The following is a 144,179-nucleotide window of genomic DNA, read 5'->3' on the forward strand; positions in this document are numbered from 1 at the left end:
TGAGATTTTGAGGAGTGGTAATTCTTGTCAATGCATTACAAGATATTCAAATTCATTCCTTCTTTCTCTGGGATTGGTTCTTGGTGCATATCCTCTTCTTTTGATGTTTCTTGTTCCTTTTCTTGCTCCTCTTCCCCATCTATGTAAATTAATTTCTTCTCAGCACACTTATTACCTTTAGTGTATTTTCTATCACAATTGTAACAAAGCCCTTTTTCTCTTTTTTCTTCCAATTGTTGTGGTGTCAACCGTGCAGGTGGTGAAAGGATACGAGCAACAACACTTCCATCTTTATAGCTATGAGTGGTAGGCTTCGTTGTTGCTATTATTTTGCTTTCAATTTCTCTTGCCAACCTGTATTCCTTCTCTAGTGAATCAAGTTCCCAAAGGAGAACCTCATGTTGAATGTTATCATTTAAAGTCCCTATGAAGACTTTGATTCTATGCTTCTCTAGAATATCATTTACCCTTATATTCAATTTTTGGAAGTCCTGAATGTGCTCTGCCATTGAACCCTTTTGTTTGAGATTGATCAATTGGCTAAAGAAGGTGTTGCTCTTTGTATCATGATAATGTGTTATCATTTCCTCTGTGAAAATTGACTTGGTGATTGCTTACGAGAACAAATCCCTCTATACCATACAAACTGATTCGGTTCTAAATATAAAGATGCAATACATAAATTTTGTGGTGGTTCCACATCATATAGATCAAAAATTTTCTCCATCTATAGTATCCAAGTTATCAGATGCTTGCCATCAAATTTCCTCATATCTATATTTGGAATATGGTGGGACTTCAATCCAATGTTAGAGTCTATGAAATCATGATTAACATTTCTTTTGTTCTCATCTTGAGTTTCCTCTACTACCTCTTCAGCATTAGGAAGCCTTTCTTGTAGTGACTTTGTCCCACCTTCCTTCAAACCTTCCATGTCTTTCTTCAACTATTCCAAGTTTTCATTCAATGTTTCTTCTATACCATTTATCTTATTGATCATATCTTTGATCACATTCTTCAAATCATCCCTCCAATTTTGCTTACTAGGTGTTTCTATTTTCTTGATTCGAGTCATTCTTTTTCTTGCTTTTAGTAGCTCAATCTTGAATCCGTTATATCTCTAAAATTTCAGATCTCCAAGGTTTGAAATTGTAGCCTATGATATCCCTCTTCTTCCTCTTTCCAATGCCACTAGTATGATAGAAATTGGATTCTCCAAGAAAGAGTTATGCCCAATCTCCGAAGATGACCCGATTATATACTTTTTCAGTAGAGAGAACTTGTACGAAGTTCCACGTGTCATTGTTTCGACCTTCAGACCTAAAAATAATACACTGAAAATTAAATTCTGTCCTCTTTCTGTAACATCTTATGAAATTTCATCTGATGCTTAGAGAGAAAGTTATGACTATTTTCCCAAGGTCACATGGTTGGGAAGTAATTCGGGAGCCTACAAAAACCCTAAATGTCTTAGACCGTATCTCTGAAAATATAGTGAAATAAGATCTGAAATCTGGGCCCAAGCTTCATCAATATTTTGGCTCAAATAGGTTTTAATTTCAAGGTCTTAACCTTCGTAGAAAAAATAATATAGCGAAAATTCCACGATGACCTATTTGAGATGGAATTCTAGAGCTCGCAAAAACCCTAACTTCCTCAAATCACATCTCCGCCAATATAGTGAGACAAGATCTGAAATTCGGTCCCAAGGTTCATAATGATTTAAGTGCAAATGGGTTTTCATTTTAGGGTTTAAAACTATGTAGAGAAAAAGTTATAGCGAAAATTCCACGATGACCTATTTGGAGCAGCAAAACCCTAGAATCCAAAGCTCTGATACCAAATTTTATGAAACTAGCTCACAAAAGGATACAAAATATAGATCAACGGCTTAAAAGTCAGCCTCTTTGAGGGGGAAACCTCCTTTACATTACAAAAATGAAAAATTCGTGGATGATACAAATGACAAGACCTCCTTTCTATAGATAGGAGTTTAAGGGGTCCTAATACAATCAGAGCCTACATAACAATAATATTGTAGGGGCACAAAAATAACAATAGTGGGCTTCTATGGGGCATAATAATAATATCATGGGGCCTATATGGGTACAATAATACAATAAGTGAGTTGCACTAATAACAATAAGGGATTATACTAGTAATATTGGGACCTAACAAAGTGTCCACAAAATGAGTGACTTCTTGCTCTTGTGTAGCTAGGTATCTTGGTGCAATTTGGGGATCATTGGAGATGAGGTTGTGGGTGCTAATGACAGCCATAGAATTTCTCTATTTTTCTCTGATGTAAAGGGGCTCCATTTCTTCTATTTCCAATACTCTTTTTACTTCCTTAGCCTTGGCCTCCCCATGACTCATCCATGATGCCAAGGCCATCAGTTGTAAGTGCCCCAACTTTAGATTGGGGTCCCACATATTCAATTTTTTAAGGCCAATTTATGTAATTAGAATTTAGATATCTTGGCCCTGTCCTCTAAGGTGCTTTGGTCATAGAGCTCAATGAACTACCTATAGTCTTGGAAAGGCATAGTCCCTCGTTGTGCTAGGCTTTTTATCTGAAAACGGGCCCATTATTCTTTGAGTTACAAGGCATATGATGTTACTGGCATCTTTCACTGGAGTGCCTCCATGGAGAGACTTGCCATAATTTCCAATTGGCTCTCTTTTTCCTGTACTTGCCTCCTTAGTCATGTGTTCTCAGCCTCTAGTTGAGATTTCATCACTCTTTCCCTGTCTCTTATCTCACTCAACTCTCTGCCCATCTCTAATAGCTTGTCTTCCATATGGCCCACATCCTCTACACTTTTTGATTTAGCAATTTTCATCCAATGATGTGTCCTTTCTCTCTCCTTTTCAAGCTCAAAGAATAGAGGGATGGAAAATTTTTGTGGTATTATGCTTCCTCCCTCAATGAATCTTTAATAGGAGCTGAGATTTTCTTGTGGGCTAGGTTCTTACAGCTCTTGGGACTCTCCCTTTACTGTCTTTGGAGTATCTGTCTCCCCATGTACTTGTGTTGCTTCTTCCCTTCCTTCCCTTTGTCCCTGCTATCCTTTCTGCTCCTTTTTCTGTGTTTCCTATAGTTTTGAGGAGTTTCTTGTAGGACTGTCTATGTTTCCCATAGGAGGCTTTTCCATTTTTGAAAGGGGGTCAAATGTTCTTTAATTTTCTTTGCTGAGGTTGACTTGATGATAGGTCTCCTAAAATAAGTGATTAGTGACCTTGAGGAAGCCTGTTTTGATGTGCCCTCTTCACCTCTCATTCCTGGGGAGAATATCTTTTCTTGTTCTCTTGGTGAGTCTTCAATGATTATAGGAGTATTGGTAAGTGTTTTAGGTCTCCCTTGTTTTATCCTGGTAATCATCCCTGTTATAAAGTATATGGGAGTCTACCTCTGCCTCTTTCATGTTGATTTTATGGGTGTACTTAGAGCAATCAAGGCAACAACTGCCTCCTTCTCTATGGGCTCAGGAGACACTCTTGGGGTTCCTCTCCTTCCTTGCTATGTATTTCAAGACTTGATTCATCCTTTTGTGCTTCTTCCCTACTATCCTTTTCTTTTGCTATTTCATTTATATCTACCTCCTCTTCTTCCTCTCGTTCTTCTTCTTCTTATCCATGCTCCTCTTCTTCAAGCTCTTCTTCCTCTTCTTCTTCTTGTTCTTCTTTCTCTTCTTCTTCTGGTTGTTCTTCCTCTTCCTCACCACTAGAAGTTGGGTCTCTTTCATACTCAATGGCTTGAATTACATCTTCTTTGTTCATGTCTGCAAATGTTGACCACATAATAGGGATTCTTAATTGACTTATGGCATATTCTAGTATGAGCTTGATCAGTCCATGATGTGTCAGCTGTTGATCATGGTAAATTTTAGGGGAGAATTTTAGCTGAAGGGTGAAATTTAAGGGGTTTCGCACTTTAGAGGGGCGAAATTTTTATAAAACACCCATTTCATATAGTTAGCCCAACTTTTATTTAAAAATTAAACATTTTTTTCATTTTAGCCCCCTAAAAAAGGGGCGGCTAAACCATGCAAAACTCATTTGGCCCGATTCGCCTGGGTTTGGGAGGTTAAATTCTTGCAAATCACCGATTTTTTGCTTTGAGATGTTAAATTCTTGTAAGTCGCCCATTTTTTGGTTTGGGAGGTTGTTAAATTCTTGCAAATTTCCCATTTTCTGGTTTGGGAGGTTTGATTTTCTCCTAATTACCCTGATTTCCTCGTTCTTCGTTTTCAAAAGGATGGCAAGGGTGATACAACTCCCTGTTTTCAAATCTGGTTTTCATCGATGGCAAGGGTGTATAAATTTGGTAGACAGTTTTTGAATCCTCCATTTCTGATTTCCGAGTTGGCCCCATTTCTAATTTCTGAGTTGGTGACTCCTTTCAAGCAGTGCCAGGAGCAGGGTATAAATTTTGTGAATCAGAGCAGGGTAGTTTGGATTCTACTTCAGTTTGATCCCTTTCTCTCTCACACACAAACGCCCATGACACATTGCTCTCTCCTGGATTCTTAAAATAAGTGGAGACAAAAGTGCATGAGTCACGATTCATTCTTACATTTCAGTGGCACTTCACCTTCACCATAGTCTTACATCCTTCCAGACTTGATGGCACTTCCATTATTTCTTGTTGGATATTGGCATGGCCTCTGCTGGTTTATTGTCTGTTTGATTAATTTCTACCTCTATATTAATATATCATATGGATTCAACATGATTTTTCATAGTTCTTTGAATTTCATCTTGCTTCTCAAGGAACTCGTGAAACAGGGCTTGTGTTGTCATTTTTATGCACTTGTTTTTAATCCCTCTTTCACTCAACGCACATATTATCTCTCGTCCTTTTCCATTTTACTATTGTAACTTAATTAGAGAAACTAGTCCCACTCTCTACAATTTTATTTACAAGTTTTTCCGTGTCCTTAGGTGCTTTCTGGGTGCTTGAGGGAAGCTTAGTGTCCTGATTCATTTCGAGTTTAAAGGCAGATCCACACATAAGAAAAACTGCATACATATGTTTTAGGGACATCCCCCTGTGGATGGAAAAGAACCAACCTGAACGAAGAGGCATCTATCAATGACATGGTTAGATAGTCTATGGTTATCTCGCTAATATGTTCATTCTTTTTAATGCATATTTTGGGATGTTAAGTATTGATCTACACGAATACATAGCAGGTAGAAATTAATCAACAAAAAAGAAACACACATTTATATAAGAAAACATAGGTATTTAGAAAAACACTAGGACAATTCATTACAAAAATCCTCCCTGCAGTAACAAAGAATAGAGCATCTCTCAAGGAACATCCCATCTCATTCAATATCACATGGAATGGAAACCAACTTCCTTCCTTTGACACACTCTCTAACTGATTTAATAGGTCAAGCCCATGCAATAATAGCAATATTACAACACCAATTTCGTTCCATTACCTAAAAGTCCCTGTTTCATTATCAAAGACTTTCCATATTCCAACAGGTTTAATGATATTGCTATTCCTAACAACAGTTGCAGGAAAGTTCATAAACACAAAAAAAGAACATTTTTTATTGATACGAGGGTGATGGACACAAAGCATTACCAAAGATTTGATAGCAATGCACATATATATAATCCATTTGACACAATCTTCTAATCCCTATATGTCCCTGCCTAATTTTATATTCACTCACACATATGTCGACTAGGTATTCTAGAAAAAAGGTAAGAAAGTATATTTATGCATATTTTCTTGCTTTCTAACTGAGAATTTCAAAAAACAATACAAAAATTGAAAGATATGTAGGAATTCTTCTAGAGGTAAACTATAAACATTGTTGCACATAATGTGCTTTTATTCTTAAGTTCAACATGTTATGAAAACAACTCTGGGTCTATCAAAATATCACACATAGGAAAATGGCTATCAAAAATGCACATTGACATTAACGATAGGAATATCTGCACAATAACTTGTTTTTGTTATGTATAATATATCAAGTAGGGATGGGAAATTCACATATCATTACTACTCTGGCCTTCATGAAACTGAGTGATCTTGCAGATTTTTATTTTGTAGCTAGAAAGCATTATAATGTTTAATGAGCCTGTGCCTGAAGCAATCCATCTCTGATCTTCTCAGTAACATCATGGACTGCACTATGTCCATGAGGGATGAATACTGAAGATGATTTTGAAGATGGCCCTATCTCTTTCATTACGTCAAAATATTGTGTCACCAAGATCATGTTCATCACATATTTTGTAGTTGTCTTGGGCACATTGGCTGAGAAAGAAAGTACACTATCCCTAAGGCCATTGACAATTGCTTGTCGTTGATGAGCAATACCCAAACCAGACAAATATTTTGCTTCTACTCCAGCTTCTGCTTTTTTAATTTGCAAGATTTTCTCTACCTCAACTTTTTGTTGTGTTGCCACCCTCCACCTTGCAACTGAAATTGAGATTCAATAGACAAGTTACAGGAATTAAATGGAAACACTGTAAGAGAAATGAGAAGAAAAGAAAAGACAACTAAACCAAAAATATGGAAAACTTGAGCAATAATTGTGAGTTCATGCACTATTTTTCCAAGGTTAAGTATGAGAAGATATTGGGTTTTAAAAGCAAATCTACATTAGCGATGCTATTCACAAAATAGAATTCTATACCAAAGAATCTCTTAATATAAAACAAGGATTTTCTACAAAGGGTACCCACTCCTTTACTTAAAATATTGTAAAGAGAAAAAAATCAGCATCAGGTAGTTGTGTATACAAAATTCCATTCTAACTTCAATATGCCAGAGAATGCTTGCCTGCATTTATTTCATTCATTGCCTTATTCACAGTTTCAGTGGGTACTACATCAATGATGAGAGTTTGCACTATCTGAAATCCATAGTTTGACATAGCCTGTATCCAAAAAGAAGACAAGATTTCAAAGAATGCTCAAAGCTTCTATTACAAAACCAGAAGAACCATTCACAAAATCATAACAGGCAATGCAATAGCCACCCTTGAATATGCAAATAATGTGAAGGTATTTTCTCCACTGAAAATCAAACAAGAAACATGCAAGAATTTTTTATTTTGTATTCATCCTTATTTAAAAACAGAACAAACATGAACTGTCTTTACTCTTTTCTTAGTTTTACCTTTTCAAGTTCCACTTCAATTGCTTTATCAATGTCATTCTTTTGCTTAAAAACTTCATCCAAGTTCATCTTTGGGACGCTTTTCTAAATGACTGAACATGAAAACATGGACATGAGCTCAAATAGCAGTGCAACAGTTATGTAAAATAACAAGGAACACCTTGGACCATTGGATAACCCATAAAGTATATAAATAGACACATCACAAAACCAACTACTAATTTAACCTAAGTCAATGCCGAGTTCTGTATGGAGTTCCTATCATAATTTTCCTTAGAGCCAATTCCCCTTGCTTGATAGAATTCCTATCAAGCAAGATGCTCCCCATTAGTTGAAAGAGATGGGACTAGACAAGATTCAAGCTTGGGGGATAAACACATTCCTCGCCTTTCAAGTTGTCTCACAATTCAGATCTAATTCTGACAAATCGGATCAATGGTTTCAAATGTTAGAAGCAATATGCCCCTCATCAGTTGAAAGAGTCGGGACTAGACAAAATTCAAGCTTGGGGTCTTTTTTATAGAGCTAGGAAGGGTCCACCAGAGTTTAGCAATGTTGAAGGAGTTATGTTTGTATCTGATTCTCCTCATGTCACATTTAAATCAGGCCTTGAGGCAGGATCCAATAACTATTCAAAGCTTATGACTTTGAGGTAATTGCTTTAGTGTGTACTAGAAAGGAGAGTCAAACATATTTAAAATGTTGACTATGCATGTTTTGTCATAAACTGGATGAAGGGAAGTGCTGAATTACATAATATCCTGCTCGGACTTAAAGGAGATCAATTACATGAGATACCAGCCACCTTCAACAAAAAGTTTTTACTCATATGATTAGGGAAATAAATGAGGAAGTGGACACATATCGAAATAGGGTTAACAGTTAGCAGTGTTTTCCATGGCTGTGGAGAAAATAAGAATGGAGTCTTTGTTGCTGCCCTGATTTCTGAACTGTTTATAATGCTTATGTTTCATTTATTTTTCATTGAGTTTCTCCTTGCAATTTTTTTATAATTGTTATTGCAAGTTTTTGATTGGTTGTTTGTGCCCATAAATGTCATAGTGATGTAGGACACTTTTCATTTGGTTTTCAAGGAAGCTTGATCTTCTTTTGAGTAGCCTATTTTGCAGGGTGTTTTTTATGCCTTTTTCCTGTTGAGGCTACTAAAATATATAGTTTTGCAGTTTTTATGGTTCTTTTGGGGGTGGGAGTTTTATCTTCTTTTCAGTAGTGTAATTTACAGTTTTGTAGGCTATATTTACTGTTTTATTGGGACTAGAAAAGTCAAGATTCTCCAATTTGTAGAATGGTTTTTCCCTGCAACTAAATTGTTCATGGAAATTTGTTGTTTTTGAAGATTAGGGGTTCGAAATCAAGCTTAATTTGAAGGTTGTTTGTTCTATTAACTTTTTTATGTGGTTTTCTCTAGGGTAACGATCTGATTCATTTTACTAGTTGTTTTAGTGACAACAAAACGTATTTAGGTTCTGTACGATCTTAAGCAACAAAATGTTGCATTTGCTTTTTTGTTTTACACCTTTTTAGGGGAACATGATCTTGTACTCAGAAGAATATTTGCATTTGCTTTTATGTTTTATACCTTTGTTTTGGGAGAATTTGATCTTGTATTCAAAAGCCTATCTTCATTTTCTTTTGTGTTTTACACTTTTTTTGGGGGAACTTCATCTTTTATTCAGAAGCCTAATTTGAAGGTCATTTTGATTGTTATTTTTTTCAATAGTATGGTAGTTTACATGATCTACTTATGTAAAAACCGAAGTAGTAGAATGTTGGGTATTGGAATCTATCATTTCATGTTTTTTTAGTTGCAATGTGATTTGGTCCAGAATGAGTTTCATTAATTTCTAAAGAAACTACATGTTCATGTATGATAATAAACACCAAAATGATATTTGGATCTCTTGCTTTTTGGTTTTGAACTTTTGATGAGGACTCAGTTTTAATAATTTATGAGAATTTTGAATGACATACTGAAGATTACATGCTTTATAATGCAATAAAATCTCATGTAGGATACTATTATATTAGGATATTGTTTTTCTTCAATTTGGATGTTTTCTTTATTGTCAAGACTTGGTTTCATTAATTTACTGAAAGTGCATGCTTAAGTGTATGAAATCCTTATTACCAACATCTTGTATTCAGAAAATGTCAACTTGAATGTGCAGGACTACAATGCATTATGATAGCTGCAAGAAGTGCACTTTTGGGGGACTTTTTTGGTTATTCTGATCACAATTCTTTTCTATGGGTTATGATGGATGATTAAATATGTATTTTTACAGAGGCCTTCGTTTTATGTCTTTGTTCTACTTCAAGCTCTGGTGGATGACACAGAGGATGGGCTCCTATGGGAGAGATGTCCCATTTGAGTTCACTGGACCATGCAACTTCTTCAACAATTTGTTTCTACAGTGGATCGGTTGGGAATAAATAGTAAGTTTGAACTTCCTTAACATGCCTCAACCTAGCAGTGAGAGGTTCTGTAGGTGAAAATTTTCCAATTCCTGAAACATTGTTTTTTGAAGTTTTTTACAGGAGAAATTCCAAAGAAAATCATAAAGATTATGAAATTCGAGGGACTTTCACTGGAGAATGTTACAAGTCATTTGCAATTATCCATAAAAAAGAGACTATATTTTCAAAGTTACAAAAATCAAATGGTTATTTAAAATTTAAATTTATATTAGCAGGATATCCAAAAAGAATGCAAATTTTAGTCAAGGTGATGTAGAATTAGTGTGTTAACCTTTTCAATCTCAAGAACATAAATGAGCATGCTTTCTATCAATCTAATTGTAGAGTGTCTATTAGATCATGTCTTTCTTGTATTTTAAAAAGTTAAGAAAGAATATTTTCCATGTCTCTAAAAGAGAAAATTCCAAGGATGTACTAAATCTTGTCTCTATGTTTTTGTGTGTGTAGAAATACCGACTGCATCTAAAGAGACTGTATGGGGCCATCTTGGAACAATATTAGTTTCTCATTCTAGGTTGCATATGGTAGAATCTCTAGAGGGATGATAAAATTGCAACAAGGGGAAAATAGTTTTGCTTAGTCATATTGTTCCTTACACTAGGATGAAAATGATAACATACTTGGAGGGATGATGAAATTATAGCAAGGGGAGAAAGATGTTGCTTCATTATATAGTGAAAAATGCTTGAATGTGTGAATTGGAGTAAGTTCAATTTTATTCGTTAAGGGACTAGACACAAGGACTCTCGAATCCCTTCAACAATACAAGGCTTATCGTTACGAAGTCTCTTGATTCCATAATTCTATTTAAAATTATATCCCCCAAATAAACTATAAAGTTTTAGGAACTTATCCTAGCAAGTGTTGATGAATAATGAAATATTACTGATGATGATACCAAAGATCCTTATCGATGTAGTAGAAGAACCTACATAGAGAATGAGGCAGAAGAGAATCTAAGATTGTCTTCTCCATTAACCTCTAATAAGGCCAATAAAAACCACAAATCAGTGATCCACACAAGGGGACTTGAATTTTCTATATATACACAAGTTGGGCTAGCCTAGAATATTAAAATCTGAACACGATTTTAATTATTCTAATTGGGGATGTCTACTAGTTTCCCTTTGATACAGAGGAAAGCAAAAAGCTGACAATATGTATCCTTGAGTGGTCAGCAAAATTTTCCAAATGTAGCGCACTAATACATCTAGCAGAACTATTCAGTCTAGTACAATTCCATTCATAATATTATGCCCTTGAAGCTACTTGCAGAGTAACAATGTGAATTGTTAACTAGAGCTCCCTTGTAGCACTACAGGGGGGAAGAAATAGATGGCATAGGTTTCGATACAATAATGGTCTACCTTTCTTGGGCTGGTAGATATATCATGTGCTGCCACTTTAATGAATTCATATAAATTAGTTGATAGAAGCATTTGTTTAGTTGCTTTAAGGAGTATATTTACCTTCTCCATTCACCAAATCGATAGCAAGGGACTATAAAATTTTGAAGACATTGAATTTGAAAATTTGCATGGCTTAAAAGATTGTTTTCCTATTGGAATGTATTCAGAGATCTCTTATGTCCTTGCACAGGTTGCAATTTCAATGTCCTATGTGTGGAAAATATATTGATAATAAGAATTCCCTTCCATCTAACTATAGGAAGATTAAGGCAAAGCAGTTTCTAAGCAACTCACATATGCATGATTAAAAAACAAAGAGAAAATTGGATAACCATTCAAATGAATATGGTGAGAATGTCATGTGCACTAAACATGACTCTTCTATAATGTTTGATGATTGGAAGAAAAATGATAAATCATCTTTGACATATGCTTACAGTGATGATGTGGACAATGACATAGATAGTTTTGTCAATGTGAATTTTATGGTAGGAAACAAAGGGGATCCTAAGGCTTCATTCTCTGACATAGATGATCCTTTCATAGAGTATTTGAGAAATGCTCTTGAACCCAATTTGAATATACTCAAATGTATCATAGATGGTATATTTTGAACCTGGAAACCCATATGGGAAAACCAACAGGGTGCAATTTCAGTGTCCTGTGTGTGGAAAATATATTTAGAATATGAATACCCTTGCATATAACAATAGGAATATTAATGCAAAGCCACTTCTAAGAAACTCACATATGCATTCTACAAATATAAAGAGAAAATTAGAAAATTGTTCAAACGAATCTGGTGAGAATATCATGTGCACTAAACATAACTCTACTGTCATGTTCAATAAATGATAAATCATATTTGACAGATGCTTACATTGATGATGTGGAAAAGGACACAAATAGTTCTATCAATGTGAATTTCATGATAGAAAACAAAGGGGATCCTAAGGCTTAATTCTTTGGCATAGATGATCCTTTGATAGAGGATTTGAGAAATTCTCTTGAAGCCAACCTGAATATACTCATGTCAGCGATGAAGATGGACATGCAATTACATAAATATATTGAGACCATGAGCCTATACTTTTAATTTATGATTTCAAATGTCTCTAATTGATATCATGTTGCTTCATTTGTTCTTTCGTGCTAAAAACTTGTGTGTTGAATTTTTTTTTTTACACTAAGAATTCTCCTAAGTTTAGTGAGGGAATCAAGATGATGAGATCATAAATGTCACATTGGTATGTGGTATGTTATATTTCAACTTAATGTTTAGTGAAGAAAGACTATTAGTTTAAAATTTTGGATGGTTTATGTAAATTTTTTAATTTTCTAAAAATTTGGGGAAGGCATGTTTTCATATGTATAGAGATGTCTGCTTCGACATTTTAACCACCTTGGATTTTTTGTTGTTGCATATTATCTCCAACGTGCCACGCGGACATGCCCCCCATGTATCTCATGCTATGTGTGGGACCAAGGGAAACATTTCCCAATGTGGGGGACACATTTCCCCAAAAGGGGTGTATCTAGGCACCCCCTCCCCGTCTCCCACCAACTCTAGGAGGGGATGCCTGGGTGCCATGTCCCCAATTTGTTTTGTTCAACAACCCTTTAAAACAAAACAAAAGTATGGGATAGAAATTTGAGGAGTTTGTGACCTTGGAAATTAGTGGCAATATCAAATTCTTAAAATATAAGTGACATTCTCCAGACATTCTCCACACAGTCATAAATGAGACGTTCTCATTTATTTCTACTTTTCTATCCAAACAGTCTCATTTATGACTGTTTGGAGAATGTCCAAATAATGTCATTTTTTTAACACTACCATTAATTTTTTCTGCGTGCTTGAGAGTGTTTCCAACCTCATTGGACTTATATGGAGAAAGTGGAATTTCATATCCCATCCAGGATAATTGATTATGAGATTGACTAGTTATCAAGGCTTTCAGAAGAACATGAACAATAATTCCTTGTCATATTTGCATAACAATGGGCACCAAAATTTCATATTTTTAAGTCCATTGCAGACATAATGATTAGGATTGACATAAATGGAGGCTTTCTCGAGTTCAAATATTATATATTGATAGTTTAAAAAAAGCATGAATGATTGTTGCAAGAAAGGACATTAATGAAAGGTTATTTTAAATTTTCATAAAGTTGCAAGAAAGATTCTGAAATGGACATTAGAGCCATGAGCTTCAAGAACCTCAAAGAGAGCCTATTCCAGAGATAAGTATGTGGAAATAAATGACAGAGGTCATGTAATAGCGAAAGTTTGAAAGGAATCTCTAGTAGTGTAGGCTAGCATGAAGAAACCTATACAAGAGGCTTTGATCTTTCGAGTGACAGAAAGATAGAGGAAAAATAGGGTGCCAACAAGAGGTATGAATTTTCCTAAGAGAAGGCATTTAAATTCCACCAGAAGAGAAAAATTCTATCCAAAGTCAAATAATAACCCATTCTACCCAACAAAATGTCATTAATATTGTACAAAGTCTGAAAAAATCACAAGTATTAGTGACATAAGTAAGATTTTGCTAACCTTTTTGTTTCATAATAAATCTGCACACTAATGGAGTTTTCAATCTTTCTAACAACTTCTACATTTAACTGGCTATTGAAATATTATTGTCAAAAGTCAGAAGAAGTATATGAGAAAACTAGGAAGGAATAATGCTCACTATGCCATCTACAGTACATGACCTCATACCGAGTGCCTCAAGTGTAGGACATGGAATATGCATGGTGAAGAAAAAATTTCATGACTTTTATATGAATATGCAAATAAAACAAGAATACTCATCTATATAATCAAGCTATATGTGTCACAAATACAAAATAGCAGATCAATGGTGGTCACCTAAAAGGTGTTAAGTATGCCAATGATTAATTTTCTGCAATTAATGAAACAATACAAGAGAAAACAATTACACATCAACTCACTTTAACAATTAGTTCCAGATTTGTATGATTTAGTCACTAGACTGGTGCGCTTTGATGGTAACTAGTCAATCTTGTCTAATTCACCAACAATGTTGTCAAGTTCTTTTACAGTTTCTTCTTGAATACCCTCTTGGTGCCAAGATACTGCAACAACCCTTGTATTTCATAGTGATTCACCATTTTGTACTAGTGATTTGCCATTTTGTACTAGTGATTGGCCATGTTTTTACAAGATAAGATAATTTGGTGAGAGATTTGCCAAAAAAATTATATTTAAATATTATATTACTAATAAAATTTCCTTCCATTTTTCCTATGTATCATGGGGATTCGCCCATTTATTATACATATAAATTTAGGGGGTTCTTAAAATTTTCCCTACTACTGATGCTTCCATTCTTGTATCTTGATGCTCATGTCTATCATTGATTGCAACAAAAAGTAGGGCACACTAAGTCTTCTATGAGGAGGTAACTATTCTCCAAATCTCAACTCATGGAGGGACCTAAACTAGTAAACATAGACTATATTGAGCCTTCCCTCACAAGAAATATACTTAAGAATGTGATAGCTTACCTCATCCCAAGGATATGGAATTCTCTCCCTTCTAATCCAATTTTTGTCCTCAATTAGTTCCTCATCCTCGAAGAAAAATTTCTTCTTGGAAAGAGTGCTGCTATCTTTATCCTATTTTCTCCATTGTAAACCTAGAGGAAGTACAGTGATTATGCTAATGCTTTTAGGGTTAAATGTTACTCACAATCCTCTCACTACAATAGTGGCATTGACTCTAGATTAAGGTCTGAGTGACATTGAAATTTCCATAGCTACATCATCATCATATCCTCTCAGTAGCTCGAATAATCCCAACCATTGGTGCCTTGTAAATGTTTCTACCACAGAAGGATGTTGATGTATCCTAATTGTTCTGGTGGGCTCCATTCTGTTGAAACCCCCTTGTGATATTCTCTCTCCATCAATATGATTGTATGAAGTTAGGTGGCTATAGCTTAAGAGATTTCCTAGGTGAATGCGGGTTTAGATTTTAGGAGGGTGATGGCTAAAATTCTCCCTTTACTTTACACAATCCTCCACACAATTCTACCTATCTCTATGCGCACTGTAATTACTAAAAGAAATGGAAATTTATTTTCTTTTTCTCTTTACAAATGAAAGAACAAAGGATATGGAACCTACCTTTCACTGCAATGCCTTGGTCGAGGAGAATTCTTGAATAGATGAGCCCTAGGAACCCCCTTGTAGAATTTTTTTACAATTCTCACTATTTCCTATAGTTTTCCTGTAGGTGCTCACTGTAGGATGACCGAGACTAGCTTTCCTAATTGTTTCTTGTACTTTTCTTGTCTTTCCTCTAGGTGCTCATTATAGGATGGCCGAGACTAGCTTTCCCCTTTGATGGCTCCTCCAAGTGGTCCCAGATATCAAAATCTCAAAATGAATGATGTCTTGCATGAAAGTTAGGGAATATTTCTATTTCTGGTCGATTTCATTAAGCGATGTGCTGGCTGGATGAGTACATAATTTCTCCTTTTGGACCGTTGTCCCACCATTAGTTATCATGTAACCATTTCTGGTAATCATCACCCACTCTTGTACAACATAAATTGACCAACTTTTCGATTTATTTCCTTTGATGTGACCTTGCCACGTGTTCAATTGACTAGCACATTAACTTTTTGTTATCGGGCTGAGTGTGGCCAAATTAATTGGCCATCTTCATCTTATAAAACCAAATTTTTCATATTCCTACAATTTTAATCATATTCATACTTAGGAGAGAGTGTGGATGAGTTGACATACCTATAGTTTCCTTTGTTTTGTTGATGCACGCTGGAGGGTGGATCTATTCTGCTTCTTATGGTTTAGGTACATCTTCTCTTCTACGCTCATTTTTTTTATTTGATTCTGTTGATAGGTTGTCTTGTTGTTGTGATGTGCAGGTGCTTGCCTCTTCTATTGTTGTTGAGCTTTGGAGAGGTTCCATAGTGCTTGTAGGTGTGATCTTATTCTTCCAATGCATGGGTGCTGGAGGATGAGCTTGGAGACTATTGTTGTTTCAATATAGGTTGTTATAGGGTTTCCTGTAGTACTAAAAGAAATCTTGTAGCTACCTCTTTTTGAATTTGTTTGGTCCTTCTTTTACTTATAAGGTGAATAGATGTTGAAGTAGGAGTGGAAGGTGTGGCCATGGAGTGCTAGATGAGGTCGGTTATTGGTGGTGTAGGCCTTCGATTTTTCTTTGTTTCCTCTCTTTTTCCTTTTTGTTTTTTTGTTTTTATATATTTTTTCTTCTTCTAAGTGGATTTCTTGATGGACACAGAGGGTGACATGATCACAAAATGGTGCTTTTTGAGATGTGGGGAAGTCAATGGTCTCCTTTTTCCACCCAAAACAGGTATGGCTCATGATTTTTCAATCAAAATTCCATTCCTGTAGATTTTGAGGACTTCGTGCAGTACTATAGGAAACTCCTATAGTAACTACAAGAAACCTTATAGAAGTCACAAAATTTCCTGAAAATTGGATTTTTTTATGGTTGGAGATGAGTATGGATGAATGAATCATGGTGGTCGTGGAGGAGATTAAATGAATGAATGCAAAATCAAGTTTTGTATTGTTTTTGTCCCTTTGAACTTGGTGTCCAATAATTACTTGAAAACCTGCAAAAACCAAAACCGTTATGAGTTGGCAGGTTTGAGGTCCCTGCCATTAATTTTGTGTTTTTTTTTCTCTCTTTTTTCTCTTTTTTTTGAAAGGAAACTAGGTTACCTCAAAGGAGGTTTTCATCCTCGTTTCCTGCCCTAGGTGCCTCAAATGCGATTTTCACCAAGGGGTCTTCTATTTTTTCTCTTTTCCTGTTTTTCACTCTTGGGCTACCTCAAGGAGGTGTTCAACCTAAAAGTGGGTCTCAGGTGCCTCACAGAGGTTTTCACATAGGAATGTTAGTGTCTTTTTTTTTCAAAGATTCAACAGTCTTCAAGAATTTGGTGAGGTGGAAGCCCAAACACCTTCAATCACCATTACTGCCTTACTGATACTACTGATGAACTCCTCCTTTAACAAAGGATTTTTGCAGGATTTCAATCTATACCCATTGACAATCAAGGGGGTGTCTTCCTTATCAATGGTTCTTATCTGAACAACCCCATTCTAATGGCATTTTTCTATCACATATAGGCCTAGCCATCTGGTCATCAACATGCATTTGAATCCTCTGAACCTGGAGTCATAGAGGAGAGCCCAATCACCTTCTTGAAACAATTTTTCTCTGATATTTTTTTCATGCCAGACCTTTCTTTGTTCTTGAGTCACCTCTGTGTGCAGGAGGGCCTGCATCCCTAAATTCATCTAACCCATTGAGCTGGAGAAGCCTCTCTTGTTGTGCCCTTGCAACATGAAGATCCAACTGTGATGCCATCCTTAAAGTGTTGTAATCAAACTCAATGGAGAGTAGAGCCTTTTTCCCATAGACAAAATCATAAGGGGTTAAGCTAGTGGTTTTCTTCCAAGTTGTATTGTAAGCCCAAGTGGCCTCCTCCACTAGTTTGTGAGCCCAATCCTTCTTTCTGCTGCTCGCCATCTTTGTCAGAATGTTTTCCAATGTTCTGTTGGTAAATTCTACTTGTCCATTGGCCTAAGGGTGGTAAGGAGTGGACTTCATGTGCTTGATGTTATGGAGGCTTAATAAATTCTCAATCATGTGTGAGGTGAATTGAGTACCCTAATCGGTGACTAGCTCTCTAGGGTATCCAAACTTGTAAAACACATTATCCCTCAAGAACTTAGCCACTTTCACTTTTGTGGCTACCTTGACAGCTTTGGTTTTAGCCCACTTTGTTAAGTAGTCATTCCACACAATGATGTACTTTTTCTGTCCTTAGGGAGGATCAATGGGCCTAATGAAATCCATGCCCCACTTGTCAAATGGCTCAAAAGTCATTTGAGGTTGCAAAGGAATTTCATCACTGGGAGTAGGTTTCCACATTCTTTGGCACCGATCACATTGGTTGGTATATCTTCTTGCATCTTGGTAGAGAGTGGGCCAATAGTAGCCAGCTTGTAGTACCTTGAAGGCTATCCTTTTTGTTGCAAAGTGACCTCCACAAGGCCCATCATGGCAGGCTAGAAGGATGTCAAAAACTTCCTCCTCCCTAATGTTGGCATTATGATTCAGGTGTTGTCCTTGATGGCAAACCCATTCAGGTGATAAATCAAGAAGGACGCAGGAAATATGTTCAGCAAGTGCGTCCCCACAGGTATACCATACAGAACCCACGTCCAGGGACGCAGGCCAGCCGTTCAGGAGGTGCGTCCGCCCAGTGCACACATTTCAAGGCAGAGAAAAGCACGTGGGGGTTTCTTGTGTGGTATCTAGCCGACGGTTTTGTGTTTCTATGGTGTCGGCTCGTGGTTTTGTTCCATGTTTTGGGGAGAAGCTTGCCTATATAAAGCAAAGGAGTTCATTTGGATTATGCATCATTTTGGTTGAATATCTTTTGGTGAGATCTAGTCCAGATCTATGAAGGCGAATCTTCTAATGGACTGTGATCTCTATGGCGCATGATCAGATCTGTGGATCTGAGTGTTTGGGTTGGTTCTGAAGTCCTCATATCTTTTATATCTGAAGGGACGCAGGTTCAGTGAAGGGAAAGTGCGCCGGGACGCAGTACAGTAAAGGCTCAGGTGCGTCTCTGAGGCAAAGAACGCGGCGCGACTGTGTTATTGGGTGCGTCTCTGAAGCAAAAGACGCGGCGCGATAGTGTTTCTGGGTGCGCCGGTCACAGCAAAGCATAGAAGAACAGTGCGTCGGCACGCAGAACAGTGGAAGGTAGACTGCGTCCAGTCGCAGGTCACAGAAAGAAAATATGCGTCCCTGTCTTAAGATGATCTGTTGACTGTATATTTCTGTTCATAAGGTGTTCTGGGTTATTTCTGTAATTACTGATCTGATATCTGTAGTGGACTGTATCTGTTGTATACTTGTTGATCATTTGATTCTTCATGAAAAGAAGTAGGGGGTTGTAGCTCCCTTCCAGGAGAGACTGGAAAACGAGAGAGAGTTGTAGCTCTCTGCAGGTTGCAGCCTGCGTGCTGGTAAAGGACCGCACCAGTACAAAATCATTGTAAAAAGAATTTCTTGAAAGAAGATAGAGACATATTGCAGCAGGTGGTTTTCTCCCGCATTGGGTTTCCACCTTACATCTTGTGTTCTTTGGTGTGACTGTCTATTTTCTTTATTCATGCTCATTATTTTATGGTACTGATATGCAAGAATAATTCAAAAGATGAAATAAGGAAGATTTGGTAAATTGCTTGATAATACTGATTCACCCCCCCTCTCAGTATTATTTCCAACAATTGGTATCGGAGCAGGTCCTTCAGAAAAGCTTGATCGCTTGAAGGTAGATCGTTCATCATGAGCAACTACGAGAGAGAAGCATCAATCAGGCCACCAGTTTTTGATGGGACAAACTTCAATTATTGGAAGGTAAGAGTTACTGCATATCTTCAATCTCTTGGTACTGAAGTTTGGGACATTGTAGAAACAGGCTATGCTTTTCCTTCAGCTACTCCTACAGATCCAGCTGAGAAAAAGAAGTATGAAACAAATGCAAAAGCAGTCAGTACTCTATTAGGAAGTATATCCCAAACAGAATTCATGAAGGTAATGCACTTCAAATCAGCAAAAGAAATATGGGACAAAATGATCACAAGCTATGAAGGAGATGAACAGGTAAAACAAGCCAAACTTCAAACTCTCAGAATTCAATATGAGACTCTCAAGATGTATAATGATGAAAGTGTGGCTAATTATTTTCTTCGGGTAGATGAGATTGTAAATTGTATGAAAAATTTGGGTGAAGAAGTAAAGGAGTCTCTAGTAGTTCAAAAGATTCTAAGATCATTATCCCCCAAGTTTGAATCCAAAGTATCTGCAATAGAAGAAAAAGAAAATCTCCGTGTTCTTACTATGTCTCAGCTACATGGAATTCTAACTGCTTATGAAATGAGAAAGGGAGGACCATCAGACAGAAGGGAGGCTGCTTTTAAAGCATCAGGCAAAGAAGATTACTATGAAGCAAGCCATGATCCAGAAGAAGAGGAAGAAGAATCAAATTTTGTCAGAAATCTTCAAAGAGGTTCTGGAAGGTTCAGAGGTAAGCTACCTTTCAAATGCTTTGCTTGTGGAAGAGTAGGTCATTATGCTGCAAAATGCTCTTATAAGGATAAAGGAAAGGAACCAGTTAGATGGAACAAGAAACAAAGCGCAAATAAGAAAAGCTACTACACCCATGAAGATAGTGATGGCTTATCAAACAGTGATGAAGATGAACAAGGTAATAAATATAGGTTGTTAATGGCATTTGAAGATGATGATTATGAGGATGCTGTAGATGTGGATAACCTTTATGATGAAATTACTAGACTCAAGAGATGCATAGAAGAAAAGAACATGATTATTGATACTCTACAATTCCAAATTGATGAAAAGGAAAAACATCTTGAAAAATTAGAAGGTGAAATTGTTGGTCTTAGAAAAGAAATTGAGAAAACAAAAACTATTAATCTCAAGTTTGTCAAAGGATCTGAAACTTTGGATGAGATTATCAGTGTGCAGCGGTCTCCACTAAATAAGACAGGTTTGGGCTATAATGGAGAAACTTCTCAAGCATCCACTTCAAAAAGTTATCTTGATGCAGCAAGAAGAAATGAGCAAGAGCACAAGGAAGATCATCAGGTAAAGCAGGGACAAATGTCAAGCAGAAACTATCAGGGGCAATCCAGCTTAAGGGTGAACAAAAGCCACAACCAGCCACAGGTAAAATCTTCTCAATTTGGTTCAAGAATAGATGAAAATAGAAATTACAATCAGTTGGCTGGTAGATCCAATAATCGCAGAAGCTTCTTCAATGGACAATGCTTTTCTTGCCATAACTTTGGTCACAAAGCAGCTCAATGTGTTGCGTATAAAACAATCATGACTAGGGAAGCTCAAAAACAAAGAAGTATGACAGGGATTACAAAAAGGACCTATAACAACTTTTCAGCTCTTGAAAATGAAGTTGAATGTTCTATTTGCAATAATTTTGGACATAAAGACTTTGAATGCAGAAGCAGGTTTCCGGAAAGAAAGGTACAAGAGCAGAAAAAGGAACAAGCCTCAGGCGCCAAAACATGGAGAATAAAGGAACCTCAAACAGAAAGATGTGGGATAGCATTTTATGCAGAAGGACAAGAAAATCTATGGTACATTGACAGTGGATGTTCGAAGCATATGACAGGTGATAAAGAAAAACTTGAGTCTTATTCTAATTTAGAAAAGGGAAAGAAAGTCTCTTTTGGAAATGATACTCCTGCAACTATAAAAGGAAAAGGTATTGCTCCTTTAAAAGAAGATGTTAAGGCTGGAAATGTTTTGTTTGTTGATGGATTGAAGCATAATCTACTAAGTGTCAGCCAGATGTGTGATCAAAGAACCGAGGTTATATTCAGATCAAATGGATGCCTTGTTCGTGATCTTGATACAGGTAAAACAGTTCTCAAAGGAAAGAGAACTCCAAATAATCTATACATATTTGATGAAGGACAACAACAATGCTATCTAAGCAAGAATGAAGAGCACTGGTTATGGCATCGAAGGTTGGGACATCTAAGCTTCTCACAAATAAGGAAAGCTTGCAAATATCAGGCAGTTCGCGATCTTCCAGATATCAAAATTCCTGACAACACCATATGCAGATCATGTCAGTTTGGAAAACAAACCAGAACTAACTTTCCAGAGAAAGAAGGATCAGCCAGCATGCCTCTTGAGCTAGTACATACAGATGTATGTGGACCATTCAGAAAAAGAACACCTAGAGGAGAGGAATACTTGATATTATTTATTGACGATTTCTCCAGGTTTGTTTGGTTAGGTCTTATGAAGCACAAAGATGAAGCATTCGAAAAATTCAAAACCTTCAAAGCCTTGGCTGAAAATGAATCAGGTCACAAAATTAAGTGCCTCAGATCTGACAGAGGTGGGGAATTTACTTCAAATGAATTTTTCGATTTCTGTGATGAACATGGGATAAGGAGAGAATTCTCTACAGCTAGAACGCCTCAGCAAAATGGAGTTGTTGAAAGAATGAACAGAACAATCCAACAAATGGCTCGTGCTATGCTTGATGAATCAGGAACCCCCGCAACCTTCTGGGGTGAGGCTGCACATACTGCGGTTATTATTCTCAACAAGACAAATGTCCGGGTGAACAGCACTCAAACCCCTCATGAGCTCTGGAGTGGTAAAACTCCTTCGGTAAAGCACTTCAAAATATTTGGGAGCAAATGCTATATCAAGAATACTGAGGAGCAGCTTGGCAAACTTGATCCTAGAGCAGATGAAGGCATTCTTCTTGGCTATTCTCCACATAGCAAAGCATACAAATGCTACAATAAAAGACTTGGCAGAATTGTTGACAGCATTGATGTAGTGGTTGATGAAAAGGGATATATTCCTAGGCAAATACATCGTGAAGACATCGAAGAAGATGAGAGCTACCCTCAAAGACAGAATGATGAAGAAGAAGAACCTCAAGAAGAATCTCAAGAAGAACCTCACGAAGAAGCAGAAGAACGGACAAGAATAGAAGAAAAGACTCCATCCAGATATGTTCAGAAGAACCATCCAGAATCTCAGATCATGGGACAAAAAGAAGCAGGTATACAAACTAGAAGAACAGTTGCAGAAGCTTCAAGCTATTTGGCATTACTTTCCTCCACCGAACCACAAAATGTGAAAGAGGCATGCAAAGATGAATGTTGGGTGAAAGCAATGGATGAAGAACTTGAGCAAATCGAAAAGAACAACACTTGGGAGCTGGTTCCTAGACCAAAAGATAAGAATGTTATTGGAACAAAATGGGTCTTCAAAAATAAATTGAATGAAAATGGAGAAGTAATTAGAAACAAAGCCAGACTCGTCTGTAAAGGGTATGCGCAGCAAGAAGGAATAGACTTTGAAGAAACTTTTGCTCCTGTTGCAAGACTTGAGGCCATCCGAATGTTCCTTGCTCTCTCAAGTTTTCAGAACTTCAAAGTATTTCAAATGGATGTGAAATCAGCCTTTTTGAATGGAGACTTGGAAGAAGAAGTGTACATTGAACAGCCAGATGGGTTCATTCTTGGAAATGATCCAAATCTTGTATGCCGATTGAAAAAGGCTCTCTATGGTCTCAAACAAGCTCCAAGGGCTTGGTACTACCGGTTGGACAAATATCTTCATCAACAAGGTTTCTTAAAAGGTTCAGCAGATAGCAATCTGTATATAAAAGTTGAAAATGACAAATTGCTAATACTTGTTGTGTATGTAGATGACATTATTTTTGGCAGCAATGAAGAAGCTATGAGTCAAAGCTTTGCCTCAGTCATGCAGAAAGAATTTGAAATGTCCTTGCTAGGAGAACTGACATATTTCCTTGGTTTGCAAATCCAACAGAAGGAAGGAGGAATCTTTTTATCTCAAACCAAGTATCTCAAGCAGATTTTGAAGAAATATGGCATGGAAGATGCAAAACCAGTATGTACACCCATGGTCACAGGATGTAGTCTCAGTGCAAATGATGAATCTGCAGCAGTACATCAACCAACCTACAGATCTATGATTGGAAGTTTACTATATTTGACAGGTACCCGACCAGACATCATGCATGCATTTGGAATAGTTGGAAGATTTCAGGCAAATCCGAAGGAGACTCATCTTCAAGCAGTGAAGAGAATTTTCAAATATCTTCAAGGGACTCAAAATTATGGCTTATGGTATCCTAGAGATACAGATCTTACTCTTCATGCCTATACAGATGCAGATTGGGCCGGAAGCGTGGATGACAGGAAAAGCACAAGTGGTGGTGCGTTCTTTATGGGTCCCAGACTGGTCTCTTGGTTCAGCAAGAAACAGAGTTCAATTGCCTTGTCTACAGCTGAAGCAGAATATGTTGCTGCTGCATCTTGTTGCACCCAACTCCTTTGGATGATGCAGAATTTGCAGGATTATCAAATCACTTGTACTCCTCCAATCCCTATCTTATGTGACAACACAAGTGCAATCAGCATCTCAAAGAATCCGGTTATGCATTCAAAAACCAAGCACATACCAACCAAGTACCATTTTCTCCGGGAACAAGTACTTGAACAGAAGGTCAAGTTGGAGTATGTTCCTTCTAAGGAACAAGTTGCTGATATTTTCACCAAACCGTTGCCCAGGGACACTTTTGAATACCTCAGGCAAAAGCTGGGGGTTGTTGATGCATCATCTTACTGTTGATCATCTTCCTATTGGTGGTATAGGCTCAGGGGGAGCACATAATGCATTGTTGGCATTATGGAGAAGGAGATCTTGGAAATAGCTGCAATATGTCTCTATCTCCTTCATGATGGATTTCTGGTTACAGATCTGGAGATGCATGAGCATAGGGGGAGCATACCCTTTGCCCTTGATGTCAAAGGGGGAGAATGAAGCTGAAGATTATGTGGTTGCCATCAAGTCCAAAGGGGGAGATTGTTGGCATTATGATTCAGGTGTTGTCCTTGATGGCAAACCCATTCAGGTGATAAATCAAGAAGGACGCAGGAAATATGTTCAGCAAGTGCGTCCCCGCAGGTATACCATACAGAACCCGCGTCCAGGGACGCAGGCCAGCCGTTCAGGAGGTGTGTCCGCCCAGTGCACACATTTCAAGGCAGAGAAAAGCACGTGGGGGTTTCTTGTGTGGTATCTAGCCGACGGTTTTGTGTTTCTATGGTGTCGGCTCGTGGTTTTGTTCCATGTTTTGGGGAGAAGCTTGCCTATATAAAGCAAAGGAGTTCATTTGGATTATGCATCATTTTGGTTGAATATCTTTTGGTGAGATCTAGTCCAGATCTATGAAGGCGAATCTTCTAATGGACTGTGATCTCTATGGCGCATGATCAGATCTTTGGATCTGAGTGTTTGGGTTGGTTCTGAAGTCCTCATATCTTTTATATCTGAAGGGACGCAGGTTCAGTGAAGGGAAAGTGCGCCGGGACGCAGTACAGTAAAGGCTCAGGTGCGTCTCTGAGGCAAAGAACGCGGCGCGACTATGTTATTGGGTGCGTCTCTGAAGCAAAAGACGCGGCGCGATAGTGTTTCTGGGTGCGCCGGTCGCAGCAAAGCATAGAAGAACAGTGCGTCAGCACACAGAACAGTGGAAGGTAGACTGCGTCTAGTCGCAGGTCACAGAAAGAAAATATGCGTCCCTGTCTTAAGACGATCTGTTGACTGTATATTTCTGTTCATAAGGTGTTCTGGGTTATTTCTGTAATTACTGATCTGATATCTGTAGTGGACTGTATCTGTTGTATACTTGTTGATCATTTGATTCTTCATGAAAAGAAGTAGGGGGTTGTAGCTCCCTTCCAGGAGAGACTGGAAAACGAGAGAGAGTTGTAGCTCTCTGCAGGTTGCAGCCTGCGTGCTGGTAAAGGACTACACCAGTACAAAATCATTGTAAAAAGAATTTCTTGAAAGAAGATAGAGACATATTGCAGCAGGTGGTTTTCTCCCGCATTGGGTTTCCACCTTACATCTTGTGTTCTTTGGTGTGACTGTCTATTTTCTTTATTCATGCTCATTATTTTATGGTACTGATATGCAAGAATAATTCAAAAGATCAAATAAGGAAGATTTGGTAAATTGCTTGATAATACTGATTCACCCCCCCTCTCAGTATTATTTCCAACACCTAACACATCTTCTCATAACTTGATCTGGGCCCATGATCCAGGTGGATATTGGTGTCACCCCCTATTACACTTGGACTTCAGCATTGTTTCTTTCAGTTTTTCAGTTTCCTTAATTGTAGCACAATTTACTATTTTTGGCAGTTTTTCGGGTCCTAAACTTCTAGAGTCATTTTGAGGGCCTAAACGACATTTTTTTTTGTCAAAATTCATCTAGTAATTGCTATGAAATCGCATCGAGAGTTGTAGTCCTTAGAGATATCTTTCCGATGAGGTATCATACATGTCAAACAGAGATAATATGACCAAGTTATGACCCCGAGAAGTTGGCTTCCCAACTAACCCCAACAAGGCCCATAAACACTTGGTGTTACATCTCCTCGGGTTAGGGTTTTGGTTGTTTAGGGTTTTTCTTATTGTTCAATAATAAGAAGGCCCTTGAGCCTCATTGTAACTTAGTTCAGAGGCATGTAGCCACCACATCTATTCTCAAAGATAAGCTACCTTTGCCCGAGCTATCTTATTTCCATTCTATTTGTAAGCATAGTTCAGGATTTTTTTATTATTGAAGTGAAGTTTTTTCTGCTACATCTATGTGTTTATGATTATATATGTAAGTTGTTTCATTCATGTTCAAGTTTGCATCAATGGTATAAGAACGGTCTGCTCTTTCTCCGTCTTTCTTTACATGTCCCCAACAAGGCCAGGGTATAAGGAGTTAGGGCTCAATCTGGTTGAACCATTGTAGGATCAGCCTCGCAAAACCTGATGACCTCCCATTTTGGAAGAAAATAAAGAGGATGGGGCAGGAGATACTTTCAAAATGTTTCTCGAGGAAGCCCTTGAGCAACAAAGGGATGCGATTTTGGATAATTTTGCCCAGATCCTTCGACAACTACCCATAGGAGATGCATCTTCATCCAAAAGCCACTCTAGAGGCGCCACTCCTTTTAAGGTACAGGTCAACTTCAATATTCCCATATTCAAAGGCATGATAGATGCAAATGTCATATATAAATTGTTAAATCTACGGGAAGGATATTTTTCAGTTCATGACTTTTCCATCTGGAAAAGATTACATTTGCGCTTCTCAAAGCCACCCCACACATCAAGGACTAGTGGGAAACCTACTGTGAAGAAAAGGACGTGATTGAACCCTCACTGTTTTCATATGCACCCACATGGAATTCTTTCTGAGATGCCATCAAGGGATAGTATTACCCTACCAGGAGATATAAAGATAAATACATAAAGTGGAACACACTATGGCAGGGAAGGGACCAAGATGTGCCAGATTTCACAAATACTTTCCATAGCCTTCACACAAAGTTGGGCATCAAGGATACTAAGCGGAATTTGGTGCTCAAGTACCGTCGCTGTCTACATAAGTACATCTAGGACGAGATGGAGTTCCTGGACATTTCCTCGCTCGACACGATGTACCAGTATGCTGTAAAGATTGAGAAAAAGTTTAAATAGAAGAAGCGGGACTTTAGATCTACAAATAAAGCAAGGAAAAGGTGTCGTCAAATGACAGAACAGGGGACCAAGCCAAGGCAAGGCTAGCTAGGACAACCCTTTAAGGCCGCAAGAAAATAACAACACCATGAAGACGAAGGACATGGAAAAGTGGTGTGAGTTCCATAAGAGCTCCACTCACAATACAAGTGAGTGTCGAGCCAAGAAGTCACTGGTGGTCGAGCTGAAGGCTTCCAAATCAGACACAGGTTCTGACTTTGAATTAGAACACCATGGCCACCACAAAGATCTAGAAAATTGAGCCTAAAGATCCATAGGAGGGGGAACACCTCTTCCACTCATAGATGTGGGTGAAGGGTTCTCTACTACAGTTCATTGTCGACAGAGGGAGCAAACAGAACCTCATTTCAATAGAAGTCATGAAGCAGTTGGGCCTAAAGACTACAACACATCCATAGTTGTACACCATAATGTGGTTTCACCAAGGACAATATCTTCACATCAGCCAGCAGTGTCGCCTTCCCTATAACATCAAGCCCTTCATAGATTAGGTACTGTGTGATATTTCTCCTCTTGAAGTTTCTGATGTATTGTTAGGACAACAATGCTTGTGGAAGAGACATGTTGTATATGAGTCTAGACCTTGTTATGTGACTATTACTTTGGCTAATAAGTTGTATAGGATACTAGAGGTAGCCCTGCCTACTGCCATATCTTTGATCAATGCAAAGTAATGCAGTAAGATCATTCCCCAGACAAGGAAATTTGTTTTCCTTATGATTCACCCCCAAGAATAAGGTTGTGGCCATAACTTCTATGTAGGGCTCCTCTACACATCAACAGCATATGGATAAGGTCATGGAGGAGTACAGGGATATTTTCACCTCATCCACATGGGTACCTCTACACTGTCAAGTCAAGCACTCCATCTATCTGACCCCGTGTATGCCGCTGCCGAATGAATTGATCTATCGATGCTTTGTTTTGGAGAATGATGAGATCAAGAGGCAGGTTCAGGAACTACTGTAGAAAGGGAACCTCAGGCCGAGCTCATCACCCTATGGGAGCCCGATTGTATTGGTGCAGAAGAAGGATGGGACCTCGAGGCTCTTTATTGACTATCAGGTGCTAAACAAGATCACTATCTAGAATAGGTACCTAATATTGTGGATTGATGACCTTTTGGACTAGCTCAAGGGGGCCAAATATTTCAGTAAGATTGACTCGAAGTCAGGTTATCACTAGCTGCCTATCAAACCCTCTGATATGTGGAAGAGTACCTTCAAATCCAAGGACATCCTTTTCGAATGGCTGGTCATGATGTTCAGATTGACGAACGCCTCTGTAACCTTCATGAGACATATGGAAAACATCTTGCAGCTCTTCACTAATGCATTCGTGGTGGTGTATTTAGATGACATCTTGATCTTCAACCAGAGTTTGGAAGAGCACCTCCACCATATTTGAGAGGTCCTTCAAACCCTTCGACAACACAAGTTGTGTGCAAACTTGGAGAAGTGTAGCTTTGGCCTGACCCAGGTTCAACATCTCGGGTACATCATTGATGAGCAGGGTGTACATGTGGACCCATCCAAGATACCAGTCATTTAGGATTGGCCATCCCCAACCACTCTAACAGACCTACACAACTTTTTGGGTCTTGCCAATTTCTACCATAGGTTCATGTTGGAGTTCTCTCATATCACTTGGCCTTTAAGTCAAGTCACCAAGGGCGGAGCGAAAGAGAAGTTCTTTTGGTTGGAAACCCAACAATGAGCATTTTCCGAGTTGAAGAATCACCTCTGTTTTGCACCAGTGCTCACATTACCAGACCTTCAACAACCATTTGAGATTGAGATAGATGCCTCTGACTATGCTATTGGTGTGGTTCTTACTCAACATGGGCATCCACTAGCTTACCACAGTGAGGCACTTTTAGACACAGTTTGAAAGTACCCCACTTCCGATAAAAAATGGTATTCCATTGTGCAGGCATGCCGTTAATGGAAGCATTACATTCTGGGGAAGGCAACGGTCATCCACATAGACCACTAGCCTCTACAGTTCATATAGACACAAGGGAAGTTGTAGAATGATCATCATGAAAGGTGGTCCACCTATCTTCAACAGTTCCATTGAACATTAAGTATAATAAGGGCAACACCAATAATGTCACCGATTTCCTTAGCTGACCACTGGTCCTAGTGCTAATCACTGTGTTCGATTCCTATGGGCACGAGACATTAGGGTGACCGCATCTTTACAAGAGTGATCCAAAATTCAGTAGCATATACTAGACACTCCTGGAAGGGAAGCGAGTTGCAAATTTTCACCTTCAAGATGCATTGTTATGCCACTTGCGACACATATGTTTTCCTTCAAGTGAGCAAGCCAAGATGATTTGGGAGGCACACTACATTCAGGTTGTTGGACATTTCAGAGTAGATAAAATAGTGGCGGTATTGTAGAAGTATTTTTATTTACTGAAACTTTTTTAGGATGTTTCAAAGTACATTGGATCCTGCACCGCCTACACCATTCCAAACCAACCATCAAGAAGAAAGGCTTGTATACTCCTCTACCCACTCCTAGCTGACCTTGGGAATCTGTCTCCACCGATTATATGTCAGGCCTTCCTTCTACTAAGCATGACAACAATTTTGTTTTTGTGGTCGTCGACAGATTCTCAAAGCAGAGGTCACTTCTAAGCTCTTCTTTAGGTGAGTGTGGGCACACTTTGGGATCGCTTAGTCCATTATCTTAGATCGGGATAGAAAATTCCTGAGTGCATTTTGGTCAAGTCTCTGGTTGATGCTAGATACAAAACTTACTAAGTACAGGGCTTTCCATCCCCAAACTAATGGCCAAATAGAGGTTTTCAACAGGATGATCGTACACATTCTCCGCATGTACAACTCAAAGCATCCATGCACATGGGATGAAAGTATCCCCGATGTCCAACAAAACTACAACAAAGCTCTCCACAACTCAACGGGCCACAACCCCTTTTAGGTAGGGTTGGGATTTCAACCATTATGCCCCATTGATGTGGCCATACCATTTGCCACAACTCAGGTAGATTCGGCTCACATGCAGTCCGAAGATGAAAGGGCTAACAAATTAATTGAGCAAATTTAACACATCCACCAATAGGTCCATGATATATCAGAAATATCTAATGGTAAGTAAAAGCAATGCCATGAACAACATCAAGTGTCGTACAAGTTCCAGGTGGGTGACAAAGTTTGGCTACATTTGCAGAAGGAGCGCCTTGATAGACCCCACCACAAGCTTCATCCCCTCTGATATGGGCCATACACAATCACCAAGGCCATCGGTTATAATGCCTTCGAGCTCAACATCCCACCATTCCTTGGTTTGCACCTAGTGTTCAATATAGATCGCCTTCGGCCATACTTTCCATCATTGTTGGACACATATGACATTGCAGAACAACTCAAACGAACAAAGCTCAACCCAGACTGCATGGAATAGGACACAACTAATTAGATCATGGACACACAGATCAAGAATACTTGGCAATAGAGGATACGACTATATCGAGTTATCAAAGCAGGCCAACTCCTTCACAAAGGCAAATGGCTCACCAAGGACCAAGTTTAGCAGAAGTTTCCTCATCTCATGGAGGAACTCAAGGTAGTGGGGACCATTGCTTCCTAAGGGGGGAGGACTGATCCAGGTGGATATTGCTGGCCACCCACCTATTCCACTTGGACCTTCACCATTGTTTCTTTTAGTTTTTTAGTTTCTTTATTCATAGCACAGTTTAGTATTTTTGGCATCTTTCAGGTCCTGAACTTTCAGAGCTGTTTTGAGGCCCTAAACGATGTTTTTTTGGAAAAATTCCTCTAGAAATTGCTACATAAATCATGTTGGAAGTTTTATTCCTTGGATATATATTTCCAAAAAGGTATCATACATGTCAAATGAAGATAATATGACCAAGTTATGACCCCGAGAATTTGGTTTCCCAACTAACCCCAATGAGGCCCATAAACTCTTGGTGTTACATCTCTACAGGTTAGGGTTTTCTCCTATTGTTAAATAATACAAAGGACCTTAAGCCTCATTGTAACTTAGTTCAAAGGTAGTAGCCACCACATCTCTTCTCAGAGATAAGCTACCATTACCCGAGCTATCTTATTTCCATTCTATTTGTAAGCATAGTTCAATATTTTTCTATTAATGAAATGAAGTGTTTTTTTACTACATCTCTGTGTTTATGATTATATCTGTAATTTTTTTTGTTCCTATTTAAGTTAAGATCAGCCCAGCTTCAAGAGATTTCCCCCAATCTAAGTGAATGGGGGGCTTTTCCTTATAATTTTGCTCCTTTCCTTAGAGGAAGGATTTGGAGGGAACTGTGCAGCTACGAATTAGTTGGATATGTTAGCAAACCACAGAGAGAGACATTAAATGGTGAATAAATTCTCATCTAGAAGCTGGTCATCAACCATTCCTTCCTCACCTATAGACAAAGCTAATCTGGACAAAAAATATGCAACTACATTTTCTCTGCGAGGCTTATCAATGATAGTTAGATCAAACTATTGTAACAAAATAATCCATCTAATAATTCGGGCATTCACATCACGTTTGTTCATCAATTATTTAATAGTAGCATGGTAAGTATGTCAAAGGTCTGGTAACCAGTAATGTAATGTTTAAATTTATTCAAGGAATGGACAACAACTAGGAGCTCCTTTTCAGTCATAATGTAGTTCAACTCAAGTTTGGACAGATTTTTGCTGATGAAGTAAACGACATAAGGTAGCTTGTAATGTATTTGGCCAAGAGCTGCTCCTATAGCTTTATCTGAGGCATCAATATGGATATGGAAAGGAGGAGCCCAATTTGGGCCTCAAAGTATAGATGTAGTAGTCAACTTTTCCTATTAGGGTTTCTAGGGCCTCTTGGTAGCTTTTTTACAATAAAAATTCAGAGTCCTTGGCCAATAGTACAAACAAAGGCAACAATACCTTGTTGAAGTCTTTTATGAATCTCCTATAGCATTCACCTAAGGTTAAGAAACTTCTGACATCCTTATCCTTCTGAGAATAAGGGACCCTCTTTATGACAACTATCTTTTTTGGGTCTACTTGCAGTCCTTCCTGGGATATTGAGCGACCTAGAACAATTTCTGAAGTCATAAAGAATTCACACTTCTCAGGAGTAAGGGATAAGTTCATTTCAATTCATTTGTTTAATACTTTTCCAAAGTTAGAGGGAGCCTCCAAGAAATCACACCCATAGGCATTGAAATCATGCATATAAATTTCCACAGAGTCATGGACTAGCTCTTTAAATATGCTTAGGAATTCCCTCTAGAAAGTGGTAAGGGAATTGCATAACCCAAAAGGAAGGACCCTATAAGAAAAGGTACCCCAGGGATAGGTGAAGGTGGTTTTATCCTAGTCCTATAGGTTGATCTGGATTTGATTATAGCCACTGAATCCATCTAGGAAAGAGAAGAACGTCTTTCCTACCAGACCATTTAATACTTGGCCAATGAAAGGTAGAGGGAAATGGTCCTCTTTTGTATCTTTGTTTAGCTGTTTGTAATCCAAATAGATCCTCCACTTCCCATTTTTCTTTGGAACTAGAACCAGAGGAGACACCGACTCACTATCTGAGATGGGGTAAATGAACCCTGCATCCAACAACTTCTGTGGTTCTTCTTTGACTATATCATTGAGGTCTGGGTTCATTCTCCTCTAAGTTTGGTGCACTGGCTTGCAGCCTTCCTTGATGTAAATTTGGTGAGTACACACCGAAGGGTGTACTCCCTTCATTTCCTTGTAACTCTAGGAAAAGGCATCCAAGTGCTTTCTAGCATGTCACATAACTCCTCTTATTGATGTACAAAGAGAGAGGGGTTGATTTTCAATGTTCTTTCTGGGCCAAATTCTATCATGTTGACATGAGTGGGGCTTTATTCAGCTAGGCATAGATCAGTTTAAGGGTTATCTTCAACTTTCTTCACTAACTCCTCAAGATACATGGTGTTGGGGGGATGATTCTGGAGGATTTTCTCAATCAAGTCATCTTCATTAGGTTGCCCCCTCTTATAGTAACATCTAGGGTACAAATTGGGGAAGAGTATACTTCATCTTATTCCTCCTATTCTAACCATAAAGGTAATTCATGCTCCATAGATGGTTGAGCAGGAGGGTACAATACCAATTATTTGGAAAAATGCCCACTTTTAATTGTCATATTCCCAGCCCTACAACTTATGTAAGCATCAGTAGTGGCTAACCATGTCCTCCAAAGGATGAGAGGATAACCATTGAACTTGGTCTAAGGTGGAGAACTAAGAAGTCAACAGGGTATTCCCATGAATTAATGGAGACCATCACAACCTCAACAACTCACTCAAGAGCTATTGTGGAACTGTTTGCAAGCTGCAAGATTGTTGTGGTATTTCTTAATGATCCCTAGAGATTTAGTTTAAGCATAGTATCCTTAGTCATCACATTAATGGAAACCCTAAGATCAATCAAGGTATGTGGGACAATGATGTCATCGATGTGTACAACTACCACATGACTTCCAGGATCTAGATACTTTGGGAAAATCACCCACCCCAACATTAAGTTGGATAGTTGTCCAATGAAATTAATGGTAGGGGTGTCTTTCTTTCACCTCCCAGGATGTTTGAAACATTTCTCCTTGATTAACTTTTTGTAGATGGGGACATCCTTGATATCTTAGAGAAGTGGTATTTTAATGGACAAGTTTTTCAATTCAACCAGAAATTCAGTCTCTTCTAGGGTGTGCTGGATAGGATGGATTAATCTCTTAGGAAATGTAGGTGGATTTACTTGAGGGACACTCTCCTCCTTTCCTCTACACACTCCTCAGGTGGAGATAGAGGCTAATTATCTGGAAGCACTCCTCCAGACCTAATGTTAATTTTTTGAATTTCCACAACATAGGCAAGGTAGGATGCTTCTCCACTATAGACCAGATGTGCATGTCTATTGTTCGGGTTCATATTTGGTTGACCATGCATCTGAGGTTTCTTAGCCGTAGTAGGTGAAGGAGCTGCGGTTGAGATGGAGATGGAGGTAGTAAAGCTGGAGCTTATCTGTATGGGGGGCTCCACCTCTAGGATCATGCATTCCACTGAGGTTATGGAGGAGCATATGGATGAAATGTTTGGTTGATAGGTTAGGAATGGTATTCAGGTGAAAAAGTCCAGGGATAAGGTGTGGACCATGAAGGATGAGCAGGAGGGCACCAAGGGGGAATGGATGTATTATGGTTATGGTTGTAATATGAATAGGATGCCCCTTGCATGCCTTGTTGGTATGGTCAAGGTCCTTCAGGCCTCTTTTGGTTGATATAGCAGAGTTTTTCAGTCACACCTTTAGTTCCATGATATACATCTTTTAGCCTAGGTAGAGAAGGGCACTTGTCTATGGAGTGGTTTTCCTCACAAACCAAGCATATTTGTATAATATTTAATGGACATTCATTCATAGGGTGCCTCCTGGTGCATCTAGGGTAGAAGATAGCTAAGGCTATCTTTGTTTCCTCTTGATTTGCATGGTGTCCATTTGTAGAGAAAGGGTATGAAACATTTCACTCTTAAAGTCTTCCAACATGTTCCCAATTTCACTTTTTATGGATGTGTTGGAGGAGGATAAACAAGCCAAATATTGACTAGCCCTACCCTTCTTTCTAGTTTCCCTAGAATGATTTTTGAAAACTGTCTTGATGTCATGATAGGGTAACTGATAGATGTCCCCTCCTGACAGCAGGGTTAGGGTTTCTAGGAGATATTCCATGATCCCCTTAAGAAGGACTAGCTTAAGTGATTCAGGATCAAAGTTACACCTATTCCTTTTGTAGTTGAGTTGGAATCTTTCCTCATAATCTTCCAAAGACTCATCATGTGCCAAGGTCATTCTAAACATTTCCTCTTTGGTATATTTGGACTTGCAGTAGTCCCTATACTTATTTTTGAAGGGTTGTTGCATCTAAGCCTAGGTGATGATGTTGTCCCCAGGTAAACCCATAAACCAGTGGAAGGCTGCATCTTTGAGAGTGGATGGGAACAATTTCAACTTCTGGTCATAAGAGGTGTAATCATAAGTTCTACATATGAAAAAAAATTCAAACAAAACGTATCTGGGTCCTCTGAGGTCAGGCCATGGAAGTGAGGAAGGGTAGAGGGGCTTATGTTTTTCATCCTATCATCCCCATTAGTTTCTCTAATCGGAAAAGCCCCCTTAGGTCTATTCTCAGCTCCTTCTCCGTCTGCAATTCCATTTCTATTTTCAGCCATGGTGTAGGTTGGTCGAATGGTCTCTTCTTCTTCCCCAATAGGCTCTTCAAAAATATCTTGTTGTTCGCCTAATGGGACATCAAGCTCACAGTCACAGAGGAAGAGGGAAGTTTGGTTGTTTGATGTGGTGGGCATATTTGGAAAAATATTCCCTAAGTTGTCTCTGCTCCTACGAGGCATGAAGGAGTTTTTGTTTTCTTAGGTATTTATTTTTTCTAGAACTACTTGCAGAACATAAAGAAATAAAAAAAAAAATTCAAATACTTGCTGCTGAATGGAACTACTTGCAGAATTGGAAAGAAAGCAAAAGATTGGAACTATTTGATGAATGGAACTGTTTGTAGAATTGGAAAGAAAGAAAAATATTTTGACTATTTGTTGAATGGAACTATTTGTGGAATTAAAAAGAAAGAAATAAAGAATAAATCACATCGACTTAGACACCTCCCCGACATTGGTGCCAAAAATTGATGAGCAACAATATTGCAACAAGAATGATGCAACTCCTGGGGCTACCAACTTTACTTCATCAACCCAGGGTTCATACAAGCTTGGAGGTGACAGTGTTGTATACACAGTAGATGCAATGGTCTACTCTTGTCATTTTTCAACTATGATGATAGACCACTAGGGTTTTTCAAACCAATGTTCTACTGACTAGAAGGAGTCTAACTAGCAAATTGAAAAGGGAAAAATATCCTTAATGCAAAAAGAGGAGTGTTTCCTACTCGAGGAAATGAAAGATTGATTGCTATAAAGTGACATGAAATCATCTATCTACACATTTACACATTTTTCTTGAAAAATAAACCTAGCTTAACCTTGTTTATAACATTTTATGATCTAGACTAATTTAGCATGGAATAAAATCTATGAAGTAATATGACTGCTACATGCATTCGATAATTTAGAAATTGTAGAAAAATCCTTTTTTGCTATTTAGTTTTATGAATGCAAATGATAATTTTCACTTGTTCTTTGGCAAGGGAGACAGATGTGGACTAGTCTCAAGGTTATGGAAGCCAAGTGGAGGCCTAATCTAAGCTTAGATTACATTTTTTTCTAAATTTAGGCTTAAAACAGGCTACTACAGGGTTTCCTGTAGTACTACAGGATGTCCTAGTTCTACTACAGGATGCCCTATTTTAGTACAGGAAACAAGCCAAAAGCTTAAAATATGGTAGGAAAGGTAGAATGAAGTGTGGGAAAGGTGTCTGATGGGGAAATACGGCATGGAGAAGGTGAACACTATCCAAGGCCCAGTCAGATGCTTCAAGATGGTTAGATTTTCTCAATGGAAATGACAACTTTTCTTACAAAACAAGAATTCGGATTTAGGGTTTGGTGGACCTTGGCAGCATGGGTGGATAGGACTTATATGAGGTGAATGAGATGAGGTCTCCCTGCAAATTAGAAGCTCTTGCAACAACATACACTCTTGTCTTCATTTATTCACAAATTCATCTATACATGGAAAAGATTTGTTGAATGGAGGAAAATATACTTATTATTAGCTAATGTCTAAGTTCATGAATGGAATTTCTTTTAAACCATAGCAAAACTCAAGAGATAAAAATGACAATTTCAAATAATCCTAAGAAACTCAAAGACAATGATATATTCACCAAGGAACCTTGCATTATGCAGTAATCAAACAAGAAATTTATTTTTGGGCTGTGTGAATGGAACCATCAATTCATGATCCTATAAGGAAGATGAGGTGAAAGCCACTATCACAAGATTTTCTGAATTATTTATTGTCACTATGATACGACTGATCTAACTATCCACAAATGGAAGTAAACTAATTATTCACCCAAATACTTTCATATTAACAAAACCAAAATCACTTCAACAACTAACTATGAATGTAATATAAGCATACATGTACAAAAAGAGGAACCTCTCCTGCTAGAGTTGGGCCCTAACCCAAGAGATTTATCCCTCTAGGTCAAGTTAGTTTTGGCTCAAGGGAATTCTTCTCATATTCATTAAAATATCAAAAATACATAAGAGTCATCAATCACAATGTTTTAGCTCGAAAGTGCCTCCTGGCTACAACAAGAAAAGTCGAATCCTAATGAGGCTCTAGGAATTCTTATTTATACAACTGAAGCTACCAACAACTTCATTAAATTTAGGGAGGCTTGTCTCCGAAGTCTAGATCAACTGGTCTTCAACTATCACAGGCTTGGCTCCCAATGACCTTAATGGCTCGACTTCTTGTAATTCCGAGCTGATGAGATATGGTGGAGGAATCTTCAAGTGAGTGAGGAGTTAAGTAAGATGATCCAATCTCCTAAAATCCCTCTTGCTTGTCTACTTCAAGTTACTGCACTTTAATTAGGCAAAATTTTCTCCAAACCCTACAATTAATGCACATTAGACCACAAGACATGACATCTCGTCTTTACCCTTCTCACTAAGAAAAATATAATAAAACATGTAAAGAAATATGAGAAAAGTTGATTTTAATAAGCTGGAGAGTCGAATTAAGGTCCTGTTTTGCTATTCAACAACCCCCCATTTGTTAATAGTAGTAGTCAATATTACATTAATAAATGGGGACCCTTTAAAAAATATTTCCAAAAATAAGTTTAGCATTTAGGCATTTTCTTTATTTAATTTTTGGAATAAAACAAGATATCAATCAAACACCTTTTCAAAAAACTATTAAATGTCTCCCTTTCCCACATATCACACGATCAAGCGTGATTGAAAGCCTTGCTAATCCACCAAATCTAGCGAAAAGCGATCAAAAGAGGACTCCATGCTTTAATACTTTGAAACTAGTACGTTTCTTATATAAACTAAGTCCTAAGGCATTTTATTAAAACTAAAGCCCGCATCACATATCGCTATTCTTAGAAGGCACACCTTAATGAGTTACCTTAAAAATGTGCGAGATGTGAAATTGCGATAACAATATTTCCCTTACTGCATCATATTTCAGACATTTAAAGGAACACCGTAAACTTACCATCTATCAAGATTGCGAAATTCGATTGAAACCTAGACCCACTCCCAGATACGTCACAAAAAAGTATTTAGGTTTGCTAATTAATAAAAAGTACTTTACACAAGAAAACCCAACAAATGGGTTATGTTTTGGAAATAGTAGTAAGTGGCCCGCATCTCGCATATCGCAAAAACAATAAGGAAATCATACATACGTAATGCAATAATAAGATGTGCGAGATTGCTTTGCAAATCGTAAAATCGCCATTTTCATAATTTAAAGGCTAGTCACCCTAGAAGATTTCCTCTTGACTTATGATGCAGACATTAATGAGAATTAAAGCTAAGAGATAATGAACCATTAGTGGGCATTTAGTAAATGTTAATGGCATTTATGTGTCAAAATCCATCCAAGGTGATATGATATCTTGTCACTTGCATTCAAATAAAACTCCTTTCTTATCATGTTTTCAAGTTATTTGTATTATCCCATCTTACGTTCATTCTTATCTCTGTATATCCAATAGCTACTATTTTTCTCCATTTTCAAGGAAAATCCACATAAGGAGTCTTTGGGAGTGATGGCAAATAAGGGAAAGGCAGTTGCGCCTGAGAAATTTGAAATGACTCCTTTATTCACATATAATACATGCAGTAAAGAAGGGGGGACCTCTACATGGGAAACCATGTATGATTTATTAGAATAAGAGCAACCAAGACCTCTGAAAACAAAGGTCACAACTGATGGTGGTACTTCCTCAGATGCCACCATTTTTGAGACGGCATGCTCATTTCTCCATCGCATAGCCATGTGCCCAAAGATAATCCCTTACACATATATGGTCAAGTGGATTATTGATCACGCTGATATCTCAAATAGAGAATTTAAGAATAGAATCGAAGAGGTTATGGGATCTCTTTCACCAGACAACCTATGGCTTATGTGCCACCTACTAAAGCCAAAAGCCATCTATAAAAAATAGTTCCTTGAGAATTTTTCCAAAGAGAACAAGGACCCAATAGATATCACCCAAACCTGGTCGAATAATGAGGGCAAGATCAAAAAGGACAAGGTGGGTATGTACTCTACTGGATCTATTTCTCCTCCTCATAGTTTTACAGCAGCCATGCTATGTAGGATGTTTGGCAAGCCCGAGAGCACTAAATTTTCCCTAGAATGGCTGTCGTTAATAGATACAGTCGTAAGCGTAACCATAATGACTTGGGCCCAAATTTTGTCTGATAATTTAGTAAAGGAAATAATTGATTATAGGAGGAAAAGGAGTGTCTCAACGAGGGCTTACCCTCCATTTTTTATGAGTGCCTATGTGATGGATGCAATTTTTTTTGGCTCAAAATTTCCTATCATGGGATGGAAGTGGACTGTGAAAGATCCACTTCCCATTCATATATATCATAAGGACATGTGGGAGTCTCAATTTCACCCGTATTTTTACAAAATTTGTCATGGGGTCATGTTGCCTATCCACAAACAGGTTTACAACCTGAGACGCCCTTAGATTTTCTAAGGAAGCTGAGGTAGATATCCTCCCAGTGGCCAAACGGTTTGGGAGGAAACATTTACATATATCAGGGTTTTTGGGATCATCATCTCACCTCATGTCCTCCCATATTATGTTCCAGACAAATTGATGGCTAGAGAGATAGCCTATCAAATAGCTAGTGAGGGTGGGCTAAGAAAAGGATTAAAGGAAGTGAAAAAGGCCATTTGGCCTACATTTCTGTTATAGTGTGGAGCATTTGCACTGCACAATCTGGGCCATGCATTCAAAGAAGCTGAGATCATGCAATATCTAAAATTACCTAAATTCCTAGGTCGTCAATATGACCCAAATGGCACTGCCAAAGACTTCACTACCATGGTAAAAGTGAAGGTATTTAGTCATGAGGAGGATGCCTTTGATGACGTATTCCTATAGAAAGAGACATTCACAGAAGTGAAGCACATGTCATCACTACTTTTTGACCAAGAAGAGCTTGAAGCCTTTCATCAATATAGAGAACGTAGATCCTTAAAGCTCCCATTGGACCAATTATTGATTGAACCAATAAGGGATCCAACTCCCAGTGTAAGCCTAGAAGGAATTTCCACAGAAAATTCTAAATATGATTCCCAGGAAGAGTCCCAAGAGAATTCTACCAGGGAGTCAAAGAAATCACAGCAACAGACACAGAATGGGGGAAACAAAAAGGAGTCAAAAAATGATACAGCCCAATCTACAGAAAAGACAACTAAGCAAACCTTAGCTAGAAAACAGGCTGAAATTCATTCCACCTCCACCCAGTCAACAAAACCCCAGGTGATTGATTTAGAGAAAGCATGGGAGCATTTTAATACAAAACTCCATATAGAGAAACAAGGACCTAATCCATAGACTCCGCAACACAAAACAACTCAAAAAAATTATAGTAGAGAAAATTGTAAGTAGAGAAAATTGTAAGTACTAAAGAGGTAGAGCATATTTTGCGACTCCTACCTCTGAAATATTTTTGAGAATTGAGGAGATCCCTCCTTTAGATGTGCTCTATATGCCAACCCACAAAGATTTTGTCAAAATGCAGAGAAAAAAGAGGAAGTTGGATGCTACAACTGCTATTACTCTTGATAATGAACCAATGGATATTGTCTGGAAAGACTCACCCATCGACCTATTATCACTCCAAAATTTCTTCAAAGTTGTCAGAAAATGAAATGATAGAGGTAACCACAAAGCACTTCTGGAGACCAGGACCTAGCCTTCCTAATAACAGAGAGGGCTCTCTCTTTATGATTTAACTTTGTTTTAGTTAATTAATTTTAGGCTAGTTATGGTTGTACTTGGGTTTTGATTTGGATTTGGGTGGTGGGATCACTTACTTAGATGAAAAGGGTTGTCTTTTACCATTGGGCTATGGGGTCAAATGTCAGACAAACAAGACTAGATTAAGTTCTAAAAATAGTGTCTAGAGGGCAAGATAGAGGAGTTACTACAGATCTCAAAGGCTTGAAAGTGAAATAGTTTCTACTCATATCCAGGGGGAAATTAAGGGTTCCCTAGGCCGGATCATGAAGAGAAGTGAAACAGGTCAACCAGGATGGGAGAGCAATTAAGGGTTCTCAAATCTGGATATCAGAGGAAAACATATAAATGACTAACTTTGCAAAATAGAGTGTACTTAAACAAATTCTAAGTTAAATTTCCTGTTAATTCATTCAAATTTAGAAAACAATTAAGTTTATGAAACACATAAGAAGGTAACAAAATCAGACAAAGAAGATACTTCACTGCAATAGCTCATCTCATGAATCCTCTAGTGAAATCTTTTTATTACTTTCTCTAGTCGTTGACTTGAAAATTGGTACAATCACCCTAGGTTTAAGGTCAAAATAACTCTACAAATGTATAGTATTCCACCCTCAATACTTCTAATTATGAGGTGTTTATACAAAAATAATTTACAAAATATCTCAAACTGCATTGAGAACTAATCTAGGAAAAATAAATATCTTCATGCAAGAAGATAGAGACAACTATTGAACTACTTTTTGTTATGCCTGTTATTTAGGTTCTGTTGTCTTTTAGTCTTTGATCTTTTTCCCTTTAAGCTGTTGGCTATTTGGCCTTTGCGCTGGATGTCATATTTACTTATGACCTTTCATCTGATACACTTTCATCTGCCTCCTCTGTTTGTCTTTCAACTGTATTTTTTTTTCACCTTGAATGCTCTGTCACCTGCTCTCATTTTTACCTTTTATTGTAAATCTTACTCACTCTTTCCTACTTCTGTGTTTTTAGTAAAAATGTTTTTTACTATGTAGAATACATAAAGTTGCTTGGAGAGTAGTTTGTAAGAATCCTTTGTTGTGCTGGTTAAAATGATTTCATCTCTATTTTTTAATATTTTATTGTGTAAATTATTTCCTTCCTACTGTGATAATTTTCTTTTTCTTTTGAATAAAGCTTTGTGAATACATTTGCTTGTGAATCCTAGAGTAAACAGGTTTTGGAACTAGTATCAAAACTGTTTATCCAAGATCCTGTCTACTAATCACCTGCAAAATAAAAAAAATCATTAATAAAATCTAGGTCTGAGAGGAGGTGACCAAACGTTGTATTTGAATTAGGAAGAACTATGGACGGAGTTCGGAGCGTGTTCGGGAGGTAGTCCATGGTGAAATTCGATTATAGAGGCTTAGGGTGGTGTAAATGGCTAAGGCAACTTTCACTGAAAAAATGAGTGAAAAGAGTGAAAATGAGGGTCTTCGGGGTTTTAATAGGTAACGGCTAGAATTGGCGCGGAATTTCATAATGTGAACAATGAGTGGTTTCGGCTTTAGCGGGGAGGCGGTTTCGGAGGCCATCGCACTGCTTTTTTCCATCGAGTGGTATTTTCATGAGAGCATGTGAGTTCACCCAATGTTGCCACGTAGCCAAAAGGGGCCCAAGCAAAACCACGAATCTCACTTGCTCTCGGGCCTTTAAAGCTTGGAAAAGAAATGAACGTGATATGGATGTGTGTCGTTAGATCTGGGGGTGAAAGATCTAACGACTATCACACGGTAGAGTTGCACGGAGGTGAATCAGTGGAGATTAGAGGGGCCTGGGGGATAATTACACTTAACTTGTAATTATTTAATGAATAAGTGGTGTGGGTTAAAAGTATAATGCAGAGGTTTATGGAGTGGGACCAAGGTTAACTATGACAGGGTTTTGTTAACCACACCAAACGGGTGGGTTAAAAGGTTTTTATATCGAGAATTAGTGAACTTCCGTAGTTAATTTAAATAAAGCAGGAGGGAGACGAAACTTAGGCTGAAAGGGGATTTATGGGTTTTTAGGGGAAATATGGGAAATATGGTATGGCAAAGTTAAAGTTAAATAAAGCAGGTGGGGGGACGGGGAGAATTTAAACTTAGAATAAGGGTTTTTATGGGTTTTTTAGGTGAAATAGGGAAATTAATAAGGGGAAAGTGTTTTTTTCGAAGGGGAATGGGTTTCACACTAGGGAAAAGGGGTTTTTGGGTAGGGGAATGAGTTTGGAGGGTAATTTGCTAGGGAAATGTGTGAAACCAAGTGGTAAGAGCCAAAATGAAGAGAAAAAGGGTATTTTAACAAGGAATGATGGGACAATGGGGAAATTAGTAAGTATGTAGTGGGGTGTGAAGTTAATTAAATGAGCTTGTGAACATCCTTTCACCTTCCTAACTAGTCCTGCACACTGAAACATGGGATTAAGCATGATAAATGTGCTTATGCTTCAATCAACTTTGTACTTCTACAACCTTTCTTCTACTTACCCTAACATTTTTTCTTCACTTTATTGGGTGCATTTAAGCTAGCAGACCCTTTATTTCCTTTTTATTTTGAAAAGTAACCTATCTAATTATAACCTTATATCTTCCAATGGCTTAGATTAAGCTTATGAGCACATTCTATTTCTCTACCTAACTATTGATTTGCCAAGATTAAACAGTGTAGCTAGATCTTTATTCTCTATCTATAAACATGAAATTTACAGCATGAACTAGTCAAGATTAAATAGTTTGACTGTCATGGGTTGTGGCATTTATCACAAGCTACACACAACCATTATTTTGTACAGTAAATTAAAAAGTAGTGGCACTTAGACTTGCACACTTTCATGATTTTTTTTTGTTTGGGGTTCATATTTTTTCACCTTTTCTATCTTTTCTTATTCTTTCTGTCCTTTGATATTTTTTTTAGGACATACCCTCTTTACATTTTTTAAATTTTAATATGGAAAACATTTTTCAAAAAGCAACAGTATGTACAATATTACAAGACTAACCATCGACAATTCAAAATTATGAATCCTATTATTATAGAACCCTAACAGTGGCTCCACATGGGGATGTAATTTCCTGGTGAAATGTCAAGAAGTTTAAAATCAGTAGCCTTGGAATTGTGACTGCAGTTTCCCTGTAATCTATTTTTCTGTGATTTCTGCCTTATTCATACTTATGATGGTAAAACCTTCAAAGCTCAGGGCCTTCTCTCCAGGCTTCAACTTCAAAAGATCACCATCCAATCCAATCTAAACTCTGGAATGTTATGTACAATGATCAAAGTAAAATGAACTATTGTTAATCAGTGGAAAAATAATGCTTCAGAATTCTACCATTTATAGGTCCACCTAGTAGGTCTGATCCATCTATCTCTCTCAAGAAAAAAACATTTTTACCTCTGTAACCATAAATGACATAAGCCCCTTGCCATAATAAGCCAAATTTTCCTTGTTTGCCTTTGTCTTCTCTTCTTGAATCCGACTTAAGAACTTCATCAGCTATGTAAAAATCATCAGCTTTACTCTTTTTATCCAATACCTTTTCAATTTTTTCTTGGATTACCAATGATTTGACATATACTTCTTCTCTAGTCTGCTGCAAGTGTATGGTCTAATTTATCCTTCTGAGGATATAATTTGGTTCTACCTACAATTCCTGGATGATCTTCATCACTGGCACTCCCAAAGAAGATGGAAAATAACATCCATCCCATTTACTAACTGATAGGGAGATGTGTCAATGAACTTCTTGGTAGTTAGTCTATCTGCCCATAAGACATTGACTAACCTTTTGTTCCATGTCTTTTTGTTGTCTTCTAGTAATTTCTTAATGATATTGACTAGGCTTTTGTTAGAGGATTCTACTAGTCCATTACCTTGAGGGTAATAGGTAGCGCAGTGGCCAAGGGTGATGTGGTATTTGTTACAGAAATCTATCATTTTCTTGGACTTAAAGGCAACTGCATTATCAGTAATGAGCTTTTGGGGGCATCCAAATCCTAACAGGATATTATTTTCTAGGAATGAGATAATGACAGTGTCCATGGCTTGTCTAGAAGGGATGGCTTCTATCCATTTGGTAAAATAGTCAGTGTCTGTCAAAATCCACTTATGCTGGGTTGAGGAGGCTGGGTGTATTTCTCCAATGAAGTCTAACCTCCATTGTTGAAATGGCATTTCTGTGGAGATGGGTTTGAGAGGTAAAGGTAAAATCTTTCTTTTTCTCTCAAATATCTTGCACTTATGACAGGAGGTCACATGTTTCTTAACATCTGCAAAAAGGGTGGGCCAGTAAAAAATGTTGGGTCATGTAACAGGTATAAATTTACCCTTGATTACACTATCTTTTTCCCCCTTTTTATGCATTTAGTTCCACGACATAATAAGGCTTTGATAAGATTTCAATAGAAAATGAATGCAACTGCTTTTGATGCGATTTGACTGACAAAACTAACTTTCGTTGTTTATTATGTAGAAATTGGCGAAGGGAACAATTGATATTTAAAAGATTGGACAACAAAGGCTAAACAGAGGAAACAACGCGCGTCTTGTCCGATCAAAACAAGAAGCAGATCAAGAGGATCATCATAAGATAGAAAGATTGTCTGATAATAGCATTTAGTTGCGAATTCCTCAGGATCTCCTAATCCTGAGGAATCACATTTATCTCTTTTTCTCTTTGGCTATAAGAAGGGAAAGACGCATAGAATAAGGGAGAACTTTTTCACCGTTTACTTCAGTTGTAATTTTAATATACAGAGCATTATTCTGAAAGACATTGTGTTGTAATGACATTTGGATTTGATGAATAATATATAATTTGTGTTGCTATTCATTTATGAGATTCTGAAGTAATCAAGCAGTAATCACTGGCGGCTTGGGCCCAGTCACTGGTGGATTTCACTGTTGTTCCCTATTTTATAGTTTACCTTTCTACAGTTTAATTACTCTATTTTATAGTTTTATGATTGATTTACTTTCACTAGTGTTGAGTTTGTATGTTCATTGCATTGGTTCTTATTCCTGTTGATTATTTCAATTATTTAATATTGTGGATTGAGTTGACTAAGAATAAGTTCTTGTTAATTGAATGCTAGAATTTTATTGATTATATCAGATGTATTCCTTTTATGTAGAAACCTAGATTCAACTAAAAGAGCTCTGTTATCACTACGGTGCACTCAATTGATGTAATTGTAGTTAGAGATTTCGGTTAAGATTGGATTGTGATCTCGCTTAAGATCAAGTTTTGATGCTTGAATGATTTAATTTCCTTGAAGTTACAAATTGGTAGTTTATGGTTTGATCCATTTACTCTTGTATTGAAATCGATAAGTTATTTTAAAGCATTATTCTCTGTAGATTCAAATATTTACATCACTTGCACATATTGTGTACACTCTTGAAACAAAAAGACTTACCCAGGTTGATAATTAATGTGAGGCATTTAAGAGTTCTAAAAGACACCTTATTTGTGCCCAACATTTTGGCACAGTTTCTAGGGAGAGTGTTTCCATTTCACAGAAGGTGATGTGTGTTTTATGTTTGTGTGCTGTGAAAGAACTGGGTATTAAAAACGGAAGGTAAGAACCTGCGTACGAGTAAGTAAAGTGCTTGCTCCCTCGCCCGCTTTTCAGCACAATTGCATAGGAATAGATGTTTGATGTGTGTTTTCTATGAAAGAACTGGGTATTAAAAACAGAAGGTAAGAACCTACGCACGAGTAAGTAAACTTCTTGCTCCCTCGCCCGCTTTTCAGAAAAAATATGTAGGAATTAAAGTAGAAATAAATGTTTGAATTTCTGAGTTAATGACTAAGAAGAAAAGAGTAGAAAAAGTGAATTACTCCACCCAGATCTAAAAAATCTAAGGGATCGGTGCCCCTTGGACAATCAACCTTTATCGACGAAATCATAAGGAAAGCTGAGTCTTAGTCATCAATAGGACCCTGAATCGTTTCTACAAGAAATCCTATTGTAACCCTTCAGGATGCAGGATCACCATCTACAGCTGACGATGAGATTCATAACAAAACTAAAGGGTTTGAACAGAGCTTTCAGAACACTGAAAATTTTCAATTTAGCCCTTTACAAGAAGGGAATTCTTGCAACCTCCATGAAGGAGAAGGAGAAACAGGTAGTGTTGAAAAGATTAATTCATCAAAACCCAAATCTCCTGAGGTAGTAGTTGAATATAGGACACCCAGTATTCTGAACCAAGGTAGTGTTGTTCAAATCATTTTAAAAGTCTCTTCTGACTCCCCTAGAAACAGTGCTCCAACTCCAGAAGTCCCTAAAGAATATTGGCATATTTTTAATCAAATGGCCAATAATCTGCAACAGCCTCATACCTCCACATTGAAATACCCTATTATTGATACAACTTTCAATACTCCCATGAAATCTATACCATTACATAATATTCCTACCTTCCATGCGTTAACTTCAGAGGATCCTGATGCATTCCTTTTCGAATTTGATGTTTTATGTAGGGGATATGATTACACTACTGACCCTGAGAAACTGAAGCTATTCCCCTCTACTCCAAACGGAACAGCTCTGCGTTGGTTAATGGGGCTTGGTGGAGGTACTATTAATGACTAGGACCAAATGAAAACAACCTTTCTAAAGAAATACCAAGATTATTGCTGAAATAGAGAACTGAAGGATGAAATCTTTCAGATGGTAGCTTAGACTAATGAGACTCTTGAATAATATGTAGAACGTTTTTAATATAATATGCAAAGATCTCCTTATCCAAATTTAGCTCCTGAAGTTCTTAAAACTGCGATGATCAAAGGTATGAAAGACAAATGGGTAGAAACCTTAAATTTAATGGGGAAGGGTGATATTTATCAAGAGGATTATGACAATATTATACAATTGGGTATCAGGTGTTCCAGAGGTAGTACAAGGATGAAACCAACCAGGCATGATGCGATCACCAGAGACAGCAAAGCCTCAGGAGGAAGCATTACACGAGTCAAAATCGGCAATCTACTAGAAGATTTCAAGACTGATATCCTGGGGACACTGACCACACAATTGGATATCATGCAAGCCAAACAAAACAAGGCTGAAGCAGAACAAAATCTAGCTATTTTTTATCCACGCTTTAGAAAGAAACACAATCATAGAGAATGTCCGTTAGATACGATTCAAACATGTGCCATTTGCACTAAGGATCACACTACAAAAAGCTGCCCATCACTTCTTAGATTAAAGGCGGTCTTCAAGGAAGCAGAAGAGGAAGTGGAACTAGTATATCTGATGAACCAGCACCATCAATGGAAAACACATCCGATAGGTATGCCTACAGAACCATCTTTGTTCTTCCGTTCTTCGCAATTTAATTCTCAGCAGTATTTAGGAGCAGCATGGAAGAACCAGCTACCTTTCTCTACATGGCCACCTCAAGAATTTTTTGTGCCACTATGGCCTAGCCAATCAAATAATAATTGGCCAAATTCCTCTTACCCTCAACCTTTCTGGAAAAACACCCCCTATTCCTCTCAATGGCCTCCTTTTACCTCGCAAAATCAGAATTGGCAACCAAATTGGCAATGATCTACAAACTAGCCTATGGGAACAGTTCCTCTACCTCAACTAACCTTACCAGCACCTTATACATTGCAGCAAAATCCTCAACCTAATATACGACCACAACTCCCAGCTCAACCCAACCCAAATCCTAACAATAGACCAATCCAATCAGCCCAAATTATTGAGAGTCTCAACCCTGAAATTGAGATGAGAGAATGTAATGAACTTAAGTTAAGATCTGGTCCCGTAATTGCTCCATATGAGGAAAAAAATCTACAACCTAAGGGTAAAGAAACGCATCTGAATAAGGCTTCAACTATAGATGACCAATAAGTAAAACAGGTAAGAGATACAGTCAAGCAGAAATATCCTGAGCAAATTATAATTACTTTTCCCCCATTCCCAGAATGATTGATAATACCTCGACAAATTGAATATCCTGACTTTGATCTTCTAGATGAACTCAAAAATCTCTATATAAAAATACCCCTCCCCTAAGCCATTCAAGACATTCTGATATATGCTAAAACCATTAAAGAATTGTGTGTAAAGAAGTAGGTGAGGAAAACAAAAATAACACCAACTGTACATGTCATTGAAACTTTGTCTGACTTATTACTAGGCAAAGAGACACCTGTAAAATATAAAGACCCGGGAAATCCCATTGTCACAGTACAAATAAATGGCTGCTCTTTTCCCAATGCTTTAGTTGATTTAGGGGCAGCCATTAATATTCTTACAACAGAAACTTGTGAAGTGCTTGGCATCACAGCCTTAGAACCAACCACTACCTTGTTGGAATTAGCTGATCGTTCAGTAATTAGGCCAGAAGGAACATTACAAGATGTGATGGTTTCTGTGGACTCGTGGGAATATCCAGCAGATTTTTTGATTATTAACCCTAGAAATCAGCTAGATGGACATCCCTTAATACTAGGAATGCCTTGGCTAGCAACAACCGATGCTTATATAGGCTGCCAAACAAGCAGTATGACCATAACCAGAGGAAATGATGTAAAGAATTTAGCTTTATACCCTCCTCCTCAGGCAAGCCTAACCATTGTAAAAACTAGGAAATAACCAATAGCATTTTTAAAAGAGAATATTCGTTCACCATTGACTGTGGCAGATGCGCTTGGATTCAAAAAACAAATAGAAGATGATGTCATTAACACCTTTATTAATCACCCTACTGCTGTGTCTAATTTGAGATGTGACATGATTGAAGTAGTCCTTGATAATGAGATTGAAGAAGATTCCTTGAGAGACATTAATGACTAGCCAATACCAACAACCATTGTATATAATAGCAAACCTATTGAAATCGAGCAAGGGAAAATCCTAAACATTAATAGTAATCTGAGTAATGACCAGCTACAGAAACTTATCCAAGTCCTTATGAAATATAAAGGGGATTTTGCATGGGATTACCCAGACATGAAAGGGATTGACCCTCAGTTATGCATGCACCACATCTGCACTGAAAAAGATGCAAGACCCATTCGATAGCATAGATTAAATCCTCATCTAAAGGATATTATGAAAGAAGAGCTTCAAAAACTATTAGATGTGAATTTTATCTATCCTATATCTGATAGTAAATGGGTTTCTCCATTAGTAGTTGTCCCTAAAAAGAATGGAAAATGGAAGATATGCATTGACTACAAAGAACTCAACAAATCAAAACAAAAGACCATTTTCCCCTTCCATTTATCGACCAAGTCCTAGATACACTAGCAGGAAAGAAATTCTTCTCTTTCCTGGATGGCTTCAGTGGCTACATCCAAATCCATATTGCCCCTGAAGACTAGGATAAAACTACTTTCACCTGCCTTTGAGGAACATTTGCTTACAGGGTATTGCCTTTCAGATTGTGCAATGCACCTGCTACATTCCAAAGAGCCATATTGATCCGAATTGGATCCTAAAAAAACTCTCTCAGTTTTCATGACTATTTCAAATTATGCTAAAAGATTCAAGTCCTAGAAAAGATCAAAGCTATCAGAAGGAATCCTTGTAACAGTTGTAGCTGTGGCCAGAGCGGAGCAACGAGGACCCTCGGTTGAGCGCGAAGACCATTGGCCCATGGTAACGCTCACTGGCGCAAATTGGCAAAACCGGAGGCCAAATCAAGAAATAGGGGTGGTTTCTGATACGCGGTTAGTGATAAAGCGCTAATCACATATTCTAAGGTGTCTCCCAAGTGAAGGAAAGCCTCGAAGCCCCCGGACCTGAAATCACTATAAAATTCAGAAAAGTAACTGTTTCGGTTCCGTAGCACGGGATTCCCCAAACTGGTAGGATATTGGAAAGCTTCTAGGCAGTAAGTAGTTTTGACTGAGTCCCGCCTAATGCCACACATCGAGCAACATGCATCTGGTGGATGAGAGAGAAAACCACCCACATCAGATGGGTAAACACCGTGTGACTTGTCCGCCCGATATGAAGGATGACCATAGGATCTGGGGGGCCCAGATCAATGGCGGAGATGCGTCCCGATGACTGACCAGATTTGACAGGTCAAAAAGCAAGATGACAAGGGATTTGAAGTCCGATGTGGATGATGAGTTGGCAAACAATTCATGATTTGTGGGCAATCTTGGAGCAAATGGAATTAATGGCCAATCAAAAATGATTCAAGGAATCTGACACCCAGTTGGTTGCGAAACAGGTGGCCACCTCCCTCCAAGGTGTTACCCAGTGATGATGACGTAGAGAAGAGGAATTCAAATGGACGGAAGTGGGGAAACCAGAAGGTCGGGAAGTGGAAATGAATAGTCGAAGGAACAGACTGGCTTTAAAGCCATGAACTAACAGAAGCAAAAAAATACGAAGAGGCAGACAGGAGTTAGCTAGACACAAGAAGCTAATAGCAGAGAACAAAGAGTAGAAGCCGAGCTGACATGAAGATGGCATCGAGCCAAACAGAGCCAGAGAGAGTCAGAGAGTCTATGTATTCCATTGAAGGCTTGAGAGGTTCAAGCAAACTCCTCGGCATAGGCCTATCATACTACTGTGACCCTCAGAGGTCGAGTTCCAGTAAGGAGAGTCTGTGCACTCCATTCCTACTGACTTCATTCTGTTTATGTGAGTCTCGAAACGAGCTCACTATTGTAAAAACTCTGCTTGAAAACATAATAGAGAGGCCACCACTGAAATGTTGGACCAGGAGACGTAGCCAAGGAGCATTGTGTGAAATCCTTATTAAACTTGTTTTGTTTACATGTTTGACTGTTATGTTTTTTCTGATTGCCTCAGTGTCTATGTATTCTAGCAATCTTATCGATCCGTTGCATAATTAACATAGGCACATCCATGCACATGATTCTGTAATACCTTTAATTCTTTGTCCTGGATAAATTCCAGATTAAGTGGTACCAGAGCTCTAGGTTACTAAGGTTAGACAAGTTTGTGCTGGATTTTGTTGTTGAATGCTAACTAGATCAAAGCCTAAATTAGGAGAAGGAGAATTGGCTGAAACTAACTCGGAAAGTGGAAGAGTCTATTCTAAGAGGAAAATGTCAGAAGAAAATCCCTTGGAATGAGACCCCCAGTTCATGGATAGTTTTATGACCCTGGGATCCATGGTGAAGGAAATGTATAGGGACTTTAAGAAACATAGAGATGAAGATTCATCAAGCTCCAAACAAGACAAAGGAGTAGAAGAATCTCTCCTCCATGACCACTCTAAAGGGAAAGGGAAAGAAGAAAAATTTCTCACGCCTCCTAATAGCCCTGAAAATAAAAAGAAGACATCTTTGATTAAATTAGATGTTAAATTTGATTTACCAATATATGATGGAGAGTTGAATGCAAAGAAGCTGGATAATTGGTTCAGACAGATCGATGTTTATTGCAGAGTGTAGAGCATTGATTCAGACAAGAGTAAGATTCAGCTGTCCAGCCTACGCCTTGGAGGCACTGCCTTTGTATGGTGGGAAGGCAGGACACAAGCTGACATGAAGAAACATGGTAAGATTCTTTCTATCTGGAGTGAATTTTTTTCTGCAATTAAAAAGCAATTCTATCCACTAGCCTACATGCAGCAAGCAATGATGAGCTGGCAAACTCTTTGACAACTAAAAGGGCAAAGTGTACAAGGTTACACCCAAGAATTTAGGAAAAGAGCTTTTATTCTAGGAATTTATTTAGACTCACCTGAGACTCTATTGAAGTATATAGGTGGTCTACACAGCTACATGAGGCACACTATCCTCATGTTTAATCCCATTAGCATAGATGAGGTATCTATTTAGGCTACACATCTAGAAGCTAGAGGTAAGAATGGGAACCCGGAAGTTGGGGGATCATCCCAACCCACTCCAAGCAAAAATAAGGAGAAAAGAAAATAGAAATGGAAAGAGAGGAAGACAAACACTGTATAGAAAGGCAAGTTTTCATGCACTCACTGTAAGAAGGATGGGCATGATGATGAGAACTGCTAGATTCTGCATCCAGAGTTGAAACCTAAGAAGTTCGAGGGCAAGAAGAAGAAGAATGTTGTAGCTATTCAAAAGGATTTGGGGTCAGACTCCAGAGATGAAGCAACAATCGCAGCCATAGGTATAAAAGGTTGTCCGCTTTAGAGAATGTCGAAATTAAGAAGCAGGTACAAGAGCTACTCGAGAAGGGGTTCATCAAACCTAGCACATCACCATGTGGGTCTCCAATTGTTTTGATGAAAAAGAAAGATGGCTCATGGAGAATGTGCATTGATTACCGAGCACTGAATAAGATAACAATAAAAAATTGTTATCCCCTTCCTCGCATAGATGATCTATAGGATCAGTTGAAAGAAGCTGTTTATTTTTCCAAGTTAGACTTGCATAGTGGCTATCATCAGGTCAGAGTTGCAGAACAAGATGCATGGAAGACTGCTTTCAAAACAAAGCAGGGATTGTATGAGTGGCTGGTTATGCCTTTCGGCTTAAATAATGCTCCTGCTACTTTCATGAGAGTAATGAATGATGTACTCAGACTTTTTCTTGATGATTTTGTTATTGTATATCCGGATGACATTCTTATATTTAGCAAAACATGGGAAGAACATTTAAAGCATGTTAAGCAGACACTAGATGTTTTGAAAAAAGAAAAAGTTTTTGTTAAACTCTAAAAATGTGAATTTGGCAAAGCATATTTTAATTATTTGGGACATATAGTAGGGGGTGGTGAATTGAAGATAGATCCCTCTAAGGTTGCAGTTATTATAAACTAGCCTAAACCCAAATCTGCCACAGAAGTTAGAAGCTTCTTAGGAGCAACACAATATTGGAGAAAGTTTATTTCTAACTTTTCTTTAATTGTAGCTCCCTTACATGCCTTAATAGGATTGAACAAGGTGTTTCAGTGGGGAGGCAAAAAGTAGAAAGCCTTTGACGCCTTGAAAGAAAAGATTAGTACTACACTAGTACTAGCACTGCCCGATCTTCAAATACCATTTGAGATTGAAATAGATGCCAGTGACTATGCCATGGGAGCAATGTTGATGCAGCACGGTAAACCCATATGTTATCATTCTGAGACATTTAATTCTGCAGTAGTTAACTATCCCACATATGATAAAGAATTGTATGCATTAGTACAGAGTGTGAAAAAGTGGAAACATTACTTAATGGGAAAAGAGACAGTTATACATACTGATCATCAACCACTTCAATATCTACACTCCCAAACTAAGTTGCAGCAATCAAGACACTATAGATGGATGGGTTTTCTACAACAGTTTCATTTAGTCATCAGATATAAAAAGGGCATACACAATAAAGTTGCAGATATGTTATCTAGACCAGTTATAAATGCATCTACTATACTTAAGCATAATTCAGTATTGCATGAGAGCTACATTGAACAATATGCTCAAGATATAGATTTTAAAGATGTATATGCAACTTTAAGTCAAGGAAAACGAGTAGAAGAATTGGATTATCATGTTAAGGACCAACTCTTGTATCATTTTGGGAAGCTATGCATTCCACAAACTGAAAGAGTAAATATAATTCGAGAAGCACACACTTCTCTAATATCAGGTCACTTTGGTGTAAGTAAAACAGTTGCACAGCTGCAAAGATTTTGTTATTGGCCAAAAATGAATGAGACAGTTTCTAGATATGTAAGAGGGTGTACCATGTGTGCTAAAAGCAAGCCTAGCAATAGAAAACTAGGCTTGTACACTCCACTACCAGTTCCTTCTCATCCTTGGGAAAGTGTTTCCATGGACTTTGTTGGAGGACTGCCTAAATCTAGGAAAGGTCGTGACTATTTATATGTTGTTATGAATAGGTTCAGAAAAATGTGTATTTTAATACCTTGTAACAAACAGATTACAGCTAAACAAACTGCAAAGTTGTTCTTTCAGCATGTATGGGTTCATTTTAGATTACCCACTTCCATAATATCTGATTGAGATACCCGATTTGTTGGGAAATTTTGGTCAAGTTTGTGGAAATTAATGGACACCAGGCTGAAGAAGAGCATAGCTTTTCACCCGCAAACAGAAGTGGTCAACGGGATAGTGATCCAGTTGCTCAGAGGCTATTGCAGCAAGTATCCCAAACTTTGGGATGAACATTTATGTTATGTGCAGCATGCTTACAACCAAGCTAAACATTCTTCTACACATAGATCTCCTTTTGAGACCTGTTTTGGTTTCACACCAAGGTCTCCCTTGGATTTTTTCTTTGTTAAAGACATAGCAGTTGATGGACACAGTGATGTGGACAAGGAAACCAAGTTCATTGAACAAATCCAAGAGATTCACCAGGAAGTACAGGAACAGCTGGAAAAGAGCCAAGCTAAGTACAAGGCAAGGCATGACAAGCATCAGATGGAGCATAGTTTCCAAGTTGATGATTAAGTCTGGCTGTATATCAGCAAAGACAGAATGCAAGGTGAAGGTAAGAAGATGAATCCAATAAGGTATGGACCTTTCAAGATACTGGAGAAAATTGGAGAGAATGCTTTTCGCCTTGATTTACCAGCTTACATGCACATCTACTCAGTCGTTAATGCAGATAGCTTGAGACTATTTGAACCTTCATTAATTGAAGATCCCGAAGAGTAGAGTCAATTGCCTTCTATTGATGATCTGTTACCTGAATATCTTAATGAGTTGTAGGAAGATACAGTTCTGGACAGGAAGGTAAGAACTACATGCAGAGGGGACATTAAGTACCTCAGGATTGGACTAAAAGGTTCAAAAACAAGCAGTGTGAAACGGATAGAAATTGAGCAAGTGAGGAAGAAATACCCTCACTTAATTGATGCTTGAAAGAAAACCAACTTTTGGTGGTCCAAAAGCTTTCTCAATGGGAAGGCCGTGAACCGAATTGGATCCTAAAAAAACTCTCTAAGTTTTCACGACTGTTTCAAATTATGATAAAAGATTCAAGTCCTAGAAAAGATCAAAGCTATTAGAACGAATCCTCGTAACAGTTGCAGTTCTGGCCAGAGCAGAGCAACGAGGACCCTCAGTCGAGCGCGCAGACCATTGGCCCATGGTAATGCACACTGGCGCAAACTGCCAAAATCGGAGGCCAAATCAAGAAATCGTGTATCGCAGGGCGTCCCCCTTAGTGAAGGAAAGCCCCAAAGTGCCTAGACCTGAAATCGCTATAAAATTCAGAAAAGTAACTGTTTCGGTTCCGTTGCTCGAGATTCCCCAAACCGGCAGGATATCGGAAGGCTTCAAGGCAATAAGTAGTTTTGACTGAGTCTTGCTCGATGCCACACATCGAGCGACACATGTCCGCTAGATGAGAGAGAAAACCGCCCGCATTGGACAAGTAAACACCGTGTGACTTGTCCGCTCAATATGAAGGATGACCATAGGATCTGGGGGGCCCAGATCAACGGCAGAGATGCATCCTGATGACTGACCAGATTTGACAGGTCAAAAAGCAAGATGATAGGGGATTGGAATTTCGACGTGGATGATGAGTTGGCAAACGATTCATGATTCGTGGGTGATCTTGGAGCAAACAGAATTAATGGCCAATCAAAAATGATTCAAGGAATCTGACACCCAGTTCGTTGGGAAACATGTGGCCACCTCCCTACGAGGCATTACCTAGTGATGATGACACAGAGTAGAGGAATTTGAATAGAGAGAGGTAAGGAAACCAAAAGGCTTGGAAGCGGAAATGAACAGTCGAAAGAAAAAACTGGCTTTAAAGCCATGAAATGACAGAAGAAAAAAAAAGACAGAGAGGCAGACAAGAGTTAGCTAGATGCAAGAAGCTAATAGCAGAGAATTGAGAGTAGAAGCTCAGTTGACTTGAAGGCGACATCAAGCTAGATAGAGCCAAAGAGAGTCAGAGATTCTGTGTACTCCATTGAAGGCTTGAGAGGTTCAAGCAAACTCCTCGGTATAGACCTGTCACACTACTGTGACCCTCAGAGGTCGAGTTCCAGTAGGGAGAGTCTCTGCACTCCATTCCTATTGACTTCATTCTATTTAAGTGAGTCTTGAATCAAGCTCGCTGTTGTAAAAACTCTGCTTGAAAACATAATAGAGAGGCCACCACTGAAAGGCTGGACCAGGAGACGTAGCCTAGGAGCATTGGGTGAACTCCTTATTAAACTTGTTTTGTTTACATGTTTGACTATTATGTTTTCTCTGATTGCCTCAGTGTCTATGTATTCTAGCAATCTTATCGATCCATTACATAAGTAACATAGGCACATCCATGCACATGAGTTTGTAATACGTTTAATTCTTTGTCCTGGATAAATTCCAGATCACATACTCAATATCTTTCCAAACTTGATAAATGAAGGATTGGAGGTGTACATGGATGATTTCACACCCTATGGAGGTGACTTTGATTAGGCATTACAAACATTGGAGAAAGTCCTAGATTGGTGTATTACTACTAGACTATGCTTAGAGCCATCAGAAATCTCATATGATGAAGGAAGAAGGCCCGTTTCTGGGTCATTACATTTCAGCAGTTGGAATTCAGGTAGATCCGACAAAGATACAGGTAATCCTCTTATTAGCTACTCCTTGCACTCAAACAGAGGTACATAGATTTTTGGGATTTGTTGGATATTATTGTAGATTTATAAAGATCTTTTCGAAGATTGCTGCACCTTTATATGGCTTGAGAGGAAATGTTGACTTTATATGGACTGATAGATGTGACACTACCTTTACAGATCTGAAACGGTTAGTATCGACAACACCAATATTACGAGGCCCGAATTGGGATATACCTTTTCAGATTTCATCAAATGCATCAGATATAGATATCAGAACTATTCTTGGCCAAGAAGAAGACAAGAAACCCTACGCTATATATTACATCAGCAAAAATTTAACTCCTGCTGAGCTGAATTACATAGTAACAGAAAAAGAGTTTCTAGCTGTTATTTATGCTATCAACAAATTTAAACACTATATAACTAGATACCCTGTAGTTTTGTATATTGATCACTCTATTATCAAATATTTAGCCAATAAACCCATTACAAATGGAAGAGTGACTCACTGGTTACTACTTTTGCAGGAATTTGACATAACTATAAAGGATCAACCAGGGAAGGAGAACCTCATGGCAGACTTCCTCTCCCGAGTGCCATGAACAGACAATACAACGGTGGTCGAAGATCAGTTCTTGGATGAACATTTGTTTGTTGTGGCCGTAAAAAAGCCATGGTATGCAGACGTAGTGAATTACTTAGGAGCAGGAAAATTTCCCAAACATCTGACATCCAAAGAAAGGAAATCGATTGTGCAGCGTAGCACTCATTTCTCCTAGATTGGACAATACCTATTCTACACGGGAGATGATATTCACATCTGCAGGTGCATCAAGGAGGATGAAATTTATGATATTTTAAAAGATTTCCATGATGGACCTTGCGGTGGACACTTTGTAGACAGCAGAACTGGACATAAAATTCTATAGATGGGCTACTATTGGCCCACTATTTTTAAAGATGCTAAGAAATTTGTCCAAGCATGCAATTGTTGCCAAAGGACGAGTCACCCCAGCTAATCTGATGAGATGCCCCTCCATCCACAGTTGGTGATAGAACCCTTTGAGCGTTGGGAATTAGATTTTGTTGGGCCGTTCAAACCACCATCCAACCAGGAAAAGTATATATTGGTTGCAACGGATTACGTAACTAAGTGGGTGGAAGCAGTAGCGTTACCAAGAGCAACAGAGGAAACTGTTATTAAGTTTCTTTTCAAAACTTTTGTGCGGTATGGCTTATCTAGAGAAGTAATTATTGATGGGGGGCCTCAATTCGTGGGCCACAAGATTGCTGCTACACTGAAAAATCATCACGTCACACACAGAATTACCTCTCCGTATCACTCGCAGGCGAATGGGAAGGTGGAGAGCACCAACAAAGTTATCGAAGCTATTCTAACAAAGATAGTCTCATCGCATCGACGAGACTGGATTGCTCGACTACCAGAGGCCTTGTGGGCCTATCGCACAACATGGAGAAACACTACTGAATACTCACTGTATCAACTGGTATTTGGTAAGGAACCCATTTTTCCTATAGAATTTGAGATACAAACACTAAAGACAGCCTAGGAAATAGGATTGGATTTAACTGAAGCCCAGGTTAATAGGTTACAACAGATGAACGAATTAGATGAAATTTAGCTACAGGCTATACAGCATATGGAACTTATTCAATATCAAAGAGCCAAATGGCATGATGCCCTGATTAAGAAAAAGGCATTTCAGGAGGGCGATTGGGCACTTCTTTACAATTCCAGGTTCCAAGACTTCCCTGGAAAACTGCAGACTAGATGGTTAGGCCCCTATGAAATAAAGCAAGTACACAAAAATGGTACTCTTACGTTGGCCACCATTGATGGGTCTGGTTCTTCTTTTAAAGCAAATGGGCATCGAGTGCACCTCTACCAAAAGCCACTTACCAAAGAATCTTTCTATCAGTAGATACGTGAGGACCCCACCATGCAAGTTTTAGCTGCAGAAGGAAATCCTTCGGCAGCTCCATCTTGATAAATTTTATTTCTTCTTTGTAAAATATGTAAATATGATTGTTGATTTGATTTCTTTTCCTTTTTCTTTCTCTCTGCTTGTTTTGTTGTTCAATTTATTGAACAACACTTTCTTTCTTTTTGTCATTTTGCTGCTCAATCTATTGAACAGCTGTTGTTCAATCTATTGAACAACACTTTCTTTTCTTTTGCATTTTTTTGCTATTCAATTTATTGAACATCTGTTGTTCAAACTATTGGACAAAAATTGCTTTCTTCTTATCATTTTGCTGTTCAATTTATTGAACGACTGCTATTCAATCTATTGAACAACACTTTCTGGCTTTTATCATTTTTCCATTCAATTTATTGAATATCTGCTATTCAATCTATTGAACAACACTTTCTTTCCTTGCAGTTTTTTGCTATTCAAATGACTGAACAACTGTTGTTCAACATATTGAACAGTTATCGTTCAATCTATTGAACAGCCCTTTCTTTCATTTGTGTTGTGTTGTTGTTCAATTTATTGAACAACTGCTATTTAATTTAGTGAGCAGTTGTTGTTCAATCTATTGAACAACACTTTCTTTCCTTGCATTGTTTTTCTATTCAAATAACTAAACAACTAATGTTCAATATATTGAACAACTGCTGTTCAATCTATTGAACAACACTTTCTTTCCTTTGCACTATGTTGCTGTTCAATTTATTGAACAATTGCTGTTTAATTTAGTGAACAATTGCTATTTAATTTAGTGAACAGTTGCTATTCAATCTATTGAACAACACTTTTTTTCCTTGCGTTGTTTTGATGTTCAAATAACTGAACAGTTGCTGTTCAATAGATTGAACAACTACCGTTCAATCTATTGAACAACACTTTCTTTCCTTTGCGTTGTGTTGCTGTTCAATTTATTGAAAAACTGCCGTTTAATTTAGTGAACGGCTGCTGTTCAATCTATTGAACACCACTTTATTTCTTTCCATTGTTTTGATGTTCAATCTATTGAACAACACTTTTTTCGTTAACTTTTTTGTTCATTTAATTAAACAACTGTTGTTCACTCTATTGAATAGCTGTTGTTCAATCCATTGAACAACACTTTTTTTCTGTTCGATTGTTTTGTTGTTCAAACTATTGAACAACTGCTATTCATTTAATTGAACAACTGCTATTCAATCTATTGAATAACACTTTTTCTTTTTGCATGGTTTTGCTGTTCATTTAATTGAACAGCTGTTGTTCAATCTATTGAACAACTGTTGTTCAGTCTATTGAATAGTTACTATTCCATCTATTGAACACCTTTTTTCTTTTGCGTTGTTTTTCTGTTCATTTAATTGAACAACTGTTGTTCAATATTTTGAACAGTCATGGTCCAATCCAATTGAACAACAAAATTTTTCTTTTGTGTGATTTCTCTTCGTTTATCTCAACCCCATTTTTTTTTTCTTTTTCATTTTGTTTTCTTTTCATGGCATGAAGTACACTAATTTTATGAGGAAAAAGAGTTTATGGATTCTATTGAAAGTCGTTAATACCATTAACATTATGATATTTAACAGGACAACTTCTTGATGATAGATTCTTTTCAAGAAAAGGGACACAGTTATTTATATACTACTTTACTGTATCGTTTTCTGCTGTACATGATACTGATTGATCATCTTAAAAACCATGCTGGTTCCACCCTTCCTGGTTATAATTTTCTCTGTCTATAACAAATAAGACTATGGGTATACTTTTTTATTGACATGTTCAACTTCTTCCACCATCCCTGCTCTTAAGAAGTATTGAGCCTCCCTCTATTTATCACAAAAATGTGTAATAATAGAAAAATTTTGTTTTCAAATGGAGGATAGGGGGTCTCATTACGAGCCAGCCTATCATGTTCATAAGGCTATATCAAAGTGACATTCCCACTATGGCCACCACACTAGTGTTATGATCCATTAGATAGCCAACATATCCTTGGAACAGGAGGTCTCATTACAAGCCGACCTGATCACTTTTGCTACATCCTATTGAATGGCAGTGTGGTTATCGAGTTACCATGCCAACACACTAATCTCTTCTGTAGAACAGCATTGAAACTCTCCATTTATAAATTGAGGATCCTAGCTCATATGGGTTAAAAAGCAACCCTGCCGAGGCTATGGATGTCTGCTGGCAGCAGAGGCTCTACTTATGATATTGAAGTTATATATTATCATCAATTACTACTATAATACCCTCTTCTTATTCTTTCTTTTTATCGGAGAAATTATTTCCTTAATTTTCCCCTGTTTTGAACCGTTATGCATGAGATAATGTCTTTCGAGCAATCGTATCATTCTCGGCTAGAATACCGTCAGCAAAGTGCCTTTTTGGCATATTGATGTCCTTTTCTTTTTCGCATAACTTATCAGCTTCCTATATTTTATTCATAACTATCGTTACACACTCCGCTCTCATTATAACCATACCCCTTGCCATCCTATCATTGATATGCGTACTCTAATTCATTTACTGCCGTACTGTTCATTCCCTTGCCTTGTTGCCAAAACAACACTTTTTCTATCTACTCAGTCGTAGGCAACCTCTCTTCTAAGGAGGGGTAAGGATTTCCATTATGCCTTTGCATGCGCTATATTTATTTTGCTTATTCGACTTGATATGTTGCTGTAATATCCTATGATCAAATGACATATGGCAGTATGCTAGCCCTTGAATTAATGTTATTAATTCTCATGGAAATTCCGCTTAATATCATGGAATTTAGTTGTTACATCTACTTGTTGTTCTATTTCACAAAAGCAATTGTTGTTCTCTATTGTTTCTTTTCTGTTGTGTTAATCGTTGAAATTGTAAGACGAACATTGGAAGTATTTGAGCGTTATGGGTGGAAAATCAGTTCGTCGAGAACCCTTAGTGTTGGAGATTTCTAACAGAGCTAGGGAAATTCTGGAGCGTGCAGGATGGATATCATATCTCACCAGACTTCAGGCCCCCAGCGAAGAAAACGCTATCGAGTTTTCATAGCACCTACAGAATGGACAGTCCACAGTAAAAGGCATAAGAGTAATAATATTAGAGGGTATGATAGCTGAAGCTTCTGGGCTGAAGGAGTAGTATGGCCTAAAAAGCACATAATGTTGCATAACGCGGTGAAGATTTTTCGAGACGCAGGCGAGGAATTAACATGAAAAGGCAAGGGCATTAAATCATCCTCTTTGCGAGAACCATGGTGTGAATTAGCAAGTTTCGTTCAGAAGTACATCACCTGTGATGGTTGCCAGGATGTGGTAAAACCATGACAACTTAAACTCTTAACTATTTTAAAGTAGAAGCTCACTGCCAATTTACCATTTTCCTTGAATTCGTTATTGCATGACACAACAGATAGAATAAGACGGGCTAGACATCCTGAGACTGTAGTTAGTCATCATGGTTTGATTAGACTAATTGTTAGTCACAGTCTGGCCCAACAAAATTTAATTTGGGATAATTTTATAGCACCACTAGAGATAGGGATAAACCCTATAGTCCAAACCCCTGCAACCGTGGAAATTGAATAACAGAACCCTGTTCCGAAGAGGAAGAGGACCGCTCATTCAAAAATTAGACCTCATAAGCGCAGGCTGTCTGCGAGGTTGAACCCAATCCAGAGGACATTTGTAGATCCTTAGGGTAGCACCGAATGACTGGCAGAGCCATCTAGTCCAATTAATGTACAGGACTCTGAGTCAGAACCAGAGGAAGGATGTAATTCTGAGCCAGAACAAGAGGAACAATGCAATTCTGAGCCAGAACTAGAGAAAGAAGGTAATTCAGAGCTAGAGTCAGAGGAAGAATGCAATACTAAACCTGAATGGGGGGAGAAGGTAATTTTGGATCTGGATATGAGGAATAAGGAAATTTGGAACAAGAACCCGAGGAAGACATAAGGTAGACTCAAAACAAGAGCAAGACCAGAAAATGAAGTAGGGCCTCCTCAAACACCACCTATGAGCCCCCAAGATGATTTCTTGCAAGACTTTGAGGAGGGGATGGCCCAGGTCCTGGCAAATTTAAATGAATACATGCAACCTGGAGGATCACTTGATCCAAACCTAACTGAATCCCAATCCTAAAAAAATTCTGGTCACACAGAAATTTCGCCTTCCCCAGAAGTTGTACATCGGGAAGAGGAAATGGACACAGAAGTAATGGATGAATTCGATAACTAGTTAGGTGACACGATTATATTGGAACACAGACAAGATAAGTAGCAGGAACCCTTAGATACATAGGGTGTTGATAAACATGTTTCTACAAAGCATGCTCCTTAGAAAAAGCAAGTAGCTGAAACAAAACTAAAGAAGCTGAGGAAGAAATACCAAAAGCTTTAGAAGAAAGTTAGAAGGCTATGTCAGAAATTGAAAGAAACTGCAAATAAAGAGGCCCAGAGCACTACTCTAGAGGTAGTCACTGTGGCCACACAAACATAAATATGTGAGGGCAGGGCAATAGAAACCTAGACTGAACTTATTTCTACTCAGACAGTAGCCACCCAAACAAATTTGCATGTAGACTTAATGGATACAACAGTTCAGATGGAGGGTTGGTCCTCCCACAATAAAAGAACTCAGACAAAGGGTTGGTCCTCCCATAATAAAAGAACTCAGATTGAGAGTATACCCTCTCACAACACAGGCACCCAGATAGAGGAAATAATCAATAACGCTCCATCATGCAACGATCATATTCTTTCATAATTATAAGAGGAGCTGGCACAAGCCCAACTTTCTTTAGAGCAATGTCAGATGGAGACAATTCCTCTGCAAAGGTATCAAGAGTTGCAGAAGCAACGCAAATAATTGACCATAACTGAGAATGAAACTTTTGATAAGTTCAGATAGGAGGAAGAAAAGCAGAGGAAAATAAAATCCAAGCTAGATAAGGTCGTGGGCTAGGTCGATGCTATTTGCTCTTTATACTCTGATGTCTTATCTTGTAGGTCTCCTGCCACAAATTATGATCTGTTTTTATTAGAAAAATATTTGATGTTGAAGATTAAAGTTGTTAAGGCTGGAAATTCAGTTGAATTGAAGACAACTGAAGAATTCATAAACTGTTGTAAGGAGCATGGGACAAAGGTCCAACATCTCCTGTGTGAATTCTATTTGCATAATTGTTTATTAGAAGCGGAAGTGGATAATAATCCTAGTCCTTTTGTTGGGGATATTCAGTTCCAGGCCTTTACTTCTTTTCCAGTAAACCAACTCAAGTGGTCTAAGGCTTATAATGCCTTTCAAAGAAAACAACATGGACTGGATTTGTGGGTAAGGAATGAACCTATGCACCCCTTGCAACTTTTTATTAAACACAAAAGGCTCATGACATAGGAGGGTGTAACTAACATTCTGGGACCTATACATAAAGAAATCGTGCAACTGGGAATGGAGTATTTCTTATCCATTCAGGAAAGATCCTTGATTGTATCCAAGTAGAGATGGACAGCCTCAACCAATAGTGTCAAGGACAGAGAACCATTTAATTACAGGAATTTTAAAGCTGCCACAAGTCGTTTTGTCACTTACAACAATATTATCTTGAGGGAAGGACCATATTGGTTGGGATGTCGATTTAGGAGTCCTATTATTTGGTACCCACCTGAAGGATATCATTCTGATTATGAGTTTCCTGAAGGTCATGAAGGGACAAATTTTGCAGATTTAATACAAAAGCATGGTTTTAGGTCAAATAAAGAAAAATTCTTTCCTTCTTACTCTTTAACTACATTACATAATAACTATTTATGTTCACGAGGATGTGAAACAAGGTAAGCAGGGGAGAATGTTGGGTCGTGCAACAGGTATAAATTTACCCTTGATTACACTATCTTTTTCCTCCTTTTTATGCATTTTGTGCCATGACATAATAAGGTTTTGATAAGATTTCAATATAAAATGAATGCAACTGCTTTTTATGCGATTTGACTAACAAAACTAACTTTCATTGTTTATTATGCAGAAATTGGTGAAGGGAACAGCTGTTGTTCAAAAGATTGAATAGCAAAGGCTAAACAGAGGAAACAACACGCATCTTGTGCGGTCAAAACGAGAAGCAAATCAGGAGGATCAGCACAAGATAGAAATATTGTCTGATAATAGAATTTAGTTGTGAATTCCTCAGGATCTCCTGATCCTGAGGAATCACATTTATCTCTTTTTCTCTTTGGTTATAAGAAGGGAAAGGCACATATAATAAGGGAAAACGTTTTCACTACTTCAGATGTAATTTTAATATACAGAGCATTATTCTAAAAGACAATGTGCTGTAATGACATTTGGATTTGATGAATAATATATAATTCACGATGTTGTTCATTTAAAAGATTCTGAAGTAATCAAGTAGTAATCATTGGTGGCTTGGGCCCGGTCATTGGTGGATTTCACTGTTGTTCCCTGTTTTATAGTTTACCTTTCTGTAGTTTAATTACTTTGTTTTATAGTTTTATGATTGATTTACTTTCACTAGTGTTGAGTTTGTATGTTCATTGCATTGGTTCTTATTCCTGTTGATTATTTGATTTATTTAATATCATGGATTGAGTTGATTAAGAATCATTTCTTGTTAATTGAATGCTAGAATATTATTGATTATATCAGATGTATTCCTTTTATGTAGAAGCCTAGATTCAATTGAAAGAGCTCTGTTATTACTATGGTGCACTTGATTGATGTAATTGTAGTTAGAGCTTTCAGTTAAAATTGGATTGTGATCTCGCTTAAGATTGACTTTTGATGTTTGAATGAGTTAATTTCCTTGAAGTTACAAATTGGTAGTTTATGATTTGATCTATTTACTTTTGTATTGAAATCAATAAGTTATATTAAAGCATTACTCTCTGTAGATTCAATGATTTACATCACTTGCACATATTGTGTACACTCTTGAAACAAAAAGACTTCCGCAAGCTGATAATTAATGTGAGGCATTTAAGAGTTCTAAAAGACACCTTATTTGCACCCAACAAAAACCAGCCCTCAGAATTTTGTCAGTAGTAGTCTTCCAATAAAAGTGTCCTTCATAATCCCATGCATGAAATTCTTGCATAATTTTATCAGCTTCATCTTTCAATAAACAATTCAAAAGAATACCACTAATGTCTTTACAAAAAAATCATTATCTATGATACAATATCTTAATGACTTCATTTTCAAAAATCTAGCTTTAGTTCTTGTTAAACTAGGAGGAGCTTGTAAGTTTAGTAATAAAAATATGATATCTACATACCAGGGTGAATCTATAAAAGGTTCATTGATCTGTGGAGTCACCATCTCTTCCTGATCATCAAGGGAAACAATGAAATTAATATCTAGGGCCTAACAATTCGATTCAGCCATGAGTTTGGCTAAACCTTGGCCTTTGATAAGTTTAGTAGGCTTTATTTCTATGTCGTATTCCGATATAGTGGCAATTGATTTGCCTCTTTTCCCTTCAGGCCCATTTTGTGTCAAAATTTCCTTAACTACTGAATTTGGAACATAAGCAATGATATGAGAATACAAAATGTAGACTCTAAAGTCTTTGATAGCCTTTACTAAAGCTAATGCTTGTTTCTCCATAATATTGTATTTGAGTGTGGCATCTCTTAAGGATTTACTGAAAAATGCAATTGGTTGTTCATATCCTTGGTCATTCTTTTGCAACAAGACTGCTACAATGGTGTGTTCTGAAGCAAAAGAAAAAATAATAAAATCTTTCTGAAAATCAGGACTTATAAGGACTGGAGTCTTGGTTAAGGCTTCCTTGATGGCTTCAAAGGACTATTTGGCCTCCACTATCCATTTAAGTGTTGAATCTTTTCTTAACATGTTATTTATTTCTCTAATTAATTCTGCTAAATTTGAAATGAATCTCCTAAGAAAATTAATTTTGCCTAAAAATGACTGCAATTCTCTGATGTTTCTAGGATGGGTGATGGTCAAAATGGCCTCTATTCTAGCAGGATCTATTCTAATTCCATCTTTGGATATGATATGTCCCAATAGCTTTCCTTCTTCTAGACCAAAGAGTGTCTTTTTGGGATTTAAAGAAATCCCAAATTTCTTGCATTTAATGAAAACTCTTCTCAAGTGATCTAGGTGTTCATTGTCAGATTTAGAAAAGACTGTGATGTCATCTTGGTATACTACTAAGAAATCATGGATCTCCTTGGAAAAATCTATATCCATAGCTCTTTGAAATGTTTCTCCTGTGTTCATTAATCCAAAAGGCATCTTCAAATACATGAAGGTACCCCAAGGAGTAGTAAATGCAGTTTTGGCTTGGTCCTCTGGTTGAACTAAGATCTAGTTATATCTAGAAAATCCATCAATTAAAGAGATTCTGGATGAGCCTACTACCCTCTGAAGGATATGGTCCATTTTTAGTAGAGGATAGTTTCTTTTAATGACACCTTGTTTAAATTTCTGAAATCAACACAAAGTCTAATTTCTCTAGTTTTCTTCCTAGTAGTGACTAAGTTTGAAACCCAATCTAAGTATCTAATGGGAGCTATAATTTGGGCATCATACATTCTTTTAACTTCTTTCTCAATAGATGGCATAAGAACTGGATTAATTCTCCTAATTTTTTGTTTGAAAGGATTGTGATCTTCTTTGAGAGGTATTTTGTGTTGGATTATGCTGGTATCATAAGGTTTTAGGTCTTCATAACTCCATGCAAATACATCTTGGAACTCTTTAAACATATTTATGTATTTTACCTTTTCCTATGGAGGTAAGGTTTTTGATATTTTAATGAGTTTTGGTTTTTCTTCAGTTCCTATGTTACATTCTTCTATATTTGCTCTCAAAGGCTCCATTTTTGGTAAATTCCTAGCTACATCGTTTGAGTCAAACAAATCTTCTAAGGGGACTAATCCGTTAGGCAATTTTTTTTTTTAAGGTTAAGAATCTCAGGATCATCATTCATTATTTCATCTATTTCTACATTTTCTAAGTTATCTACTTCTAATCTAGTGAAATTAGTAGGTTTACCTATTTCTAAAATATTTACATCTATGTCACTATCTTTGTCATTACCTACTGTACAGTCTGTATCTATTTTACAATTCTGAAACTCACCTTCAGCATTCATGAATTCATAAATTTTGGAATCTTGTGAGAAAATATACCAATACTTCAAATTGTTTGGTATGACAAGCCTATGTTTCACTTCTGCAGTGTACTGATGGTTGGGTTGGAAGGGCAATTTGCAGGTACTAGAAAAAGTGGCAAGACTATGGGCTTGCATATTTTGTTTTCTAGGAATGGCAGCAAAGTTTGTTTCCAAGAGGTCTTTAATCAAATCTAGGACAGTCTCCCTATATTGACTAAGTCTAGGATTGTTTACAGAGTATTCACCATTAATTTGTTTAATAATCAATTCTGAGTCTCCAAGTATGGAAACTCTCTTGGCTCCAAGTTTTCTAACCATTTGTAATCCTAAGATCAGAGCTTCATACTCTGCCATGTTATTTGTACACTTGAAGTTTAATTTGAATGCATCTCCCTTAGAATGATTATTCTCCATATTTTGGATCCATACTCCTACACCAGCCCCTAACTTATTCACAGATACATCAAAATCTAGATGCCATAGCGACTCATGAAAAATGTTTTCATTGTCAGCTGTTTTGTATTTCAGTTCTTTAGCTATGGTTTCCTTGTTGTCATAGTCTAAGTTGTACAAGATGAAAGAGTCCATATCAGAATGCAAGGAGTATATGGGAAGGTTCTGTGGTTTTTCTACACTACTCACCATGTATTTCATCAAGGTCTCTCTATATAGTTTCCTTTGTTCGCCAAAAACAGATATGGTGGCATATGACATATCTAATTCCAAGGATCCTTGCAATTTTTCTCCCCATGAGTGAGATGACATCATTCCATATTTGGGTGGGATATCTACAACTACTATGTCCATTAGAACACTTTTTGTTGGGCATTGGACTAGAGTTACACATAAATCATTGATCAAACCAACGCTTTTAACTTGGCTAGAGTCAAAGGAAAAAAGTCCTTATATGGTCTGGTAATGTCTAAGTTCAGTCTCTCCATGATTGCTTTTGGCATCAAATTATGGGATGCCCCTCAGTCTAACATAGCATTATGTAATATTTTGTCATGAACGTTCAGGCTAATGTAGAAAGGATGGACCCCCCCCGGTTGCTGATGAATACCATTGGCCTTAGTGCCAAACAATAATTCAGGTTGATCATCATTCAAATTGATAGCATCTTCTCCCTGTCCTATATTTAAAGTTTCAGTTATTTGTGATCTATAGGGTTCATTCTTTACTAGTTCAGTCAAAGGAACTGATATCTTTAATTTTTATATTTCCGTTTTGATGTTGAGAGGGAGATGATGTTTGTTTGTTTGGATGAGATTTTCCTTAACAAATGTAGTCTGTGTGTTTTTATCTTGTTTCTCAGTACTAGGCAATTCAGTCTGTGTTTCAGCTGTTTTGCTTTGATTACTCCTATTTGGAATGTTTTGAGTGATTGTTTCAATTTGGGTTTCAGTGGAGGTTATATCTAAAATTTTGGGGTAGAAGTCTCCAGTGTTCCCCTGGGGAGGATTTGTAAAATCTTAGTGACAGGAGCTTTTATTATCTTTTTATTTTGTGTCTAGATTGATCTTTTTGTGGGAACTTCATTGTTATTTTTACTTCTTAAGCTATAATGTTTTTGAACCTCATATATAGTTGACTCATAACCCTGTTTAAAGTCAAAGGACTCACTAGATTCTAATTTCACTTGTTGCAACATGTACAACTCCTGTTCTTCTTGAGTAAGAAAAACAATATTTTCATTGTTTATTCCTAACAAGTTTATCTGGGTGTCATCCTATTCTTCATGGCTCTGTGATCCCTTAGCATAGTTCTCCTGGAAGGGAGGCCTAATCTGCTGATCTAGTATAACATTCATTCCAGCATTAGGATTCTTCCTAAAGTTGGGGTTTCTTATTGGGGGTGGTTGTTGATTCTCCCATTGAGATTTTCTTTCCATGTTTCTAATCTGTCCATTATTCTTTCTACACTCTTTGCTAAATTATTTATTTCTCCATCAGAAGTGGAAGTTTCCTCTTTAATTACAACTCTCTTTTTTCATTTCTCATTCTGGCTTTCTTGGCTAATAGGTTGGCCTCTACACTAACAACATTGCTTTTGATTTGTTCCAATGTTTGAGGGTTTCTTTCCCTTAACTGGTATGCCATGTCAGTGTCAAAACCATTAGGGAATTTGATTAATGCTAGGTCAGGTGGAGGCTTAATATTAGCATGGATCTCATTGTAGATATTAATGAACCTAATACAATAATCCTGAACTGGTTCATTAGGATCTCTTCTAATGTTATCATATTCAGAAAGTATTTGCAAGGGGTTTTTCTTTCTCTCCCATCTATCAATGAATAATCTATGAAAAGAAGCTAAGTCTACAATATGGGCAGAAGGTAAAGCTATGAACCATTTCTTAACATCCCCAGTTAATGTTTGGGAAAACAACCTCATTTGGACATCTCATTCATGTACCTCATGCAACTCAAAATAGTCAGTCATTTTGTTCACAAGCTATTGGGCAGTGTACCGAACAGTAGCATCAAACAAAAATATTTTGCTTTGATAATCTTGTGACATGGCATGGAGTTGTGCAGGTAAAACTAGAGGTGCATATCGGTCTACCATGGCTTGGATTCTGGCTTGACTAGGGGGTAATGTGTTGGTAGTTGAGGAAGGGCTTGAATTGGATGGAGATGAACTAGATGATGGTGAGGATAGTTGATGAATAATTGGTTTAGTGGAATGGACTGTGGTGGTTACCATTGGTGAGGTTGTGGTAAATGAAGGTGTATTTATAGTGATTAAATATTGTGTAGAAATTTCAGAGGTAGTAGTAGTAAGGGCAACTAGTTCAACAGATTGTTGAAGGTAAGCATCATCTATATGGATTATCAATGTATAGGTCAAAGCTTATAACTTGTCAAAAGTCTCCAAGAAAAATTTATCTAAATCTGGATGGATAATCACCCTTTTTGATTCAATGAATTGAACAATCTCAGGATCTAACACTATTTCATGGATTGCATTCTCAGACTTAGTTATAAATAACGAGAGGTAAAATGACAAATCAAAAGGGATTTCCTGTAAAATTGACAACTCCTCAGGGAGTGAGTTTTTTTTTACTAACTGGCTACTACTTGCCTGAGTTTCTATGTTTTTTGGTTTTCTTAAAATTCTGTTTAGGTCATCAACTATAGTAGTAGGGTTTGGATCTGGATTTTCCCTAGTATAGTGAGCATTCTTGGGAGCCATAATTCTAATATTTTTAACTGTTTTCTATGAAACTTTTCAAAAACAACTTGTGGAAATGACCTTAAGGGGCTCTAGATGAAATTTAAGGTTTCCTTAATGTTTTATGAGACTGAGGATCGAAGTTCCCCATTATGGTCACCAATGATGTTATCACTCCAAAATATCTTCAAAGTTGTCAGAAAAAGAAATGATAGAGGTAACCACAAATCACTTTTGGAGATCAAGACCTAGCCTTCCTAATCTCAGAGAGGGCTCTCTCTTTATGATTTAACTTTGTTTTAGTTAATTAATTTTAGGCTAGTTATGGTTGCACTTGGGTTTTGATTTGGATATGGGTGGTGTGATCACTTACTTAGATGAAAATCATTGTCTTTTACCATTGGGCTATGGGGTCAAATGTCAGACAAACAGGACTGGATTAAGTTCTAAAAACAATGTCTAGAGGGCAAGATAGAGGAGTTACTATAGATATCAAAGGCTTGAAGGTGAAATAGATTCCAATTAGATCCAGGGAGAAATTAAGGGTTCCCTAGGCCGGATCATGAAGAGAAGTGAAAGAGGTCAACCGGGATGGGAGAGAAATTAAGGGTTCTCAAATCCGGATATCAGAGGAAAACATACAAATTAATAACTGTGAAAAATAGAGTGTACTTAAACAAATTCTGTGTTAAATTTCCAGTTAATTCATTCAAATTTAGAAAACAATTAAGTTTATGAAACACATAAGAAGGCAACAAAATTAGACAAAGAAGATACTTCACTACAATAGCTCATCTCATGATCCTCTAGTGCAATCTTTTTATTACTTTCTCCAATCTATTGACTTGAAAATTGGTACAATCACCCTTAGGTTTAAGATCAAAATAACTCTACAAATGTATAGTAATTCATCCTCAATACTTCAAATTATGAAGTATTTATACAAAAAGAATTTACAAAATATCTCAAACTGCATTGAGAACTAATCTAGGAAAAGGAAATATCTTCATGCAAGAAGATAGAGACAACTATTGAACTGCTTTCTGCTGTCCCTGTTATTTAGGTTCTGCTGTCTTTTAGTTTTTGATATTTTTCCCTTTAATTTGTTTGGTTGTTTGGTCTTCAAACTGGATGTCATATTTTCTTATGACCTTTCATCTGATACACTTTCATCTGCCTCCTCTATTTGTCTTTCAACTATAACTTTTTTACCCTGAATGCTCTGTCACCTACTTTCATTTTTACCTTTTACTGTAAATATTACTCACTCTTTCATGTTTTTGTGTTTTTAGTAAAAATGATTTTTACTATGTGGAATACATAAAGTTGCTTGGAGAGTAGTTTGTAAGAATCCTTTGTTGTGCTGGTGAAAATGATTTCATCTCTATTTTTTAACATTTTACTATGTAAATTGTTTCTTTCTGCGAATGTGATAATTGTCTTTTTCTTCTGAATAAAGCTTTGTGAATACATTTTCTTGTGAATCTAGGAGTAAACAGGTTTTGGAACTAGTATCAAAACTGTTTATCAAAGATCCTGTCTCCTAATCACTTGCAAAATAAAACAATTCATTAATAAAATTCAGGTCGGAGAGGAGGTGATTGAAGGCTATATTTAAATTGGGAAGAATTGTGGGTGGAGTTCACAGCGTTTCAGGAGGTAATCCATGGTGAAATCCAATTGCAAAGGCTCAGGGTGGCGTAAATGGCTAAGGAAACTTTCACTGAAAAACGAGCGAAAAGAGTGAAAACAAGGGTCTTCGGGGTTTTAACGAGTAATGGCTAGAATTGGTGTGGAATTCATAATGTGAATAGTGAGTGGTTTCAGCTTTAGTGGGGAGGTAGTTTCAGAGGCCATCGCACCGCTTTTTGCTATCGAGTGGTATTTTCATGAGAGCATGTGAGTTCACCCGGTGCTACCACATAGCCAAAAGGGGCCCGAGAAAAACCATGAATCTTGCATGCTCTCTAGCCTTTAAATCTCAGAAAAGAAATGAATGTGATATGGATGCATGCCGTTACATCTGGGGGTGAAAGATCTAAGGGTTATCACACGGTAGAGTTGCACGGAGGTGAATCAGTAGAGATTAGCAGGGCCGAGGGGATAATTACACTTAACTTGTAATTATTTAATGAATAAGTGGTGCGGGTTAAAAGTATAATGCATAGGTTTATGGAGTGGGACCATGGTTAACTGCGGTGGGGTTTTGTTAACCACACTAAGGGGGTGGGTTAAAAGGTTTTTATACCGGGAATTAGTGAATTTCCGTAGTTAATTTAAATAAAGTGGGAGGGACACAAAACTTAGGCTAAAAGGGGTTTTATGGGTTTTTAGGGGAAATATGGAAAATATGGTATGGCAGAGTTAAAGTTAAATAAAGCGGGGGCGGTTGGATTTAAACTTAGGATAAGGGTTTTTATGGGTTTTTTAGGTGAAATAGGGAAATTAATAAGGGGAAAGTGATTTTTTCAAAGGGGAATGGGTTTCACACTAGGGAAAAGGGGTTTTTGGGTAGGGGAATGAGTTTGGAGGGTAATTTGCTAGGGAAATGTGTGAAACCAAGGGGTAAGGGCCAAAATGAAGGGAAAAAGGTTATTTTAACAAGAAATGATGGGATAACGGGGAAATTAGTAAGTATGTAGCGTGGGGTGAAACGAAATAAGGGGAAGTTAATTAAATGAGTTTGTGAACATCCTTTCACATTTATAACTACTCCTACACACTGAAACATGGGATTAAGCATGATAAATGTGCTTATGCTTTAATCAACTTTGTACTTCTGCAACCTTTCTTCTACTTACCCTTTACTTACCCTAACATTTTTTCTTCACTTTATTGGGTGCATTTAAGCTAACAAACCCTTTCTTTTCTTTTTATATTGAAAAGTAACCTATCTAATTCTAACCTTATATCTTCCAATGGCTTAAATTAAGCTTATGAGAACATTTTATTTCTCTACCTAACTATTGATGTGCCAAGATTAAGCAATTTGTCTAGATCTTTATGCTCTATCTATAAACATGAAATTTAAAGCATGAACTAGTCAAGATTAAATAGTTTGACTGTCATAGGTTGTGGAATTTATGACAAGCTGCTCACAACCATTATTTTGCACAGTAAAGTAAAAATTAGTGGCACTTAGACTTGCATACTTTCATGATCTGTTTTTGTTTGGGGTTCATATTTTTTCACTTTTTTGATATTTTCTTATTCTTTTTGTCCTTTGATATTTCTTTTAGGACATACCCTCTTTACATTTTTAATTTTTAACATGGAAAACATTTTGCAGAAAGCAAAAGTGTGTACACTATTACTTTACTAACCATAGACAATTCAAAATTATGAATCCTATTATTATAGGACCCTAACACGACCCATTTGACAACCTTACAAGACTGTCTCAGTTTGCAGTAGCCTACACTAAAACGACTATTGACAAAGCAACAAAAGTACAAATGTTGCTCAGAGAAAAGGAAAATAAAATTCTGCTATTGGAACAACAGTTAGAGCAAGAAAAAACTAACCAATGAGTAGAATTGCAAATAGCCAAGCTCCAGCAAGAATTTGAGGAGATGTAAATAAAACATCAATCCAGTTTAGTAGAAAATGGAGCGCATATACAAGCATTAACATATAAGTATATGGACAACCCAAATATTGATCAGTTTATAATCGAAGCACTCAGCCTAAACTCCCAGCTAATGCATCAAAAAGAAATTCTATGCTAGAGGGTCTCGGAGTTGAGTCCTAATTGCAAGACTACTGATAAGTTAACAAGTCAAGTCCTTGACATGAGACTCGAATATGATGAAGTCTTGAAAAGAGTTTCCAAATTCATCACTTGGTAGAATTCAGAGGATGGTAGGAAGGCTGATTTTCCTATACTAGAGGAGTCACACAAAGAAATTTTATTTGCAGACTGGGATTCTCGAATAGGAAAGCAGAAAAGGCAATGGCAGTCACAACAGCAACAACAAACTGTGTTATTGAAAACATCAATGAAAATATACACAACACAAACCTGGTGGTAGAATCTATACCAGGTTTTCTTTCGAACGTCAAATAGCTCGAACAATGGTGGAGGTAGGCAACAGGAGAGAATGACTATGTTAAACTGGGAAGCATACTAACAATATTTAGTTAAACCTTACAGCTAGTGGATGACCCTGCAATGCCTAACCTCTTCCACGCAAAAAATGGTGCCAGCACTGACCGATGACGTGTTCACTAGGTAGCTGAAATCTGCGATCAACCGACCTACATAGCTCAAACTCATGACAACCATCAGTGATCTTAAAGATCAAACACAAACGATTTAGTCACCATATCTTAATTTCTATTTTTGTTTTGTTTTCCACAATTTGAGGAAGGTCATTTAAACCTCCTCAACTATTTTTGTAATAATCTATTATTAGGATTTTTAGTTTAGTATTTAAACCCCTCTCATGCATTAAGAGAGGGGTCCAGAAATTTTATCAGAAACAATATTCAAAACATGCACTTCTGTCCCTTTGAGGAAGTTCTAATGAAATGAATGCAACAGGATTTATTTTTATCTTATCTAGCATCTTCTACTGAAATTGTACTTTTGTACTCTTAGATGATGTTGGATTGATTGGAATTTTGTCGATATTGCTGAAACACATGAGGAGAACTGATTACAAATGGTACTTTTATCTCATGATTTTGTTTTGTTTATGTATTAAGCAGTAATTTTTCTTCAAATTGTTTAGGTATGAAAGTTTAAAGCTTGGTTAGCATTATTGCACTTTTGTATGGTGATGACCTAAACTTTATGCTGAATATATGAATAATTTCTTATGGGATATGTCTTTCACAATCATTTTGGCTAACTATTTATCCGGAACGATTATTGTTAAAATGATTTCACTTCCTATTACAGTTGAGTGATCTTTATTACCCATTTCTTTAGGACATTATTGTAGATCTCATGTTTCAATTTTATTCTTGGGTATAGTCATAGCTAGATAGTCTTTAAATTAGGATATATGCATGTGATTATTAGTTTAGATTAGATTGCTTTTAGCTTAAACATTTTGCCAAACTATCATATATCACCCCATCATCACTATCATAATTTATATTGGGAAACTGGTCCCATTACCCCTAGTCGGAGTCACTACATCAAATGGAAAAGGAGCTTCCAACCAAGGTCCGGACCAGGTGGTTTTCCCCCAATGTTGTAAGGAATTATTTTCAAGGCTTCAACATTTTTGGCGCTAAAAGGAGGTCCTGAATGTGAATGGAAAGTAAATACAAATTAATAGGCCATTTTGAGAGTAAAACTCCCTCACCATCACCTCCAACTTCTCGACCGCATTCCAAATCTCCTAATCCTAAGCGAGAAGTTGTATAAATAGCAACAGAGCCCACTGCTGAAATCCCAAAGAACCTTGATCATTCTTCTTCTACCGAAGCCCCTGAAGTCCAATCTTTGATTCATAAATTACAGGGGATTTCAATATCTCAAGAAGAATCTGAGTTATCCCAAGATAGTGTTACCTCTCAGTTTTTCCCATCTCAACGGTTAACTAGAGCACAGAGAGAGAAGCCTGGAATTCCACCATTTGAATTCCCTCTACCAAGCCATAAGAAAGCTAAGAAGACACCATATGAATCTCACAACGAGGTTCTTTCATCAACACAATCATCATCTTCATTCATTCCATCCATATCATCACAAGACCAATCATCCACCTCACCACTCCAGATCATGATTCACATAGGTACTAGAACTCCATCTTCCTCTACCCAATCACCTTGAACCACTACCACATCTTTCTCTCCTCCAATACCAACAATGGCTCAACCTCCTCAAAGGCCATGGAAAACTCCAAGAGCTGTTAGGATGGTTGCATATTTACATTCGTTGCTAGCCCATCTAGAGAAATGGTTACCAAAGTTCAATCCTGATAGTGGCCTATTGGCTAAGGAACATATAAATTTTTTTATGTTGTCCATTAACTTGAACGACGTAGTAGAAGAAGATGCAGTTGTAAGATTATTTCCATATACTTTGTAAGGAACAGTAGGATCATGGTACATCTCATTACCATCAAGTTATATTAATAGTTGAGATGCTTTTCAAGAGTAGTTCTTAACTAAATTTGGATATGATAGATCCACAACTACCCTAATCAATGATCTCTCCAATTTGAAAGCTGAACCTAAAGAACCAATAAAATACTTCAACTCTCGCTTCAATAAATTACTGAATAAGATACCAGTGACATCTAAGCCCAGTGATGAGGTCCAAAATGAGTGGTATATTTTTTCTCTCCCTTCAAACACATATATTTTCGTCAATAGAGCTACCAAACTAACTTCGACAGAAAATATGAAAGAGGCAATAGCTGTAGAAAAATGTATTCTAGCTATAGATAAGAAAAATGCATTAGAAGAACGAAAATCCAAGAAAGTGACTTTTAGGGATGAATCCAAGAAGAAACCACCAAAAGACCCATTTGATCTTGAAGGTCTGCAGAAAGTCCTCAAAACCATGTCTAATGAAATGGTTGATATTAAAAAAACAGCTAGCAGAGACTTCCTCTAAGAAATATTTTAGACCATTTAAAGGAATTCCCATGCTAATCCTAAACCTCCAAATGCTATATCAAATGTTGAATTAGATGGATAGGAAGGTGAAGTTTCAACAAATGAAGATCAAATAGATGACGGATAAGTGGCATAGTTACAAGGAATGTGGGATTTTATACTTCCTGATGAAGAAACACAAGAAGCACTACTTGTTGCCATACAAAGTAAAAACCCTGTTGATTTGCTGCAAACAAATCCAAAGTAGAAAGATTCAATGCCACCTCCCAAGGACAAAACAACAGTTAACAAATCTTCACCACAATCCACTCAAACTACTCCTCCTCAATTCAACTCTTCATCTTCAGCTAAAACCTTGATAGTATCTAATGAAATGGAATATAATATTGTTGATGATATGAAAAGGACTAGGGCAAGCATCACCTTTCATGAGATTTTCAAATTAAAACATTAGTAGAAGCTACTCCTTAAGGAGCTCAAAGTACTACCTACTTCACCTCTTCCTGCTATTGTGATCTCACAAGCTTCCCAAGAAATGGGAAAACCCCCTAGCATCTCTTTAAACAAAATTGATCCAACTGACATTGCTCTGATTGGGTGAAGATATAAATATCATACTCCTCCATTCCTCCTTACTTTCGAAATTTTTAATAAGAATTTACATAACTATTTAGTTGATTCATGAGCTTCATCTAACATTTTACCTAGAAAAATTTGTGCAAAGTCGAATGTTCAGCCTCAAAAATTTGTTGTACGCATTGTGCAACTAGATCGGTCTCAAGTCGAAGTTGTTGGGGAACTTAATCAAGTAACCATCATACTTTCGTTAAATCCCAAAGTTTGTCAAGTCATTGACATTCTTGTAACTTATATTCCCAAGTTCTATGGCTTAATCCTTAGTAGAGACTGGTCAAAAAAGCTTCAAGGATATTTTGCAACTGACTGGTCTCACATGTGGCTTCCCTATAATGGCAATCCAAATCAGATAAGGGTTGATTGTGAAAAACATCAAAAGTACATAGTCACAAAGCTAGACAGAGAAAATGGACCAGTGGCGTATAGCAACAATATCATCAGAAACTACTCAGTAGAATCATTTCTAGGAAATTTTAATTCTTATACTTCACCTTTCTTTGAAAACTCTGTAGTATCTCAAGTTGAAGTTTTTCCCAAATGGATACTTGTAAGTGTGTAAATTTTGTAGATAATCATGTAGTTAGATCTTTATTTTGGAAATTATTTTTCAATGGAGCAAAATCTAATGATGGAGCAGGATCAGGATGCATATTAGCTAGCCCAAAAGGGGAAAATACTATGTTAGCATGCCAAATTGAATTTGATTTCACAAATAACACTATGGAATATGAAGCATTAGTTCAAGGTTTTATAAGGTCATTGGCCTTAATATCAAACACCTTCAAGTGCTTGGAGATTCAGAAATTTTGATAAGGTAGTTAATAAATACTATACACTATTTCTCAGGACATTTGAAACACTAACAGTCGTTAGTCCAAGACTTGAGTTCCCACTTTACAATGTTTAATATTTCTCCTATTCCAAGACTCCAAAACACAAGCACCTATATCTTAGCTAATGTGGCTTCCAAGCTTATTCCACCAGGAGATTATAGTCTTGATTGCTTTTCTATTGAATTGATTTGTAGGCCTTCTATTCTCGACAACATCACGAACTGGAGAGTCTTTAATAGCGGTTTGGATATCATAATATTTTTGATATCAGAAGGCTCTTATGATGACTAGATAGTTGACAAAGACCAGCATGACAACCAACTGAAGAAAGAAACAACCAATAATGCTACACCAAAGTCTGTGGTTAAGTTGGAAGATTTATATGACCTTAAGGACAGATTCAAATGACCCATCAATTCAAAACTTCACAGTTCAACTCTGAAGTTTGAATTGATTAATCTTGGAACTGACTTGAAATCTCAAAATATTAATCTAAGCCTCTGACTTACGTCATATGAGAAATCATCCTTTCTGCGTTTGTTGAAAAAATATAAGAATGTCTTCGCATGGAACTATGAAGATCTTAAAACATATGACACTTCTATTATTCAACATACTATCCCCATGACGTCTGATGAGAAACCCGTTTAGCATAAATTAAGAAAAATCCATCCTAATTTAGAAAATCAGAATAAATATGAATTAAACAAAATGTTGAAAGCCAAGATTATTTTCCCTGTCAGACATTCTAGGTGGGTCTCCAATCTTGTCCCAGTTAGAAAGAAGAGCGGCGATATTCGGATATGCATAAACTTCTGCAATCTAAATAGAGCATGTCAAAAGGATAACTTTCCATTGCCTCATATAGAATAGATATTGCAATCAGTTGCAGGCTTAGAATTAATGTCTTTCCTAGATGGATTCTCAGGTTACAATCAGATCCTAGTACATCCAGATGACCAGCTGAAAACTACATTCAGGACAAAATGGGGCACTTATGCTTATCAAAAGATGAAATTTGGACTAATCAATGTTGGTGTTACTTTCCAAAGAGCCATGCACATAGCCTTCAAAGGTTTAGTAAACAAATCAGTAGTAATCTACTTGGATGATATAACTGTATATTCAAAAAAGCGCAGTAATCATCTGAGAGATTTAAAACAAATCTTTGAGCATTGTCAAAGGTATGGAATTTCTCTTAATCCTAAGAAATATTTCTTCGCTTTAAGTGAAGGATTCTCAGGGATTGTTTTATCTCTTCAATCTATGATAAAGAAAAATTCTCTTTTTAATTGGGGAAACACAAAACACGAAGCTTTTGATTTGATTAAACAAGCAATCATTAATGCTCCCTCTTTAGCTACTCTGAATTTTTCAAATCATTTCATTCTATATACTTTCACTTCCAATAAATCGTATGTAGCCATATTGACATCAGTCAATGAAGAAAAAGCTGAAGCCCCAATCTCTTTCTTTAGCTCCAATTTGCACGGGGCTGAATTGAGTTATTCAAATGTTCAAAAACAAGCTTTTGCTGTTTTCAAATCAATAAAACACTTCATACCTTTTCTCCTCAAAACCCACACCAAAGTAATAGTGTCATTCTCAACAGTGAGAAATCTATTGATGCAAAGGGATGTAGGGGAGAAGTGAGAAATTGGGTGACATCTCTGCAAGAATATGACATTGAAATCAAACTAGCAAAAATTGTAAAAGGTCAATGTTTTTGCAAGGTGTTAGCAGATGATCAGGGGCTCAGGACCAAGTGTCGTAAAATGGGCAAAAATGAAAGTGCTCAGAACTGATTGGAACCTAGACGACTGGAAAGTGCTCGTCCTCCCGATTCCGGCGCCGCAAAAGGTTCGAAAAACGGTCGCCGTATGAGGAAGATATGGCCAAAAGAATAATTTGTCCAAAACATTAGAAAATTTAATTTTTCAAAAAAAAAAATTAAAAAAAGAATATTCCGAAGAATATTCCTTGGAATATTCTAAGGAATATTCCCTTTTCAACCACCAATCAGAGGCTGCCACGTGGCAGACCCTGAGGGTGCCACGTGGCCCAAAGATGATGTCATCAAAGGTTTGTGAACGCCTTTTCAACCACCAATCAGAGGCTGCCACGTGGCAGGCCCTGAGGGCGCCACATGGCCCAAAGATGATGTCATCAAAAGTTTGTGAATGCATATAAAATTTTTGGGCATCGGCGGGTTTGAACACGAGACCTCCTGTTCATTAACCAACAAGCTTACCAACGCGCCACCAACGGTTGCTTTGTTCAAGGGGCGGAGTAATATTGTAATGAAGTTCAAAATTTGTTTCAGCGGGAAAACAAAGGGGGCCAGCCCCTAAGGGCCAGTCCCCCATACCATAGGACCAGCGCCCAGAACCAGGAGCTTAAGCACTAACCGCCAGCCCAAACGGTCAGCACGGAATCCGAGGCTAACATTTAAGATGACTGTAGTTAAGTTGGCGGCGGAATTGGCGGAGCGCCAAATTTGGCGGTCCCGCCATATTTGGTGGGCCTAACTGGCCGTAACTAAAGATAACTGGGGTTTTGTTAGGCCAAACTGGCAGTTGGGAGTAAATGGCCATAACTTTGGCTAGGAAAGTCCGTTTTGGATGATTTTTTTATTTATTTTGGGTCTCTTCGACCTTCTGAAGCCATTGGCACAGGTTTTACAGCCATCTGAGGTCATTTGCAGGTGTTTTAGCTTCGTGGAAGTTCCAGGAGCCACTAGGGCCAAATCAGTTTGGGAGCTGCATTGGGAATTGTGCAGCCAGTGAATGTGGAACGAAGGTCATTCCTGAAGTTTCCCAACCTTCTGAATCCATTTATACAGCTCGTTTTTCCTTCTGAGGCATTCTTCTCACTGTTTAGCTTCAGGGAAGCTTTCAGGGCCACTAGGGCCATTTCAGTGTTGGAGCTGTTTGGGGGCTATGTTCATCCGTTTTTGGTGATTCAAAAGCCTATGTCTACTACTTTCGACCTTCTGAGTCTAATGGCAGAGGTTTCAGGACCAATTGAGGTCATCTTCACCTCGAAATTCTCCATACAAGTTTAAAGGGCCACTAGGGTCAATTGGGGAAAGTACTGTATAAGGTACCAAATTCACTGTTTAGTGTTTGGGAAAGAGCATGTTTGGCTAATTCCTATCTTCTGATTCTGTATTTACAGTCAGATCTGTCCTTTGAGACACCCTTATTCTTGTATTAGCCTTTGTAGCAATTTTAATACAAGAGGACAAGCCTAGTTGGAGAGGCTTGGTCCAGCAGACGTAGCCCAGGAGGGGGTGAACTGCTTTATCATTTTGATGTCTTTATTTGATGAAGATGATATGCTAAACAAAACTGATATAAAGTATTAAACAGCAAATATTCATAACTTGCATACACACATAATCACCTATTCAGCTGCAGAAAGTTGTTTGTCTTATTCCGCAAGACCTTAAACTTCAAGCATGTGTATGTCAAAGACTTCTAAGTGTTTACTTTGTTATTTCTTTAGGCAGAGCCTGTAGAGGGCCAGGTAGCCTCTGGAACTCATCCTCTTTTTAGAGGTGACATGTCCGGTGAATGCCCCTACAGTCTATCTCTGTATAAGAAATAAGAAGTTTATACATTTTTAGAGGTCATTTGGAGTGTCTAGCTCACAGTTGAAATTATTGGAAATGGATACCTTGCACCCTTAAACAAGTACATTCCATTTTCAGATCAGATGGTATCAGAGCACTAGGTTGCTTGACTGACATCACTAGCTTGATTGTGTAGCTTGAAAGGTGTCTTAAGCAGTGTTGAAGATTGACTGCTTTACTACTTGTTGTTTGAGTTTACTAAAGCTCTTTTGTTCATTTTTATAATGACAACTTCCATAAGTGAGTTCTCAAAATCGTTCTCCTTCACAAGATTCTTTGATGAAGGCTTGAAGCAAGAATTTTTCATCATGATGAATATGGTGAGAGAAATGTATGAGGATGAAAGAAAGAGCTCTAGACTTCAATAGCAGTTGAATTCCATGAGGGAAGAGAATCAGTTGCTTTCTAACCAATTGCAGGAAATGGAAGGCCAACTTCATATTGCAAACATGAATCTGGAAAGGATGCATGAGTTGGAGACACAACTCCTTGTTTCCAAAGAAGCCTTAGCCAAGTATCAACTTGAAGAAGAGGTAAACAATTCTAGTTTGTCTTCAAATTCTGATAAGAATGTTTATGTTGGTTCTTTTGAGAAACATACCAGAGGCATAGGGTCCAAGTTGATGTCCAAAATGGGATATGAAGGAAAAGCATTGGGCAAACATGCACAGGGTATAGTTGAGCCAATAATGGTTGAGGTAAGGCCTAAGAATTTGGGTCTTGGCTATGAACAATCTTGTGGAGAAAGTTCCAAAGCCACCATGAAGGCAATTGAAACAGTTCCTAGAAGGAGTTTCATTTCAGGTTCTCTATCTCAAGGTTGTAAAGGTTGTATCCTTGAGGAATGCAATAGTTTGAAACATACCTTGCAAGAAGAAGGCGTGCATAAGCATGCACTTGAACAAGAGAATTGTGAAAGCTCTAAAACCATTGAAGGGATTCATGGTGTTCCAAAAGGAGCTTCTTCTTCGTTTGATTCATCTCCTCATGAAGGTAATGAAGGTGAAAGGGAAAGGTATAAATCTGATTTCAATCATATTTCCTTTGATCATGTAAAGCATGGAAAATTTCCACACAAGCATTGGAAAAGAATTGCATGTTCTTTTTGTGGTTTGTTTAACCATAGTGTTTCTATATGTTGGAAAAGAATGGCAACATGCAGGAAACTTTTGAAGGAAAGGAGGCAAGAAGCCAAAGTTCCAATGAACAATGCAAATCATGCTGTCAAGAAGATGAACATGTGTTGCACTTATTGCCATAAGCATGGACATACTGCTGAAAGGTGTTGGACTCTGAATTCAACATTGCTTCCACAAAAGTTAACGAAATTGGAGCAAGAGTATGGCAAGAATGGGAAGGAAGTTTCCATCATTGATATGTGTGAGGATGATACACATGTTGAAATCGATGTGCAGTTAAAGGAAGCGCCTTTGAAATGGATTGGTAAGAAGTGGTTAGAATTCTTATCCAATTGAAGTTGCATGTCTTTGATTGAATGCATTTCTTTGTTAAGGGAATGCAAGTTGCAGGATGGAAAAGCTGAGTATGAGACTCACTCTATTGCAGCAAAGGATATATTCATTTCAGCTTTGAAAGTACATGTACATGTGATCGAGGATCTTGTACTTATGATTGTACTTAAGAGAAAGTTGAAGGATAAACTGCATGCATGAGAATGATATGCATGTGCACAGGGATCATGATGATTTCCTTGTTTTTTTAAACATGTATGTGTGATTAACTTGAAGGGTTGATTACTTTGTTTTTAGCCATGCATGTAATGTAATATTGACTTGGAAAAAGCTAATTTGATCTCCAAGATTGTAAAGAGGAGAAATGATGAAGTGTTTCATCTTTGTAAGAGCCTTCTCATTTGGGAGGCAATTTTTCTTCTGGAGCAGAGGTGCCATGGATGGGCATCGTGACAGTGGCAAACCCACATGTGCAGAGGAATATTTCAGCTCATATATCAGCAAGTTTCATTGCTTGTTTCTGCAAACTTTCAGCTTGTCTGGCGAACAAGCTTGGTCGGGATTCGACAAGTACGTGGCTTATGCAGCAAAAAGTCGCCATGATGACAGTTGATAAGGAAGGACATTTTGGCATCAGTATGCTCTTTTGGCTGAATGGGAGAGGATATTTTTGTTCCTCAAGTGTTGTATAGTTCAGTTCAAAGATTCAGTAAGCTTTTGGGGACCAAAAGCCTTCTCATTTGGGAGGTGTGATCAGGGGCTCAGGACCAAGTGTCGTAAAATGGGCAAAAATGAAAGTGCTCAGAACTGATTGGAACCTAAACGACTAGAAATTGCTCGTCCTCCCGATTCCGGCGTCGCAAACGGTTCGAAAAACGGTCGTCGTATGAGGAAGATATGGCCAAAAGAATAATTTGTCCAAAACATTAGAAAATTTAATTTTTCAAAAAAAAAATTAAAAAAAGAATATTTCGAAGAATATTCCAAAGAATATTCTAAGGAATATTCCCTTTTCAACCACCAATCAGAGGCTGCCACGTGGCAGGCCCGAGGGCGCCACGTGGCCCAAAAATGATGTCATCAAAGGTTTGTGAACGCCTTTTCAACCACCAATCAGAGGCTGCCACGTGGCAGGCCCTGAGGGCGCCACGTGGCCCAAAGATGATGTCATCAAAGGTTTGTGAACGCATATAAAATTTTTGGGCATCGGCAGGTTTTGAACACGAGACCTCCCGTTCATTAACCAACAAGCTTACTAACACGCCACCAACGGTTGCTTTGTTCAAGGGGCGGAGTAATATTGTAATGAAGTTCAAAATTCGTTTCAGCGGGAAAACAAAGGGGGCCAGCCCCTAAGGGCTAGTCCCCCATACCATAGGACCAGCGCCCAGAACCAGGAGCTTAAGCACTAACCGCCAGCCCAAACGGTCAGCACGGAATCCGAGGCTAACATTTAAGATGACTGCAGTTAAGTTGGAGGCGGAATTGGCGGAGCGCCAAATTTGGCGGTCCCGCCATATTTGGCGAGCCTAACTGGCCGTAACTAAAGATAACTGGGGTTTTGTTAGGCCAAACTGGCAGTTGGGAGTAAATGGCCATAACTTTGGCTAGGAAAGTCCGTTTTGGACGAATTTTTTTTTGATTTTGGGTCTCTTCGACCTTCTGAAGCCATTGGAATAGGTTTCACAGCCATATGAGGTCATTTGCAGGTGTTTTAGCTTCGTGGAAGTTCCAGGAGCCACTAGGGCCAAATCAGTTTGGGAGCTGCATTGGGAATTGTGCAGCCAGTGAATGTGGAACGAAGGTCATTCCTGAAGTTTTCCAAACTTCTGAATCCATTTCTACAGCTCGTTTTTCATTTTGAGGCATTCTTCTCACTGTTTAGCTTCAGGGAAGCTTTCAGGGCCACTAGGGCCATTTCAGTGTTGGAGTTGTTTGGGGGCTATGTTCATTCGTTTTTGGTGATTCAAAAGCCTATGTCTGCTATTTTCGACCTTCTGAGTCTAATGGAAAAGGTTTTAGAACCAATTGAGGTCATCTTCACCTCGAAATTCTCCATACAAGTTTAAAGGGCCACCAGGGCCAATTGGGGAAAGTACTATATAAGGTACAAAATTCACTGTTTAGTGTTTGGGAAAGAGCATGTTTGGCTAATTCCTATCTTCTGATTCTGTATTTACAGTCAGATCTGTCCTTTGAGACACCCTTATTCTTGTATTAGCCTTTGTAGCAATTTTAATACAAGAGGACAAGCCTAGTTGGAGAGGCTTGGTCCAGCAGATGTAGCCCAGGAGGGGGTGAACTGCTTTATCATTTTGATGTCTTTATTTGCTGAAGATGATATGCTAAACAAAACTGATATAAAGTATTAAACAGCAAATATTCATAACTTGCATACACACATAATCACCTATTCAGCTGCAGAAAGTTACTTGTCTTATTCCGCAAGACCTTAAACTTCAAGCATGTGTATGTCAAAGACTTCTAAGTGTTTACTTTGTTATTTCTTTAGGCAGAGCCTGTAGAGGGCCAGGTAGCCTCTGGAACTCATCCTCTTTTTAGAGGTGACATGTCCGGTGAATGCCCCTACAGTCTATCTCTGTATAAGAAATAAGAAGTTTATACATTTTTAGAGGTCATTTGGAGTGTCTATCTCACAGTTGAAATTATTGGAAATGGATACCTTGCACCCTTAAACAAGTACATTCCATTTTCAGATCAGCAGAAGCATCTGATTTATCAACACTACAAGACTCAAGTGATGATGTACAAGTCTATGAGGTAAGCTTTAATGACAATGAGTCAAGTTATGTTGATATCATATTTTACTTAAGAAATGGATATGCCCCAATGCACTTAAATTACAGAAGAGAAGGGCCTTGAGGCTAAAAGCTAGACAATATCAAATCGTTGATGATGTGCTCTTTAGAATAAATTATGATTATGTTTTACTTAGATGTATTGAAAAATATTAGTGAGAAAAGGTGTTGCAAGAACTCCATGGTGGACCAGCTAGTGGACATTTTGGAGGAGATACCACTGCGCATAAAATCCTACATGCTGGCCATTACTAGCCAACATTATTCAAGGATGCACACAGTTATGTAAGGAGATGTAAATTTTGTCAGACAACTGCTGGGAGACAGACAAAACCTGCATTATTGTTATAGCCAATAAATATTGAACAACCATTTGAGCAATGGGGATTGGACATAATAGGTGAGAGCATTCCTCATTCTTCTAAGTAGCATATATATATTCTTATGGCAGTTGATTACTTCACAAAATGGGTGGAAGCAATTCCACTCAAGGTAGCAAATTTTGAAAACATCACTGAATTCATCGATCAATTTATCATTACTAGGTTTGGTCTACCATCTGCCATGATGTTTGATAATGCATCTTATTTTTCAGGGAATGCTATGACAGAATTTACTCTTAAAAGAGGTTTCAATCTCAAATACTCTGCTAACTATTATCCACAGGGAAATGGGTTAGCTGAATCTACAGACAAACATATCATAAGGATTATTAAATGATCTGTCAACCAAAATTAGAAGAACTGGCATAAGTATTTAATATTTGCTCTATGGGAAGATCAAATAACTCAGAAGGCCTCCATTGGCACTTCTCCTCTTAATTTTGTATATGAGAAAGAAGCCGTCTTAACTACAAATTTAGCTATTCCATCTTTAGCCCTAGTTCTATTCATTGAAGAAACTCCTTCCTCTTCTATGCAAGTTAGACAGTTACAAATCCTTAAGCTCGAAGGGGAAAGGGAAAAAGCAAAAATCTCACATGCACACCATCAATAGTTAGTCAAAGCTTCCTTTGATTCAAATGTTGTAAGTTCAAAATCATTTCAACTCGGAGACTTAGTATTGAAATGGGATAAAGCCCATGAGGAAAAAAGTAAGCATTCCAAGTTCCAACAAATGTGGCTTGTCCTGTTTCAGATTGTGGAATAAATAGGCCCATCAACCTTTTTATTGCAGGATTTATCAGGCAAGAGAGAATCTCTACCTATTAATGGGCATATCTTAAAGAAATATTTTCCATAGAAGATGATCTCTTCTATTCACTGTATATTATTGCCTTTATTTTATTTTTCTAGAAAGAATAATACAAGTTGAAGAACATTTACTTTTGGCTTTACAAATAATAGTCTCTTTTTATTTTTTACTTTTCGCTTGTATAAGTAAAGATTATTATGAAAATAACTTTCACACATAAAACATAGGGTTAAGTCATATTGCTCTCAAATTGTTTGTTCTCTGCCAAAATTATTTGATCTTTGATAAAACTTAACTTTAGAAAGGAACCTTGCCTCTACATCAGTCAAGAAAAGTATCAATAACAAAACATAGTCTCTCTACAGAAAAGCATCTTTAAAACTCTACAATTGTCATCCAGAAGCTCTTAGCGAGCCAATGATTCTCCCCATCAATTTAATTTACATTTTTTAGAGTGTAATTCTAAAATATAATTAAAACTTAAAGGATAAGAGATCTCATCAAGAGCTGACTTACCATGATCATAAGGTTGTAACTAGCTGACATTACCAATACTGCATATCAAAACAGGGTAATGGCTTGAGATTGTATTAATCAAAAGACAAGGGGTCTCATTAAGAGCCAGCTTGTTCAATTAAAGTTATAATCAATTGAATTGCATTGTCAATTTTGGTCACCAAACCAAGACATTGTCCTTTAAGGGATAACAAATGAAATTTTGAAGAAAAATGAATTATTTCAGAAAAAAAATGGAAATAAGTGTACAATCTAAGCTTATCTTTAAATTTATATTCTGACATTGGTGGGATATTGAATCATTGTTGGTTAAAAGGTAACCCTATCGAGGCTATGAATGTTTGCTGGCAGCGGAGGCTCTACCTATGACAACTGAGTATACCAAAAACTAATCTGAGAGGAGCCTCCTTGTTTTTATCTTGAAAACCATGTAATGACTGATGTAGACAAAGTAACTTTCTTATGAGGAGAGAATAATCAAAAGGATGATATTTAAGTGGATGTTGTTTAAATGCTCAAAGAACAGTATGACTTATCTTATATTTCATGTAAATTTTATTTTCTAAATCATCTTTATTTTGGAAGTTTTTAGAAATTTCAAAAAACTCTCAGAGATAACTGGTTATTCCAATTGAATCACCAATTGTTGTGTTATTCAACAACCCCCCATTTGTTAATAGTAGTAGTCAATATTACATTAATAAATGGGGACCCTTTAAAAATTCTTTCCAAAAATAAGTTTAACATTTAGGCATTTTATTTATTTAATTTTTGGAATAAAACAAGATATCAATCAAACAACTTTTCAAAAAACTATTAAATGTCTCCCTTTCCTGCATATCGCACGATCAAGCATGATTGAAAGCCTTTCTAATCCATGAAATCTAGTGAAAAGCGATCAAAATAGGACTTCGCGCTTTAATACTTTGAAGCTAGTACGTTTCTTATGTAAACTAAGTCCTAAGGCATTTTATTAAAACTAAAGCCCACATCGTATATCACTATTCTTAGAAGGTGTACCTTAATGAGTTACCTTAAGTAGAGGCAAGTAGGCATAGGTAATACAATTGGGAGGTCTAAGTGCAGACCCAAGCCAGTAATATGTAGTCCGCGAGTATCAAATCAAATAAAGAGGGCAATAATAGTAGTAGGTTTTAAGATCCCATTATTCCTATTATTCTCTTCGCGGATGCGAAATTGCGATAACAAAATTTACCTTACCACATCGCATTTCGGACATTTAAAGGAACACCGTAAAATTACCATCCATCAAGATTGCGAAATGCGATTGAAACCTAGAACCACTCCCGGATACGTCATAGACAAGTATTTAGGTTCGTTGCTTAATAAAAAGTGATTTACACAAGAAAACCTAACAAGTGGGTTATGTCATGGAAACAGTAGTAAGTCCCCCACATCTCACATATCGCAGAAACAATAAGGAAATCATACATACATAATGTGATAATGTGATCTCTGAGATTTTCGCAAATCCCAAAATCGCCATTTTCACAATTTAAAGGCTCGTCACCGTAGAAGCTTTCTTCCTTACTTACAATGCTAACATTAATGAGAATTAAAGCTAAGAGATAATGAACCATTAGTGGGCACTTAGTAAAATTTAATGGCATTTATGTGTGAAAATCCATCCAAGGTGATATGATATCATCTCACTTGCATTCAAATAAAACTCCTTTCTTATCACCTTTTCAAATTATCTGTATTATCCCAGCTTATGTTTATTCTTATCTCTGTATATCCGATAGCTTCAATTTTTCTCCATTTTCAAGGAAAATCCACAGAAGGAGTCTTTGGGAGCGATGGAAAAAAAGGGTGAGGGAGTTGTGTCTGAGAAATCAGAAATGACTCCTTTATTCACAAATACTACATGCAACAGAGGAGGGACCTCTATGTGGGAAACCATGTATGATTTATTAGAAGAAGAGCAACCAAGACCTCTGGAAACAAAGGTCACAACTGATGGTCATACTTCCTCAGATGCCACCATTTTTGAGATGGCATGCTCATTTATGCATCACATAGCCGCACGCCCAAAGATAATCCCTTACACAGATATGGTCAAGTGGATTATTGATCAGGCCGATATCTTAGACAGAGAATTTAAGAATAGAAGCCAAGAGGTTATGGGATCTTTTTCGCCAGACAACCTACGACTTATGTACCACCTACTAGAGCCACAAGCCATCTATAAGAACCAGTTCCTTGAGAAGGTTTCCAAAGAGAATGAGGACCTGGCAGATGTCACTCGGACCTGGTAGAATAATGACGGTAAGATCAAAAAGGACAAAGAGGGTATGTACTCTACTACATCTATTTCTCCTCCCCACAGTTTTGTAGTAGGCATGCTATGTAGGATGTTTGGAAAGCCCAATAGCACTAAACTTTCCCCAGAATGGCTGCCATTAATAGATGCAGTCGTAAACACAACCATAATAAATTGGGCCCAAATCTTATTTGATAATTTAGCAAAGGAAATAATCAATTATAGGTGGAAATGGAGCGTCTCAACGAGGGTTTATCCTCCATTTTTTATGAGTGGCTATGTGATGGATGCAATTTGTTTTGGTTCAAAATTTCCTATCATGGGATGGAAGTGGATTGTGAAAGATCCACTTCCCATTCATATATATCATAAGAACATGTGGGAGTCTCAGTTTCACTTACATTTTTACAAAATTTGTCATGGGGTCATGCTGCCTATCAACAAATAGGTTTACAACCGAGACGCTCCTAGATTTTCTAAGGGAGCCGAGATAGATATCCTCCCAGTGGCCAGATGGTTTGGGGAGGAAACGTTCACATATATCATGTTTTTTGGGAGCATCACGTCACCTCATGTCCTCCCATACTATGTTCCAAACATACTGATGGCTAGAGAGATAGCCTATCAAACAGCTAGTGAGGGTGGGCTAAGCAAAGGATTAAAGGAAGAAAAAAATTCCATTTGGCCTACATTTCCATTACAGTGTGGAGCATTTACATTGAACAATCTAGGCCATGCATTCAAAGAAGTAGAGATCATGCAATCTCTAAAATTACCTAAATTCACAGGTCACCAATATGACCCAAATGGAAGTGCCAAAGACTTCACTACCATGGTAAAAGTGAAGGTATTCAGTCATGAGGAAGATGCATTTGATGACATCTTCCTACAAAAAGAGACATTCACAGAAGTGAAGCACATGTCATCACTACTTTTTGACCAAGAAGAGCTTGAAGCCTTTCATCAATACAAATAAAGGATATTGTTAAAGGTCCCATTGAACCAATTATTGATTGAACCAATAAGGGAGCCAACTCCTAGTGTAAGCCTAGAAGGAAGTTCCAAAGAAAATTATAAAGATGATTCCCAGGCAGAGTCCAAAGAGAAGTCTACCAGGGAGTCAGAGAAATCGGAGCAACAGTCATAGAATCGGGGAAGAAAAAGCAATGAGTCAAAAAAGGATATAGCCCAATCTAGAGAAAAGACAACTGAGAAAACCTCAGCTAGAAAATAGGCTGAAATTCATTCCACCTCCACCGAGTCAACAAAACCACTATCCACCTAGAAAGAATGGGATAATTTTAATACAAATATCCATACAGAGAAACAAGCACCTTAGCCATAGACTCCAAAACATAAAAAAACTCAAGAAATTACAATAGAGAAAACTGTAAGTACTCAAGAGGTAGAGCACATTCCTACCACTTCTACCTCTAAAATTGTTTTGAGAATTGAGGAGATCCCTCCTTTAGATGTGTTTTATAGCCCAACCCACAAAGCTATTGTCAAAATGCAAAGAAGAAAGAGGAACTTTGATGTTACAGCTGCTACTACTCCTGATAATGAATCAATGGATATTGTCTAGAAAGACTCACCCATCGACCCATCTGACAACCTTACTAGAATATCTTAGTTTGAAGGAGCCTATGGTACAACGACTATTGAAAAGGAAACAGAAGTAAAAATGTTGCTAAGAGAAAAGGAAAATAAAATTTTGCTATTGGAACAACAGTTAGAGTAAGAAAAATTTAACCAACAAGCAGAATTGAAAATATCCAAGCTCCACCAAGAATTTGAGTAGATGCAAATAAAACATCAATCTAGTTTAGCAGAAAAGGATGCGCAAATACAAGCATTAACAACTAAGTATATGGAAAACCCAAATATTGATCAGCTTATAATTGAAGTGCTCAGCCTAAACTCCCAGCTAATGCATCAAAAATAAATTCTCTACTAGAAGGTCTCATAGTTGAGTCCTTATTGCGAGACTAGTGACAAGTTAACGGGTCAAGTCATTGGCACGAGACTCAAATATGATGAAGTCTTGAAAAGAGTTTCCAACTTCATCACCTGGCAGAATTCAGAGGATGGGAGGAAGGTTGATTTTCCTATACTAGAGGAGTCACACAAAGAAATTTTATTTGCAGACTAGGATTGTTGAATTAGGCAAGCAGGAAAGGCAACGACGGTCACAACAGCAACAACGAACTTTGTTATTGAAAACATCAATGAAAATCTACATAGCTCAAACTTGGTGGCAAAATTTGTACCAAGTTTTCTTCCGAATGTCAAACAATTCGAACAATAGTGGAGGCAGGGAACAGGAGAAAAAGAGGAAGCAATTAGGCAAATGACCACGTTAAATTGTGAAGCATACCGGCAATATTTAGTTAAACCTTATAGCTAGTGGATGACCCTACGATGCCCAACCTATTCCACGCAGAAAATGGTGCCATCACTGACCGATGTTGTGTTCACTGGGTAGTTGAAATCTGCGATCAGCTCACTGACACAGCTCAAACTCATGAAGGACATTTCCAATCTTAAAGATCAAACGCAAAGGAGTTAGTCACCATATCTTAATTTCTATTTTTGTTTTGTTTTGCACAATTTGAAGAAGGTCATTTAAACCTCCTCAACTATTTTTGTAATAATCTATTATTAGGATTTACAGTTTAGTATTTAAACCCCTCATGCATTTAGAGAGGGGTCTAGAAATTTTATCAGAAATAATCTTAAAAACTTGCACTTCTGTCCCTTTGAGGAAGTTCTAGTGAAATGAATGGAACGAGATTTATTTTTATATTATCTGGCATCTTCTACTGAAATTTCACTTTTGTACTCTTAGATGATGTTGGATTGATTGGAAGTAGGTCGATATTGCTTAAACACATGAGCAGAACTTATTACAAATGGTACTTTTGTCTAGTGATTTTGTTTCGTTTATGTATTAAGCTGTAATTTTTCTTCAAATTGTTTAGGTATGAAAGTTTAAAGCTTGGTTAGCATTATTGCACTTTCGTATGGTGATGACCCAAACTTTATGCTAAATATATGAATAATTTCTTATGCGATATATCTTTCACAATCATTTCGGCAAACTATTTATCTGAAACAATTATTGTTAAAATGATTTCACTTCCTATTGCAGTTGAGTGATCTTTATTACCAATTGATTTAGGACATTATTGTAGATTGCATGTTTTAATTTTATTCCTAGGTATAGTCATAGCTAGATAGTGTTTAAATTAGGGTATATGCATGTGATTATTAGTTTAGATTAGATTACTTTTAGCTTAAACATTCCGCCAAACTATCATATGTCACCCCATCAACACTATCATAATTTATATTGTGAAACTGGTCCCATTATCCCTAGTTGGGGCCACTACACCAAAAGGAAAAGGAGTTGCCAACCAAGGTCTGGACGGTGTGGTTTCCCCCAAATGTTGTAAGCAATGATTTTCGAGGCTTTAACAGGTCCATATAATTTACGCATTGATAAGCCTCATCAAACAATTAATCAAATAAATAGCCTACTTGCATGCATGATTTATCTACTCACACTTGCTGGAAAATGAGGGATCAGATGTTTAACATACCTATGAAGAAATATTCTAATTTTAACTCTATTTTTTTATCTAATGGTTGCAATGAGGAAATGAAGAGATTAGAGTGGTCCTAGAATCTTCCCTAATCATCAAATCACAGTATGGGGCCATTATTCAACTTAAATATTATAGAGTCAAAGTATGGGGAAAACCTAGTTGACGAAAATAACACTACAAGTTTTCTATAGGAGGTCCTTTATTGATACAGGAGGCCCTGCGTTGCTACAGGAGGCCCTGTTTTGGTATAGGAGGAGTGTCTCAGAGATTTTTTAGGACAAAATGTCATCTTGAAGGTAGAGGAATGTGGATGAAAGTAGAAGGAGATGAATGAAGGGTGTGGGAGACCCTTAGCCAAGCCTAGTACCCTTCAAAGGTCTATCTTGCACCAAAGATGATGCCCACGGTATCCTCCGTTTACCGTAATAGAGTGAATTCAAAGACAGAGTTTGGAAATAAGGTGAGGTGCCTAGGAGGAAGATGGAATCGTCCAGGTGAATGTGGAAAGGTGTACCCGCCCCTACAAATCAGCACAATTCTTGTAGCTACCTAAATACATGCATCAAATGATGATTATTGTAGCAAAGTAAATAATCTTGGAAAAGATGAGTTGAATTATATTCATGTCTACTCTAACCTACAACACAACTCCAATTGCCAAAACCAATGTTGCTAACTCCTAAGTTGCGAAGATTAAACATGCATAAATATTTCAATCTAATACTTAACACTTTCCAAGAAATCATAAACAAATATTTTTGAGTTGTTATTGTGGATCTTTCCAATCACTCTTCCCACAAGAGAGGTGATAGTCAAGACTGCAATTATGAGTTTTTATGATATAAAATCTACTAAAAAAAGTAAATAATTGCAATGTTTTGAAGCAAGAATAAGAAATAAATAAAAGAGGGGGACTAAATCGTATGGGTTGGGCCCAAACCCAAGGGTTTGAACTCCCAAAACAAACTTAGATGCAGAAAAATGGTAAACCTCTCATTAATAAAAAATGATAGCCACATATCATATGAAAAATCAGAATAACATTGTCAAGTAATAATCTCTCAATAGCTACTCCTAGCTGCAACAAAAATTTAAATCCTAGTGTGCCCCTTAGCTAGTTTATTTATACAAAAAGGTTGTTGATGGAAACTCCCTTGAAAAGTGGAGTCATTCCCTCCAATATGTCGAGATATGTGGATCTAGCCGTGCTTTATCTTCACATGTACTTAGAGTCCCTTGGCTGCTAGTGAATTTGATCTATGAATGAGGATCTTTTGATCTCAAGCCGAGTTAGAGAGTTAATGAGCTGGACAAGACCCCTATATTCTCTCTTGGTTGTCTCCATCAAGCCCCTACATAGTAAATTCCTCCCCAAAATACTTCTTTTCCTACAGATTAATCAAATTAAGCCATACAATATAACAAACACCCTTTATTCTTCCTACTAATCATATTATGGCTAAAAATGTGAACTAATGTGAGAAAAGGAGAGTTTTAAGGGTTGGACGATAGCACAATGAACTTCAAAATATACCTATTGATGGGACCCATCATCACCCCCAGCTGAAGGTTTTTCTCACCCTCTAAGAAACTCGATCACTGATATGAAGCTTATTCATGGCCCTGGTGGCCTCTCTGACATCCCAAGGTACCTCATATGGTGTGCCCTCCTGTGGATATAAACCTACATTTTCCTCTATGTCTATCCATTCATTTTGTTCGTATGACTAGTTTCTTCTTTCTTGTAGGCCCAATAGTAATGGAGGAGTAATTCTGATTCCTATCCATCTGGTCTTCATCGTTTGCATGATTCTTTTGTATGGTGGGGTTCTCTCTAAGGCATTAGTATTTCTAGGCAGTGATATTATCTAACTTGTAAACTTAGGTAGGGTCTTCCATATTATTTGGAAATCCTACAAACCTTTTGTCCCCACGATCCTAAAATTTTCCTCAAATTTTAAGATGGATTTCTCTTGGGCTGTTATGTACCTAGGTGCCAATTCAAGATGAAAGGAGATGAGATTATGGTTGTTGATGACAGCCTTAGGGCTTGCTAGTTCTACTTTGATATATAAGGAATCCTTCTCTTCTTTTGTCATCACCCTTTTCTCCTTATCAATTGACCAAGAGGCTAATGTTGTCAATTGCTAATGAGGATCAGATTGTGCATTTAAAACTCAGCCATTTTGGCTCCATCCTCAATACTTTCCGCTATGCAAAATTCAATGAATACATGTAGTCTTGGAAAGATAGGGAGCCATAGTGTGGCAATGTCCTAATTTGTAGCTATAGCCACTGCTCCTTGAGGAAAATGGCATAGGATTTGGATGGTTATTTTCATTGTATGGCTTCCACAGATAGACTTGCCTTAGTAGCATGTTGTGTCCCTTTTTCTTGTAACTTCTCTATTAGCCTTGTGTTTTCTACTTGTAGCTTCTCTCTCATTATTGAATTCCTTAGTTTTATATCATTCAAATATTTTCCCATTTCATTGACTTTCTCCTCCATGAGGCTCACATCTTCTACATTTTTTTATTTTGCAATTTGCATCCATCTATGTGTTTTGCCTCTTTCCTTCTCTAACCCAAAGAAGAGCGAGCTGGAAAATTTCTCAGGTATAATCCTACCTCCCTTAACAAATTTATAGTAGGAATCTAAATTAGGTTGTGGATAAGACTCCTGGAGCCCTTGGAGGCCTTTTTCATCTTCTTTTGGGGTGGCTACCGCTTCTTGTAGTAGCTCTTGTTGCTCTTGTAGAAACCCTTGTTTCTCCTGCAACCTCTCTATTTCCTCTTGTAGATCTACTTTTTTTACTTGTAATAGGGCAGCTTATCTCTTGATCCTATTAAAGGTGACTTCCCTAGTGTTGGGCATTCCCATAGGTAGCACAGGTTTCTTTATTTTATCCTTAGGAGAGTGTTGTAGCGGCTACAAACACCCTCCAAAATTTTTCCTTAGCTTTGTTTTGGAGCCTCCCTACCAACCATCCTCAGTAGCATGTCTTTCACCATCAAGCATATGCACTTCAACTATTTCTCAATGTCTTGTCAGCCTGTGCATGTCAGTTTACTTCACTCCCCTCATAGGCTGTCTTTCCAAACTCAGACCATGTGCTGGCCAAGAAACTCACCTAGAAAATTGTGTAATTATGGAGGCGAACCATCCTTCCCTTCAGAAATTGCGTAAATCAGTTGGCTAGCTTGTTGAGCTAAAGAATTGCACGACTCAGTCTGTTAGGCTTCCCTCAGAAATTGCACAATTCTAGAGGGGAACCAGCCTTCCCTCGAGAAATTGTGAAAATCAGCCTGGAAGCCTGCTAGGCTCCAGAATTGCACAGAGTAGTCAGGCAGTCTTCCTCTAGAAAACTACGCAATATGACCTAGCAGTGTTGCTCAGCCCAGAAATTGCACAATTCTCGGAGGTAGTCACCTGTTGACCCCAAAAATTGTGCAATCCCTCTGGGACAACTAGCCCAACTTAGCCAAAGAACTATGCAAATTTTAATCCCAAGATCACAGAATGATGCATGTGCCAACAGGTTGATCAGTTCCCTCTGAAGTTGAGCAAAACTAATTTTCATGCATGGAATGCTTTTCCCAAGGCAACATGCAAAGGCATCCCTATATTTAGGGATTTATTTTTACCCGCTGGAGGTTACATGCAATGATCATTTTAGACACCTCTCGCCAACTGTCACTTTTCCTATATTTGTGGCATGCGTGTCATAACCTTGATTTTATCAAAACTTATGAACCAGACACTACATAGCTCATTCCTCACATCAATCTTGCAACTTTGGCATCCCACATCGCATCTAGGAGTCGTCAACACATTTAGCTAAGTTGTTTCAGGGTAAGCCCACATTGCATGTCTTGCGTTGTGTTTCTATCTCTTTTTGTGTTTTGGCTTGTGTGAGTATTGTCTGCTTGATTTCAGCGAGCACTTGTTGTCGTTTCAATGCATGTTAGCTTGTAGATACACCATTTTAGTTTTTGTTCGCAGCTCACTGTTGTCACATATATGACACTATTTTTGCACTGACGGTTGCCATTGCAGAAACTCTCTTCACACATATGCATGTTTTCCAATTATCTAAATCCAACTGTCACTGTTTGCATGCATCATCATCCACTCTTGTTTACACTAAGTATCACCATGCATTCAAAATTCTCATGTTTTCAGTCACCCGTCGGCGGGCCTGGGCTAACTTAGCCCGGACCTTGCCTTGTCTGGCTAGCATTGCGCATTTGTGGAAGTGAAGGTTCTCCCTTCCCTCTAGAAATAGCACAAGTCTGAGCCAACACTCACCCCTAGGCTTGCATTGTGAAATTCTAGGTTTGCATGTCACTGTTGATTGAAATTGTGCATTGTGTAGTTTCAGTCCTCAACAGGCCAGTCTAGACTATGCATTTTGCATTTCCAATAGTCACTCAACCTCTTGATAGCCTGGACTATGCCTTGCGCAGTTTTGGCAGTCAGCCTCCTAATGAAAATTGTGCAATCTTCATAGAGAGTCACATAGGTATGTTGTAGGTCATTCTTCAAGTTTGTTTTGGTTTTTGACTGACAGATTGATTTTCATGAGTGATACTATGTTGCTAAGTATCACAGATGTTCATTTACCTCTAAATAGCACAAGTATAATGGCTTCTAGGAGAGCAGAGTCGATGACACCATTTAGAGTGCAACTGGGGCTGCTATCGATCAAGTGTTTATGAACTTTCCTATATATGAAGACATCAAGTTGTTCATGGACAAGGATATCAAGATGAAATGGCAATGGCATGACAATGAGAAGAACCATTAGAAGCAGTAGAAGGTAGCACACATGCATGCGACACATGCAAGAGGAAGGTTGTTGACAACGTAGAGGCGGAGAAAAGTTACAAGTTCAAGCAAATCCACTTGTGATGAAAGGAACTTTGGAGATTGAGGCTATGAGGTGACGGTACGATAAGGGGATCGCACGAAGGTAGAGAGAAACAGAGAAGGAGTTGTAGGTTCTAAAGGAGCAACTCAAGGAAGAATAAGAGCCACACAGAAGAGAGAAGGAGTTGTAACAAAAACAAGCACATCAAGAGGCGCAACATGCATAGACTGATGAAACTGCACCCATACAGGTTATGGATCCATCTAGTAGCTACCACGGAGCAGACAAGGTGAGAAATGTTGTCAATTACATGCAAGGGTATTCAGGAACATGGATATCATTGTGCACACACATGCGATCCCACCCATTTGGCACACTCACTAAGGCGAACACAAGAAGAAATTCCGACTGGAGCTAAACATGTATGTTGAAAAGTTGATGCACATGGTCACCAGCACACACTCGGAGATCAGCATAGACACCATGCATCAGTGTGTTTATGGTCCAGCTGCACTCAAGACAGTGATGTGAATATTATTAGACGAGTTGGACAGAGTAGCCATAGCAGTGTACTCGGATGAAACGGAGGCAAGAGCTCTCTTTCAGCAGGATGTCACCATTGAGTGCACAGACACCATCACCGACGACCAAGCTTGGCATCAGTTCTCCACCGTCATCATTGCAAGGATGTCAAAGATTTGGTCTCACCATAACTTTTTGAGTCTTAGTGATGCCTTGCATAGCTCGCTCAAGCCTATTTTGTCTCACATGGGTACATGTGCAAGTTGTATGTAACATCTTGTCAAGTGGAAGTTCAAGTGTCGATAGTTGAATGTAACAGTCATAGAGTAGTTGAAGAGTCATGAGGGTAGGTTAAGAGTCACAAAGGGAAATGTTAAGATTCACTGCACCCTTTGCTATATATAGTACCTCATAACTCATTGTAGGGGCTTCTGGTTAGCCAAGCTTCCGATAGGAGTATCTTAGAGAAATATTGGAGAGTATTGTAACAATCCTTGGCTTCTCCACTATGTAGAGCTAGTACATCTATTTGGAGGAGAAGGAGGAAGTGACTGTAATGTTCCGCTATTAGGACTAGTGATCAGTCATGGTTGTACTATATTAATGGAACTTTCACTTCTTAATATAACAGAGCCAACACATTTCATGCATATGTTGTATTCTATTTCATCTATCTTGTTTACTCTAAATGATATATGTATATGTTTTCTTACGCATGTGTGTATGGACTCTTTCTGTATATGTATGTATGAATTTTACTGAAATGTGTTGTTGGTTTAACCATAACTTTGGATTGTCAGCTTACTTTCCTTCCAGTTTGTGATGCATCCTTGCTCGTGTGTTCCCTTCTTAACCACGCGCTTCCATAGGTTTCCATGGGCGCACACACACATCATCCTTGGTGTGTTAAAACTATTCATACACCTTCCTTGACTTGCTTCATATGTCACACCCTTGCTAACAACAGGGACATCTTACTTGCCTCTACCTCTGCGTGCAACTCTGGTCAAGGCGATACCATACGACCCACTGCTAGGATTCCTACACCAAATGGTCTGAGGTCTAGTTGGGACTTCTTACTGAGGACAACCCTTGACATGTTGGCGGGTCCAGCACCATCAACATTTTGGTGCTAGAAGGAGGGCCAAATGACAAGTTGTTTCCTCTCATCTTGTTTATAACCTTTTCACATCTATCATTGATTCAATCACATTCATCCCTCCACGATGTATTTCGCATGCCAAACCTCTCAACATCATGAGGGAGTTTTTTGATCTCTTGTCTAAATTCACATATGATGGTGAAGGAAAATTATCCTGGCTTGAGTACTTAGAATACTTCTATGCAGTCCTTGATAATGTAGATGAGTTATATGCAGAAGAGGTTTGTCTTCTACTATCATACACACTTTGCGAATCCCCACAATGATGGTGTTACAGTCTACATCCTGGTAGCGTGCACTCACTTGAGTAGTTTTTTGATCTCATTAAATCTACTTTCCATCATTTTGATCCAAAACCTCTTAACCAAAAGTTTTTACAACAACGGAAGGCCCCGCATGAATCTCCTATCGATTTTTGGTAGCGCTTCCATGATTTTCAGTTTGAAGCTTCGAAAATCCATATGAAATTTCCATATCTTTGGGACATATTCGAATACTGTATTAACAAATTAGTCAATCCCAAGAAGAAGTTCAAGATCAAGCCCCACTCAGCATACTTCGGTGATGGAATTGCGCAATCACAGACAGACATGGTCATTGTCACAAGTGATTGTTTACCGTCCCCTCATCAAATAGCTCCACCACTGTAGAGTGATGTGGGAGAGCATACAAACACATATGTTCAACCGTAACATCCTCCTGACATCTCTCCTTCTGATTTTTGCACAAACTTGGTTGTGAATCCATTGGGTTATCACATGCATTTTGTACCTCAACCTCCGTCTTTTTACTCGGATGATCCTCTAGATGACACTATCTTGAGTTCTTCCATTCTAGACTCTACGCTTGTTGTGAACAAGGACCAAGCCATTGATGGAGTTGGTGTTGCATAGCCAACATGCATTGTCATTCATGAAGAGTATGAATGGGAGCTTGAACATCAATCAACAGTAGAGGACCATCCATGTCTGACTGCACCTCCTCCATTTTTTCCTGAAATCCTTGATGATCGTTCCATCCCTGATTTTTCATGTGTATCTCCATCCACGGATGCACCTATTATTGATCATTCACAGGACACACCGTATGTCAACCCATCATCCGACAATGGAGAGGACCAATCATTCATTGAAAATCCACTTGATTTTTCATATGCTTTTTCTGGAAATGCAGAGGGTGAACATCCTTGCTTCTCATCTACCCCTCTGTGTGATTCATCAAATCATGAGGATGCTGACAAACATCTTGAATTTTCTGATCTTGATTGTCGTGATCTCTCTACTTCTTCATCCGATCACGATATTGATTCAACTATTGTTAATCTGTCTAAGACACTGGTATACGTCGATCTATATATCGACGTAGCCGAAACCCTGTAGACTATCAAGGAAATTAAGCCCGAGATGACGGTTATGTCAAGTCCTTGTTGTCCTAAGGTTGGTTGCACTTCTGATCAGGAAATTTTTCAAAAAACTAAGGCTCCTCATCACTCATTTGTATGCACCGAGGATCAATCTCACACATAGATTATTCTTCCTCCACTTGAACTACACGATCCCATCTCTCATGCATTGGAGGAATCTTACACAACAAGCACACTTGCACAATGTAAGTGGTCTACCTTTCTCACATTTTCCTACATGTCACAGTTAAGAGATTTCATACACTTAACATCTGAACACACTGTAGCACAACACCATGGCAAGTCCAGAGAGTGTATGTCATGCTCTTTTACTCACTTATGTTTCGTGGATGCTTTTAAACTTGGAATGTGTTTGTCTTCATTGTTATATCTTTCTTATTTTCTGGCTCGCACATCTGTGTTGTTCGCAAACCATGCCTTCACCCACATGGGTCAACCAATGTGCCTGTGATTGCATTGGAAGTGTCACTTCACGTGAACAGGCCCATGCACCGTTAGCTTAGGAGTAGGAGTAGTGTTTTCTTTCGATTTGCTTTCTTGCATGCATGTTTTCTTATTTTCCTACTTGTTTTCTTACTCGCTTTTCTTACGCATTTACTTATTATTTTTTCTTCGTTCTCTGGTTTGTTTGCTTGTTTGAATTCGTAGGTTAGTTTCACACAAACTATGTGTGACCCTTGAATCAAGCAAGGCAAAGTACAAGAGGACTTGTTCAATTATCAATACTTGGTTATCTGTCGTCCCACCTCTGTATGAAGAACTTGTTATCATTAGTCCATTATACGCCAATGGAAAATACGTATTGTTTGAAGTGAACCTTGGTGAGAACAAAATGCTTGCACACTAACTAGTGTCACCTACTCTAGTAAGTTTTTATGGGTTAACCCTTGTTAGCTTAGTCAAGTAGAGTAAGGTAAGGGGAAAAACCTTAACAATCATGTCATAGGTATATATAAACTACTTCTCTAAAGGATCAACCTCTTTTGCTCTCATTAAGTCAGGATCTCTCTTTTGCCTCTAAAATGAATAAGTGTTATGCACAGTCACGAAAATGAAAATGAAAAAATTGAAAATATGAAAAAATTTCGAAAAAATGAAAAATGAATAAGGTGAAAGAAGAGAAAGTATTCCTGCACAGAGAGGTGATGCAAGTAACTCCGCCAAGGTACTGACCAGGTTTGCTGGTAGCGAAGCGATGCTTGTGTTTCTGTGTGACTCTATCGGGGTATTGTCTAGGCCTGCTGGCAGTGGAGCAACACCAGAGATGAAACTAAAACTCTGACAATCAGATGACTTGTGCACAAATATACCCCTCATCCCCAATTGAAACAATTGTGTTGACTTGCCTTGGAATGTGCTTCGACTGACCAAGGGCTTGGGAGATGCTACATCTTACAATCAAGCAAGTGTGGAAACCAAGATGAATAGATAATTGAGCAATAATTCCAAAGGTGTTAGACTTACTTTTCACGAACAAGATCCATTTAGAGAGCTACAGTTCTACCAGTGTGTCGCCAAGTGTTGTAGCAGCTATAAAAACTCTCCAAAATTTTTCCTTAAATTCATTTTGGAGCCTCCCTACCAACCATCCTCAACAGCATGTCTTGCACTGTCAAGCATATAGGCTTTCATTGTTTCTCAGTGTCTTGTCAGCCTGTGAATGTTAGTTTGCTTCACTCCCCTCATAGGATGTCTTTCCTGACTTAGACCATGTGTTGGCCAAGAAGCTTCTACAGAAAATTATGCAATTCTGGAGGGGAACGAGCCTTCTATTCAGAAATTGCAAAAATCAACTGGTCAGCCTACTAAGCTCAATAATTGCAAAAATTAGTCTGTCAGGTTTCCCTCAGAAAATTGTGCAATTCTAGAGGGGAACCAGCCTTCCCTCCAGAAATTGCGCAAATCTACCTGGAAGCCTAGCAGCCTACTGGGCTCCAAAATTGCGCACAGTAGTCAGGCAGTCTTACTCTAGAAAACTACGCAATATGACCCAGCACTGCTTCTAAGCCCAAAAATTGTGTAATTCTGGGAGGCATTCACCTAATGACCCCAAAAATTGCGTAATCCCTATGGGAGAGCTAGCCCAGCTCAGCCCAAGAACTGTGCAAATTTTCATCCCAGGCTCGCAAACCAATGCATGTGCCTTGAGGTTTACTAGTTCCTTCGGAGACTGAGCAAAACTAATTTGGATGCATGGACTGTGTTTCCCAATGCAACATGCAAAGGCATCCCTAGATTTAGGGATCTATTTTTAGCATGTGTTGGTTATATGTAATGCTTATTTTAGAAACCTCCAGCAAAGTGTCGCTTTTCCTAGATTTGTGGCATGCACATCATAAACTTGATTTTATCAAAACTTATGAACCAGACACTGTAGAGCTCATTCCTCATATCGATCTTGTAGCTCTGACATCCCACATCGCATTTAGGAGTCATCTGCATATTTAGTTGAGTTGTTTCGAGGTAAGCCCACTTTGCATGTCTTGCACTATGTTTCTGTCGCCTTTTGTGTTTCGTCTTGTGTGAGTGTTGTCTACTTGATCTTAGTGAGTGCTTGTTGTCATTTAAATGTATGTTAGCTTGTAGAAGCATTATTTCAGTTTTCATTCGCATCTCACTATTGTTGCATGCATGACACTGTTTTTGCACTAACGGTCACCGTTGCGGCCACTCATTTCACACACATGCATGTTTTCCCATTTTCTGAATCTGGCACTCATTTTCATCATGCATGATCATTCACTCTTGCTTACACTTGGTATCACCATGCATTTAGACTTATCATGTTTTCAGTGGCCCGTCGGCGGGCCTAGGTTGCCTTAGCTCGGATCTTGCCTTGCCCAGCTAGCATTGTTCATTTCTGGAATTGAACTCTCCACTTTCCCTCTAGAAATTGCGCAAGTTTGGCCCAGTACTGACCTTTAGGCTTGCATTGCGCAATTCTAGGAGGCAGTTCCTTGGTGGCCCTAGAAACTGCACAATGCAGTTTGCTGGTTTACATGTCACCGCTGATCAAAATTGCCCATTGTGAAATTTCAGTCATGAGCAGGCTAGGCTAGACTATGCATTATGCAATTCCAGTAGTCATTCAGCTTCCTGACAGCTTGGACTATGCCTTCCATAGTTCTGGCAGTTAGTCTCCCAGCCTCCCAGTGAAAATTGTGCAATCTTCACAGAGGGTCACACAAGTATGCTGCAGGTCAGTCGTCTAGCTTATTTTGGTTTTGGAGTGACAGATTGCTTGTCATGAGTGTTGCTATATCTTTAGGTATCACAAGTGTTCATCTACCTCTTAGCAACATAGGTATAATGGCTTCCAGGAGAGAAGAGTTGATGACATTGTTCAGAGCACAACTGGGGATGCATGCGATCAAGTGTCTATTAGCTTACCTATCTATGAAGACATCAAGTTGTTCATGGAAAAGGATACCAATATGAAATGGTAGTGACATCACAATGAGTAGCACCATTAGCGGTAGCAGAACGTAGCACACCTACATGTGACACATTCAAGACGAAGGTTGTTGATAGCGTAGAGGCAGAGCAAAGATGCAAGTTCAAGTAGATCCACTTGTGATGAAAGCAACTTTGGAGATTGAGGCTATGAGGCGACGACGTGATAATGGGATCACGCGAAGGTAGAGAGAGAAATAGAGAAGGAGTTTTAGGTGCTTAAGAAGCAACTCAAGGAAGAACAAGAGTCGCACAGATCAGATAAGGAGTCGCAACAGAAAGAGGCATAGCGGCAGCCACAACATGCACAGACTGATGGAACTACACCCATACAGGTTATAGACCCATCTAGTAGCTGGCATGGAGCAAATAGGGTGAGCAATGTTGTCGATCGCATGCAAGGGTATTTAGTTACATGGATGTCATTGTGCACATAGATGCGATCCCACCCATTTGGCGCACTCATCGAGGCAAAGACAGGAAGCAATTTTGACTGGAGGTGAACATGTATGTTGACAAGTTGATGGGCATGGTCACTAGCACACACTCGGAGATCAGCACAAACACCATGCATCATTGTGTTGCTAGTCGAACTACACTCAAGATAGTGATGTACATATTATCAAACAAGTTGGATAGACGAGCCATAGCAGTGTACCCATATGCATTGGAGGCAAGAGTTCGCTTTTAGCAGGATTTCACCATTGAGCACACGAATGCCATCATGGATGACCAAGCTTGGCATGAGTTCACCATCGTCGATCATCGCAAGGATATTAAAGAGTTGGTCTCACCACAATTGTCCGAGTCTTAGTGATGTCTTGCATGGCTCACTCAAGCCTATTTTGTCTCACATGGGTACATGTGCAAATTGTATGTAACATCTTGCCAAGTGGAAGTTCAAGTGTCGATAGCTGAATGTAATAGTCATAGAGTAGTTGAAGAGTCATGATGGTAGGCGAACAGTCATAAAGCGGAATGTTAAGGGTCACCCCACAATTTTCTATATATAGTACCTCATAACTAATTTTAGGGTCTTTTCGTTAGGCAGGCTTCCGATAGGAGTATCTTAGAGAAGCTTGGAGAGTATTGTAATGAGTCTTGGCTTCTCCACAGTGCATAGATAGTACATCTCTTTGGAGGAGCAAGTGGGAGTGGCTGTAACATTTCGTTGTCAGGACTATTCGTTGGTCATGGTTGTATTGTATGATTGGAACCTTCATTTCTTAATATAATAAATCCAACATGTTTCATGCATATGTCATATTGTATTTCAACTATCTTGTTTACTCTAAATGTTATATGTATCTGTTTTCTTACGCATTTATGTATAGACTCTTTTTGTATATGTATGTATGAATCTTACTAAAATGTGTTGCTGGTTTAACCATCCCTTTGGATTGTCATCTTACTTTCCTTCCAGTTTGAGATGCATCCATGCTTGTGTGTTCCCTTCTTAACCACGTGCTTTCACAGTTTTCCAAGGGGCGAACTCACATCACCCTCCATATGTTAGAACCGTTCATTCACCTTCCTTAATTTGCTTCCTATGTCACACCCTTGTTACCAATAGGGACATCTTACCTACCTCTGTGTGCAACCATGGTCAAGGTGATATTGTATGACCCACTGCTAGGACTACTACAACAAACGGTGTGAGGTCTAGTTGGGACTTCTTACCATGAAGTTCGCCTGACATGTTGGCAGGTCCAACACCTTCAAGAGAGAGGTAACTTCTTCAAATTTTCCCTCACTAGGTTCCCCTTCTTCCTTCTTACTTGCTGAATCATCATCAGTTATAGGGATTTTTGAAGGAGGTCGAGGCTTCCCTTGCCTTATCTTGGTGCTCTTCATTATTTTTATGTATAGGGGACCATGCCTTGGCTACCTACTTTTGGGCTTGACAGGTGTGCCCAATGTGAACAATGTCGCATCCACTACTTGCTTTATATTCCCTAGAGAGAGACTTGTTTGTTGTCCTTGTCTTTCTATCTCTTGACACTTAGAGGTCCCCTCAGGGTTATCTTTCTCTATTCCTTATTTCTCTCATTTTTCTTCCTTATTTTTAGCTTCTTATTCCTTTGTTTTTTATTCCTTATCTTCTTCCTTCTTTCCTTCCCTACCTCCAATGCTAGAGGCTAGTGTTTCTTCATGTGTGATGGCTTGAGTTTCAATGAAAATTTCCCTATCCATGTCTACAAAAATAAATCCATAGCACAAGTTTCCTTAGGTGACATAGAGAATCCATAATAATCAATTCAATGAGGCCATGGTGGGAAATATTTTGGTGCTTCCCTTCCCTCTCTTTATGGCTCATTTCAATGATATATTATAGGAGGAAATGGGGAACACTAATTCTCTCTGAAATAGGTAATTCTGCTTTGAATCTTATCTCATGGAGCAACCAAAAATGATAGGCATATACAATCATCAACCTCCCCTCCAAAGATATGTATTTGAGGATGTGATATCCCACTTCATCCAAGGGGTAAGGTAGGCTCTCCCTTCTCACTCCATTTTTATCTTCTATAGGCTTTTCTCCCTGAATTAAGAAGTTCTTCCTCACTATAATGCTCACTTCTTTATGCTCCTTGCTCCATTGAATTCCTAAGGGTAACGTAGTCACTCTTCTTATGAGTTCAAGATTTAAAGAGATGGAAAGGCCTCTAACAACAGTAGTGGCACTATCCTCTAGTTGAGCATTTAGTGCCATGGTAAATTCCTGAGTTATATCATCATCATACCCCTTTAACTGTCCAAAGAAGCCAATCCACTGATGTATTAGAAAAATATATACCACATGAGGATGTTGATGAATTATTTTTGTGTCTGTAGGTTCTCTTCTGTTGAAACCTCCCTGCATTTGTCCTACTTCTCCTTCTCAAGGTTACTTGAGTGTATTTTTATTTTTTGATTCAGAGGAATCTTGGGAGAAGGATGCTAATTGTAAAAAAAAACAACTTTTGTTTGTTTCTATCTTGCCTTCACATCTAACTATTGCACATTTTTTTTGCCACATGGTACTTAATTCAAGTTGAATTCTCCATGTAGATGTATGTAAATTAAAGAGGGAGAAAACTACTTACTCCTTTCAATATAAATATGTCATGTGCATAAGGGTTTGAGGAAAACTTTGGGTAGTTTTAGCTCCCTTTCTCCCTTCAATTCTCTCATGTAGCTCCCTTTTGGACCTCTTTTAGTAGTTCACATCGTCATGTAGCTTCTCTTGTAGCACCTCCAAACATAGTTTAAAGTAGCTCAGTGGTGCCCTAGGTAGTCTTTGATAGCACTAGCTCATCCTTGTCTAACTATTTTCTAGAAACGAGTAATTATATAAATGGAGTTGAGCCTTGTACTTAATATTCCTTTTTGTGGTAAAGGATCAAAGAGATTTGGTGACATGGCTCTTGCATGAACTTTGATTTTTTAACCTTTGTCCACAATCCTTGCAATCATCACCCTCATGATTATCACCTCACAACTCGTTATCACCACCGCACTTGAGTTGAGTTTTCCACATTGCATGTGTGACTGAATGAACTTTAGTTTACTAATTGAAGGTGGGCAAGTTTACTGGCCACCTCCAGCCCATAACAAATTCTTTTCTCGACCATTACACATTTTAGTATTATATGCATACATAAGAGGTGAGGGTTGTCATACCTGAGCCTACCTATGATGTCGAATTGCTAGAGAATATTTCATGCTGGAGAAAGACTTCATAATATGATGATATTGAAAGTCTTTATTTCCTTTTCTTTCTTCTGCACATGCCCTCATAGCTTAATGATTCTTTAACTGATAAAATTGTTTTGTGTATGCAAGTTTATTCTCGGTGTCTATTCTTCTCCTAGTGGAGTGGATGAATAATCAGGTATCTGCTTTATAAGGATGGTGTGTCCCTTCTCAAATTTAGAAATGGCATCATGATGGTCAAGGTGGCTGGATCTTTTGCTCTGTGGGTGAGAAAAAAAATGATGTTGAGTTTTGCTGTGACTATATAGGGTACTACTAGAAGAATCTCCTTCCTGTAGTAGTCACTTAATTCCTCTTAGAGACCTCATATTGCATGTGGGATTGAGGGAAAGTCATAGGAGATGTAAGGACACGATTAAAATCATCAAGAGTGGGTGTAGGTGGTGAGAAAGTTGATGACAAAGCTATTTCTGGGTTATTTTTTTATGTAGGATGGAGTGGAATTTGAAGATGAATCTTGGCCAGATGAAGTGGATGAGTGATGAAGGTGATATGGGTGGACCTCTCTCAACATTTAATAAATAAGTCATGACATTGTGGCCCCTTCCACCAATCAGATCTGCCTCCTGTAGCATTTTGGGTTGCTCTTGTAGCATTTCAGGCTGCTCCTGTAGCATTTCAGGACAATCCTATAACACTTCAAAAAGGAGGAAAAACATGATTCTATTGTTGGGTAGATGATGGAGAGAAGTATGGAGGTGAGTGAAGAGGGTGAAAATGTAATGGATGGATGGAAAAATGGAGGAATGAATCTATATAACTTATTCTATAGCCATGATTCTATTGACTGCCTATAGTTATGCAAAAGAGAGATGTTAACAAAATTGGTTTAGGAACTCCTTCCTTGTGTTTTCTTCTTTTTTCTTTTCTTTTTATTCTTTTTTGAGACATGCATGATTCCTCTGCAAAGGTTTTCAACCTACATGCCCAGCCTAGTTGCCTCAAAGGAGGTTTTCACCTAAGGGTCTTTTCATCTTTTTATATTCTTTAGTTTTTTTTTTTTTTGATCCTGGGCTGCCTCAGAGAGGTTTTCAACCCTAGAGTTGGCCTTAGATGCCTCATAGAATTTTTCACCTAGGCCCTTTATTTATTTATTTTAGAAGTTATGTGAATTGACGACTGTAAGCCTACCAATCACATTCAATTATCCATTAATTGAAATAATAATGTTTTCCTTTGTGTTGATGGTGTTGGACCCACCAACATGATAAAGGATCTCCTCGGTAAGAAGTCCCAACTATACCTCCGAACGTTTGGTGTAGGAGTCCCAGCATTGGGTCATACAGTATCGCCTTAACCGCAATTGTGCATAGAGGCAAGTAAAATGTCCCTATTGGTGGCAAGGGCGTAACATGCACAACAAGCCAAGGAAGGTGTATGAAAGGTTCTATCACATGAAGAGTGAGGTGAGTGCACCCGTTGGAAACCTGTGAAAGCACGTGGTTAAGAAGCAAACACATGAGAAAGGACGCATCACAAATTGGAAGGCAAGTAAGCTGACAATCCAAAGTGATGGTTAAACCAACAACACATTTCAGTAAGATTCATACATACATATACAAAAAGAGTCTATACACACATGCGTAAGCAAACATATACATATGTCATTTGGAGTAAACAAGATAGCTAAAATACAATAACCATATATGCATGAAACGTGTTGGCTCTATTATATTAAGAAGTGAAAGTTCCAATTATACAGTACAACCATGATCGACCACTAGTCTTGATAGTGGAATGATACATTCACTATCACCTGCTCCTCCAAAGAGATGTACTAGCTTTGCACTATGGAGAAGCCAACACTCGTTACAATACTCTCCAAGCTTTCTCTAAGATACTCCTATCGGAAGCTTGGCTAACCAAAAGCCTCTACAACAAGTTATGAGGGACTACATATAGCAAAGGGTGGGGTTACCCTTGAAATTCTCCTTTGTGACTATTCACCTACCCTCATGACTCTTCAACTACTCTATGACTGTTACATTTAGCTATTGACACTTGAACTTCCACTTGACAAGATGTTACATACAATATGCACATGTACCCATGTGAGACAAAATAGGCTTGAGCAAGCCATGTAAGACATCACTATGACTCAGAAAACTATGGGAAGGCCAGCTCTTTGACATCCTCATGATGGTCGACAGTAACGAACTGATGCCAAGCTTAGTAGTCCACGATGGTGTCATGTACTCTGTAGTGAAATCTTTCTAGAAATGAACTTTTGCTTTTGTTGCATCCGGGTATACTAATAGGGCTCCTTTTTCCAACTCATCTAATAGCATGCGCATCATTGTCTTGAGTGTGGCCGTACTAGTGACATAATGATGCATGGTACCTGCACTGATCACCAATTCTGCACTGGTGGCTATGCGCATTAGCTCATCAAAGTACGAGTCAAGATCCACTTAGACTTTTGCCTTTGCCTTTGGCTCGATGAGTGTCCCAATAGATGGGATTGTATGTGCATGCACAACAACATTTATGCTTCTGAATACCCGTGCATGGGAAGCTTGCAAACTAGTGATGAGCTGCGGGAGTTATTCATAGTTCTGGATATGGATACGTGCCTTCAACTTCACTGCTCTGGGCTTCATCATCTTGGCAAGTGTAACAGGGCTCCCTTGTATCTCATTATCCATGTTTGCATGTGGTCAAAAAAAATATGAAAGTTTAACAAGATATGTTCTCTCCTATCTCATCGTTGCTTCCAACTGTTGAGATGGACAACTGCCTTATGCACGGTACCAAATCTAGAGTACAATGCCCGCATGACTGTCTCAAGGGACGATACTTCATCCATTATCACCTTCTTCAACTTTGCTTGGGCAGATGTTGTAACCAATTATCCTCCCTACTTGGTCATTTGTAACTCCTTATCCATTCGCTCATTCTCTACTATAAAGAATTAGACACTTGAGCTAGTGGCTTTGGCATATGTTATGGTAGCATCAACCAATGTTGATGGATGCTTGTGCACGTCAGATACGATCATTCGTTCCTCAAACTGCATAGGAGATGTGTGGTAATCCAGAGTAGACACTCTTCCTAATTTCACAACTTTATGCTGCGACTCATCGAATGATATGTTGTGCATCTCTTCTTCCGGATTGTCTCCAAGGATCTCATTATTTCCTTGCTTGCTTGGGACTTGCTCTACCTCTAGATTTGGTGAAGCTCATGGTTCGACCTCTTGGTGGTAAGGCATGAGGTCGATGTCTTTACCTAACCCTGGTTGCTCCATCTTTGTATCCATCTACTCAAGTTCTCATTCAACCTCTTCAGCGAAGTCCTACTTCTGCAACTGCTCACATTGTCTGCTTTATGCCAGCTGCTCGAATGAGTCTACTACCTGTATGGGTGTAGTTTTATTTATCTGTACATGTTGCGCCCCCTACTATACCTATCCTTGCTGCACTTCCTTCTCCTATCTGCGCAGCTCCTATTCCTTCCGAAGTTGGTCCTTCAACTCATGCAACTCCTTCATTGTTTCCTCCATTCTCTGTTTTTATCTTTGCCTTTGCACGATCCTCCTATCGCGTTGTTGTCACTTCATCACTATTACCAAAGCTACTTTCTACATAATTAGGTTTGCTCTAAACTTGCAGATTTTCTCTGCCTCTGCATTGTTGACAATATTTCTCTTGAATTTGTCACACGTCGATATGTTTACCTATGCTACTTCTTCTTCTTCAATGGAAGAATAGGCCAAGGTGCCTTCTTCTTCCGGTGTATCTTAGTTAACAGTCCTACCGAGATGTGGTATAATACTTCTTGCATGACGAGCTTGTCCATGGAAAAGTTTGGTAAAACCTGTGGAGGCTTCTCCGTGCTATACATTCGTATGAACGTGCCAAACAGTGAGGCATACCAAGTAGCTATGTCGATTAGCACCTCCATTTCTACCTTCGACATGCAAGGTGGATCCTACTCAAATATCATCATGTACACCAGGGTGAAAAAAATGATCTAACGGGTATGTGATGAACCCTTAGAAACTGCACTCGGAAAACAATTTACAATAAGTATTAACAGAGGCTTTCGCTGATGTCCATGTCAACTTCAAGCCCTGGAACTCCTGATAGGCACAGATTACAACAAAAATATAAGTAGACATGTAGATTTCTGCTTCCTGACCTTTGGGCGGCTACCGAGCTCCTGCTACCTGTTCCTTCAGCTTCTAAGCCAACATGTCAGACCAATTGCATGCTTTGCCTACACTAGCCAGTTGATCCAACGCAATCACCCAACTCTGCAGGAACGTCTCCATGCCCTTTCGACCACACAAGTGACATGCAAAGATGACCAAGTACTATTATGGCTTCTGTAGTATATTCATCTTGTAAATCTGGTTGGGTATCATCATGAATTTGGCTGGGCCTAGGTTTTCAAGATATCCCTAGAGTTGGCATTGCTGCTAGGTATGTTGAACGGTGTCTCCATGGTGATCACTGGCTTCGACAAGTGGTACATCTGTTGATAATCCTGTGCCCTGAAGGTAGAAATCTCCGTCCCGCTGACACTGCTCAATGTCATCGTCTTGGGATTAGTGTGAGAGACGATCCAGTGTATCATGTCTGCGGATGGGAATGTGGGGTATCTACATGCAATCTGATACAAGCCGAACTTGTGAATGTTCACATAGACTTGACAGTCTTCAATATTTTTGCCAAATGTGCCTAAGAATGCATCATTGACCTCTTGCCATTTCAGCTTGATATCTTTTTCTACGATCAACTTGGTGTCTTCGTATATCATCAAAATCATAGACACTCGCTCAACTGCTGCTCTAGTTGCACTTCTATTGGTGTCCTTTGACCCTGCTCTCTTGAAGGCCATTGATCATGAGCTGCTAAGAGAGGGATGAACACCTGCTATATCTAGAGACATGGTGACATGCATGGCAATAAATCTGTTAGCTAAAACCAAAGAAAACTTGAGGACTGATATGCAACATACCTAGGGAACTACTGGAAAGGATTGCACAATTTTCACTAGGAGGCTGGGAGATTGACTGTCAGAACTGCGTAACAGGTAGTCCAGATTGTTGGGAGGTTGGCTTACTACTGGAATTGTGTAATGTGAAATCCAGATTGGCTTGTTGGGTGCCGATATTGCGCAATACGTAATTTCAGTTGGCAAGAGATGCAAGCCTAGGGACTGCATTGCACAATTTTCTGGGCCAACAGTCACTACCTCCCAAAATTGCACAAGGAAAGATTGGATGACACTGACTGGCTAGATTTGTGCATTTTCTGGGAGGAAGGTAGAGCCTTCCCTCTCAGAATTGCACAATGTTTTTTGGGTGAGGTAGAGTCTAGGGCAAGGTTTCTGAAACCCACCGATGGGAAACTGAAATCATATGAAGATGTCAATGCATTGCGATACTAAGTGTAAGCGTGAGTGAATGATCATGCATGCAAACATTGAATGCAAGATTCAAAAAATGGAACTACATGCATGTGTGTGAAACACGTTGCCGAATCAACGACCGTTTGTGAAAAATAGCATCATGCATGCAACAATAGTGAGATGCAAAATCAAAATCAAACGATGCTTGCATAGGCTAACAAGCATGAAAACAACAACAAGCATTCACATAAATCAGGCAAGCATCACTCACACAAGCCAAAACACAAAAAGAAACAAAAATGCTGCTAAAGACAAGTAAAGCGTACTTACCTAGAAATAGATGAGATGGATGTGCCAAAGACTCTTCGATGTACTGTGGGATGTCAGAGCTTCAATATGGATATGAAGAATGAGGTTTGAAGTGTCAAATAAATAAGTTTGAGGCTCATGATGTGCATGCCACAAATCTAGGAAAAAGAGACATATGGAGGAAAGTTTTTAAAATGATCTTTGCATGTAACCTCCAGCTGCTAAAAATAGATCCCTAAAATCTAGGGATTCCTTTTGCATGTTGTTTTCTGCTATTTCGGGAAAAAGCAACCAATGCATGCAAGTCAATTTTTCTTGGTCCTAGAGGGAAACGATCAACCTAAAGGAACATGCAACAGCTTGCTTGACTGAGAGGGATTTTTACGCAATTTATGGGAGGAAGTTGGGCTAGATGTCCAGAGGAATTGTGCAATTTCTAGCAGGAGTAGTTGATTGCTACCCAAAATTGCACAATTTCTAGGCGAAGCTACTGGGAAAGATTGCGCGGTTTTCACTGGGAAGACTGTTTGACAAGATTGCACAGTTTCTGGGCTCAACATGTTGTCAGTCAGATTTACACAATTTATGGAGGGAAGGTTGGTTCCCCTCCATAATTTTGTAATTTATTGAGGGAACTGCTTAGCCAGCAGCTGGCCTAAGTCCAGAGTGGCAGCCTGTGAAGTGAATGAAACAAGCTATCATGCACAGGCTAGCAAGCTACTGAAAAACCAATGAAGCTTATGTACTTGACAATGCAAAACATGTTGTTCAGGAGGGTTGGTAGGGAGGGTAAAAAATGATGCTAAGGAAAACTTTTGGAGGGTGTGTGTAGTCGCTACAACACTTGGTGACACAATGGTAGAACTCTAGCTCTCTGAATGGATTTTTTTCGTGAAAAGCAAGTCTAACACCTCCAGAAGTATTGTTTAGTTCTCTATTCATCTTATTCTCCACACCTGATTGATTGTAATATGTAGCATTTTCCAAGCCCTTGGTCGGTTGGCACACATTCCAAGCCAAGTCAACACAGTTTTTTCGATTGGGGATGAGGGGTATATTGGCGCACAAGGAGTATGGTCGTCAGAGTTTTAGTTTGATCTCTTGTGTTTCTCTATTGCCAGTAGGTCTGGACAGTACCCCGACGGAGTCACACAGGAACAAAAGCATCGCTCCACTGCTAGCGAGACTAGTTAGTACCCCTGTGGAGTTACTTGCATCACCTCTCTATGCAGGAAGCCTTTCTCATCTTTCACCTTATTCATTTTTTTGAAATTTTTCACTTTTTCATTTTTTTCATTTTTCGTAACTATGAATGGCACTTATTCATTTCAGAGGCAGAAGAGGGATCCTGACTTATTTAGAGAAGAAGAGGTTGTTCCTTCAGAGAAGTAGTTTATATATATCTCTGACATGCTTGTTAAGGTTTTTCCCCTCAACTTACTCTACTTGACTGAGCTGACAAGGATTAACCCAAAAACAACTGAGTAGAGTAGGTGACACTAGTTAGCATGCAAGTGATGTGTTTTCACCAAGGTTCACTTCAAACAATATGTATTTTCCATTGGCATATCATGGGATGAAGATAACAAGTTCTTCATATAGAGGCAAGGCAACATATAACCAAGTATTGATAACTACACAAGTCCTCTTGTACTTTACCCAACTTGTTTCAAGAGTCCCACAGAGTTTCATGTTAAACTAACCTACGATCTTAAACAAGCAAACGAACAACAAAACAATGTGAAAGAAGAAGTATATGTGTAATAAAAATGAGTAAGAAAACAAACAGGCAACCAAACAAACATCCATAAAGACGAGTAATGAGGAGCCTCGGGTTTTTCAAAAATTTATTGATCAGAATTGAAACCAACCTTAGGACAAAGAGGGCTTGTCATAACCATCAGCTCAGGCTGAAGTGTCTTGATAGTCTATGGGGCTTTTACTTCATCAACAGATAGATCATCATAAATAGGCGGCTTGGAAAAATCAACTGCGATAGAATCATCATCATGATTGAATACGAGAGTAAATAGATCACGACAACTATGTCCAACAAAATCAATGATTTCGTCAGCATCCTCATGATCTGATGAATCAAATAGAGGGGTAGATGAGAAGCAAAAAAATTCACGCTCTGTGTTTCGAAAAAAAGCAGATGAAAAATCAAGTGGATTTTGAATGAATAATTTGTCCTCTCCATTGTCGAATGATGGATTGACATCCGTTGTGTTTTGTGAATGATCAATAGTGGGTGCATCCCTAGACAGAGATACACATGCGAAATGATGGATGGCAAGATCACAAAAGATGTCAGGAAATAATGGAGGACGCTTAGACAGAAGGGAGTCATCCTTCGCCGAGGGTCGATGTTCAAGCTCCCAGTCATACTCTTCATGAATGACAGCACATGTTGGTTGTGCAACACCAACTCCGTTGATAACTTGATCCTCATTCCCAGCAAGTGTAGAGTCTATAATGGAAGAACACAAGGCAGTGCAATCCGGAGGATCAACATAACACGAAGATGGAGGTCGAGGTAAAACAGGCATGTGAGAACCCACAGGGTTCACAACCAAATCTACACAAAAAATAAGTGAAGCGAAGTTGGGAGGATGTGATAGTTGAACGGATGTGTGTGCCTATTCTCCCATGTCACTCTATGCTGGTGGAGATGTTTGATACTTCTAATGTAGCCACCGACACATTGGTCAACCTGTGTTGGTGAAGGAATGTTTCACGTACAACATACCTGTGTGAACCAGCAAACATGAAAGATACAACAATGAAGACAACCACGCTCTGAGTTTAAATGTGTCCACAGAACATACGTGAGTGCAAGTGCATGACATGCAATTCATGGACTTTCCATGGTGTCATCTGAAACTGCATGCAGCTATTAAGCACATGCATACTCTTGACTGTGACATGCAAGAAAATGAAAGAAACAAAGACAAATTATGTCATGCACGCATGCTTTCTATGTAATATTACTCCAATGCATGAGCGATGGAATCATGTAATTCGAGTTGATGAAGTATAATATATGTATGAGTTTGATCTTCAATGCATATAGACAAGTGATGAGGAGTCTCGGGTGTTTTAACAATTTCCTGATCATAAGTGAAACCAACCTCAGGACAGCGAGGGCATGACATGACCATCAACTCAGGCTGAAGTGCCTTGATAGTTTGTGGGGTTTCGACTTTGTCAAAATATAGATCATCATAAACAAGTGGCTTGGAAAAATTAACTGTGATAGAATCATCATCATGATCGAATACAGGAGTAAATAGATCACGACAACTATGATCACAAAAATCAATGATTTCATCGGCATCCTCATGATCTGATGCTGACCGGTTCATTGGGCCTAAAGATGATGTGACAATATCTCCATGGGTCTTCCTCAGCCCAATGACACACCCCGTGGATCCACAGAAACTGTACTCTTGCGTAGGGATCCTTCACAAAACAATGCGGGTCATACAGATTATAGCTTTGGGTGTCGAAAGGATATTTCTTGAACTCTTCTGTTTCGGCATCTGCATGCTTGAGATTTTGTATCTCGTACAACCTAATCTGCAATGGAAGAATAGGCCAAGGTGCCTTCTTCTTTCGGTACAACCTAGCTGACAGTCCTGTTGAGATGTGGTATGATACTTCTTGCATGACGAGCTTGTCCATGGCAAAATTTGACAAAACATGTAGAGGCTTCTCCACACTGTACATTTGTATGAAGGTGCTAGACAATGAGGCATACTAATAGGCTATGTTGATCAGTGCCTTCATTGTTGCCTTCGATATGCAAGGTGGATCCTTCTCAAATATGATCTTGTACACAGGGGTGAAAAAATGATCCAACAACTGTGTGATGACCCCTCAGAACCTGCATTCCGAAACAATTTACAATAAGTATTGACATAGGTTTCCGCTGATGTCGATGCCCACTTCAAGCCCGGGAACTACTAACAAGCATAGATTTCATCCAAGATGTAAGCGCACATTTAGATTTCTTCTTGCTAACCTTTATGCGGTTGCCGACCTCTTGTTACCTATTCCTTCAGCCTGTGAGCCAACATGTCGGACTAGTTGCATGATTTGCCTTCACTCATCAGTTGGTCCAACACACCCAACTTTGCGGGAAGATCTCTGTGCTCCCTTGGCCATACAAGTGACATGCAAATATGACCCAATATTGATATTCCTTCCACAGTATCTTTTTATTGTAAATTTGATTGAGTGTCATCCTGAATCTGGCTGGATCCTTCACCCAGGATTTCAAGATATCCTTGGAGTTGGCATTACTTTCGGATATGTTGAAGGGTGTCTCTATGGTGGTCACTGGCTTTAGCAAGTGTTACATTTGGTGATAATCCTATGCCCTGAGGGTAGAAATCTCCATCCCGTTCACAATGCTCAATGTCATCGTCTCCATATCAATGTGCAAGACGATCCAACGTAACATGTCTGCACATGGGAATGCGGGGTATCTGCATGCAATCCAGTCCAAGCCGGACTTGAGAATGTTCACATAGACTTTGAGTCTTCAAGATTTTCCCCAAATGTGCCTGAGAATGCATCATTGAACTCTCTCCATTTCAACTTAATATATTTATCTATGATTAGATTCATTTCTTCGTATATCGGGAAACTCATAGACACTCGCTCAGTTGTTGCTCCAGTTGTGCTTCCGTTGGTGTCCTTTGACCCTACTCTCTTGGAGGCCATTGATCTTGAACTGTTCAGGGAGGGATGAACACCTGCTATATTTGGAGACATGGCGACATGCATGGAAATAAATTTGTTAGCTAAAACCAAAGCAAACTTGAGGACTCACATGCAATATACTTGGGGAACTGCTCGAAAGGATTGTGCAATTTTCACTGGGAGGCTGAGAGACTGATTGTTGAAACTGTACAAGAGGTAGTTCGGACTGTCAGGAGGCTGGTTGACTGCTAGAATTGAGCAATGCACAATCTAGATTGACCTGTTCGGTGATGAGATTGCGCAATGCACAATTTCACCTACCAAGGGATGGAGGCCTAGGGACTGGATTGCGCAAATTTCGGGGCCATTAGTCATTGCCTCTCAGAATTGTGCAAGCCAAGACTGGAGGACACTGACTGGCTAGATTTGTGCATTTTCTGGGAGGAAGGAAGAGCCTTCCCTCTCAAAATTGCGCAATGCTAGCTGGGTGAGGCAGAGTCTCGCCCAAGGTTTCCTAGACCCACCGATGGGAAACTAAAAGCATATGAAGATGTGAATGCATGGCGATAATGAGTGTAAGTAGGAGTGAATGATCATGCATGCAAATAGCGAATGCAAGATTCAAAAAACAAAACTACATGCATATGTGTGAAACGAGTCATCGAATCGGTGACCATTCATGTGGAACAATGTCATGCATGCGACAACTATGAGATGCTAACAAAAACTAAAACAATGCTTTTACAGGCTAACATGCATGCCAATGACAACAAGTGTTCACAGAAATCAAGTAGAAAACACTCACACAAGCCAAAACACAAAAAGTGACAGAAATGTTGCAAAAGACAAGTAAAGTGGACTTACCTGGAAATAGATGAGTTGGATGTGCTGAAGACTCCTGGATGTAATGTGGGATGTCAAAGCTCCAAGATCGATATGAAGAATGAGCTCTGAAGGATTGAATAAATAATTTTGAGGCTCATGACGTGCATGCCACAAATCTATGAAAAAGCGACACTTGGAGGAGAGTTTCTAAAATGATCTTTGCATGTAACCTTCATATGCTAAAAATAGATCCCTAAACTCTAGGGATTCTTTTTTCATGTTTCTTTTTTCTATTGCGGGAAAAAGCAACCCATGCATGCAAGTCAAGTTTTCTCAGTCTCGGAGTGAACCGGTCAACTTCAGGGCACATGCAACAACCTGCTTGCTTAAGAGGGATTTTTGCGTAATTTCTAGGAGGAATTTGGGCCGGATGTCCAGAGGGATTGCGTAATTTCTAGGAGGAGCAGCTGACTGCTGCCCAGAATTGTGCAATTTCTTGGTTGAGCTGCACTACTGGGCCAGATTGCGCAGTTTTCACTAGGAAGACTATTTGACAGGATTGCACAGTTTCTGGGACCAGCAGGCTGCCAGTTAGATTTACACAATTTCTGGAGGGAAGGTTGGTTCATCTCCAGAATTGCACAATTTCTTGAGGGAACTCCTCAGCTAGTAGTTGGTCCATGTCCGGAGTGGCAGCCTGTGAGAGGAGTGAAGCAAGTTATCATGCACAAGCTGGAAAGCTACTGAATAACCAATGAAGGTCATGTACTTGATAGTGCAAGACATGTTTCTGAGGATGGTTGGTAGGAAGGCTCCAAAACGAAGCTAAGGAAAAACTTTAGAGAGTCTTTGTAGCTACTACAACACTTGGTGAGATAATGGTAGAACTCCAGCTCTCTGAAAGGACCTTGTTCGTGAAAAGCAAGTCTAACACCTCTGGAAGTATTGTTTAGTTCTCTGTTCATCTTGGTTTCCACACTTACTTGATTGTAAGATGTAGCACCTGCCAAGCCCTTGGTAAGTTGACAGACATTCTGAGCCAAGTCAACATAGTTGTTTTGATTAGGGATGAGGGGTATATTGGTGCACAAGTAGTATGGCCGTCATAGTTTTAGTTTCATCTCTCGTGTTGCTTCGCTACCAGCAGGCCTGGATAGTATCCCGACGGAGTCACACAAGAACACAAGCATCTCTCTGCTACCATTAAGCCTATTTAGTACCCTGGTGGAGTTACTTGCATCACTTCTCTATGCAGGAAGACTTTCTCTTCTTTCACATAATTCATTTTTAATTTTTTTGAAATTATTCACTTTTTCATTTTTTTCATTTTTCATAACTGTGCATAACACTTATTCATTTCAAAGGCTGAAGGGGGATCCTAACTTATTGAGAATAGAATAGGTTTCTCCTTTAGAGAATTAGTTTGCATATACCTATGACGTGCTTGTTAAGGTTTTCCCCCTCACCTTACTCTAGTTGACTGAGCTGACAAGGATTAACCCAAAAACATCCTACTAGAGTAGGTGACACAAGTTAGCCTGCAAGCGATCTGTTTTCACCAAGGTTTGCTTTGAACAGTACATATTTTCCATTGGTGTATCATGGAATGAAGATAACAAGTTCTTCATACAGAGGCAAGATGACAGATAACCAAGTATTGATAATTGCACAAGTCCTCTTGTACTTTACCCATCTTGTTTCAAGAGCCGCACACGGTTTCATGTGAAACTAACCTACGAACGTAAATAAGAAAACAAATAACAAAACAAAGAGAAAGAAGTAGGTGCGTAAGCAAAGCTAGTAAGAAAACAAGAAGGCAAACAAGCAAACATGCAAAGTAAGAAGCAAACATGCACACAAGCAAACAAACCAAGAGAAAACACTACTCCTACTCCTAAGCTAATGGTGCATGTGTCTACTCACGTGAAGCACTGATACTTCCAATGCAGCCACGGTGCATTGGTTGACCCCTTTTGGTGAAGGCATGGTTTACGAACAACATAGTTGTGCAAACCAGCAAACATGAAAGAGATAATAATGAAGACAAACACACTCCAAGTTTAAATGTGTCCATAGAACATACGTGAGTGAAAGTGCTTGACATGCAATCCATGGACTTGACATGGTGCCATGCGACACTGCGTGTAGCTATTAAGAACACAAATACTCTTGGATGTCACATGCAAGCGAATGAAAGAAACAAAGAAAACTTTTGTCGTGCACATGTGCTTGCTATGAAAGATTCCTCCATTGCATGAGCGATGGGATCGTGTAGTTCGAGTGGAGGAAGTATAATCTGTGTGTGAGATTGATCTTCAATGAATACAGATGAATGATGAGGAGCCTCAGGTGTCTCAACAATTTCTTGATTAGAAATGAAACCAACCTTAGGGTAGCGAGGGCCTGACATAATCATCAGCTCAATTCCTAGAGAAGCATAAATTGGTATCCATATACCACACAGTACCTACCTTCACATGAGATATACTTAATAAGGTGGAAGCTAATTTCATTCCAAGGATATGGTAGAATTTCTCTTCTAACTCCATTTTTGTCTTCCATTGCCTCCTCTCCTTCTAAAAAGAATTTATTCTTTGCAATTTGGATATTTCCCTTATCCTCCTTTCTCCAAGGCATCCCTAAAGGAAGGGTAGTGATTCTGCCTATGATTTTAAGGGTCAGTTCTATAGATAGTCCTTTCACCACAACAGTGGCATGGGTCCTAGTCAGTGGAATGAGGGAGAGAGAAAAATCTCTGGCTACTTCATCATCATATCCCCTCAATTTCTCAAATAAACCCATCCAATTGTGCCTTGTGAATATCTCTAGTACAGGAGGGTGCTGATGAATCCTCACTATGTTTATGGGTTCCCTCTTATTAAAACCCCTTTTCATTTTCTCTAATAGATGTAGGGTTGCATATGTATAATACCAAATTTAATGAATGAGGTATTTTAAATGAAAATTCTATGTATACAATTCCCCTAGACTGCAATCCTTTTCAATACAATAGAAGGTTTTTCTATGTTCTTTTCACTTGGAAATTGTGGGAAAGTATAGAGCCTACCTCCTTATCACTTCTTGATGAAGTGTACCTACTTTTTTCCCTTGTAAAACTACTCACTGCCAATCCTATAGGTGTTGTTATGTATCCTATAGGATCTTATAGGTGCTCCTATGTAGGGAAAAAACAAATTATTCCTTTTCTGTAAACTACTTGAGGGCAAAGAGTGACTTTGCTAGTGTGTAGCCTTGAGAATGTGAATGCCTCTATGCATGGGGATCAATGTTTATTTCCTTATATGGGTGATTTGAGTGGGGTGGTGTGCTAGAAGCTGAGGTACAAATATCTATTTTTAGACAGTTGGTCCCACTACCACATCATCATTCTCCTCACCTCGTAATCAAATCCCACTTTCGACCTCATCTCTCCTTTTCCTTGACTTGACTATTGCCACGTGTGTAAGGACTAACTCTCTTCTCCTCATTGACTCAGCGAAGGTGGCCAAGTTAACTGGCCACCTTTCGCTTATAAATCAACTCTTTCACAACTTTTACATGTTTGATCATATTATTCTAATGAGAGAGTGGAAGCAAGATAATTACCTATGGTAATGATGCCTTGATGCTGTTTGATGAAGAATGAAGTCCTTGCTATGTACTAGATGCATGTGTTCTTCTCCTCTCTCTTTTTTTTTTCCTTTGATGTTTTTCTTTGATGTGCAGGTACTAGATGTTGATTTTGCTACTAAGCTCTGGAGGAGCTTCTTTGACCTTTGGATTTCCATGGTTCAAGTTGACTGCAACTTGTGTTTTTTTTGTTTTGTGGGATAGGTTGCTACAAGATTTTCGACAGGATGTCCTCTAGCTGCTTCTCCCTCAAATTTTTTTAATCATTTTCCACTCTTGGAGCATGAGGATGGTTGGCATGGGTAGAGAAGGGGTCTATGGATTTTTGAATGAGGAAAATAGCCTTCACATGTTTTCCCCTTGTTCTCTATCTTCATCCTCTTTTATCTGTTTTTTTTTTTTTAACTGTAATTTTTTGAAACTAACTTTTTTGGAAGAATGCAGGGGTGATAATCGTGGAGAGAGTTATGGTGATGAGATGGTTAAGTAGAAAGTTATTTTTTGACATGGGAAGGTCATCCCCTTGCTCTAGGGTTACTTCCTTTGGTATTCCCAAGCCATTGTAATTCCTACAGGATCATCCAATAGGTTTTTATGGAATCCTGTAGGTTTACAGGGAATCTTGTAGAAAACACAGAACCCTTACAAACTGAGCTAAATGACTGGAAAAATGGAATGATGAAGGATAATGAATGGAGAAATAAAAACATTAACTAGATAGGTCCCTTTTGATCCTCTCTTGTTTCTCGGATTGTCCTCCTACTGACCTGCAAACAATATTTTCACAGTTTTTCTTTTCTCTTTTTTTATTTTTTTGTTGTTTTTCTCTTTTTGAAAGCAACTAGTTTGCCTCCAAGAGGTTTTCATCCTAGCTAGTTGCCCTAGGTGCCTCAAAAGAGGTTCTCACCCAGAGATCTTTTTATTCCTTTCTCTTTTCTTTTTTTTTGACACCATTGGGCCACCTCAAGAGGATTTCAACCCAACAGTGGGACTCAGGTGCATCATGGAGTTTTTCACCCGAGTATCCTTATTTTTTTCTCTTTTTTTTTTTCTTTTTTTTTTTCTTTTCTTTTTCAGTGACTTCATGAGGTAGAAGCTTAGACTTGCTCCACCACCATCACTATCTTTCTGATTCCATTAATGAACTCTTGCTTTAACAATGGCTTCTTGTAAACCTTCAATCTGTGCCCATTAACAAGTAAAGGAATGGCCTCTGCATCAATGGTTCTAATCTGCACTAAACCATTATCATGACATTTCTCTATGACATAAGGCCCTAACCATATAGTCCTTAACTTGCCCTTAAAATATTTATATTTGGAATCATATAACAAAGCAAAACCACCTTCTCGAAATTACTTGTACTTGATGTTCTTGTCATGCCAGATCTTCCTCTAAATTTGAGTCACCTCTGTGTGTAGGAGGTCCTGCATTCTAAACTCATCTAACCCATTCAGTTGGAGAAATCTCTCTTTTTGTGCACTCTTGAGATCTAGATCTAGTTGGTCTGGCATCATCAATGTATTGTACTCAAATTAAATGAACAACAGGGCCTTCTTCCCATAGACCAACTCATAGGTGGTTAATCCAATGGTTGTCTTCCAGGTGGTATTTGTTACTTGGAAATCTAGTGTCTATTCAGAACTGCTAGTCCCACTAAGATGGGTAGCTATCTTAGAAACAAACAGATTAAAGTTACTTGCTTTTCCTTTACGAGAGAGAGATGGGAAAGAAGTAGAGAGTACCGACCTCAGTCTTCCGCTTGGCTCCTTGCTTGTTTCTTTTCCCCTTTGACAGAATCTCATTGCTGCTTCCTTACTTGTCCATCTTCAAAGAGCACCTGTAGATTCACAGCAACATAATACCATCAAAGCATAGAGATCTTTCACTGTAAACAACATAGGATCAGATATATATTGACCATATGAATGCATATAACAAACACAATATTTAGAGATACACAAGAATATGGAGGAAAACTCAAATAGCTTTATTAGTAAAAGTCATAGAAGAGAGGATTACAACCACTTGGTCTGACCTAGTGCCATCCTCCCAGCTTGAAAGCCCTCTTCGCCTCACACAAAGCAAGATCACCCAATAATGTCTTCAAAGAGAAACTAGCAGCACCTCTTTGCAAATTGCCAAATTCCAACCTTTGGATCTCTTGGATGAGAGATCCATTTATAGATATTTGCACGGGGGTGAGTCAGCTTCTGGGATTTTGATTAGTGTCATCTCTCTAATAGTTCTTAGTTCCACATGGAGATTTTAGATTTCTTACTCATCCCTAGGCGAACTCAGAGAGGCAAGTGTCAAATGAGCAGTTTCTAGAAGATTCTCTGGGTTTCCACCTAGCAAACTGCTTGAGCCATTTGTCTGCTCTCACTCATCGCACCCTATAGAAGGGCTTTCCAGTATGCATCGCACTTTTTTCATGTGGCAGGTGAGATGCATCGCACCTTTAGCATTGGTCCTGCTTTGACCAGTTCTGAGTAGCTGTTCATGGAGAACTTCTGGGAGATGATGTAATCAACTGACCTTGCTCATTTAGGGTATGAAACCACACTTTTAGGGACTTAGAAGCCCTTGGTTTATGGACATATGTGATTGGGGTTGTAGTGCCCAAATATGTCTATAATAGTTTCCCCCTAAAGCATGAGGTTGTAAATCTTTTGATGTTGGGTGAAATGATTTATAGTGAGGATCCAAGGTTTTTCCCACTGGAAGGTGACCTGTAATAAGATACAATACAATACATTATCTTCATAATATTTTCATGATCTAGCTGAGGCGGGCATTCCCATGCTCAGCTTGATAAATTCATTTTCATGTACATAGGACAGAAAACCGTCTGTGTGCAGACTGATGATTCTGGTAGAGCCATCATCCCTTAGTTTGGATGATTATCTATGCAGCAATGATGTACATTTGATGTCTTTATTTTCCTGATTATATCGCAGCCCGGATGGATGAAACTAGATCCGAGGTCTTCAAAACTCGTTCAATCTTCGCTCGAAGTACAAGTCGATCCATGTGAAAAGATGTTCTGATGTCGAACATGGAAAGACATCGCCTGATTACCAGTCAATGATGTAAACTGTTAACAGGCGTGAGAGGAATCACCGATGATGATGATGACCCTCAAGGTACTGCAGTACAATTCACATGGTGTGAATACATGAGTTGATGTCGAACACCACACAAAATCTTTCGGTTGAAGGCCATTAGTGTAAACCTGTCACCAGAAGTGAGAAACTTGCCATTGAGGCATGCAAGCTTCAAAGTACTGGAAGGGTTGTCCCTAGGTCGGCTTCTTGGATAATGAGTTGATGTCGACAAGAAGTGACCCGTCATAGGAGGGCATTAATGGATCCCACATCTACGACACGGAATGGAGCAAATGAATTTTATGGAGGTGAAAACAATCTGATGATACAAGGTTCAGGGTGGCGGTCATGAAAGAATGAAGCGTGAAGGTATTGTAACGGATGAGACACAAGCTGGGTAGGTGAATTCTCTGAGCGACTTCTCTTGAACATATCGGTGACACTGAAATGGATTGGTAGTGTTAACCCCAGAAGTGGATGGTACGATGGACCAATGGTGATATGACCGGTGAACTGAATAATCGAACCCGACTCAATCATGGTGATGGAGTGAAAGTGTCATGTTCAAGAGCGACTTGCTACCAATAAAGTTTCTTTCAATTTTCTTCCCAATTTTCCCCAGTCATTTCTGACCAGTACCCCTTTATTTTTGTCAAGTTTGAGGAGGATAACATATGCTTGTTCTATAATTTTCCCTTCAGGCAAACCCGTCGCTATGTTTTAACGAGCCTAGTGACAGTGAAACTCACTCTTGTCTGAATGGACAAGTTTGTCGCTATTGTTTTAACGAGTTTAACGACAAGGATAACTCATTCCTTTTCAATTTTAGAGAGTCTGAAAAGAGATCGAAAGAAGACTCCAATATTCCTTTTTCGTAATATAATCCCTTAAGTCCGAAAAAGTATAAAACAATGCGAAAGGGATGACTTTTCGATAGTTTTAACGAGCGGAACAAGACAAATGCTCGATCTTTTTGGGTAATAATCCCTCAGGTCCAAAAAGATTAAAATCTAGAAGATGGATAGCACTTCAAATCACTTTAACGAGCTGGAGAGGCCAATCGCTCGGCAATCTTTTCATATTTTACGAGTCAGATGAAAAGAGCTTAAAGGGGACTCGTTTTTTGAGGAACGAGTGATGTTTTCAGATAGTAGCTGGTTCCAGGTAAGGTTTGGAACTTTCTAATCATGGCAGTGTAAAAAGGTGGCTAATAGGATCACTCATCACAGCTGTTCCTCAAAAGGGGTAAACAATCAAATGGAGGCGAATGATTGGCAACAATAGAGTGGAGGTGATGGTAAGAACATGACCAAGGCTCAAAAGCTGACGAAAATACATTCACAATGGTTATTTACAGGAGGTGGGTTCATTTTTTAATGAGCTTAAACTCTGTTAGAACATATGCTCAATGCTAGGTTTAATTTTTAACGAGCTTGAACTTCGCATAAAACTGCTCGTGATAATGGTCATTGACTTTTGATTCACCGTTGACACTACGTTCTTTTGACGGTTGTACTACCTGTTCAATTGCTCCATCAAACTGATTAGAAATGAGGACATATTCTTGAAAAATGAGTCAAAATCTAATACCATACTTAAATTACATGAAAAGTAACTTAAAAATAGATTTTTACCCCTCATTTTACCATTTCATTCGAAGTTGTGACTGTTGGAGCTCTGGAGGTGTTTTCCCCTTTGATTTTCACCAGCTAATTCTAGGAGATTATGTGGACAATTTTCGGTGCCGTCTGGACCAGGTAGGAGCTAAACCTGAGCTCTTCAATTGCATTCTTTCCTTTTTGAATTCTGAGCATGTTTTCTTGCTTTTCTGGGCCCTTGGGGTTTGAACATTTCGTTCTGCCCCCATCGCACCTAGTCTATATCGAAAGGTGCGATGCATCTCAAGCTATCCACTAGCTAGAATGTATGCATCGCACTATGTTCCTAGATAGGGTGCGATTGGCGCAAGGAGAAAAACATTTGCACTGATTTTCATGGAAATTTTGCCCCTTTTTTGTCAAATCTGGGCCCTGATTCTTCTCTTGTTTGTTTTTCAGAGCTTCATCGGAGCAAAAATGGTTGTTACGTGGTGTGAACATGAGTATGAAGAAGAGGACATGGTTACCCTACACGATCTAGGTATGGTAGTTGCATTGCAGAACTGTGGCTTGCTTAAGTTCTTCCGTATTTCCAGCATGAGGCAACAAATCAATTTGTTGCAATATTTCCTTCATGCGTGGGATCCTACCAACCAAGTGTTCCAGATAAGAGGCAAATCCATCCCCATGATTGTTGGGGACATCTACTTTTTGACTAGTTTATCGAGGTGTGGTGCCCCTCTCTCCCTTTCAGGTTCTGCCCATGGGGGTGAATCCGTGAGGGATTATATTTGCCAATACTGTAGGGAAGGATCTCAGCCGAGCAGGGACGGTAAGATCTGCATCTGAGATGTCACCGACCAGCCTTTGAGGACTCTTTTATTCACCTTTGCTAGATTGGCTGGCAACGCGGCCCTTCACTTGGCCAACAGGTCCTATATGCAGTATGCCTTGGAATGCCTTGAACCCAAGGTATTCAACTTGTGTGATGAAATACTTCCAGTTATCAAAGAACAACTCACCAAGGTTAAAGATGGAAGATCCAAGAACTTTGGCTATGGTTCTATTCTGACTACTTTCACCTTGGAGAAGATCCCACTGATGCAGCCATAGTAAATTTCACTCGGCATACCACCACTAGCCGAGCCACGGATGCAGAGATGGGTTGACCTTATGGCTAGACATGCTAGTCAACTGGAGGTTTCATTCTCTGATGCCTTCTTTGAGTGGTTCAACCATCAACAGATGGTTTATGCTAAGTATCCATATGCTGGGATGGGTTTCCAGGGTGACCCGGATTTGGTGTTGCCGGCTGGTGAGCAGTGGGGTGTCATAGGTAAAATTTTTGACCATATCTCTGTTTATTGTTTTCATAATGTTCTTGTGCTTTCTAAATGTTTATCAAGACTAATCAAAACTCATGTGATTATGCAGCTATTGGGCCAGTGCGACCAGCAGTGCACCTGAGAGGAGCAGCTGCCATTCCAGCAGGAGAGGCTATAGGGAGGGCCATTCTTCATGACCTGGATGTATCCAAGACTCTTGCAGTGTTGCAGAAGCATATCGAGGGTCTCGCCCTTGGTATTCTGGATGTGAGGACCGATGAGCTTCCTCTGAGATTACACTGCCATACCATTGGCGTGCTGAGCCGATGGACCAGGCTCTTATGCATGATAGCACAGGCAGTGACTAGTTATCACGAGCACCATTAGATTAGGGTGCCCCCTTGCATTTTGAGTTTTTGGGTCATGTGACCAATTTTGTTCTAGACACAGAGCACTATGTACAAACCACAAACAGTTATATATATATATATATATATATATATATATATATATATATATATATATATATATATATATATATATATCTATATATATATATATATATATATATATATATATATATATATATATATATAGATATAGATATATATATATTTGATTTTTGGAGCTTTATTTTGGTTAAGTTATACTATCCTGATGCAGTTTATTGATAAAATGCTTTTCTTTTACAAATGTTGCAAATGTCTATCTAACACATAATTTGCTAATGAATCAGTTAATGTGTTTAAGTTTCTGGAAATATGTTGATATTGAATAGAATCGAACTGTCTTTCCAAAATCTTGACCCTTAGGAACATACGATAGATAGCTGGATTCCGAATGGAATAGATGCCTGTAAGCTGTAGAATGATGAGCTGTGAGTCTAGCCTGACGACAAGTTAGCGTATGCCATGTGCGATGGCATCAGAGAGGAGTTCTATCAACGTGCTATATTCAGCGATGTTGTTCGTTGATTGACCAATACACACCCCTCTGAAACTCACTAACTCGCCGCTTGGATCAAAGATGGCCCAAGCTGCAGAAGATAGGTTCCGCGTACTACGACTCACCCCGTCGGCATATCCAACAAATGATTCCAATGGGTTTGACATCTACAACAAAATGCAAAAGTGGATTACCTAACCAAAATGATCACTCTTAACGAAAACAAAAATGTAACAAAAGCATATGAAGAGGTTACCATGCTAAGTCAAGCATAGTAACGCTTAAGGTACAACCCATTTCGGGGTTGCGACAGTGAAATCCTGTCATAATCTACTAGCTTGTAGGCTCCTTTTGCTAATACACACTTAACAATATAGGGACCCATCCATAGAGACTGCAAATTACCTGCTCCGAATTTGTCGGATTCCTGATCATAGAGCAAGACCAGGTCACCTTCTGAGAAAACACAGGGTTTGACATTCTTGTCAAATTGCGCTTTGACTCGTTTCTTATGTGCTTGATTAGCCAAGGCAGCGTCATGACGAGTTTCATCCAGTTGGATTAATTCTAAGAAACGAGCTTCTTCCTCTAAGGTTCCGGGGAGGAGGTCAACTGCGAGCTTGAGAGACGAAATCTCACACTAAACTGGTAAGATTGCTTCCAAGCCATACACCAATTAAAATGGTGTAAACCCGGTCACATTCCTCACCGATGTCCGGTATGCCCACAAGGTTGAGTATAGGATTAGGTGCCAACTCCATTTATGGACTCCAATCATCCTTTGCAGCATGCGTTTCAGGACTTTATTGATTGCTTCAACTTTCCCATTCGCTTGCGGATAATACGGAGTAGAGCTGTCATGGGACAGTCCTAATTTGGCAGCCAATTCAACCATCATGTGATTGCGGAAATGCGATCCATGATCTATGACTATAGCTTGCGGAATGCCGAACCTGGCAACTACATGATTGAAAAAGAAAAGAGTGGCTATTTCACCGCTGTTGTTTAATGTAGGCAGCGCCTCGGCCCATTTCATAAAATAGTCAACTGCGACTATGATATACCCATGCCCCCTGGTCGAGGTGGGGTTACATTGCATGAAATCTATGCCCCATTTGGCGAATGGCCCAACAACAACTACTGGCTGCAGAGGTGCGGGTGGTATTCTGGTTTTGCGGTCGAAGATTTGACAAGCATGGCAACTTCTGACTGCGGTTATGCAATCTTTGAACATTGTTGGCCAGAAGTATCCTGCTCATAAAATCTTTTGTGCCGTAGCATAACCAGATTGGTGCCCCCCACATGCGCCTGAATGACAATCATTCAAGACTTTTTCAGCCTCCTCATGGGTGAGGCACCTTCGCAGAACAGTATCGACACCACGACGGTATAGTGTATCACCAATGATCATGTAGTCTTTTGCTTGGTATCTAGTACGTCGCTGTTCTGAGCAAGAGTTATTAGACCTATACGTTTGGGTTTGGAGATAAATGATTCTATCTCCATACCACGGATCGCTTGAAGATATCATAAACAAAAATTCATCCACGATTGTTTCTTTAGATGTTGAATCATTGGACGATGATGGGAAATCGCATAGTAACTCTACAAATACTAAAGATTTCTTTGATTTGGATTTTACAAATTCCAGATCAAACTCTTCCAAAATTGCTATCCATTTTGAATATTTGCCCCCAAGCAACTGTCGCAACAAGATGTAAGTCATGTGGTTGCACTCTGACAAAACGGTAATTTTTCAAAAGAGGACATAGTGTCGAAATCTTTGTATTGCTTGAACAGCTGCGAGGGCTAGCTTTTCAACATATGAGTACATGCTTTCTATATCATTTAAGTTTCGACTTAAATAATAAATAGGATGTTCGATTCCATTATCTTCTTGAACTAAAACCATTGCGATGGTTGTATCTGCTGCAGCGAGATACAGGTTAAAGTCTCTTTGATAATCAGGAGCGTACATTAATGATGCTTTTATTAGGGATTCCTTTAGAGAATCAAAGGAAGCTTGTGCGACTTGATCCCAATTGAAGGGTACTTCCTTTTTCAAAAGACGTGTATAACCTTTAGCAAGTTCAGCGTAATTTGGAATGAACCTCCTCAAAAAGTTTGCTTTCCCTTGGAGTTTCTAAATCTGAAGCAAATTTGAAGGTGGAGGCAAATCGATGATTGCCTGAACCTTGCATGGGTCGAGACAAATTTCGTCCTTTGAAAATACAAAGCCAAGTAAACGACCAGAACTGACGCAAAACACACATTTGTGTGGATTGAGTCTTATTTTGTAGTGTCGGCAACGTAGAAATATTGCTCTCAAATGCTGCGGATGATTGGTTTGCTTTCGCGAGTGAGCCAAAAGATCGTCGAGGTATGGTTGAACGATGTTCTTGATGTCATGGAAAGCATAATTCATTGCCCTCTGAAAATTTTCCTCTACGTTCTTTAAACCAACAGGTAGCTTATGATACGCAAATGTGCCCCACGGACAGATAAATGCAGTCTTTGACTGGTCCTGTGGGTAGATATTTATCTGATTATACCCGGAAAATCCATCCATAAACAAAAAGATTTCGCATCTGGCGCATTCATCAATAATCTAGTCGATGAAGGGTGTAGGGTAGTTATCCTTTGGAAAAGCTTGATTTACATCCCTGTAATCAACGCACACTCTAATTGTCCCTTGCTTTTTCATCACAGGAACAATGTTCGATACCTAATCAATTAAAGGAATCGAGTAAATGAAACTAGCACGGAGAAGTTTTCAACTTCTGCCTTGATGGCATCAGCTTTCTTCGGGTGCACCTGGCATAGCTGTTGTCTTACCAGTTTGACATCTAGATACATCTTAATTTCATGTTCAACTATGCTCGTGTCAATGCCTGGCATTTCATATGACCATGCAAATACATCTCTGAACTCGTGAAAGAGAGCATAATATATTTCAAGTTTTGAAGAAGAAAAATATTTCCCAACATGAATATTTTCTACAACATCTGGTTTTGTTGAGATATTTATGACGATAGTTTCTTCAATATTGGATAGATTTCACTCGGAATCCACCGTATTTACAGTATTCGATAGAAAATAAAAAACTGATGGATGATTAAGGTTGTTGGAGTAATCTTCGTTGTAATTCAGAAGATGGGAACGATGGTGGTAATCTTCCCAAGGTGCCCCTTGTATGTTCATTGACTGAAAAATTCCTTCGTCTGTAGAATGTACATGCGACCAAGGGTCTAAAGAGGTACCATACTCCTTAGACCTATCTACCCAAACGCTTGATGAGCGTTCATTGGGGTTTGCCTTCCATGTCGAGAACATTGATTGCTACAATATTTCTATTGGGCATGGAGGCAACACCTAGTGATGATCCATGCTAATATTGTTTTCAGATATCTTCTGAATGGAAGATACCATATTGCAAGTTCCCACCGTTGCCACTTCCACCATATTGTTTGGAGGCGGTAGGGCAAAAGTACCCATTAATGTAGGGTCTTTTAGTAGGCCTACTTCGATATTTTGAAGCGAGTGAGAGATTTTGTGGATCATCAGAATGCTTCCCGTAACTTGCGAACTGTTGGGGAGGAATTTTTGTTGATTGACAATTGTAATTCCCCCTTGGAAGGGAAATGAAATCTTTCTAAAGTATGTCGACACAACGGCAGCCATAGCATAAATCCAGGACCTCCCCAGTAGGATGTTGTAATCGAGGTTTCCATCGATAACTTCTACATCAATTTCTATTGTTTTCCCCCCCAGTTCAACTTGCAAGTTACTTAAAATCGTGTATGGAGTGTATGTTCATCCATCAAATTCTTTTAACGTTGTTGACGATCGTGACAAGGGTGGGGAGCCTAAATTCTTCCAGCAACTCATCGACACAATACATGTCGATGCCCCCTCATCAATAATCATTCGATTAACAATTTTGTTGAGGGCTTTCACTTGAATGAGGAAAGCGGGTTGAGTTGTTAACTGAGGTTCGTATCCTTTATGATTAAGGGCCACAAGATTGGAATCTGCTAGGTCAATCCCACCTATTGCTGATAATAGAGCCTACTTTTGGGAGGGGCAAATTTGCAGTACCTCAAGTGTCGACATAGCGGACGGCGATTGGGCCAGGTCCTTTACTATATTATAATTCTGTGCCGCTCTGGCATGAGGATTAAATGTCGATTTGTGTAAAACTCCCTTTGGTGGCTTTATCGTTAGTTTAGGAATGATGGGTGGCACAACTTCGGTCGAAGTTGTTGTCGAACTACTAGGTTAATCAGTAGCCTTGTTGTTCGACAGCTGTGGATTCTCATAATCTTTATTCCTTGTCGATATCAAAGCATCATTTTGCTGTTTTGAAATGGACAGCATAAGGACTTGGGATGAGGAAGCATTTTCACTAGCAACCAGATTGGTTCCTGGGTTTGGAAACGGATCAGTCAATACTGCTGAGGTTTTTGAATTCTTAAAGACTTTCTTAACTTCAACTTTAGATGGACAATCTCTCGTCCAATGATCCTCATCGCATATGAGGCATTCCTGAGTGGGTTTCTTTTGCCCAGAAGGGTTTGCAGAAGATTTTTCAGGAGACGAATCATCCTGTTTCTTCTTTTTTCTCTTCCCTTTCTTCTTGCCCCCTGGTTGCTTCGGTTCTTTGCCTTTGTCAGTCGACATGGAATTAACCTCCGAGGCTAGAATTTCTTCATTTGCATTTTGATCAGAAATATTACGAGCTTTCTTAGATGTAGCCTTTGTCAATTTCGTGCTCGTCGTACCTATCACACCGTCACTGGCGTGAGAGTCTTTGTTTGATTTAGGAGGAGGAGGAATGGAAAACTCCGGTCTGGGAGCATCGGGGATTTTGTCGTAGAGCGTTCCAGACTGAGTATAGATCAAGTCTAGATATTGCGCACGAGCAATAACCTGCTCTTCAGTGATGACCCCTCCCTTTGCCACATCTTCTGTAATAGAAGGTAACAATGACTTAATAAAACATTCAGCTAGTAGCTAATCAGGAACATATGTTTTCACCATTCTACGATGACGTTGCCATTCATGAATATGATCAGATATGTGAGTGGCCGTCGTTTGCTTGAAATTGGTAAGAAGCTCTGTTCCTATTTCATACCTTATTGGTAATTGAAAATGGGTTAAAAAGGCTGTGGCAAGGGTGCTGAAGTTGTCGAATGAAGCTCTAGGCAACTCGATATACCATTTTGCTACCGGACCGGTCAACATTCGTTGAAAAAGGCAAAGCCGAATCGAATCATCATTGAGAGTGTTGGACGAACACCACAGATGAAAGGTCATCACATGATTCGACGGGTCTTCACCCGGATTTCCATTAAATTTAGGAATATCTGACAGAATTTTATGAGGAATCGCTAGCCACCAAGGGGCATAAGCAATTGGATCATTCATTAGCTGATTTAGATCTGGTAACTCTAGAGTTGCCATGAAATGCAACTATTGATTCGGGTTAAGGCGAAGCGTACCCAGGATAAGATGGGATCGCCTGAGAAGTGGGACTTTGCATACTAGAATAATGCATTTGATGCTGATAACTTTGATAAGGTGGTTGGGCATAACCAATTTGAGACCATTGGTTATAACCATTTTGAATATACGGCTACCCATTACCTACAAAGTTTTGCTACTCAGGTCCTTGGTAAGCTTATTGGAATTGTGGTTGTTGATATTGCACCAGCCATGGTTGTGAAACCATCTGCTGTTGCCCAATACCAGACATTTGACCAAGATGAGGGATAATAGTACCCGTTTGAGCCTGAGTCACACCAGTTAAGGAGCCACTAACTGGCGATTGTGGTTGTGTCGCAGAGACAAGAGGCTATTGTACAATAGCCTGAGAAACTTGAGGTTGGCATATAACAGGCAATGCTTGTACTTGCGACACCATCACAGTAGCTGGTGTAGTGGGGATGTTCGACACAGGGAGACTCAGTTGCATTGAGTATACAACTCTTGGTTGTTGAGGCAGTATTGGCACCCAATTGCTGGATGTGATTCCAATTTGACCTGAATTCAGTTGTGAACTTTCATATAGTGGCAATCCAATGCTCAAGGGAATGATTGGCCTCTGGAGACTAGACAGACCAAATTGATGTTGTGATGGATCAATTTGTTGAGATTCAACATAAGAGATTCCAGATACTATTCCAGATGAACAAATGGGAATAGACCATACTGTCGAAATAGTCCCTGGGTGGACTCCTTCTAGCGATTGAGAGCTAGTTGGGACAGATGGTATTCCAGCAAACATCGTCAGAGTGGTGGCAAGAGGTTCTGCTACCGCTGTATCGGACGAGACAGTCCTAGATGTCGATGGTTGTCCAAACATATCGAGTCTATCCAAAATACTTCCCAGTGCTTCTATAGGAACTTACGACGAAAGAGTATTAACTTCTGAAGTAGAAGGATATAGGTGGATCTCAGTCCCAAAATGCAATGGAGTATTGGATGGAATATCCTCTATAATATCTTCTATAGCAATCAATCCAGATGGAAGAGGCATACCGTCAGGTCTGTAAAATATTTCTAGTGCCGAACAAGGTATAGATTCTGCAGCAACAGATGTTGGAGGGGTAACACCTTCTAAATCAACCCTAGATGGAGTTGGTTCAGGAATATAAGTGTTTACTATTACACTAGGATCAGTTCTAATGTCCTCTTGTAACTGAGGAACTTCTTCTGTAGAGGTAGGGATACGAGAAATGGTTGGAGTAACTGGAGTCTCAGAAGATGTTGAAACACAAGTTTCAAACAAACCAGGAGATGTTGACCCAGTTAAATGAGTTCTTTTGACCCAGAATGGTTTGGTTTCCAGAGTCAAAGATGGTTGACTCATTAGTCTCCGTGAAAAATGGGGTTTTGATTGAATTTCTGCCACGATTGCGGATTTATCTGATCAACTCAAAACAAGAGGGGAAAATGTTATTCCGTATTAAATGAATTTTAAATGCTTTGACACAACTTGCTTTTTCACTTTTTAAGAGTCGAGAAAAAGCTAAAGATGACTCTAGTCACCTTCGATTTTTAATGAGCCTGAAGTGACAAGTGCTCAGATGGACCTTTTCCTTTAAGGAGTCTGAAAAGGAATGAAAGAGACTACTCTAGAAATCTAGACAGAGGGATTATCAAACCAATCGAAAAACTGCAGAATACTTTTTATGGTACGGCAGTCAATCTTCCCGAATGCTGTGTTCAGTGCATTGCGATCGATAGGGCGACAGACACAACTTCCTAAGGATAAAGGATATAGCCTATTATGGTCTCCCAATATATACTCGACGGTACGTGGGAGCACAAGTCTGTACTGGCACTTATTGTCTTAAAGAGGAGGAATCACCCAACCTATGATGAAAGCAACAGTTACCACGCTTTACGATGCTAGAATACGTCTCTAGCCTAGACTTCTAGATGTTGTGCGTTAGGTTCCAAAGCGTTTTTATGTTCATTGAATTTATTTTACAGTTGATCTTTCTTAAGAAGTTTTCCTTTAAGGTTCACCATGTGATGTAGATATACAATTCCTAAAATGTAATCTAAGACGATAAACAGTCATTTAATCTTCTTTTTGCAATGAAAATCCTAGCTACTAAGGAAAGAGAAATGAAATCCTTTCAACATAGAGCAGAGAGCACACACTAGATGCATTGTCCTAAATCAAAATCAACAAGCAGTCTAAATGCAAATGCACGTGCATGTATTTGTTTTCCGCTTTCTTAATGTGTGAATGACAAAAAGAATGCTAAATACAAATCTGAATTATTTCTTCTTTCAAAGCAACAGTACTAACAATTTTCTTTTCAAAAAACAAAAAGGATACAAGACGACACTTTACGATTTTGAATTGAAAACTGCTTTCGACACTTCAAATACTACTAATTCAGATCAAATACAAGAGTTATAGTACAATCGACTATCAAGATCAGTAGGATTCTTTTCCTTGACTGAAAACGCCACTTGTAACACTTCCAAATCAAAGGACGACAGTTTGATTAAGCTACTATTTTGTAAAAGAGAACTGTAAATGGCGCACAATACATAAAAACATTCACAATTATTTGTACAATAGAGTTTGGATGATGCAAAGAAAGGGGGTTTCTACAGTGGTCTACTGATCATAGACAACAAAATTCCTAAATAAAACTAAAGACGGTGAAGAAAAAACCAAAATCTGGAGGCATATCTGGTCTTGTCTGATCATCGCACCTATAACACAGGGAAACAGGGATGCATCCCACCTATTGCACATGGGAGGTGCGATGCATCCAGATTGCCAAGAAGACAGGGTGCGATGGTATAGGGATGAGACTTCAACTTGGTTCTTGGTCACAATTTGCAGTTTAGTCCAGGAATTTAGGCTGAGCAAATGATAATCAGTAACTGCAAACTATAGGGTTGATCTAATGAGGTTACTCAAGTTACCTCTAGGGCACTTAGGATGTTTGCAAGTCAACTGTTTAGTTCATAAACAAACCCGGAGATTGACTGAAGCAGCATTGATCTAATTTTCACTTGCATAGCAAATGCAGTTCGAAGGCTAGCTGGCTTGACTTCAGGCTCCGTCTGTGGTTTATGAATCAAACAAATAGAGACAAGCAATCAAACTAATTGCTCCCCAATGGAGTCACCATTTTGTTACTAGGAAATCTATTGTCTATTCAGAATTGCTAGTCCCACTAAGACGAGTAGCTATCTTAGAAACAAACATATTAAAGTTACTTGCTTTTCCTTTATGAGAGAGAGATGGGAAAGAAGCAGAGAGTACCAACCTTAGTCTTCCGCTTGGCTCCTTGCTTGTTTCTTTTTCCCTTTGACAGAATCTTGCTGCTGCTTCCTTACTTGTCCAGCTTCAAAGAGCACCTGTAGATTCACAGCAGCATAATACCATCAAAGCATAGATATCTTTCACTATAAACAACATAGGATCAGATATATATTGACCATATAAATGCATATAACAAACACAATATTCAGAGATACACAAGAATATGGAGGAAAACTCAAATAGCTTTATTAGTAAAAGTCATAGAAGAGAGGATTACAACCACTTGGTCTGACCCAACACCATCCTCCCAGCTTGAAAGCCCTCTTCGCCTCACACAAAGCAAGATCACCCAACAATGTCTTCAAAGAGAAACCAGCAGCACCTCTTTGCAAATTGCCAAATTCCAACCTTTGGATCTCTTGGATGACGGATCCATTTATAGATATTTGTAGGGGGGTGAGTCAGCTTATAGGATTTTGATTAGTGTCATCTCTCTGATAGTTCTTAGTTCCACATGGAGATTTTAGATCTCTTACTCGTTCCTGGGTGAACTCAGAGAGGCAAGTGTCAAAAGAGCAGTTTCTAGAAGATTCTCTGGGTTTCCACCTAGCAAACTACTTGTGCCATTTGTCTACTCTCGCTCATCGCACCCTATAGAAGGGCTTTCCACTATGCATCGCACTTTTTGCATGTGGCAGGTGAGATGCATCATACCTTTAGCACTGGGCAGTCTGTATGGTCCTTCTTTGACCAGTTCTGAGTAGATTTTCATGGAGAACTTCTGGGAGATGATGTAATCAGCTGACCTTGCTCCTTTAGGATATGAAACCACACTTTTAGGGACTTAGAAGCCCTTGGTTTATGGACATATGTGATTGGGGTTGCAGTGCCCAAATATGTCTATAACAGTATTGTAGGCCCAAGTGGCCTCAACTAATATATCTGCCCAATATTTTCTGCTGCTGCTAACCACTTTGGTCAGAATGCCCTCCAACACTCTGTTGGTCACCTCCACTTGCCCATTAGCTTGTGGGTGATAAGGAGTGGATGTTCTATGCTTGATCTTGTGCTAGCTTAACAAGTCTTCAATCATGTGAGATGTAAACTGGCTGCCTTGATCAGTGACCAGTTCTCTAGGGTACCCAAACTTATAAAATACATTTTCCCTTAAGAACTCAGCCACTTTCTCCTCTGTTGTTGCCTTGATTGCCTTGGTTTCATCCCACTTGGTCAAATAGTCAGTGCACACAATGATGTATTACTTTTGCTTGGATGGAGGGTCAATAGGTCCAATGAAATCCATGCCCCACTTGTCAAATGGCTCGAAAGTCACTTGAGGTTGCAGAGGCATTTCATCCCTTGGAGTAGGCTTTCCCATCCTTTGGCACTGATCACACTAACTAGTATACCTTCTCACATCTTGATGAAGAGTGGGCCAATAATAACCAGCTTGTAAAACATTGAATGTTGTCCTCTTGGCTACGAAGTGACCTCCGTAAGGCCCATCATGGTAGGTCAGAAGGATGTCAAAGACTTCCTCCTCCCTGACACATATTCTCAGAATTTGATCTGAGCCTAGTTTGAAGAGGTTGACCCCATCCAAGTGAATGAGATGCTCTTCCTCACAATCTTGCTTTTCTCCTTGGAGGAAAAATTTGGTGGGAACTGTGAAGACACCAAATAGTTTGCTATGTCAGAAAACCACGGAGAGAGAACTGAAATGGTGAATAAGTGTTCATCCGGTAACTGATCATCAAACATTCCTTCCTCCCCCATAGGAAAAGTAAACCTGGATAAAAAATCTACAACAAAATTTTCCTTGCTAGGCTTATCAACAATAGCTAGTTCAAACTGTTGTAACAAAAGTAACCATATAATAATATGGGCATTCACATTAGGTTTATTCATCAAGTATTTAATTGCAACATGGTTAGTATGTACAAATTCTTGGTAACCTATAACGTAATGTCTAAATTTGTTCAATGAATGCACAATAACTAGGAGCTCCTTCTCGGTCACTAGTTCAGCCTTTAACAGATTCTTATTGATGAAGTAAATGGCACAAGGTAACTTGTCATCTATCTGGCCTAGAATTGCTCTTATGGCTTTGTGTGAGGCATCAGCATGTATATGAAAAGGAAGGGCCCAATTAGGGCATCAAAGAATAGGTGCAGTGGTCAACTTGTCCTTTAGGGTGTCTAAGGCCGCTTGACAACTTTTTGACCATACAAATTCAGATTCTTTGGCCAATAACCCAAATAAGGAGAAGTTAACTTGTTGAAGTCTTTTATAAACCTCTGATAATATCTATCTAAACCAAAAAAACATCTAACCTCTCTCTATTTTTGCGAAAGTGGGACACTTTGGATGATGGCTATTTTGCTTGGATCCACCTACAGTTCTTGCTCGAATATTGAATGACCTAGAACAGTCCCTGTAGTCATCAAGAACTCACATTTTTTGGGACTAAGGGACAGGTTCATTTCAATGCATTTTTTCAGCACCTTACCTAAGTTGGATAGAGCCTCCTAGAAATCACACCCATAGGGTGTAAAATCATCCATATAAATTTCTATTGTATCATGGACCAGCTCAGCAAAGATGCTTAGGATTGCTCTCTGGAAACTGGCAGGGGCATTGCATAGGCCAAAAGGAAGGACCCTATAGG

General features: G+C 38.6%; 1 protein-coding gene across 1 annotated transcript; it reads right to left on the reverse strand.

Annotated features, from left to right (window-relative positions):
- Window positions 1-6,099: 6,099 nt before the first annotated feature.
- Window positions 6,100-114,816, reverse strand: LOC149202383 (hypersensitive-induced response protein-like protein 1). The gene is made up of 4 exons (XM_089401574.1): window positions 114,688-114,816; window positions 7,158-7,241; window positions 6,819-6,915; window positions 6,100-6,455 (listed from the first exon to the last, which is right to left on the reverse strand). The coding sequence occupies exons 1-4, from the start codon at window positions 114,814-114,816 to the stop codon at window positions 6,100-6,102; spliced, it is 666 nt and encodes a 221-aa protein (XP_089257700.1).
- Window positions 114,817-144,179: the final 29,363 nt, after the last annotated feature.

This window comes from Pinus tabuliformis, chromosome 2_1 (assembly GCF_031772625.1).
Source record: "Pinus tabuliformis cultivar Carrire ecotype Pingquan chromosome 2_1, CPIR1, whole genome shotgun sequence".
NCBI lineage: Eukaryota > Viridiplantae > Streptophyta > Pinopsida > Pinales > Pinaceae > Pinus > Pinus tabuliformis.

Coding starts and splice junctions, on each gene's coding strand:
- LOC149202383 (XM_089401574.1), bottom strand. CDS start 114,816: ATGGAGGTGCTAATCGACATAGCTACTTGGTATGCCTCACTGTTTGGC. Junction 7,242..114,687: donor ACAAGCTCGTCATGCAAGAA/GTATTATACCAC, acceptor TCAGTCATTTAG/AAAAGCGTCCCAAAGATGAA. Junction 6,916..7,157: donor TTGAAGTGGAACTTGAAAAG/GTAAAACTAAGA, acceptor TTTTGGATACAG/GCTATGTCAAACTATGGATT.